Source organism: Carex rostrata, chromosome 35 (assembly GCF_964058835.1).
Source record: "Carex rostrata chromosome 35, lpCarRost1.2, whole genome shotgun sequence".
In the NCBI taxonomy this organism is placed as follows: Eukaryota; Viridiplantae; Streptophyta; class Magnoliopsida; order Poales; family Cyperaceae; genus Carex; species Carex rostrata.
The window spans coordinates 1069765-1194791 of NC_135952.1; the positions used below are offsets into that span (position 1 = coordinate 1069765).

General features: G+C 32.7%; 7 protein-coding genes, 2 long non-coding RNA genes and 7 other non-coding genes across 21 annotated transcripts; 3 read left to right on the top strand and 13 right to left on the bottom strand.

Moving 5' to 3' along the window:
• Nucleotides 1-2467: 2467 nt before the first annotated feature.
• On the bottom strand, nt 2468-12465 carry LOC144549583 (uncharacterized). The gene is made up of 24 exons (XM_078298364.1): nt 12283-12465; nt 11491-11889; nt 10816-10912; nt 10550-10628; nt 10132-10212; nt 9698-9757; nt 9194-9328; nt 8902-9023; nt 8613-8792; nt 8046-8130; nt 7594-7699; nt 7228-7338; nt 6688-6860; nt 6477-6594; nt 5901-6125; nt 5208-5398; nt 4665-4832; nt 4471-4570; nt 4243-4380; nt 3943-4134; nt 3459-3662; nt 3077-3271; nt 2845-2916; nt 2468-2738 (listed from the first exon to the last, which is right to left on the bottom strand). Exons 1-24 carry the CDS (start codon nt 12331-12333, stop codon nt 2625-2627), a joined length of 3396 nt encoding a protein of 1131 aa, XP_078154490.1. The 5' UTR covers nt 12334-12465; the 3' UTR covers nt 2468-2624.
• Nucleotides 12466-22863: 10398 nt separating this feature from the next.
• On the top strand, nt 22864-39601 carry LOC144549502 (ADP-ribosylation factor GTPase-activating protein AGD12-like). 3 transcript variants are annotated; one of them, XM_078298261.1, is made up of 9 exons: nt 22864-22874; nt 34744-34814; nt 34903-34987; nt 35422-35497; nt 35975-36138; nt 36974-37094; nt 37317-37433; nt 38075-38170; nt 39159-39601. In XM_078298261.1, exons 2-9 carry the CDS (start codon nt 34775-34777, stop codon nt 39438-39440), a joined length of 981 nt encoding a protein of 326 aa, XP_078154387.1. In that variant the 5' UTR covers nt 22864-22874; nt 34744-34774; the 3' UTR covers nt 39441-39601. The 3 variants fall into 3 exon arrangements, with proteins under 3 accessions (XP_078154387.1, XP_078154386.1, XP_078154388.1); XM_078298260.1 differs by lacking the exon at nt 22864-22874 and adding an exon at nt 34303-34430 and having other exon boundaries at nt 34734-34814; XM_078298262.1 differs by lacking the exon at nt 22864-22874 and adding an exon at nt 34309-34432 and having other exon boundaries at nt 34751-34814.
• A 9552-nt stretch (nt 39602-49153) lies between these two features.
• On the bottom strand, nt 49154-49246 carry LOC144549692 (small nucleolar RNA Z122). The gene has a single exon (XR_013509767.1). It is a non-coding gene; the product is annotated as a small nucleolar RNA Z122 (small nucleolar RNA).
• A 722-nt stretch (nt 49247-49968) lies between these two features.
• LOC144549702 (small nucleolar RNA Z122) lies at nt 49969-50061 on the bottom strand. The gene has a single exon (XR_013509777.1). It is a non-coding gene; the product is annotated as a small nucleolar RNA Z122 (small nucleolar RNA).
• Nucleotides 50062-50222: 161 nt separating this feature from the next.
• Nucleotides 50223-50311, bottom strand: LOC144549695 (small nucleolar RNA Z152/R70/R12). Its single transcript, XR_013509770.1, has one exon. It is a non-coding gene; the product is annotated as a small nucleolar RNA Z152/R70/R12 (small nucleolar RNA).
• A 51-nt stretch (nt 50312-50362) lies between these two features.
• On the bottom strand, nt 50363-50459 carry LOC144549694 (small nucleolar RNA R11/Z151). The gene has a single exon (XR_013509769.1). It is a non-coding gene; the product is annotated as a small nucleolar RNA R11/Z151 (small nucleolar RNA).
• Nucleotides 50460-55195: 4736 nt separating this feature from the next.
• LOC144549260 (uncharacterized) lies at nt 55196-58512 on the bottom strand. The gene is made up of 2 exons (XR_013509640.1): nt 58419-58512; nt 55196-56847 (listed from the first exon to the last, which is right to left on the bottom strand). It is a non-coding gene; the product is annotated as an uncharacterized LOC144549260 (long non-coding RNA).
• Nucleotides 57009-57158, bottom strand: LOC144549698 (small nucleolar RNA snoR138). Its single transcript, XR_013509773.1, has one exon. It is a non-coding gene; the product is annotated as a small nucleolar RNA snoR138 (small nucleolar RNA).
• LOC144549701 (small nucleolar RNA Z122) lies at nt 57867-57959 on the bottom strand. The gene has a single exon (XR_013509776.1). It is a non-coding gene; the product is annotated as a small nucleolar RNA Z122 (small nucleolar RNA).
• On the bottom strand, nt 58259-58355 carry LOC144549693 (small nucleolar RNA R11/Z151). Its single transcript, XR_013509768.1, has one exon. It is a non-coding gene; the product is annotated as a small nucleolar RNA R11/Z151 (small nucleolar RNA).
• Nucleotides 58513-70575: 12063 nt separating the features above from the next.
• On the bottom strand, nt 70576-73420 carry LOC144549616 (Calcium-binding EF-hand family protein). The gene is made up of 5 exons (XM_078298391.1): nt 73225-73420; nt 72420-72635; nt 71941-72140; nt 71325-71499; nt 70576-70872 (listed from the first exon to the last, which is right to left on the bottom strand). The coding sequence occupies exons 2-5, from the start codon at nt 72616-72618 to the stop codon at nt 70769-70771; spliced, it is 678 nt and encodes a 225-aa protein (XP_078154517.1). The 5' UTR covers nt 72619-72635; nt 73225-73420; the 3' UTR covers nt 70576-70768.
• Nucleotides 73421-75936: 2516 nt separating this feature from the next.
• On the bottom strand, nt 75937-81678 carry LOC144549262 (alpha/beta-Hydrolases superfamily protein). Its single transcript, XM_078297983.1, has 14 exons — nt 81027-81678; nt 80832-80913; nt 80492-80595; nt 80283-80409; nt 79941-80035; nt 79563-79686; nt 79350-79430; nt 79143-79241; nt 78753-78941; nt 78011-78098; nt 77670-77749; nt 77489-77563; nt 77092-77250; nt 75937-76380 (listed from the first exon to the last, which is right to left on the bottom strand). The coding sequence occupies exons 1-14, from the start codon at nt 81065-81067 to the stop codon at nt 76177-76179; spliced, it is 1548 nt and encodes a 515-aa protein (XP_078154109.1). The 5' UTR covers nt 81068-81678; the 3' UTR covers nt 75937-76176.
• Nucleotides 81679-88630: 6952 nt separating this feature from the next.
• LOC144549593 (uncharacterized) lies at nt 88631-94015 on the top strand. 4 transcript variants are annotated; one of them, XM_078298373.1, is made up of 9 exons: nt 88631-89046; nt 89787-89943; nt 90245-90385; nt 90816-90914; nt 91190-91285; nt 91372-91476; nt 91900-92040; nt 92598-92906; nt 93577-94015. In XM_078298373.1, exons 1-9 carry the CDS (start codon nt 88739-88741, stop codon nt 93868-93870), a joined length of 1650 nt encoding a protein of 549 aa, XP_078154499.1. In that variant the 5' UTR covers nt 88631-88738; the 3' UTR covers nt 93871-94015. The 4 variants fall into 4 exon arrangements, with proteins under 4 accessions (XP_078154499.1, XP_078154496.1, XP_078154500.1 ...); XM_078298370.1 differs by having other exon boundaries at nt 88632-89046; nt 90224-90385; XM_078298374.1 differs by having other exon boundaries at nt 88632-89046; nt 89790-89943.
• Nucleotides 94016-95337: 1322 nt separating this feature from the next.
• Nucleotides 95338-99335, bottom strand: LOC144549628 (uncharacterized). The gene is made up of 2 exons (XM_078298401.1): nt 96069-99335; nt 95338-95787 (listed from the first exon to the last, which is right to left on the bottom strand). The coding sequence occupies exon 1, from the start codon at nt 99261-99263 to the stop codon at nt 96426-96428; it is 2838 nt and encodes a 945-aa protein (XP_078154527.1). The 5' UTR covers nt 99264-99335; the 3' UTR covers nt 95338-95787; nt 96069-96425.
• A 5438-nt stretch (nt 99336-104773) lies between these two features.
• Nucleotides 104774-106611, top strand: LOC144549267 (uncharacterized). Its single transcript, XR_013509644.1, has 3 exons — nt 104774-104976; nt 105656-105726; nt 106334-106611. It is a non-coding gene; the product is annotated as an uncharacterized LOC144549267 (long non-coding RNA).
• A 421-nt stretch (nt 106612-107032) lies between these two features.
• LOC144549265 (disease resistance protein RPP13-like) lies at nt 107033-116341 on the bottom strand. Its single transcript, XM_078297987.1, has 5 exons — nt 115610-116341; nt 113365-114150; nt 108721-110305; nt 107815-107956; nt 107033-107342 (listed from the first exon to the last, which is right to left on the bottom strand). Exons 1-3 carry the CDS (start codon nt 116245-116247, stop codon nt 109060-109062), a joined length of 2670 nt encoding a protein of 889 aa, XP_078154113.1. The 5' UTR covers nt 116248-116341; the 3' UTR covers nt 107033-107342; nt 107815-107956; nt 108721-109059.
• Between the last annotated feature and the right edge of the window lie 8686 nt (nt 116342-125027).

The window sequence follows — 125027 nt, forward strand, 5'->3', positions numbered from 1 at the left end:
TGAAAAGATATAAATTTAAAACATGGATATTTTGAAGTCTAGAGCAGCTAACAAGTCAACATCTGGAGCCCCCTCTAAGAGATAAGAGCAGGGAAGGAAGAAAAGATATCATAACATATTGATTAAATTAATTAATACGCAACCAACAAACATACATAATTAAGGGGACCTATTCTAATTGTGACAGCTAAACTAATTGGATATTTTAGATATATAATGCTAATTATTGACAAATTTTGTCCCCCATATCCCCAATTCAAATCTAGTGAAGTAACCCAATCATTGAGTTTTAAATCGGGACTGTCTAATTTGAATCCGAGATAATTTATCTGAAGTGAAGCGCACATATCTCGAGAGATGTATTCAAATCGCGAAGTAATCTCAAACGACGGATTTAAATCAGATGGTCCCGATCCAAAACCCAAAGATTGAGTTACTTTAGGGGATCCGGACCTCAACCAAACCCTTCCCTAGTGTTGCAAACAAATCAGATACGGATCAGATAGTGGTAAAAATCATATCTATATCCTTTTTTATCTTTTAGATACATATTGAATATTAAACAGATACAGACATTTATTTTTTCTAATGGTGTATTATACAAAAAAAAATTATAATACATGTTAAACTATATGGTATATATCTACTATTTAAATACAAATAATTACTATTTAAAACTATATCCACACGGATATTCGAATATTTAATATATGTATTTAATTTTCAAATACGAATACAGACAGATAATATCCGATCCGTTTGCACCTTGGCCATCCCTATATTGTAAATAGGTTCCGAAATAATTTTTATATTTCTTAAAAAATATCAAGCTTCTTAATAGCTAGCTATAGCGGTTTTGGACCCAGAAAGCTAAGCTACGAGCTAAAACTGCGCTAATCAAGCTACGACCGCTATAGCGCGTAGCGGCAATAGCGGTCCGCTATGCTACATGGGTTATGATTTTGCAAAAAAAAAATTTCTGAAAACATGATTTTGCAATTTTAATGAGCCTTAATCTCTAGATTAGTTTTTTTTTTACTCTATCAAGCTATATCAATACAATGGAACATGTGCGGGCTATACCGTTATATGGTAGTGGTATATTTTGAATATAAAATATATCGATAGTTTTTGAATTAGAGATATTTTGAATGACAATTTGAAGTTTGTATTAGTTTAATATGAATATTAGAACTTCTTAATTAATTTGGTATTTTTTTTCTTGATGAGACATTTTTACTATTAGTAGAAATATAAAATATAATTTTTGAAATAAAAAAACGCTATTTATAATAGCTCCGCTATTCGCTAAAACTTTTTTTTTGTCTCCCCGCTATACCGCTATAAACGCTATTTAGAACCTTGAAAAATATATATATATATTGGCATGCTTATGCTGATTGATGGTTGGTTAGTGGGCCCTCAAAAATATTCTCGGACTAGAACAGTGAACGAGATGGCATCACGTGTCCCATTAATAGCAAACAAATTATTGAAATAATAATTAGAGTACCTACGTGGAATAAATAAAGTAATGACGTATTTAGTTTAAGTGTCAATTATATCTATATGAATTATAGGAAAAAATTCTACTATTTATACAAACTTTCAAAATAACTAATTTCTCCATAAAAATGTTATATTATTTAAAATTCTCATAAAATATAACCTTCTTTCTTTTATTTCCTTTCATTTATTTACATTTTATTTATTTATTTTATAAAAAAATTGACAACTATATCCTCATCTCTCCTCTTTCTTCTCCTTCACTGTATTCTAGTTACAGAAGGAAAGAGAAGAGAAGGGTATATTTTTCAATTATGTTTTTAAAATAACTAAATAAAAAGTTAAATAAATGAAAGAGAATAAAAGAAAGAATGTTATGTTTTTATGAAGATTTTAAATATTATGGTGTTTTTATGGATAAATTAGCTATTTTAAAAGTTTGTAGGGGTACACTAGAAATTTTTCCTAAATTATAGTGTTATTACATTTAAGTTTCACTGAGTCAGTTACTATATGCAGAGGCAGATGTACATTGTCCAAATGGGGGTCAATTGACTCCATTAATTTTCAAAAATTAATTATTATATATATATATTTTTTTTCAGTATGGTTTAATGTTATGGTACTTTACAAATGACCTCCATTTATTTTGCGAAAATTTTGCATGATCATTCATTTTCAACGGAAAAAATAGATCATTATACAATGTGTAAAACTTGGAGACTAGTAGGATGTTTTTGACACCCATTTCTCAAAATGTTGCCTCCACCTCTGACTATATGTGTTCATTGATTAATTAAACTTATTAATTATGTTAGTTATGTAAACTTAGAAAAATATGCTTTAAAATTCCCACCAAGTTAAAGCTGTACTCTACTTAACAGTTAGCAAAAGGCACTAAAAGAAATGAGATAAATACCATTACTTTAAAGTATATCTCAATAATTAATGAATTATATCCAAATTCATGTATAAGGAATACAAGTGTATAAAATTGTTGCATGTGAAACATCAAAACTATACTATTGACATAAAGAACAATATACAACAAAAGAATTTCCCCTCCCCTTCAAATTAAAATTGGTATAAAAAAAATATAATAGTATAGGAAATGTAATCTAGCTTAGGATGGATTTGGCCTCAGATACAGATCGAGGTAGTTGTAGATCAGCCTCTTGAAGAGCATTTCCAAGATATTTTTGCATCTCACATTTAAACCAACCCTCAATAATCTGCACAAAAAATTAACTTAGTTTTAAAAAAAAATACAATTATAATAGTAATGTAAAACAAAATTTGAAAGATAATGTAAAACAAAATTTGAAAGATAGATAATACCTTAAGTGCAACACCAGATCCCCTGTATGAAGTGCCCTTCTCTTTTTTGCTCTCCAAAAATTTGAGAACAATCTGAAGTAACGAGGCAAAAATTCAGAGTACATGGTCAAATTCACGCAATATTTCAATGAATTCAGAGTACATGGTCAAATTCACGCAATATTTCAATGAAGTAATATACACAAAATACCAATTTTAAAATGGATGATTAAGAGAAACTTATTTTACTAACCTGACCAAGTCTATCCCAAAATTCGCGCAATATTTCAATGAAGATAGCACGTGGAAATACATCGTGAATATTCTGAATAGATTGGGAGACATGAAGAGAAAGAGTTCTCATTCTGTCTCCAATCTCAATCTCACTTTGAGACTCTGTTGTCTCCTCAAGAATCTTTCTAAGTTTTGTACTTCTGTTATTTTGGGTCTGACAGAAAAAAAAAGTCACAACATTTAGATATACTAGTAAAAATTGATTTAGATATATACAAGTAAAAAGTTCCTTTGAGATGACTTCTTATTGTTAATTTTTTTGGGATCATTCAAAGGAATTGATTACTAAAATTTGAACATAGAAGTGATAACTTGAACCACTTGTAAAAATGATTACTTACATTGCTGAGCAGTTTCTTGACCACAGCCTGAAGATACTTCCTATACTTCTGCTTCAACACAACACTGATAGAGTTCATGTGCTCACCAAAAGGAGAGATTTCGTCAGAAACAGTCAGAAGTGGGACCCACGGCCGCATCATCTCTTCAACCCAACAGTGCAACACATCCATCATTCTCTTCAGTGTGTTCATGAATGTGCCCAGCTGGCAATAGATACATTACAAAATCAGACCAAATCTTACAAAAGGGAATTTAAGGGTTTTTTATGGATTTTAGGTGTAACAAATCATTCAGTACATATTGAAATTTAATTGAATTTTCATTATGTATTTGCACATATTATACATTTTATGTTTTTGAAATTTAATTGAATTTTCATTATGTATTTGCACATATTATACATTTTATGTTTCCCCCTATCTAAATTTTACTACAAAAAACATAGATTTTGAAAAAATTTATCAAAGAAGCATGAAGACTTACTTGAGCTGGTACGACATAGATCGAAGATTCCTCTTTTTCTTGGTTAGGACCAAAAACTCTACCTAGTGTATTTCCAATTTTTTTAACATTATCTTCAAGGGTTTTCTGGATGCCTTCTTTAATTGGTGCCAGGATCTCTCTGTACTGCTTCTCTAGTGCTGAAATAATGCTCCTTTCCACATCAGCCACTGCCTGTTTTTTTACAAAAAATCAAAGGTGTCAGATAAAACCATCTTTTAATTATATGGGTTTTGTACATATACTAAAGCGTGTATAGATAATATGGTAGATTGTACTAACCATTTCAAGAGGTACCAAGTACTGAGGCCATCTTTTAATAACAACTTCAAGTTCCTTTATCCCTTCTCTTATCTGCTCATATATGTTTTCAACCGATGGCGAAACAGGAGATACGGCCAGTGCCTCAGTACACATTATCTGCACAAAAAGTTTATCAAAATTTTCTCAAATGAATAATCATTTTTAATAAAAGATATATCTTGTTCAAATACATGTAACTTAACCTACCTCGGTTTTGCAAAGGTCTAATAGATGCAATCGGGTGTCTTCTATCCAGTTTACAGCATATCCATGAAATAGATCTCTCGCAACCAATCCATTGACAGACCTGAAAGCATATTGCAAAGTAATATAACTTGAGATTTTTATTTTCTTTTGCAGGGTTGTATAAATAAAGTAAACTAATTTGAATTATCTCTGACCTGAGATTCCAGGAGGCAAGTTCTCGTTCAAAATCAAAGGTTGAGATTAAAAGTTCTTGCACATAAGGGAATGGCCGAGATGGGGGGCATGTTGAAAGGAAGTTCCTCATTCTGTTACAGAGTTTTGTGCTGTACACATTTGCTGCTACTTTCGGCAAATCTATGCTACTGGAAAAAAGAAAAGAAAAAATGTCAGTTCACAGTAGGTACTTATAAAGCAAGGACAAAGTTTATGATTTTGGTACATCAAATTCAGTTAGAACTGAAACTGGCACAAGACTAAGAAGAACTTGCAGGATTAACATAAAAATATTTGGTTACCTACAGGTACCATACTACCAATATTGTTATATACTCTTAAGCTAATTTAGACAACCTTTGTAAACATATAAAAAATCTAGAATTATTGGAAAGAATTTTCACATTTTATGCAGTTTAAAATGTTCCCTAAACTGTTGTCAGGTTATAGTTTCAGATCAGGAAAAATCTTAAGAACATTGATTAAAGAAAAAAAGAAAATTGATTGAATAACTGAGATTGTACCTTGGTAAAATATTCTGGTTATAAATTTTGATATCAGCCTCTATTTCCTTGCCTAAGATAAGGCACAAATTTTTCATTTTCGCATATGCTGTTTTGGCTGTCAGGGTATCTGTCATTAGCCTGTCAGAGTTCATAGAAACAAACTCCTCGGTTTCCAGCATGTGCCTCTTGCACCTCTTTTCAACAGAATTCTGAAATTCAATAAATATATCATAGCATGTGAAATATTTCGTTAGTGAGGTTACTAGTACTTTGTAGATATTATCTGATATAATACAGAAACACACATACTAAAAGAACATATTTCCAAAAGGTTGTTATATTTCTAAGATTTTTCAGGACACTTCCATTAATTAAACAAGGGGCAACTTTTCTCATATGACAAAAGTGGAAGGCTGCAAAAGTTATTTCCATGCTGTTTAAAGTTTTTCTAACATCTAATGTGAAATCCTATCCGAGCAGATGGATGGAAGAGTATAGAAAAATTATTTTTATGCTTTCCAAAATTTACTCGGTTTTGGTATAGTTCAGTTTTTTGTTGGGTTTAGGGTTTAGGGTTTAGGGTCTAATTCAGCTTTTCAGCATGACAATACACAGAAGGAAGTTGCTATTAGTAAGGAAAAAGAAGAAGAAAGCAAAAATAGAAAATGAAGTGTAACATAAATCATAATTTTTGCAAAAACAAGGACTTGCCTGAAAATAGTTCCTGAGTAAGTCCTGCCCTGCAGGAGAGAGTACATCATGAAGGAGGCCGAAGAGTCTGACAGCGGGTCCAAGAGCAGGAGCTGCTGAGTCAACTATTGGACCAAAGGAATCGGTCAACCCCGTCAGGGAAAATTCATCAAGGGACTTGTAGTTTTCAAAAGTTTCGCGAAGTAATTTCTTTATCTGATCTTCACAGTCTGCAAGTATTACTTTCTGCACCCCAAAGAAAGATAAAATTCTAAGTAAAATATTCATAAAATTTGTTCTACTTGCATTATTGTTCTTTGCTCAGTTAATATACAGCAATCAAGGATTGTCAATTCTAAATTAAGATTGTAAAAAAAATATATTGGTCATTTTGTGAAGATTCTAATTTTTAGTACTTTTGGGTACAATTAAACATTTTCTAGCCAAGAGTTTTATATATATTCTTATACTTCTAAGGGACAATTTTCCAATTCTAAAACAGAAAAATACGATAGGCAAAAGTGTTTTTCTATTATGTCAATCTAAACCCTAAGTTTAGTTTGTGTTGAGAGAGAGAGAGAGACAGAGAGATGGGACCTCTTGCTGGGTTAGCTTCTGTTCACCCCGTGCATTTAAAACTGGTAGGAGAAGCTCATATATTAACTCTAAGCAATCCTTGGTCGGGATTGCCACTACCATGACATGTGATAAGTACCTACATAAAATATTTTACCAAAATTAGAAAAATAATCCATATAACAAGTTTTTCTTCATATACCAGAAAATGAGGTGCATTTCTTTTTGTTACCTCAGTGTCTTATATGAATCTGATACTGAGTAGAAGGTACAGAACTCTGTTAAAAGACAATTCCAAGGGCCGTTTATATGAAGATTTCTGGCATGGAAATTCTGGGCCCGCATGGCAGCTTCCAAGACAACATCATAAATTAGGGTTTCCACTGCTGGACCACCTTGAGCCATCTTTTTTTGTTCCAAAATCAAAAATAAAAATGAATAAGCAATAACTTCTTTTTCTTGGTGCAAAATGTAAGATATCAGCATGTGAAAGTGCAAGACCATATTCAAATTGTGACATTTGAGGGCTTATGGCCTAAATATTTTAGTTCCATTTTGCTTTCTTTTGTTTTCCTGGAATAACAAATCAGGTCAATTGCACAATTGGGATCGAGCCACATAATTCAAAATTAGGTTTTAAATTAAGAAAAATTGTGCTACTTTTTTATTAATTTCAGAATTAATGGTTAATGGGCACTTAATTCTGCTCAGTTGGAGATCTATCAAGCACTTGCGAAAATATAATTTTGCATGCAATCCTTTGTATACAAACCTTAGAATAGGCAGTGTTCTCCGATAAAAGAGATACATTAAATGAAATTTGAACCTTCCCCACACAATCATAGTCATCCCGTGATAATGGGAACGATCTCACTGTTTGTCCCTGCAATTTTTGTTTCATGTATAAAAATCAGATCACTAGTCAAACATTTGATTCACAAACCAATTTATCTTAATTATTCTTTGTGCATGTACTTTTCTCTTTATACAATAGCTTCAGTGTAAACTTCTATTTATTAATTCTTTGTGCTCCTTCAGAGTACCTTTATATATTCACAAATTTAATGTATTTCTCTAGATAGCATTGATAAATTAGCACAGGTAATACTTGATTACAAAATTAAACAACAATGCTTACAGTGGTATCAGATAAAGAAGAGATGTGAATTGTAGCACGGCCCAATATAGAGCCATCAAAACATTGCACTTCAACATATAGTATATCTCCCTCACCATCTGGATAGCTACAAATCAAACAAGGGATTAGCAATGAAAAAGAATAAATTTCAACTTTGAAGTAATCTCAAAATACCAGATTGATACAGGTTGGATCATAATAAGAGCCAAAGAGGGCAAATTTTGAGTTGTTCTGTGGAAAATCCAGACGGTTCAAATATTTTCTGCACGGATCTTAAAGCACAATAATACAATTTGTGATCAACTGAAAATTTGAGATATCTCAGAGGATATGTACTCGAAAGTGGGCTCTAATGGAAGGTTCTCCGTTAAATTTAACAGGAACTAATCATGTCAGTACCAACTGTACCAGTCTCATTTACTAATAACAAATAAGCTTTGGGTAAAACTTACAAAAAGTGGGTATCGCCTGATCCGGGATATAACTTTGTGGCTGATTTTGGATCACTTTGCAGCTCCAAGAAGCATTCGTGGCGTTCTGACAAGCATTTATAATATTAGTAAATTCTTAAATAACCCACTTAATTTTCACTTAATTTGAATATTTGCTGGACTGAAGTATATTTTTGTCGTAGTATAAGTCTACTAAGTCCAGAATAGGTAAATTTTTGTCGTAGTAACCATATCTGTACAATAACCAAATTCAACATATGTTTTACCAATAAGTGATTTTTTTTTTCTATTTTTAAGGGTAGAAAAAGAAAACATAAAAAAGGTGCTCTTACAATTTGGGGAAAAAAAGGTGCATATATATAAATTTATAAAATTAGCCGCTAATAACGAATTGGGTATGTAAAACAAAATGTGACTTTTTACAGCAAAGGCCCAAACCTTTGGATTAATTGCAGACACCAGAAGTTATTCATATTTTAGTTTCACAGTGGAAAAATGACATAACAGATTAACAAGTGTGTTTTGCAAAAAAATAAGTACATAATTAGAAGTTATTGAGAAACGAACCTTCTTGTGAGATTGAGGAGCCCGCACTTGAAAAAGATGTTCTCCTTATATTTTCAATCTGGTTCTTCACTAATTTTGTCATATTTCTGACATGCATGTAACCAACTTGCGTGTAAAATGACCGCAGGGAACTGATATTACGTACCGTCGATTTCTGGGGGCTTATTCTAATTTTTTTCACTGTAAAAACCAAAGAAAGACATGTCAAATCTTGAGATTTGGGTACCTCACCTTGATTGATTAAAAAACTGCCTTGTAAAAAAATACTTGTAAAGACCAAGTTTTCTACCTTCAACCTCGATTTTTTCAATAACTTTTTTTCCTTTTGGATTGGTAGTTGCTTCCTTCTCATAGCTGATGCGGGCATCATACGAATGTTGCCCTTTGGGCTGTAGTAGAAACTTCTGTATACTGTTCAACAACCAGAACCACAGTCAAATTTTCAAAAGTGTTCGAAACAGATAAATTAAGTGTACCCTACACAAAATTTAAATATACTAAAAAAACTACAAATACCAAACAAAGATAAGATGTGTATAACTAAAAGATTTAAATATATACTACAATTAAACTGAACGTACCCAAATGCATTTCTGAGAACAACACACTCATCTTGCAAAAATTCTGCAACTTGTGTGCAACCACTTTTGCATGCATTTATGCAAAGCCGATTACATGCTTCATATGCCACCATGCTTTCCCAAGCATTGTGAACGCTATAAAGAATACATAAACAACTAAGGTTAGGTACAGTAATAACAGAAGTTTTTTAACAATGGAAATTAGAGTAATAGAAATATGCTTATGTATAACTTAAACTATCCTTTCCGTTCATATTAGGTAATAGACATGCTGTATCAAAGGAAAAATAGAGTAGGCATTTACAAGAGCTGTGGATCATGAGGTATGCATGATTTTTCTATGCCTTTTGAGCTTATGCATGATAAGGGTCCTATTTTTTATTCAGGCTATATGTGAAAGTTTATGCTTTTTGGGTGTTGCATTAATGATCAGAAAGTGCAACAGTAATTACTTAAAAAAAAAAAAAGAACAAAAACAAATTTAAAATTAATAATAAGGGAAACCTTGCTGCGTAAGCAGGTGCTTGAGCCAATTCAGTTTTGGGGATGTCATTTTTCTCGACACTGCAAATAGAAATTAAGCCTTATAAGTTATAAAGTAACATTTTGGAATTTCAGGACAAAACACTACAATACAACACGTTCATATTTTCAATAACAATAGTTTCTTGAGATATGTAAAATGTCTCAAATTCTCAAGATATTTCAAGGGACATGTATGCAAACAAAAGAGAGAGCAATTGAAATTTGTATAAGAAGTGGGTTGTTGCTGAGTATACATGCAAAAAAACTCAGGGACAGAGCAATACTTTCTCATCATTTGGTTTTTTTACAGTGATACAAATGATACCAATCTTTACAATGAATATCCAAAACTGGAGAACACAATTAGTTCTTAAAAAAAAAAATAAAGGAAACAAAAGAAAATAAATACAAACCTTATTTTGTAAGAAGGTTCTTCTGTAGCCAGGTTACTAGTAGCCAAGTTGCTCTGCTGGTTAATTTCTTGGTGTATAGTCCTACGAAATATATAATTTCTATTTAAAAGGACCCAAAAATAACAGATTTTATTCAGTTCAGTGTTAAAATCAAAATCAGGGTAAAGATTTTAACAGAGCAATTTTAGCTTCGTGCAGATCAAGAACTATATGCAACATTGTTTTGATTATATAGTCCGTGCACTGCATGAAGCCAAAACTACTATGTTAAAAATATTCACCCTAAAATCACAGAAACAACTATGGCATACAGAACCAGCTATGGAATTAAAAACAATTGCAAAAATGAACCTGTACCAGCTATTGGTACAGTACCAAAACTTGTATAGTGGATTCTGTATTATTCAAATTGAAGTACCTTGGTTGAAACTCATAAGCAGTTTTCTTGTGTTCATTCATTCCCAGCTCTTGAAGAAGTTCCTCATCTTCCTTTTTCTCTGCTGTGAAATCAAAAATGTAAGTATTTAGAAAAGTAAGCTTTTCTAAGCAAAACTTTCTTAAAACTTAAAAATCTACTGATTTCTGAGTTTCCTCCTAAAAGGAAATATATCCATGATCATAGAAGACCACTTTTACATTTCAAAACCTAAAAATATTATTAAATATTTGTATATATATATGTACCGTCATGTGCAACAGAGAAAACCACATCTCCACTTCCAGGCAATGGAGGTGCACTTGGAGGGTTGAACTGCACATAATCATCAATTGGTCGGTCCTGCTTGTAAAAATTATGGAAAAAGATAAACAAGTTATATTAAAAAAAAAACACACAGTATAAATATAATATAATTACCACCAAGGTACAAGAAAACCCTATTGAAGGATTTGATAAACGTTTACCAAGCTTAAAAGGGTATCTTTGCTAAGTTTTCTGGAAGACTAATACTGTACCAATTACATACTATCAGCAGCCTTGACTGGATTGGCACCAAACATTATAGGTCAGAATTGACCACTAAATATGTATCAGGTGTCAAGATGTGAAATAGGATTTGTGCTACTTTTTAGATTCTGGTAAGCATCTCAGTTTGGAATGTTTCTCTCAGGGGTATCTTTCTCTATCTAGCACATTTCTAATTTCTCTCTTTGGCGCATCTATTTTGGAAAATCTGTATTTGGTATTACACAAAATATAGAAATTCTATTCTGGTAGTAGATATTCTTCTGTAAGGATATGTTATAATTCATAGGTACTTTCTTTTGTGTAAAAGAAAGTTTTTGATATCCTGTGCTGCACATGAACCAACATCATATTTTATTAACAACTGAATAAATAGTAAATAATTTTATACTTACCCGAACTCCAGTAACATCAAGCCGCAAGTTTTCCTTGGATTTTCCACGAACCAAGCCTCCAACCCGCATGTAAACGGGTTCATAACCCGGTATGCTAACGGGTCCATTGACCGAGCAGAGACTGGACTCATTGCTCTCACTGGAGACGATTTCTTCCTCACTCTCTCCAGTACTTTCTGGACTAGTGTCAGAAATGGAACCCACGCTCTCCTCCTCCTCTTCTTCTTCTTCCCTAGCTGGACCAAATAAGTAGGAGGAGCTGTACTTGCTGTGCAAGTTGAGTTTAGGTGAGAAATAGGCGGTTGATGTGCTGCAGTACACCGAGTCCAGGGGTAATTTTCTTTCGGTTCTCGATGGGGTTGCTAATGGGGACCGCGTGTCAACTTCTGGTTCTGGCCCCTGGTTTAGTTTACAAGGAGGAAATACATGAATTACATTCAATTTTACCAGATTTAAACTTTAAAATAGGAAAAAAAAAACATTTGTTTCGATACAAAAATCACCATAACTTTGATTAATTAAGAATAATAAGAAATTTCATGGTTCACAAGGTAAAAAATATCAAACCAAATAGAATTTATTCTTAAAAAAAACATGTAACCTAAGGAGGAGCCTGGATTCATCAGAGATTACTCTTTAACTACCAAATTACTCGTATATTACAACAAAAACAAGGTCGTATTGAAGCTAGTGAAGTTATTTTCTCAGATTGAAGTTAAACTATATAAAAAACAATAATTAGGAAGAAAGGAAGAAGAGCAATTGAAAAGATGGTAACCAATTTGTATATACCTTTACCCACTGGATGGCCGTCTCATCCAATCCCTCCGTAAACACCAGCATTTTCGATTGATCCGATTTGACGAAAGAGAGAATTTGGCGCTGGAGCGAAGGAAAATCGGTATAAATCAGAGAAAAATAAGATAGAAAAGAAAACCGCAGAGAGGAAGAAGAAGAACACTATGCTTTCTTTTTATTCTCTGTAAAATAATTTCTTTATATGCTCTCGATCGAGGCTAAATTTGGGAACTTATTTTATCTGAACCTGGTTTACCCAAGGGATGTCACCGACATAGCGACTATTTCCTTTTATACTGTACGCCGTGTTTATCTAGGATAATATCTGCATTGCGTCGTTTCATTAGTTAATCTGGGAATTCGAAATTAAACGTGGTTTATTGTATTAAATATACACCACAAAGTGAACGAAGGACACTTACGTAATGGTTCACATTTAATGAGACGCTCCTATCTCGGTCAATATTATAATCAGTGGATCGTGGGGATGATAGTGGGGTCATGCTCTAACGGCTAGTTGGAAAAGTTGAGAAACTGGTCGAATCAGTCAATGCTAGTTTCGGATCCTCTACAACACCGGAAAATTCCGACGCGTCTTACACCTTTAGATTTTGTGATGGCACGAATATTGAAATAATTTATACCATTCGATGGATTCTGGATTTTTCCAGCATTGGAGAGAGATAAATCGTTAATGCGAACGATTTTTTTTATTTCTGGCAAATGGCTTTAAAAGGATTTTATTATTTACAGCCTTCTATAATGGGAAAAATATAGCATCACCGCCTTCTATAATATACCAAGGCCAGTATATATACTGACTTAAATATTTCTATATATTGCCTAAATCTGCAAATAAATATTATTTCTGTTATATTGGGTTAATTCAACACAAATAAAAGTGCAGTTAATTTTAGAAGTAAACTGAAAAATAGATTGCCCGGCTATTGTAAAAGAAAAAAGAAAATAAGGAAACTAAAAAAAATGGATACATAATGATTTATTAAGATTTAAGAGATGTAAATCCTTTTTTGAGCTTCAAGAATTTTAGTTAGATTTTAGAATTAATCATCCTTAACAAAAACATTTTATGCTTCTGTATTTAAAAAGACCTCATTTATATTACAAATAATTGTACTTCTACTTCTATGTGTTATTTTTAAAAAATAAATAAAAAATATTATAGTTTCAACCATGATTATACTCCACATTTATTTACTAATTGCGTCCATTATGGACACTCACTTCACTATTGCATCAGCTATTTTAAAAACTACTTTTTAAATAATTTTTAACGACAATATTTTTGTAGAACCCATTTAATTTGTTAATTTAAATTAGGAGGGATTCACTTACACCTTTTTTTTGTGACAATGTATTACACCCTATATTTTCAAAGTTCAAACAATTAATCCAAACCGTTCCACATGATGGATGTATTAAAATGTGCTTGCAAATCTAATTTTACATTTTTTATTTTTTTTAGTATTTATTAAGATTGATACAAAAATTCAATGGTCTGAAAACAACAATTTTGTAAAATACTTAATAAATAGTAAAAAAATTCTAAAAATATAAAATTTGATCTGCTTGGACTTTTAAAATATCCATCATGTGGAACGGTTTGAATTAATTGTAGAGTAATCATGTTGAATAGTTTGGATCACTGTTTGGACTTTTAAAACTTTAAAAATCTAGAGTGTAATCTGATGTCATAAAAAAAAGAACGTAAGTAGATCCCTCCTCAATCTAAATATATCTTCATCAGTCATTGGCCCGTCTTCTTTTGGCATATACTATTCATCCGAAGAATACATGACTATTTCGATGCTTCGTAACAAATTCAACATTCGAATCAATAAAGAAAAAGAGAAAAGGTTTTTGTCCACTGTCTTTTGTCCACTATCTATCCACAGTCTTATCCACTCTCCGTTTAACTGATTTTAACGGACTCTACCTTTCTTTTATAAATCAGATCCCTTTCTCCCAATCCTCCGCCTCTCTCTACTTTTTTTCTTTAGAAGCTTCTCTCTCGTTTTTTCTGAAAATTTGGCAAATCTCATTTTTTTTTAAATTTGGCAGAAGTTGCTAAAATGCTTCTCTCTCTCTCTCTCTCTCTCTCTCTCTCTCTCTCTCTCTTCTCTTTTGCTCCGGCAGCGACGACCGCGATGGTAGCGACGGAAGCAACGGCAACGACGGCCGCGACGACAGCAACGGTAGCGACGGCAACGACAGTCGCGACGGTAGCGAGGAAAGACGTTTCAACACTGCCGTGAGGAACTCAAGCGAGGAGATCGATCAGGCGATGGGGAAGTGTAGAAGAGGCAACTAGAAAAGGAAGAGAATGGAGTGATACAAAATCCTATCCGCTGCTTTACAGTTCGCACTATTCTCCCTCCTCCATCTGAGAAAAGGTTCCCATTCCAATTATTTCAGTTGTTTTTGGCCTTCGATTCTAGTGATCTGGCTTTTGACAAGGTAAATGCTTTTAGATCTGAGATCGAATTTTGTCATTTATTGGATATATGAAGTAATTTTACAAGATACATCAGTGAATTGATTTGAATGATTTTGATCGTTTGATTTTGCAGTTGGATTTGCATGGCTTTGATATGTTATTTCTGTAGGATATAGTTGTCAATTTCATTTATTAGATATACTATTTTACAGGATTGTTTTTTGTCATCTTCATAGAACACATTAATTAACATTATTGGATATATGAAGTAATTTTACAGGATACACCAGTGAATTGATTTGAATGATTTTGATCATTTGATTTTGCAGTTAGATTTGCATGGCTTTGATATGTTATTTCTGTAGGATACAGTTGTCAATTTCATTTATTAGATATACTATTTTACAGGATTATTTTTTGTCATCTTCATAGAACAGATTAATTAACATTATTGGATATATGAAGTAATTTTACAGGATACACCAGTGAATTGATTTGAATGATTTTGATCGTTTGATTTTGCAGTTGGATTTGCATGGCTTTGATATGTTATTTCTGTAGGATATAATTGTCAATTTCATTTATTAGATATCCAATTTGTTTCATTATTTATTTTATTTTTATGCAGGATGATATCTCAAAAGAACGTGTGGTTCTTGTGATGAGACTTCTTACTCATTCCAACAATGAATATAGGAGGTTTTTAATGTAGAAGTTATTTTTCCATAGTTTTTTTTATGCTATTCTGAATGTTGAATGATATAATTAGGTTTGCTATTTTGTGGTGAATATTATTATTTGTGTTGAACAGATGTTGTGTGTGTGGTGAATATTATAGTTTTGTTGAACAAATGATGGATGTATGTTTAGATTTAAAAATTTTACATTATACATGGAATTGAGTTATAGTTTAGATTTACAAATTTTACAGTATTGATTGTTTGTAGGTTGTATGTTTTGTTATAGTTTTTTGCATTATTCAAATTTTACAATATACATGGTATTATTTTATGGTTTATATTTTGAAATTTTACAGTATACATGATTCTTTGCAGGTTGTAGTTTAAGCTGAAATGTAGCATTTTTTTTACATTTTATCTTACAGTATACATGGTATTATTTTATGGTTTAGATTTAGAAATTTTACAGTATACAAGATTCAATTGAAAATTTGCAGTATTATTTGAAAATTTTATAGTATATAAGATTCAATTTTACAGTATATAAGATTCAATTGAAAATTTTACTGTATACAAGATTCAATTTTACAGTATACAAGATTCAATTTTATAGTATACAAGATTTAATTTTATAGTATGCAAGATTCAATTGAAAATTTTACTGTATACAAGATTCAATTTTACAGTATACAAGAGTCAATTTTACAGTATACAAGATTCAACCCAGTGTGGACGCTAATAACTAACTCTAACTGCCAATAACCGCTAATAACTAACTCTAACTGCCAATAATTTCCTATAACTGCAATTTCGGAAAGTACAGTTTGAAAGTACATTTTTTTTTCTCCTGTTGTGCAAGTTGTCATCTATTTCTAACTATCATGGGACCACTTTGAATAGTTGCTGGATGTTTTGTGATTAACTGATATATTTTATGTAATATATTGTATAATTATACAGCATGTAGAAGTAATTTTACAGTATTCGCACAAGTCAAAGCTGTGGACAAATGGTGGACAAAAGTCTGTGGACAATTAGACGCTTCCAAAGAAAAATAAGCATTAAGGATAACCTCAAAATCTAGCACTTAGTGAAGTTCTGTCATTATCATAGAAACGGATATACAATTTCTTTATTAACGACGTAGTTGTGGTCGTATACAAAAAGTTGGAATTGCAGGAATTTTCTTGTTTTATATTTGTAATAAATAAAAAAGTAATAATGAAGGAAGCATGCGTAGCGTCCTAACGTTGGTCAAGCAAAGGGATGTTGACAAATAAACATTTAATTCTTTATCCATTAAATTATTACTTGGAACTTCAAAACAATGATTAATAAAAAAAGATGGAGCCTCTTCTGAGTTGGGAACAGTAAGTCAAATTTAAATGCGCAAGGAATAATGCGTGTTTTATATTTTTCTTTGCTACTGAGAAACTGCTGAATATTTCAAGAATGGCTAGTTTTGCATTGAAAAATATGATGTACAAGGGAACCGAATTGTCTGCCTCCAGAGTCACTGCAGAGTGAATCCCCATTAAAACCTAAACTCAAAACTATTTTAACCCTAAACCCTTTAACAGTAACCGGGCTCATCCCGCAGTGACTCTGGAGACAGGAATTTCCTGCACCCAGAGGGCAGGAGATCTGATTCCATGTACCGGTGGGAGGGGTTAAAGCGAAATGAACGACGAGACGAATTGACGCATGGAGAGATTTAGATCCATCAGAGTCCGTTGGATTTGTATCCAACAGCTAGAAAGGTGCCAGCACTTAAATGAACAGTGCAAAACCCTTCCCAGCTTATATATATAAAATAAAATATAAAATAGATATATACTTCAGTGACGATTAAAATACGAACTCATTCAAACGCACCCTGAGGAAATTAAGAAATCCAAACCAATAAATAACAACATGCGACAAGGTAACTTTTTGCTCCTTTCCATGCAATTAATGCTGATCAAGAGGGTTTTTGCTTGCATTTAATGAAAGTCAAACAATCATCCCCTGCCGCGGAACTTATTATATCCATCTCCCTCACCCCCACATGCATATATGATATATATTCTCATCTCAACTCAATTATATATCTAAGCTAGCGGTAATTGAAAATCGCTGATTCAACGGTGGCTTACCAAACAGTAAAATCAGAAGCTACCGTTGGATCAAGAATTTTCAAAGTAGCTTAATAAATAGTAAACAAATTCCAAAAAATATAAAATTTGGTCTCCAAGCACATTTTAATATGGAGATGATATATAACGGTTTGGATCGATCATTTGAACTTTAAAAATCAGAAAATGAATCGGTAGCACTTCGGCCGAAGTGCTACCGAATGCATATTAGTCACACTCTATTATATATGTGTGTGTGTGTGTGATTGCATAGGCACTCAACAAAAAAAAAGTTGAAGAATTAATTAACTGTTCATATATTGAGGCGCAAAGAAGGATTTTGTTCTTTTTTGTGTCAGATTTAGCTCTTTCACCTCAGTGATAATCATATATAACATTACCTTCTTTGTTTGAACTAATTAAGTTCTTCATCCTGTAAACCATTGTTCATTAGATTTTTGTGTTTTGAGTTAATAATGGTGCAAAAAAGTCCATGGTTGGAGGTAATTTATGTCCATTCATTTGCCTTGTAAATTTATTAACTTGTGAGTACAACTAGTGTTTTTAAGCTCATTATTTTATTTTTATTTTTATAAATTTAACTTCAAAATCTACTTGAATGAATTCAAATAACGACTACAAACTGTTAAAACTAATCTACTTTACAAGTGATGTATTACATGTCAAATTTATAAAGTAAAAAAAGTAATAATTGAAAATATAAAGGCATTAAAATTAATTGATTTAGTTGACTCCGCTCCCCGCTAGTCTGGATTTAAAAACATTACGGGTTTGGGTACCCATTTAAACAACCATGCATCAATTCATGTTAAACTAATTTAATACCAGTGTTGTAAGAAACGTCTGTTAAGGCCGATTAATCGTTGGCGGTGATCAAATTGTCCTGAATTTTTCTGACTAATCGGCCGATTATTTGCAATTATAGCCGATTATTTTCAATTATTCTCGATTAATTACTTGGTGGTACGCTGTCCGTCCGACGACCGCATACCGTTATTTACAACACTGTTTAATTAATACTTTTCTTTCTAAATTCATAGGCTTTCTCCTGCTTTAAACGTGTACCATTTTAATTACTATTTGTGCACCAATAATAACGGTTGGCAACAAATTAACGGCACAAATGCAAAGCTGGGGACAATATATATCTCGCATAGCATCTGATATAATATAAGCTCATATATATATTGGCAAAGGCTTCTATGGACATAAGGACCTATTTGTAAAATAAACATATTTTTATTTTCAAAGTTCAAACAGTCTATCCGAACCGTTCATCTTGTTCTCCATATTAATATGTGCTTGGAGAATTTTACATTTTTTCTGAATTATTTTACTATTTATTAAGATGAGTACAAAATTCAATGATCTAAATTTGATATTTTTTGTAATGGTTGTTCGCATAAAATAAAGTATAATATGAGCCATATACATTACGATCGAATTACAATTTACAACTGTGTATATATATAATATTTTAAAAATATCTACGTTTAGAATGCCGTCGTTCATTAATTGTTTCTAAAATTTTAAATAATAGGCCATTGCATTCAACAAATTAAGTTAAATCTAACCAAGGAAAATTATGGTACAATTTTACATCAATGAAAAAAGCCCATGTAAGAATTAATTTTCATAGGTTTGAAAGATGCGCTGACATTATTAAAATAAAAAAAGAGCAAGATAGAATAGTATATCTGTGTATTCCCAAGCGTTAATTTATATTAGACTTAATTAATTAGTAAATCATTAAGATTCAAAGAATATTCCAATATGGCATCTTCATAAGCGAATGTCATCTGTCATGTTATTAAAAATGATAAATATCTCAATTTTCCATAATATACGTAAATTAATCATTAAATATACTATATATGAAAAGAACAATTGATACGTACATTCATATTCAAATACACAAAATATGTCAAACTTTTCTTAATAATTCTAAATTCATGCTCATATAACAGTTTTCAAGTAAATTCTCAAGCCTAGCTATCTTGACAATGGAAAAAAAAAAAATGGAACCCTTTTAAGTAATGTCTATATATATATATAGCCGCAATGCAAAAAAGATTCAGGACAATTAATTAAGCTAATTTATTTCATTGGTCTGTTGGTTACAAAAATTATAATCAATATATAAACCTTTTTTAAAACAAGGCAAAATCAAAATTTATTGCACATGGACTATCCTAATGGACAACTTCTAACCTGTTTTTCCCTAGTATATGAGATAACTTTGTAATTGAGGATTAATTCCGTTGTTAAATAATTTTAACTATATATATATGTAAAAATAAAATAAATTTCAGAAATGTATATTTTGTGAAAATGTTGTTTATATTGCTATACTTAAATAATTTTCACTTTCCGTTAGACGAGATAGAAACGAGAGAGAGGAAAGAATATCATTGTGTTCATGGGTGGAGACAAGCCTTTGAGCTATGGAGGTCAAACGTGAATGAGAGTCAATCATATAAAAAATTTATACTGTAAATGGAGGTCAATTTTACAGTATTCGTAACATTTTGATCTAAATTATACATAAAATCACATATACATACATAAATTCTGAAAATAAATAGGGGACAATTGACCCCCATTTGATGTTACTACCTCCACCCTTGATTGTGTCGAAAGTGAAGTCTAGAGAGAAGGATGGATGTGGCCGTGGTGGCGGTTGAGGTAGACCTAGGATTTTTTTTTTTTTTTTTCTTCCTCCTTTTCCCTTTCTCGTTGAAAGTGTGCTATCTGAAATGGCTTAGTTAATCTTGTTATAAATTAATAAGTTAACTTCTGGTGTTTAATTGTGGTTCTCATATTGAAATTTCAATAATTATGCTCTGCAGTAGATTTGTTATTAAAGCATCATTTTTGATGGGGGCTAGTATTTGACAGAATATCTGAAGAAAGTGTGGCATTATGACAGTGTCTAATTAATGTTGTTTAACAAATGCAAAGGCGCCGATGCTCATGAGTAATAAATACTTAAACCCAATATATATAGAGAGAGATTGGCTAATATGTTTTCAGTAGCACTTCGATCGAAATGCTACCGATTCAAATTTTAAAAAACCGGATTCGAAACTTCGAACTAAGTAGCTCAATAAATTGGTTATATATTGAGTTTGTAGAATACCAATTTTTACTATTTTTAATGATTTATGAAAGATGACAAAAAATAACCTAAAAATAAAAGAAAATTGACAATATTTTAGGCCATGTTTTGCCGTCCTTCATAAATCATAAAAGATAGTAAAAAAATTTCAATATTTTGTATATTGATTATAATTATATATTGATTGTTAACATTATGTAAAATAAAAATCTGAAATTAATAATTAAAATCAATATACAAAATATATGTATGTATTTCTGAATGAAATAGATCACATTTTAAGTGAAATAGTATTTTGTTAAATAAATTAGCAAGATAATTAAGAAAATTTAAAGGTTAAATACGAAAAAATATTATCTGAAAATATATTTCACTGAAACAAAGTATATGGATAATGAGATACTTCGAAACGAATTTCTAAAAATTCGGAATTGATACGAAATAAATAATAGAAAGCCAATACTTGAAAATAGTTATAATCTTACTTATGTATTTGGATTGATTTATAAAATTTGAAATGTTAAAGGTTAATTATATGAAAATGCAAAATTTACAAAACAAAAAAATAAAGAAAAATGACCAAATAAAGAAAATAATACATATTAAAAACTAAAGGATAGAAATTTAGAACTTTTCAAGGGTATATATGAAAAAAAAAATTGGTCGCAATATTCGTTTCTAATATGACAAAAACTAAAGTTCCTGAGAAAATTAACAGAGATTACACGCCAGATTTACAATTTGAAATAGTGAAATCATTACATGGTAGTGGGAGAATGCAAGTAGAGGAATCACCCACCCCATCACAATTCTCCGTGCATGAAACATGTTCGTCTCTCACAGAATTACACGGGATGAAATTTGAGGAGATAAAAATTCACTTTTTAAAAAGTGAAAACTCATGAGTAGAGATACACAAAGGATTAGTTGAATTTGTATCCTCTAAGATATCTCAAACTTTGCGTGACTTTATGGAAAATTTCAACTGTTTAAATACATTATGCACGAATCTCAAAGCACACATAATACGGACATAGGGCTGAAACAAATCGAACCGAATCGAACTTATCCTAGTTTGAGTTTGGATTGAATTAATTTTGATTCGAATTTTTTACGAACTCACTTTCGAATCTTTTACGAACTTTTTACGACAAGGAAGAGTGATCGTAGTCGCCGAAAGCGAGAGGTGAAAGTCGTCTAGGATTTTAGAACTAAGAGCGAGGGTTACGACTTATGAGTTATGACTTATAGCTGGACGGTCTTACGTTTTAACTTTTAAGTCATCAGCGAAATAAGTCATCAGTGGAAATCAACGGTTTATGTTACTTTAAGATTCAAATTAGAATAGTTCGCAAACCTATTTTGAACAAATCAGGTCCAGTTTGAATTAATTTTGAACTATTTTGAATCGAATTTTTTATAAAAATTTTCAAATCAAACTCGAATCAAATCACGAACTGCAAATTTTTTATGCAGTAGGTACAACATAGGCAAAAAAAAAAAAATAGCTGTAATTTTTTTTTTTAAATGTTGTCTGAATTTGTCATCAATGTTAGTCACACATGACTAATTTAAACAAGTTCCACCTAGTTATACATAATACTCGTTATTTCTGCTTGTATTGTGTAAAGTGGAGAAGAGACTAATAAAGTTTTCAAGAATTGTTTTGTATAGAGATAGTGGAGAGAGTCCACGTGGCAGCTAATAAAGTAGAAAAGAAAGGCAGATGGGGTGGATAGACAGTAGAGAGAGAGAGGAGAGAGAAAGATTGGGAAATAAAAAATTCAATCAGAATCCGGATTTATTTGATTGAAAAATTCAAGGGAATGAAGAAGAACAAACGAACGAGTTTGGGAAAAATTGATGGGTTCTGCTCAAAACTCTTTAGGTCCCATGAAATTAAAAGGCATCAGGGCCTAATATTATATGTTATAGAAAAAATTTCTAGTCTATCCTTCTAAACTTTTGAAATAGTCAATTTTCCCATTAAACCCAACTTAGATATCAAAAACAAAAATCAATTTACAATCCAATAAATTGAAACAGAAACCTATAACTGTATTCATTAGGCCTCTCATACCAGCAATACTTGATTGTACCTACTGTATCTCAAACATCAAACTAACGACCACGGGACTATAGCGAACAGGATCGTACTACTTGGCGCGTAAATTGACATTGATGTGGTTGATTGTTAGGATTGGTGAGGAGGAGATTCAAGAGGATAAATAAAAAGAGAGAAATAACATAGAACAAGAAGAGACATGAAAAGTAAAGAAAAAATAACATAGAAGGAGAAGAGATTATGTTAAATTTGTATTAATTGGAATCGGTAGAATTGGGAGAGAAGGTGGGGGATCAGAAGAATTGGAAGAGTGTATAATGGTAAATTTAATTTTTAAATTAATTAAATAAAATATTAAATAGTTAAAAGGAGATAAAAAAAAGAATATTAAATTTGTGTAGAAATATTGAATATTGTGTTTTGATAGGGACATTAGCTATTTAAAAAATTTAGATGGGTAGACTAGAAATTTTCTCCAAACAATATAATATTGCTTGACTGCTTGCTCTAATTCCGGCCATTTTTATTAATATCCCTAAAAAAATGAAAATTTTAAAAATAACCCTGTGTACCATTTTTTTTTATTTCTGCCCTGACCGCCTGGGCTTCGGGCGGCCCAAAATACCCTGTGAGGCGCCAGCCCCCCGGACGCCCCATGTGGATTTTGTTTTTTTTTTTTTTTTGAGAAATCTTAGTATTTTGATTTGAATAATTTTGTGAAAAAAAAAGTTTAGGGTTTATATATATGTGTGTATGTCAAAAAATAAAATATTATGTATATGTGTATGTGTATGCCATATACACATATACACATATACACATACACATACACATACACATACACATATACATACACATACACATATACACATATACATATACATACACATATACATATACATACACATACATATACACATACACATACACATATACATATATAGTTCTAAAAATAGTTTAACATAGTTCAACAATAAAAAGTTCAACAGTACAATCAAAAGCACAATTAAAGTTCATAACATAGTTCAAACCAAATAAATCAATTCGCATAAGCAAAATAGCAAGTTTATCTGCCACCATGTCTGAATAAACCTAACAAACGACTAGTTCTTCTGGTACCAGTGGAAGGTGCGGCATTACTTGTAGAGGCTTGGCTACTAGATGATTAGCTTACAGGAGGAGGGGGTTGTGTTCTACCGGTTGCTTCAACAACAACTCTGGCATTTTCTCTTTTGTTGTGTTCGTTTATTGCATCTGAATATAACAATGCAATTCAGTTAGTGATATAATTAAAGCATAAATAAATTTTGTACAATTCTACGTACCTGCCCTGCGCCTGTCAGAAACAGAACGGCGAACCCGATTTCCCGACGGTCGCCTACCACCCATCTCGTCCATGGTCATTACAATACGCTTGTGTCTCCTCCTGCCCTTTTTTATCCATCCTTCTGAAGGGAGTATTATATCACCGACATATGCAGGCCACTCATGCTGATCGAGATAAGAATGGAAAGATCCACCCCAAGTGGAAGCAAGGTAATCGGTACGGTACATGTCAGCAACATAGTGATCCTCACAGTAGTTCCTCACTCGGCATACCGCCATCACGTGACTGCAGGGTATGTGACTTAGCTGGGGTCCTTGGCATGTACAGGTTACCGCCCTGGCATCTCCGAATTTAACCACGCACTTGCAAGCCCTCTTGACAAACGCCATAGTGTCATCTGGTTTACGGTTGGTAGGAACGTACTCATTTGGATTTTGCACTTCGAATTATGTTCCATCATTACCTATCGGGATCACGGTTATAGTTGCACTTTTGTCCCTGTGTCGTCTTAGTTTCTCCTCAACCCTTGTTGAAAATGACTGGTTCATCTTATTAATTCTGCGGCCTTAGCACGCCGTTCCTGAAAACAAGGCATTTAACTTGTAGAATATGGCCTCTACAACTGCAGCCATAGGCAACATCCGGCTCTGCTTGAATACTGCATTCAGCGACTCGGACCCGTTGGTGGTCATAATTCCCCAACGCCAACCTCCATCACGGGATTGATATATTTTCTCGTATGTTGGATCTTCCTTGACATCTCGGGGATTATTTTTGCCCACCTTCATTAAGTAGAGATTTGTCTTTGGCATGTACTACATAAAAAATAAGGAAATAGAATAATGTAAGTAAACAATTGTACTAAAAAAATTAGTTTTCTTAAAGTACAATAATATATGTAAACAATTGAAATACATGTATCTTTGCAAAACTGCTAGTCATCTCTACCACCCTTCTCGGCTTTTTCTTTCTTCAATTCCATCTAAATGTATCAGTAACCCACTTGTCGCCCCTGGTTGCCTTGGAAAGGTTCTCCGCAACGTGTTGCATACACAACCTGTGCACACACTGGCCAGTACGGGTTGACCAACCGTAATCTTCACGATCAAAAACATATTTTATTCCTTTGTGCTGGTCTGATATCACACAGAAAAACTTCCCTTCCCCAATCACCCGTCTTCTTAAAAACTGCATAAAGAATCCCCAGTTCTCGCCGTCCTCTTTATGAACAATTGCAAACGCTAAAGGCAACAGCTGGTTCTCAGCATCATATGCACATGCTATGAGTAGCCTCCCCTCGTAACGGCCAGACATGAAGCATGCATCAATGCTGATAATGGGTCTGATGTATGGCACAGCTTGGATACAAGCACCAAAATCCCATGCTATGCCCTTGAATTGTTTAGCTCCCTCTATTAGTACTCCGTCTTTATCAAAAAAAGGGCCATGCCATCTCTCATATACGGTGCCGACATTTGTACTTGCCATGGCCTGGAGCAATGGTGCCAGATAGCCATATGAATCCTTCCAACTACCGAATATCCTGTAGATGGCAAGTTCACGACCTCTCCACAGCCTGTTGTATTTTGGGATTACATATTTGTATTTGTGTCTGACGGTCATAGCCACCGTCTTGATGCTCATCGTTGGATCCAACTTAATGTCCTTCTCAATTGCATCGGCAATTAATGATGCCGTCAGCTGCGCATGGTCTCTCCTTGTGGACGCAGACTTGCATGTATGAGGTGGTTCGCACTTCTTAATCATCCATGCTTCTCCTAAACCCGCAGGGGTTGCAAAAAAGCGGAACTCGCAGCGCGGGTGAGTTTTACACAGCACAACTAACCTTGTTCGGTCCCTTTTGTGTATTATACATTCTCAGTTTTCGTGAACATAAGTCTCATTGATTTTCTTTACAAGTTCATCTATGTTGGTATAAAGTTGCCTTGCGGCAAGTTCGTGATTGTATACAACACGAGGACCAAAGAAACTAATGTCTGCCTCTTCGAAAGCTGTGGTGTCGTTGAATGTGGCGACTGGATGCTTACTTCTCCGACCTGTAATCGGGAATTTTTCTGCCCTGGATAAACCTGGTACATTTGCATCACCATCTGATAAGTCATTAGCTTCCCAAACCCCTTGGTATTCATCCCCCATTTCCATTTTCCTTTCTGGTATGGCATCAATAGCATCAACATCAATATCAATATCATTTCGATTAACGAGTACCGGTCCTGACTCTGGCATAGTTGGAAATCTAGGGATTATGGGTGTCTGTCTGGGTGGTGGTGGTAACTCTTCAGTATTTTCTGGGGTATTGTGGTACCCCTGGTTGTCATAAGGGGATTGCTGGTGATATCCCTGGTTGTCATAAGGGGATTACTGGTGGTACGCCTGGTGGTCATAAGGGGAGTGTTGCTGGTACCCTTGGTTGTCATAAGGGGAGTGCTGATGGTACCCCTGGTTGTCATAAGGGGAGTGCTGGTGGTACACCTGGTTGTCATAACCCGAATTGTCATAACCTGAAGGTCCAGCCCCAGCCGAACTTGAAGGTCCAGCCCTTGTTCGGGGAACCTTCTTCGAATATATGTCCATTACCGGGACCTCACAAGCCACAAATTGAGTATACACAACTCTCCACAAATTGGCATCTGTTATTGGAAACTTAACAAAGTAAGGTCTACCCCCCTCCACGTGAGTTGTCAATCGTGTAGCCAATTCTATTTCATACCTGTTGGGGTTTACAGCTGTCTTTTCGTATATTACCTGCTTCAGTTCCTCAAATGTGGTATTTTCATTAATCTCGAAGCCAAATGCGACTTCTTTCGTGTAATGCACGCCATCTTCACCCCTTTCTAACTTGCCGCCGACATACAGTGCAACTAACATCTCTTCTTTAACAAACTACATTTAAAAAAAAAATTACCAGTATTACATGACATAATAATGGGTACAGTAATAAATGACTAATTGAAAAATAATTTAAAAAAAGTTAAAAAAAATTACAATTTGCTACAATAGGTGTACAGCAATTGCTACAGTAAATGTACGGTACGCTACAGTACGTGCAACAGTAAATTGCTACAGTAAATGTACAGTACGCTACAATACTTGCAACAAACACATTAAATTAGCTACAGTAATGACTAATTATTATAATTAAAAATTAATGACTAATTATTATAATTAAAAAAAAATACCTCACTCAGCTTCTCGCCTGGAGAGTTCTCAAATCGCGAATTGAATTGGAGAGTTCTCAAATCGTGAATTGAATTGGCAGAGGCAGAACTTAAATCAGTTGACATATGGGGCGCCTGGGGGGGGTGGCGCCTCACATGCCTAATGGGGCGCCCCAGGGGATGGCGCCTCACTGTGCATATGGGCCGCCTGTGGGTATGGCTCCTCACAGAGTTTTTTGGGTCGCCCGAAGCCCAGGCGATCAGGACAGGAATGAAAAAAAATGGTACACATGATTATTTTTTAAATTTTCATTTTTTTTAGGAATATTAATAAAAAATGGTCGCTCTAATTCCAGCAGAAAAAACAAAACAGGAGTAAAAGCAGAGAGGAATCAACCGATCGACAGTTAAATGGGAGCAATAATAAATTTGGCAGAGGAAAAGTAAAAACAAGAACTTTCGTTTCAAGTCCCATCCTTAAAAATAACCAATCTACATGTGCCACGTGTTTTGAACTCTTAATGAAAGTTTCCACAATAAGGTTCTTTTCTGTCGCATTACTGTTTCCGTGAGAAAAAATGAATTTTTTTTTCCTACGTGAACAGTAAAAAATAGTTCAAATTTTCATTTTTTCTATGCCCACACCCATTCTCATCAGTGTGCCGAACATGACCTAAATAATTCCCTAGTCCGTCATTACTATTTGTAAACTACCTTAGTAAGTTTACTAAGCACCAATATATTAACTCAGATAATTAACAAAAATAAAAAATACAATCCATTTTATATTTTATGAAATAATTAATTTTTTTGAAGAAGGAAATAATTAATAATACCAATATCTAGAGGATAATCATTATAATGAATATAAATAAAAATACATTTATAAAAAAATAGCACAAAATATTCGTTTTATGAAAAAAATAAGTTATCTAGAAGAGAGTTTCAATACAGCAAATTTTATTTGTAATTTGAGTTATAAATGAAAAAAGTAAAGTTTGATATTTTATAGAACAAAATCTCGTAGCCTGAGTGAGAACTTTTATTTTTATAAAATATTATTAAATAATATAGAAAAATAGATTGAGTACCTAAGATTTCCGATGGTCTAAAAGGCTTCGAACTAGTGGTTCGGATTAAAACTTTGGAGCCAAGTTAGAAGTTCTGATTCAAACTTTGGATCCAGGCTACTAATTCGATCAGCTCCAAAGTTTGAATCCGAGTTACTCACTCAGTGCCTTCTTGGCCATAAAAATTTTATGTACTGAATCTATTTTCTTATTTTATTTAATAATAATTTTTAGAAATAAAAATTATCTCTAATGTTACGAGATTTTGTTCTACAAAATGTCCCAAGTTTATTTTTCCGTTTCTATTCAATAACTTATAAATCGCTGATAACTTACTTTTTGATAAAAAAAAAATAATAATATATATATGTTGTCATATTTTTCATTATATTGATTATCTTCTAAATAACTTGTGGTGTTATTAATTATTTCATAAAAAAAACAAACTGGATTATTTTTTCTCATCATGTGAGTTAATTTTTTTGTGCTTAGAAAATTTATTTAAGTTAGTCTACAAATATTAATGACGGACTAGGAATTATTTATTGAGAAAACCTTCATTGAGGGATCAAAACACGTTTTTGATTCCTTATATTACTTAGAGCTGAAGAGGGTTTGTTTTGATAAAAAAAACGACAAGGTTTTTGGCTTTTTTGTGAGCCCCACCTGTGTGAGATAATGGAGACTCTTAGACAATAAGTCTATTTCCAAAATAAAAGACTCTCAATCCTCTGCTCCTCTGCTCTTCTGGATGTAGGAATTTCATGTTTTTTCAGTCACTGCATGTGGAGCTGGTCACTGTTAAAGGGGACCAGTCACTTTTAATGGGTCCACCTCGGATCCACATGCAGTAACTCTGAGGACAAAAAATTCGGTTCCAAAATAAAAAGGTATGGGGAGAGTGCACAGCCTTGTTGCAGCCCCGACTTTGAAATTGCCTAAGTGCGTGTTTGAACCAAAAGAAAAAACTAAAAGGGTTTTTGTTTGCATTGAAAGTCGAACCCATGTCCCGCTATATATGCATATCTTTCTCCCTCACCCCACATATTTTTCATCTCAACTCAATTACATATCTAATTAAGCTAGCTGTTACCAAAATCGCCAAAACTTTTCTTATAGATATGGCAGTCCAGGAAATCATCATGATCTGCACCTTGATCCGGGCCATGAGAAATGCACATCGCGCCGTCATCCGTGCAAACCGTGCGGAGGAGCCAGAACAAAGGAACACGCAGCTGAGCAATTTGGGTTGTAGCTTGATTATAATGGGGGTAATCAGCATTGCAACGACGATTAAAGTTCTTGTCCGGCCGCCAGAAAGAATCTTTGCCTACACAACCTACATGCATGTGATCCTTTCACTTGTTCTTGGCTTCATCGTCTTGTTCGGGCTTGTCGGGATCACGGTCGGCATGTTCTTGCTTGCCATGAACAACCCGGGCAAGTATCACTGTCTTGCAACGGTCATACTTTGGGCATCTAGCGTGGCAGCTGCTTTCGCCATAGGAATCCTCCTCGTCGCCTCCTTCTCTCTGTCTTCAATTGCACCAGTCTATATATAACTATATATATATATATGATGGCGTAGGCGATCAACAAAAAAATTTGAAGAATTAATTAATTGTTCATAAATTGAGGCGCTATGAAGGATTTTGTTCTCTCTTTTTTCTGTCAGATTTAGCTATCAGTACCTCAGTGATAATCATACCATTAGCTTCTTTGTTTGAACTAAGTTCTTCCTCCTGTAAACCATTGTTCATTAGATTTTTGTGTTTTGAGTTAATAATGGTGCAAAAAAGCCCTGTAACCGTTTTAACGTAATTTATGTCCATTATTCATTTTCTTTGTAAATTTATTAACTTGTGAGTACAACTAGAGTGTTTTTAAGCTCATTATTATTATTTTTATTTTTTTTTATAAATTTAACTTCAAAATTTATTAGAATTAATTCAAATAATGAATTTAAACCGTTAAAACCAATCTACTTCACAAGTAATGTATTACATATCAAGTATATAAAAAAAAAAACTAATGAAAATGAAGGCATATTTAAAGTTAATTGATTTAGTTGACTACGCTCTCCGCTAGTCTGGATTTGAAAGCATTACGGGTTTGGGTACCCATTTAAACAACCATGCATCAATTCATGTTAAACTAATTTAATACTTTTCTTTTTAAATTCATACTATGAGCTTTCTCCTGCTTTAAACAGGTAGCATTTCAATTACTATTTCTGCACCAATAATAATGGTTGGCAACAAATTAACGGCACAAAAAAATTGGTCTTTGAATTATTATTTACATCAAATTGGTCTTCGAACTTTATCAGAAAAAAAAAAAAAAAAAAGTTCAATCCTGACCTTCAACTTTTAAAAAAAGTATTGTTGTCCTTCAACTTTTGTAAAACTTAGAGAACTAATTGAATGCAAATAGTAGTTCTAGCCTTCTAGGAGTACTTTTTTGTAAAATTGTAAATGTTCAATGACCTTTTTCAATTGCGAGATTTAACCACATACAGAAGATAATTAGAATAATGAAATAGAAATCACATAAAGACATACAGTAATAAAAAAACATCACTCCTTATTTCTTTTCTTTTTTGAAATGATTTGACAATTGACAGTGGCACTCCTTATTTCAATTGCTAGATTTAACCATAATAGAGGTTATATGGTAGCTAGTTTGATTTAATGGTTATATTTAGTGAAGTTGGCAGAGCTATTTTGACTTTAGGTAGCATACAATTAATAGAGACAAAATAAAAGGCATATAACTAATGCGCTGGATGAAGCTAAATAGCTTTGTCAATATCTTCATACTACCATGCAGCAGGGCCATCATGTCTTCTTAGTTTACCAGTACTTTAGTAAATTTCAACACATACTGGTATTCTGATATACAAATCATAATAAATCATAACTGGACACCTCTATTCACTTCACAAAACAGAGGCAGCAAATATAAAAAGATGATTTCATCTCTGGAAATAACAGCATAATATTCTCATTTATGTTTCTACAGCTCACACCTTCTATTTTTTTCTCTAGTATAAGAAAGAATACAATGTAATTAAATTGACTGCTGGTTATTCATAGCATGTACCTTTGCAGCATCAATATACAAAAACAATTAAAACACCGTTTCAAATGTCTTCAATATTGTCTGATTTATGATATCATAGCAGCATGACTGATACTGATAACACCCTTCCACCACCACCTCCGTCCCCGACTAACCGTCTTTCTTTATCTCTCCCCATTACTGATTCCATTATACCCATTAATTATCTTTTCCAGTCAAATTAAACCAAAATAATTTTCTAATTAACCTAAAAAAGTTATGCATGCGTAAACCGAATTAATACGGTTTCTAATTAACCTAAAACCACGTCACTCACGTTAATTAGCCCCCGTCTACTGCTAATTTTGATTTTAAATTTACACGTAGTGCACGTATCTCTTTAATTAATATTATTTAAGCTCTTCTTTTTTTTATTTCTTTTTGTATTTTTTGTTATATTTGCTATCCTAATTACGTCACTTGCTAGTTTCTTTAAAACTTGAATGAAGTTAGGTTGAGATTATAAAAAAAAGATCTTTTTAATATGAAATTGATATCTCCCTATCTTTTCTTATTTTGAATTTTAACTTATACTTACTAAAAGATAATAAAATATGAAAAAACCTAGGTTAATTATTATGGCTCGACAATAATAAATATTTAGAACGATTTCAAATATTTAGAATTATCAATTATAAACAAAACAAAAAACTCTAAATTTTTTGTCTAAAACTAAAATTTTATATCCTACAAAACCTTCCTCTCATATCCAGTCTCTTCTCCTCTCTCTATTCCAGTTCTCTTCGCCAATTTTCCCGCAAACCTATTGATCTTCAGTTCAACCTTTCTTCAACTGTGTTTTGTCCATTGCTAAATGTATGTGGTATACTTCTATAGTTAGTAATAAATAAGTATCATATTTCATAATTGTTGTGTTGTGTTGAGTTATAATGATACTCAGTTAATAATTTAATTATACAAAATTTTCAATTCTTGATTTCTTTCGGTATTAGAAAATTATACTTGATTTATAGTGATACACACTATATATTAATGCAAATTCAAATAATATCTTTTTGATAGAAAATGATAATAAATATGATACAAAAAATTCAAATTTTAAGAAATATCATACTTATTCTTTTGATACTTTATTATATTTTTTCTTTATTGATTTCCTTCAATATCTTAAGTATACTTGGAGTAAATTATACTTAATTAGTGAAAATATATTGATAAATGATTAATTTAAAGTTATATAAAGTTATGTAAATTAAATAACTAGAGAATATAATATGGATATGTAATATCAAAAACTTGTTATTTACCTTAGAAGTGAAAAAGCAATTTATAAATCCTTCCAAGCACTTTTGTGTTCATGTTCTTTTCATTTGATCGTACATATTTTTCATTGTTTTTATATGAATGTAATATAAACTTCATAAATATTAGAAGAGCTGAAACAAATATGTTGTGACTTGTGAGAATTCTGCACACTTTTTTAATAATTTTGCAATTAATGTGTGTCATTAGAAAACAAAATAGTTTATACGCTATTTTCTATCGAATTGAATAACATAAACAAAGAAAATTGAACAGCATAACCAAGCATGCATATAACAAATTAGGCTAGTTTTAACTGCCGAAATTTTTATTACCATATTAAAAAAAAAAAATCAAAACACCTCAAATTCTAGGGATTTCTAAGAAAACCCAGACCGAATGATTTGGTAGCTCCATTCTTAGGGGGGTCTTCAAATGGTTTGGAGGCCCCTCAAAAACCTAAATATATTTAATAACAAAGTGCATTTTTTAATTTTAGGGGTTTCTAAACCAATCTGTGACTCTCTAAAAATAGAGTTGCCAAATCATTCTGTGGCGTGAATATTATTGAAAATCTCCACAAATTATGGTTTTTTGGTTTATTTTTTAATATGGTATAAATAAAATTTCAGGTTTTAACTGAGTCGAATATATGTTAAAAATAAATGTTTCTCGACCACATTGATTATTAGCATTAAGGAAATTAAAAAAATATCCTTTTAGAACATGATGGTATAAAAATGATATATTTATTTCAAAATTATAATATTATACTTATTCTTTTAAAACATAAAAGTCTAATATTTGTCTGTTCTTAAACCTTCAAATTACATGTTTTTACTTTCAAACTTGATTCTTCTCCAACAAAAAAATAGTGTGGCTCATATATTCTTAATTATTTATTTCTTTTTCGTCGCACCGTCCGATTAAAAACTTCGCCACGTGTTACAATCTTAATAATACAGGACCTCTCCAATGAATCCGTACGTCCTTTGTGCTGAAAAACGGGTAAAGATATTGACAATTCTAACTTTTCTTCACGCAGCGCACTATAAATAGAGAAAATGAAAATATATATCACACATGAGCTGCAATAAGTTAAATCATCTCTGTTAATATATTTGCCCTGTAAATCAGCGCTCGCGTGGCTTGTCGGTACAATGGAGAGCAGACACATCGAACCAAGATTTCTTCACGAGTAACAGAAAATAGTATACAAACATTGATCGGACAGCTCGAATGTAATTCAAACCGTCTATTTCAGATCGGACGGTGATCATCTATTCTGATCTCTTACTCGGTTACTCGTATTGGGACTGCGTGACAGCCGGGTCCAGATCCTCTAAAGTAACTTAAAATTTATTTTTGTATTATGACCGTCCGATCTGAGAAAGAAATCACAGGTGCCTTTAATATTCGTGCATATTCTGATCGAACAGTTCTGATCTAAAACTAATTTTGCGTTGCTTTAGGGGGTTTGGATTCGTTGACAGGTGGTCGATTCATCCTAATCTAAACCGTTCGTTCTTAAATGAACGGTCGGATTTTGCTTGTTATCATCTAATGAAATCCGTATAATTGAAGAGAATTGACGGAGACGAAGATTGTTGGATCCCATGACTAGAGTACATCGCCACGTCATTTCTCCAATTCCATATTTGTTGCTGTTTATGGGACGATGCTTTGACTCTTATCAATTCGTCGAATTTGGATAGGACCAATTCCTGGTAAGAATTCATCGGATATCTTGCTAATTTCTTTTCATCAATTAGTAACCAATTTGTTGCCATTCTTCTGTTGATTTCCAGCATTTGTGGGGGTGTTCATATTCCCTCTTTACTTTTTCCAGGCTTCTGGTTTGATATCCAGTTGATTTAGTCAAAATTTTGTTGACTTTTTGTGAATTATTTTAAGCTTTCACATAAATCTCTCTCATTCTATCATCAATTTTACATCTTTGATTCTTTTTTGTGTTGAAAATTTGTTTTTTAGCTAATATGGCTTGATGTTAATATATTATCGTTTGTCAGGTTGATTAGGTTATTGCTGATTCAATTGTTTGGAATCAGAGATGAGTTCCTTCAACAAAGATAAAGAAAAGGCATCTTCAGGTCAATTATTCTATGAATGTGGTACAGTAAATCTATTTTAAATATTTCTAATCATTTTTCATCATTGTTATATTTTCTTTTCTGACAGCAAAGAAGAGGAAATTGAAGGAGTTGCTGCTCAAGAGTGAGAATCGTATCTGTGCTGACTGTCGGTCCCCTGATCCTAAATGGGCGTAAGTAAAGCGGCATTCATACCCTTACCATGTATGCTGTATTTGCACTGTACCAGTAACATACCAGTAAGATATTGTAAGATATCGGTCTGTACTATGGATCAATAGATAGGTAGAATATACTACTTTTAAATGGTCTAGAATTTTAAATCAAATGAGTTTCTACCAATATAAAAAAATAGTAAAAAAAATTCTAAAAAATATATAATTTTCATAGAAATACTATGTTGAATGGTTCATTGAATGTTTGAACATTGAAAATAGAGATATTCATCCATAGTATGGACCAATCTGCGCTATGCATAGTACCATAGCCTCCCTCAATATACCCTATGCCAAGTATGCTGTATTTGTACTAGTTGTGACTTAGTCCCTCTCTCTCTCTCTCTCATGTCATCATGTGTGTTCTAACTCATCAGTATATCTGTGTACAGGTCTGTTAATACTGGGGTCTTTATATGCGTAAAATGTTCTGGCGTGCATAGGAGTCTAGGCACTCATATCTCCAAGGTAGTTATAGGACTTCTTAGATTGTCCTTTTTCATTCTTAGTAAAATTAGGTTATATGCTCATTTTATTGGGGCTTTTAACAAGGTACGCCAAAATCAAATATTATGCATCATCTCATGCAATTTTGCTGTTATTGCCGATAGCTTTATAGGACCTTTTTTTTGGCTATAACATGTAAGCATCATAATTAAGATTAAGTCGGGCAAAAGAAATGACTAAATTAGCTAGAATTAAAAAATGGCACCTGAGTTCAGTTTGTTTTGCTTATATTAATTCAATTATGCTCATAGAATAAGTTAAAACTTTGGTGGAGATGGGGCAAATTAGTCAATATTTAATGTTATATACCTATAACGATCTTGGGTTTGTTGACAATTAGAAGAAACATTAGACATGATAAAATTGGTTTAATCACTTTGTCAGAAGCAATATAATTGGACTATTAGGTTTTAGTTGACTAATATTTTTTCGTTTCAGGTACTCTCTGTGACATTAGATGAATGGACGGAGGATCAGATAGACTCAATGTTACAGGTTGGAGGCAACTCTTATGCCAACACGGTCTACGAGGCATTTCTTCCCAAGGATTACCCCAGACCCACTGCCAATTCAAGCAATGAGGAACGTGCCGATTTCATCAGGTAGTGAGACCTTTATTGTTACCTGTATCATACGGTACCATGTTGTGCTACAATGACAATCACCATCAGGATTTTTCTTTTGTGTGTGTGTGTGTGTGTGGGTGGGTGGGTTGGGTGGGGGGGGGGGGGGGGGGGGGGGGGGGGGGGGGGCGCGGCCTGGATGAATAAGTATGATTATAAGGGGGCTACTGGTAATATTTTTTGATAAAATAAAAAATATATAGGATACAAATAAAAAATTTCAATTTATTGGGGGTGCTTACTGCTTAGCACTCTTTCCCTATGCCTTCTTTCGCCACTGTCATCAGGAATGTAATTTTTACCAAGCATGCCATGGAGTGTGTAGTGTGTATTGAAGCGGTACACTGAGAGATCTAGATTTACGAGTCCGGTACTGTACCTTAATTTTAAATTCAGTAGAAGGTTTCCCTTTCATACCAGTTGGAACATTCCAGGTCCTTGAGATAGATAACAGTAATTCTGGGTACAGATTCTAATAGATTGCTTTATATTATTTGCATTATTCTTTTCAGATTTGGTTTATCTGTAGTTATTTTAGGTATGTACTATGTAGTAAGGGAAAGGATGTCTCCTTTCTATCTGTAATGACTCCAGTAACATCTAATGCTGATTCTTTTATCAGAAGCATAAAAGAATATCAAAATTTTTACCAATACCATCAATTTCAGACAAATTTAGCAGTTGAAATCTGCATTGTTGTATAAAGTGAAATTGTCCGAAATCGATGGTATTTGTTTAATTTTGTTTGTTTGCTATGAATAAAAAATTCATCATCTAATCAGTACATTTCTAATACTTCTCTCCTCTCTCACAGAGCTAAATATGAAACCCAAGAATTTTTGAAACCAAGCCTCCGCATAGGTTCTTCAAAGAGCTCCTCAGATTCTTTCAAGGATTCCAATCATGGCCAGGCCTCTGCGAGCTTCAAAAGTGAGGTAATAAATATAAAAAGTTGCAAAAGTACATCTAGTCTAGAGTGGAGATAAAGCTAAAATTTGCAAATGTACATCCAATTTTTCAACATTTATGAAAATGAAACCTTTTGCAATAAATAAAAGGGCTCATCCCTTTTATTTATCTATGTTACCATGTTGTCAAAGAGAGAAGAAAACAATATTTAAGTGATCTCTCAGTTGGCCTTTGCTTCTCTGTCACAGGTCGGGATGATAGAATTTATAGGGATTCTGCAGATCAAAGTGAAGAAAGGCTCAAAGTTAGCAATTAGGGATTTTCGTAGCAGTGATCCATATGTCGTTCTCACTCTGGGACAACAGGTAATAATACCATTATTTCATTTTTTACTTCAATATTGGAAGACATCAAAATATTAGGTTTTATCAATTTTATAAATTTGTGTTGTGTGCAAGAATAACCACAAAATTTACATTATACCCTTTTGTAGATAATAAGCAGCCCTAGTCATACATTATATATTAGCCTGTTAAAATAGGAAACTGAGTGAGGCTATGGTACTATGCATAGCGCAGATTGGTCTGTACTACGGATCAAAATTTTTGTTTTCAAAGTCCAAATAGTCAATCTGAACCGCTCATCGTGATTTTCATATGAAACGTATTTGTAGGCTAAATTTTACATTTTTTAGAATTTTTTACTATTTTTTTGATAGGTAGAATATCACTACTACTATTGAATGGTCTAGAAATCTTTACATTCAAGTGATTTTCTACCTATAAAAAAAATAGTAAAAAATTCTAAAAATTGTAAAAATTGATTTACAAAGCACATTTTCATATGGATTATTTGGACTTTGAAAATAGGGATATTGATCCATTGTACGGACCAATATGCGCTATGCATAGTACCATAGCCTCACTTAGTCAGTTAGATGCTTAACTACATTGACCATCAGTTACATCTTATAGTATTCGGTTTAATATGTTTATTTTATATGCAGAAAGCACAAACTTCTGTTATGAAAGCAAATCTGAACCCAGTTTGGAATGAGGTGCTAAAGCTGTCGGTGCCGCAAGCATACGGTCCATTGAAATTGGTAGGTACCCCATAACTTGCTGCTAACTTACATGGTACCAGTTCAGTTCAGTACCTATACCTGTACCTGATTGGCATTCTATCAACATCTGTAAAGCACCTGATGTGCAGGGTTATGCATAAGCAAAATGATAATTTTGTCTTTGTGCATGATTTTATGAAGCGTAAAGAAGGCACCAATCCTTCAAATAAAAAATGGTTTATTCTATCCTTCAAACCTAATATACCAATCCTCAAATAAAAGACGGTTTATTCAATCCTTCAAACCAAATATACCAATCCTTCAAATAAAAATGATTTATTCAATCCTTCAAACCAAATATATGAGCAAATTATTGTATGCCAAAAATGTTAACTCTAGTGTACATCCAACATTTAATGTACATCCAACTAAACCTCTTTCAAATCGATCTAAGTTTCATACTGTTATAAAAAGATAGTAACGAAGAACACATCTACAATTTTAGCAATATCACACACAAAAATATTTTCCATATCATTCATATTAGGACGCTCAAATGGATATACATAAAAGTTGGATGAACGCTAGAACTACCCAATGCAAAAAAAATATGTTGAAGTGATAGGAATGATATGGAAAATGTTATCACACACAAAAAACAATGTTAATCAGAAGAGTCCCCGTCCTCTGAAGTAACTCAAATTTTGATTTTAGACCCTGACTGTACGATCAGAATTCGGGCCAATACAGCCTGAGGTGGAATTCATGGAGCCCCTCTAATATTTGTGCCAAAACAGATCTGACGGTCCGGATCTAGACTGAAAATTTGAGTTACTTACGGTGATATGAATTCTTATGTGCAGGGGCCGAGCCAAACTTTCAAACTATGGGGGTCAAACACATAATATGGTCATAGAAAATCATACATAAATACAAAAAAATTAAAAACAATTTAGTGTATATAACTCCGCCCATTGCTTTCCTATGTGGAGGTACTCATTTGGCTTCTTTTTTTGCCTGACTATAGCAAGTGTTTGATCAAGATGTGATATCATCAGATGACTTGATGGGGGAGGCTGAGGTCGACTTACAGCCACTTATCACCTCAGCATCTGCATTCGGTGACCCTGATTCGCTTCCAGACATCCAGATCGGCAAATGGCTCACATCAAATGACAATGCGCTTGTCAAAGATAGTGCTATAAATGTCATCGATGGAAAGGTCAAGCAAGAGATGACTCTAAAGCTTCAAAATGTCGAGTCAGGAGAAATCGAGCTCGAGTTGGAATGGATTGCTCTCAACCAATGATGATGTTATCAATCAATGGTAGTAATTGTTGTAAGAAAGTTGAATCTTGTTACCAATATATTTGTAGAGTTAATGTGACATTTTTTTTTTCATTATTGCGAGAGATGATCATTGTTGTCATTATTAATTATCATCTTACAGCGGTGACTTTTCTTTTTTGTTTTTCATTTTTCTGATTGAATCCTTGTGTGGTTGTTACCATTAATACCACTTTGGAAGAATTTCATTTATACCCCCTCAAAAACTTGGAAATATATTTCCCCTCTTTTTTTTTTTTTTTCAGTAACTCAACTATGTTAGAGGTCAAGCCACTCAATTATATAATATCCATAATGAATTTTCTCTTTTATATTTCGAATGCAACCTGTATTGCCTTTGTCACTAGACCAAAGGGCAATTCTCTAAATTTTATAATATTATATTTATTCTTTTAAACTTCAAATTTCACAAATTACCCATTTTATCCTTCATTAAAAAAAAACAAAAAACAAAAAGCATGACTCCTGTTCTCGAAGTCCTTAAAATCATGTAACCAATATTACTCAAATAAAAAATAACAATGCACTTGTCAAAGAGAACGCTATAAATGTGATCAATGGAAAGGTCAAGCAAGAGATTGATTACTCTAAAGCTTGAAAATGTGAAATCGAGCTTGAGTTGGAATGGATTGCTCTCGACCAATTAGGAGATGTTAATATTTGGTAATAATTGTAGTTGTTGAAAGAAAACTTGACCCGATTTCTCAGCTAAACAGTTCAATATGAAGAAAATAGAGAAGAAATTCTAAAAAAAAAAAAAAAAATTTTATTTCCTGTGTTTGAAGCAACTGTGTGCGCGAGGGGACTGGAGAGGGAGCTTGAATAAAATTTTCTTCCCTTTGTACTGGTACTGGTATAGTTTTGACGAGATTCGATTTGGTAAGAGAGACGGAGAAGAGAGGAGTTAACAACGTTAATAATTAATTAATGCAATTTTGATGAAAGTTTAATCGTGAAGTGTAAAAAGGCTTCAGACCGTATCCAACCCAAAGTGGAACGCTATCCTCTGTGTAACTGTGCAAAGCTTTTAATCTGATCCGTTCGTTTGATCGGATGGATCAAATCAGATCTCAAAATTTGGGCCTCTCTGATCTGGTCCGTCCGATCAAAACAAACGGACCAAATTAAAAACTCCGCAGAGAACTCTCCAATCCTAAACCATAAGCTCCGAAGTCCGAATCCGTCGCCAATATGTTAGTTGCCATGGTATTATTATTATTATCAGATGGCTTGCAAACCAGTTACTGTGATATATATATATATATATATTTTTAATAAAATATTGCGAGAGAGAATCAATGTTCTCATTCATTCTGTTTATGTGGAGTTTTTTTATTATAATTTCTTGTTAATTATCATCTTGGAGTGGTAATTTTTTTTTTTTTTTTATATATATATATAGCTTCCTTTATTTTGAAAAAAGCACTCCTTACGCATAATTAAGCGATCCATTTTTATTATTTTTGGTACTAAATTGGTGACCCTCAGGCAACAAACTTGTAAATCTAAACATGATAGAAAGTTTCATATTATTAATATTTGTGTGTGTGTGTAGATCCACTTTGATGAACTTTCATTCCTTCATTCTCTTTTCTTTGCAAACTCTCTAAAACCAAATTTAGTTTTAGAACCCTTTCAAAATTGTTTTTCTTTTGTAATCACAAAACATGAACCATTTCTCAATAATACTCAATAGTTAAAATTCTCAATGTAACATATGAGAATTAACCAGCCTTCTTGTATTTGCTGTTTCACATCAAAAAGGGCTAAAATCTCACTTCAAACAAATCATAAACTATTTTGAAATTTAACACAAATTTGAGTGGAAATTTAATACAAAATTTTGAAACTTCAAACATAAATCCTTGGCTTAATTTGGTCAAGAGAATAGAGGTTCCTTGTGCTGATTTGTCTTGAGTTTATTTCATTCTTTGGCATCTCTAGTAAAGCAGGGTCCACTGTTCCCAAAAATAAAATGATAAATCAAATTAACTGTTGGTAAACACAAAATTACATGAAAAAAACAACAACTAAAAACTACCGCTTAAAAGAACGAACTAATTCAACTTAGCAATATTTGGAATTATATTTCATTAGGGCTACCAAATCGCTCAGTGCTAGTGTATTGGAGATAGGTACCAACACTCCTAAAAATAAAAGTGTTTTCATCTCTTGAGTAAATTATTAATATGCAGCTACACTTCAGTTATATTGCATGCATTATAATTATATTTTATCAAAAATTACTTATAAAATATCATTATTCATTATAGATATTGAATTATTGATACATAACTTTCTCTCACACAAATTATATATAAATAACTAATATTTTTATCACCACTATTAATGAATAGATTTTAATATTAATCACATTATATATTTCTCATATGAAAAATAAATACATCTCATATGAAAAATAAATACATCTCATATCTTATAATTCTAAGATATAATGAAAACATTAATGATATTAACATAATCCATATAATGTTTTTATTTATTGGATTTGTTTAATATATGCAGGACTCTATTTGTATAACTAAGTAAACATCCTAACAAGTTTACAATCTCAATCAATTAAGTTCAGTCATGCAAACCCTATTCGTAATCAGGTAAAAGCTTAGTTATATCCTAAAATTGAAAAAAAAAAAAAAATTTGACTCCTAAAATCTAAGATATAAGCGTTCAATCCTCTCTCCCAAGCTTAAACCTTGCATTGTCCCAATGCAAAAGTAAAATTTTCAAAGAAGATCTCGAGTCTAAGATAGAACTTACAGTCAAAACTAACGAGGCATACCGTCGAATGATGGACCTTCTTTGGCATTGTAGCTCCTGAAGAATTCACTCGCCCTTTGAAACTCTAATCTCTCAAGCCTGTGCTTGATGCTTGCGAGTTCTTTCGTGGCTGGGCACTGGTGAGATTGATCTGCGCTTGTGTTGAACACTATCTTGTCTTTTTCTACACTTAGCGAGATCATTCCGTTCTTAACGTCGATTACTGCACCACAAGTGGCTAGGAAAGGGCGTCCAAGGACGATGGGAATCCTGTCGTCTTCCTCCATGTCGAGGACAACAAAATCACCAGGTACCCACATATCTCCGACTCTAATAGGTATGTCTACTAATATACCTTCGGGATAGCGTATGGATCGGTCTGCTAGCTGTAGTGAGATCTTCGTAGGTGAGAGGTCTCCAAGACCCAGTTTGTTGAAGACAGATTTGGGCATGAGGCTCACACTTGCGCCTAAGTCGCATAAAGCATTCTCAAATTTGGTTCCTCCAATAGTACAAGGGATGGAGAAAATCCCTGGGTCTTTTAGCTTGCGAGGCAATTTTCTTTTCACCATGGCACTGCACTCCATTCCGAGAGGCACTGTCGTGTATTCTTGTTGCTTCTTTTTGTTGGATAGGAGTTTTCTAAGAAATTTTGTGTATGATGGGATGTTGGTGATGGCGTCCGCAAATTGAATTGAGACCAATTTGTTAGGGTTTCTAAAGAGACGCTAAAAACAAGAGACAAAATTTTATGAGGGAGTTTAACTGTATTCTTAACTGCATAATTACATAGAGTACAAATGAGATATATTTATAACAACATAAATCTTTAAAAAGATAAACTTATTATATATGACACCTCCTAAAATACTCTATACTAAATACTTAATTATTCCTCCTTAATATAGCCAGCCAAACATAGACTACTATTTTTCTCATCTCATCATATATTTCATCAGGTTTAATTTAGCAAGATGTCAGAAATAGTAGGCTATATTTGACATATTATATTAAGGAGGGAGAATTTAGTATTTTAGGGAATGTCATGTATAGGTTTCTCTTTTTAGAGATTTATGTTGTTATAAATATATCTATTTGTAATTTATGTAATCATGAAATCAAGAATACAACTAAGGTTTTTCATTAAAAAAAAAAGGATCGACTAATTATCCCCCAGTCAATAACTACTTGTGTGGACCATTAACTAAATGGACTTCATTAATTAATTGGAGACCACCTAATATTTGATAGATTTTATAATTGACGCGTGCAAATATGGATATCTATGCGTGCAAGTATTAATATATAATATATCAAGTATTCATACCTAAGATACCAAGTATTTTTACCTAAGATACCAAGTATTTTGAAAAAAAAAAAAAACTGGACACATACACACATCTTTTACACGTTTTTAGAGTTGGATTTTTTTTCTCCGTTCAATCTCGTCAATATTTCCGATGATCTGTGAGGAAATTTGCAAATCTAAAACCATGGACGTCTTCTACGTAATTTTCTCTTTCAAATGAGATTCATGATGACGTACTTTCGGGTTGTCCGTCGTGCAAGTATTCATACCTCGTCATGCAAGTATTGATACATCGTCGTGAACACCTTATTGTGTAAGTATTCATATCTTGTCGAGCATGTGTTCATACCTCGTCGTTCAAGTATTCATATCTCGTAATGCATGTGTATATAATTCATGTCTGAAGTGTTTGTACCTGACATATTTTATCAATTTTTTTCCATATGACACAGGATGACGTCTGAAAATATTAATATTAAGTAGTGCAAGTATTTATACATCGTCATGCAAGTGTAAATAGTTCATATGTCAAGTGTTAGTAACTAACATAATTTATGAAATTTTTATTTTTATTTTTATATGACATGGGATGATGTATGAAAGTATTAATTTCAAATATTGCAAGTATTCATGTCTTGTCATACAAATGTTAATAGTTTATGTATCAAGCTTTTTATCTAAAATATTTTATCAACAGTTTTTTTTTTCTTTCAGTATCAGATGATGTTTGAAAGTACTAATATCAAGTATGCAAGTATTCATACATCCTCATGTAAGTGTAAATAGTTCATGTATCAAGTATATATATCTAACAAATTCTATTTTTTTTTCATATGACACTGGATGGTATCTGAAAGTATTCATACATCATCATGCAAGTGTGAGTAGTTCATGTATCAAGTATTTTTATCTAACAAATTATATCAATTTTTTTCACATGACACTAGATAATGTCTGAAAGTATTAATATCAAGTATTGCAAGTATTTATACATTGTCATGCAAGTGTGAATAGTTCGTATATCAAGTGTTTGTATCTAATATATTCTCTATTTTTTTTTTCTTGTGGCACTAAATGACATTTGAAAGTATTAATATCAAGTATTGTAGGTATTCATACCTCATAATATAAGTATTCATACTTATAACTAAAGTATGAATTGGTACATTGAAAAGTATCTTAATTTAATATATTTTTTTACAAATTATTCTATTTGGTGCTTGATTGTATTAATACGTAATATGAAAAGTATTCACACCTGCGCATTTACTAATTACTCAAGAATTGCTTCATTTACTACTATAATTTTATAATACATTTTTCATCTAGTATTTCTCATAAAGTTTTCTCAAAGTTTTTCTTATTTCTCAAACCGAACATGGTGTTCAGTTTTTTTTTTTTTTTAAACTGAACTTTAAACTTTAAGTTCGGTTTACAATATTTTTTCAAAACTGAAATTCAATCTTTGTAGTTACTCTTATCTATAAACAAAATTCTTTATGGTAATACAGATGTCAATATGGTGTGGAGAGTTATCAGTTTATATAGTACATGGCAATATGGCATTTAATAAGATACTTATTCAGTGCAAAAAAAAGTCACAAGCTTTTCATGTTTTTATTTGCCACAGAGAGCCTGGCTTCCGTCTTTTTCATGTTATTTTATTACCAAACGCATGAATTTTGGTTTTTAATTCAGCGAGAGTTGATTGGTTAGTAACTCCAGCGAGAAACAAGAGTTAGCAAAGAGAAACATTGATGGTAATTCTAACGAGAAATAAGACTTGAGAAAGAGGAGCAGGTGAGAAGGTCTTCAAAGTCTTTGACCTTGATAGTTAATAAGTTAGTTATAAAAAGATAATTTGATGGAGGATGAATGGGGAATAAAAGATGAGGGATAAAAATAATTACTCAAAAAAAAAAAATTATCACTTTTTCATAAAAAATTTATCTTTTGTTTCTGACCTCTCCTTATATAACTCTAACAGATTTATATTTGCTCTCTTACTCTCTACTACAACCATTTTTTTTGGGTTCTATTTATAACATCTCTTATATATACAAGCTAACATATTCTAGAATGTATATATCATAATATATTCAAGATATATCTAGACTATTCATACACCTATATAGAGTCTGGCTAAATTGCTGCTGGCAGCAGTTCTGCTCAAGTGCTGCCGGGGCTATATTTAGCCGTGTGATGTCCAAACAACAAATCTAAATCGTTAGATCTTTAATCTATATTATAATCTACTTGGATACCAAATTTTACATTTTTTGGAATTTTTTTACTATTTATTAAGCTGGTTTGAAAACTGCTGTTTTCAGTAAATTTCTGCAGCATTGAAAACAACGGTTTTCAAACCAGCTTAATAAATAGTAAAAAAATTCCAAAAAATGTAAAATTTGGTCTCCAAGTATATTATAATATAGATTAAACATCTAACGGTTTGAATTTGTTGTTTGGACATCACACGACTAAATATAGCCCCGGCAGCACTTGGGCAAAACTGCTGCCAGCAGCAATTTAGCCGGACTCCACCTATATATACTACTATACTCTAAAACATTTAGAAAACTCAAGAACAGTATAGCATACTCTTTGAATAATCTAGAGTATTTTAGATTAATATAAAATAATCTAGTAAGCTCTTCATAACAATATTGGTGCTGCAACTTTCAACATTGCTCAAAAAGTTTGATTACTGTAATGAAGTTTGGCCAGATATCAGAGAAAAATAGAAACATGTAAAAGAAACTAACAAAAAAAGGGAAAAAAAAAAAGAAATTAAAGGAGGAATTACCTATTCCCTTTTATCTATTGCAAGAAGGAGATCGAATTCTCTGCCCTCAGAGTCACTGTTAGTAGATTCCAAATTCAAAAATAAACAGTGACCAACCTCCTTTAAGAGTGACCGGTCTCAGCTGCAGGAATAGAGGGGGCAGGATTTTCCTGCACCCCAAGGGGCAGGTGATCAAGAAGGGGAGCAGATCACCTGCCCCCCGGGGTGCAGGATTTTCCTGCCCCCTCAGTCACTGTGGGGTGGTGTCGGATTTAGGGTGGGTGGGGCCGGATTTAGGATTTAGAGTTTAGGGGGCCCACTAACAGTGACTCTGGGGGCAGGAGATTTGATCCCGACAAAGGCACAAAGCTTGGAGCTCGTCGGAAATCATTCAATCAACTTAATTATGTTGTATGTATTGATGAATCTCGTACCATTTGTTGACACCTTTCTCTTATCAATGGACAACTTGTTATTACAATTCTTTGGACTGAATCCGTATCTTACCTGACTGAATCTGACCGAAACGGACGGCTCAGTTTTACTCTTAGTTCAAATTTTTAAATTGGCACGAATCTCAAATTAAGCACAAATAATACTGCCATTTATTGAAACTTATAGAATAGTATGTGACTCGGTGTGTGCGCGCGTCCATGTGTGTTTAATTGGAAGCTTAACAACACATAGTAACTCTATTCGCGTTTTATAGAATAATTTGATTTTATTTTATTTTTATGTTTTGAATCGAACAACAAATAAAATGCGAAAAAAATATTATATAAATTATTCACGAATAAAACGTGCATAATACATTTTTTACGAATAAGATGCGAAAAAAAACTGATTTTTTTTTCCCTCTCTTGTTGGACCGAATCATGATTTTTTTTTTTATTCCGTTAAATCAAATCTGAATAATTTATTTATCATTATGTAACAATACATGTGCAATTAGATTTTAAAAATAATCCTCTGAGATATCTCATATTTTGTGTGTGACCGACGTGTCCGGTGTCTATTCAGAGATAGCGCTGGGACAGTATTATTTGAGATTCGTGCATAACACATTTAAACGGTTGCGATTTTTCAGAAAGCCACACAAAATATGAGATATCTCACAGGATGCGAATTCCTGTACTGTCACCTCCAAGGCACCGATCCTTAAATTGCAATGGTTTGTTCTACAAGCAAGTGATTGATTGTATGCCAAAACAAAAAGGTTAATTCTAGTGTATATCCAACTTTTATGGTACATCCGTTTGATATCTTGAGAAATATTGTTCAAACTAGAATTTGAAATTGTTGAAGTATTCTTAATTATTTAGAATATGTATCAATTTTTGACTAATTCAGAATTTGATTTGTCATTTATAATAAAGTCATTACAACTCTACCCTAAAAAAAAGATTAAAATTATTTGATTGAAAACTAAACATCTTTAAAATCGATCGAAATTTTATATCCACATTAAAATATGATTGACCAAATTATATATTTTGAGAAAATTTTTCTATTTTTAAAATAGTTACAAAATCACTATTTTTTAGAAAATTGTGGACTTTCTAAAAACAATAATTTTGTACTTGATTAAAAAATAATTTTCAAGTAATTGTGGACCATTTGTCAAGTATTTAAAATTCTCAATCTGAAAGTTGGGTACTCTGATTGAAAAACATTTATTCATGTTATAACGCTTGTACCAGTTGCATCGTACCAGCCCTTCTTGTACTATCTTCACAGAATACAGCTCAGTTAATCCATTTATGTTGCACATGTATTTTATTTTTTTTTAGAATCATGGCAGAAGCTGCCAGAACTATATTGAGACAACAAAGATTACAAAAGTTGAGGGGCTGCCTTACCTCCTCTGTGAAATAAAAACATAACAATTGAATAAAAACAGCTATACTAACACCAATTAAAACCAAACTCAGCGCACTCCAAAGAAAAAATTGAAACAGCTCTCCTTCTTTAGCAATACTTGGACCACAGGCTACCTTCAAGTAAAATTTTCTGTACCAGAATATTGGTAGGTCGTGCTGCACTTCGGAATTCTCTTTCATTTCTCTCTTTCCAGATAAACCATGTAACACAAATAAACGCTAACGAATTGTGCCAAATCTGTTCTACTGTCAGTCCCAGTTTGAAAATCTGAAAACCAATATTAGTAGAAATAGAGCACCAGATCGCCTATTATTGGGTCTCGGCTGACCATCAGAGTATGATCTTAACCGATTCTCACCTATTAATGGTGTTACATGTTACATTTGCCAAATAACTAGTTCATTAGAAGTTTCAGCCCCTTCAATACTGAAAGTCTCGCCTTCATACCAGTAACATTTTTTTTTAATTCTATCAATTTACATTTCAGCTTCATACTTGTATATTTCTCAAACATTTTCAATTTTGTAACAATTTGACACCATTTAATGTGTGAAAGAAAACAAAGAGAGCAAATTTACATCTAAATATTTCTACTTTTTAAGTGGAAATTTGATCAATCGAAGTCCGCTCTAATTTTCTGGGTCCTGAATCATACTGGTACGACTCTTCAGTTATATTTAACAAAAAATTAAAGCAAATTGACAACATTAAACAAACCATGTTCAGCTCTGCTTCAATAAAAAAAATACTGGTATGGTTCTTTTAAAGGATCCATAATTCGCTCACCTTCTTTAGAAACCAAAAATTCACATCATTTTACATAATAAATATCTCAATTCTCAACTCAAACAAATCAGCAAAAAAAAAATGACATTTAACAAGGATTAAAACATAATTTATTCCAAATTTGAGTTGAAAGAGGTATTGAATCAGACTGACGTGCAGATTTTCCAGCTTGTGAGATGGCAATCTCATCAGAAACAACCTCTGGATACATATTGCATCATTTTCAAATACCTCTTAAATGCATTTTAATTGGAGTTAGGAAAAAATTCTGTTTCAATTTCAAAAAGCTTCTAACAACTTGTACATTTCTCTCAAATTTCAACTTTCTCAAGAAAAAACTAGATTTTTTCATGCAAAACTTTCATTTTTCAGCTCCGTACTTTTAAAATTTTCAAACTTTCATTCTTGTAAAATTTTGACCCAATTTAGTTTACAAAAAAGCATGAAAGTAAATTACAAAGAACACAATTCCATTCTTTTTAAAGTTGAAATTTGACCAATCGAAGTCAGCTCTAATTTTCAGGGTCCTGACATATACTGGTACGACTCTTCAGTTAAATACCTAAAAAAGGAACCAAAATGACAACATTAAGCAAACCACAATCAGCTCTACTTCAATAAATACCACATTTTTTAAAATGCAAGAATGTGTTAATTACAAATAACACGGAAGTTATCTCTAAATATTTCAATTTTCTTTCTTATTCAAGTGATAAATTGACAGATACTGGTATGGCCTTTTCTGAAAAAAAGATCCATACCAGCAATCAAAGTCAATATTGCCCAAATATTGAAACAAACCATACTTAGCTCATCTTTTTAGATACCAAATATTCACACCATTTTACATCAAAAAAAATCTAAATTCTCAACTCTATCAAATCAGAAAAAAAAAATTGACATTTAACCAGGGTTGAAACAAAATTTAATACAAATTTGAGTGGAAAGAAGTATTGAATCAGACTGACGTGCAAATTTTCCAGCTTTTGAGATGGCAATCTCATCAGAAACAACCTCTGGATACATATTGCATCATTTTCAAATACCACTCAAATACATTTTAAATAGCATAAAATTAAGAAAAACTTATGCTTCAATTTCAAAAAACTTCTCCAAACATATACATTTCCATCAAATTTCAACTTTTTTTCATTCATAAACTGGATTTTTTGAAAATCAAATTACACAGATATATGAAAAAATGAGGAGCTCAGAAGAAGGAGAAGTCGTTTTTGGTTTTAAGCTCACGGCTGATCGCCTCTCGCCAAACCAATTATAAAATCATCATAGCACCGCATTTCAATTAAAAATCAAATCAAATTCAAACCAAAATTACACAAAAAGAAGGCCTCAGTGTGTGTAACAACTAGATTCAGATCATCGACTCAAAGAGGCTCTCTGAAATCCGCTAAGATCCTCTCGGATCTAATCATCACAAGCCTTCTAAAACCAGTTTTACATACAAATCAAATCAACAGAGAGAAGAGAAGAATCGATTTACTTAAGAGTTCAATTGTTGCTCACAGCGGAGAATGGAAGAGAATGGCGGAGATTTAAAAGAGAAGAGGGGCTAGGGTTAGGGTTTGAGCAGCTGGATATATCGCCAGTCGAAAATACCCCTCCTCATATCAAGCCTTTTATCATCTTAGATAACACGGGCCGGGCCGGGCCGGGCCAGACCTCATTATCAAATATATAATAAAAAAGAATCATTTATTTTGGTGATTCCAAGCAGTAGGTGTTCATGTGAGGTTCGGTCCAAATCAATTAAATTGGGCAAACTAAAATTTTATTCGATTTTTAAAAACAAATCGAACTGAATTCAAATAAGAACCGAATTTTAAAAACTGAAGTAAATTTTGCTTTCTTCGATTGAACAGAAATAACATATTAATCATAGAAGTAAAAAAAAAATTGTTAATTTTTTAAAGTTTTTTTAAAGCTAGAGTTAAAAACTTTGTTTGGTTTAGTTTAAAGTCGTTTAAACCGAACCAAGTAATATACATTATTTTTTTATTTTTTTAAATATTTAGTTTGGACTAACCTGTTTAAAAATGTATAAACCAAACCGAACCGAACCGAATAATTAAATTGGTTTTAAAAAATGAACTGAACCAATTCATTTAATCAGAAAAATCAAACCTTAAACTAAACCCTCTTGGTTCGATTTAAAACGGATTAAACTGGATCCGAAGAACACTCGTGCTGGAGATAACCAATCAACGCATTTTTCTTTAAGTCACGGATTTGTTATTTCTTTTTATTGTCTTTAGACATGACACATGAGTCATTTATCTAACAATGCATGTTATAAAAATACAATAAGCATGAATATCTTCTGTTATATACTTATATATATTGTTTAAAACATTTTTTTTCTGAACATCTTTTCAAACTATTCTGTTTATATTATAAATTAGATAGAAGAAATATAATATGGTATTATAGTTTTATTGAGCATAATAATGTATAAAAATTACATCTCAGATATTAGAATATTAGAGTAAATCAAATCAATTAATTGAGAAAGGAAGCGAAGAATCGATTTACTTACGACGAGTTAAATTGTTATTCACAGCGGAGAATGGAAGAAAATGACAGAGGTATTTACACTATGTTTGGATGGAATTTAATGGAAGGAATGGAATGGAAAGAAAAATTTTCTTCCAATCGTGTTTGGTTGACAAAATTGTGGTGGAGGTGAGAGGTACAGGAGGGGAAAGGATTAACCTTGTATAATAAAATCTATAAAATCGATTTCCCTCCCAATTTGGGGTGTAATGATTGGAAAGAAATTTTGATGCAAATATTATGAGAGAAAAAGACACAAATGCCCAACCCTTTATATCTTCCTATATAATTCTCATCAAATTTTATTTACCACAAACCTAACAGCAGCCACCACGTTCTTCATTGAGCAGGTTCGTTTTTATATATATATATATATCTACCTTGTTTATTTTTTAAACATCGAGTTTGATGCCTTTATAACCAAGTTTGACAATTTTAATACCAATTTTTATTAGTGGTAAAATATTTTAAGTAAGATGTAGTTGATCATGAATTTTGTTTTTTATTTTTTAGCAAAATGATGCTTTAATGTTGGTTCTTGGAATGTTCGAATAATAGCAATTTTATTTTTATGAGTTTGGTTATTTGTTTCTACATTATTTATACGTAAGTCTTGAACTTACGCTCATATATGAACTTATGCTCATATATACGTAAGTCTTGAACTTATGCTCATATATGAATTTATGTTGGTAAAAATATAATTAACAATTCTTGTTAATTATAAGCATTTTAAAATAAAATATAATAAGGGACAATGATAGGGACCTAGTTGCAGTTTTTGTGCATTTTGTTATGACAGCTGAGTTGTTCAAGCTTCTGTAAACTAATTCATTCGATACCATTTTCTTTGAAAAGCAGTACAAACAGCCCATGAGATGGCCAACTGGGCAAGAGTCACAGGAAAGTCAGATAAAAGAATGTCAATGCAATGTGGTACAGGGCATCTAAATATGGAACACAGAATAAACAAAAAATACTGCGTTTTTCAAGCTGTAGAATGAGAAATTAGTTTTTAATCTTTAGTTTTAATTTCTTCTCTAAATACTGCAAGTGGGCTAGCTTTATTAGTTTCACCAAGTAGACTTCAATTTTAATCTTAGATGGATACTGGTATTAAGCAAGGAGGTTGTCGGAAAGAAGGGATGGTTGTTTTAAGATTGTAAAGGGTATAATAGTCAAATACACTAAAATTATTTGATTAACCTTCTATAATTTTAGTTAACCAAACAAGAAATAAGACGGGAAGAAAAGTTAAATTTATTTTTCCTCATTAATCATCCAAACACGAAGAGGTTAAATATATTAATCTTCCTTTCCATTCCATTCTATTCTTCACCTCCCCTCCCATCCTCTACTCTCCATCCAAACACGCTATTAAAAGAGAAAAGGGGTTAGGATTAGGGTTTTAGTTCTAAGCGGGTGGATATATATCCAGTCGAAAACACCCCTCATGATATCCAGCCCATTTAGCATATACGATCAATCGGCCCAAAAATCTACTGTTGTCTACGGGCCGGGCCTCATCAGTCTAAAAAAATTAAGAAAATCTCTAAATAGTTATTTCAAGGACTACGAAGTAGGATCGTTATATTGGATGGTTTCAAGACCATCCATACATTCTGCTTTAATATTCGTGTGTACTCACATTAATTTTTATGCGCACGTATCTTAAAATGTACCCATGGAACCTACTACATTCTCAATTATGGAGATTCTGCATTGAAAAAATGTAACATCAGTACATCACCAAACGAACGCATTTCAAGTCACAAGTTTGTTATTTCTACAAATGCATTTTATTAAGTTTGTTATTTCTACAAATGCATTTTATTGTTTTTTAGGCATGACTCGTTTAACCAGCAATGCATGTTTCAAAAATATGATATGCATGAATATCTTTGTTATGATGTTTAAAACATTTTCTTTATGAACATCTTTTCAAACTATATATCTTGTTTGTATTTCAAATTAGATAGAAGAAATATAGTATGATATTATAATTTTATTGAAATAACAATTTATAATTATTTCATCTCGAATATTAGAATATTAGAGTAAATCAAATTATTTATAATATCAATCAATAATGTAAATCATATATTTGCAAATTTCGTGAAAAATGTGGATCATTCAATCTCAATGCTACATGAGACCGATAATGTAATAGCTTTTTTTTCTGATACGTTTGGATCGTACAAGGATTAGTGCAAGAATAACGATTTTTGAGTTAATGATTGAGAATAGTGCTAACCCAATAGATTCAAGAATAATACTAATTTTGACTATTTCAAATTAGTAAAAACGTTGTTTGGATTGTATGTTAGAAATAGCATATGGAGAGAAAGAATATAATAATAATTTATTTGTTTTTATTTTTTCAACTAACTTTTACATTTATAATGGCTTGTTAAATATATATAAAGCATCATATTTTTAAATAATACTTCAATCTAATCACAATTAAGATTTAATTAAACAATATCACACAAATCACACAAATTTAATTTCAAAATAATTTCTTTACTATTGAATAACAAATTTCAAAATAATTAAATCACACAAATCATAAATACATAAATTGATCTCATTTCTAGATGTACGTACATTAATCTTTCACAATAGTACAAATCACAATAGCATAAATTGACAATCTTCTAAATTCGTATCATTTAATTAGCATAATTGGTTCAAAATAAATCATACAAAAATACAACACCATAACTAACTAATTAAAAATTACAATTCTTAGAAAATATAAAAAATTACCAAGAATCTCTCACCTAGTAGCCCACAAAATATTTTTGATATATCCCCTAACCTCATCCCCTACCGCACTATCAGTAGATCTCACATCTTCCAAAATAGATGTATCACCAATAGAAATATTATTTTGCACAACTCCATCAAATTCATCTTCATCTGAAACATGTTGAAGTCTATTGCGATGGTTGATGAAATTATGTAAAATACAACATGCAATAACAATTATAGCTTGTGTTTTGAATTTATACCTATGTATGAATTGACAAATTTTGAATCAGTTTTTTAAAATAGCAAATGTTCCTAAGTTGTCGTGTCGATGGCTGAACAAATCAGATCCATACTTGGTATGACCACTATGTACATCTAATGAATGCATATACTTTATAATGAAAGATAACTTTACAAAATAAAAATGTTCAAATGATTTTGGTTTCGTTCCCCATCTTACCTCCGCATTTCAAATTTTGGTAAAGTGAAAATTGAAGCTCATAAGAAAAAAAAAATCATTAAATGCGATTAATATTACACTTCATCTATATGTGTCATATTACAGCTCCGTCTAGATAGGCATCAAAAGTATGAGATAATATCGGAGTTTTTTAAACACACTAATAGAGAAAGCTAATAAAAATTACGTGCTTTATTTTGTCCTTTAAATATAGGTAGTTAATATTGATTGTTTAAAATGCAGACACACATTGTAGAAAATGAAATTCATGCAATCTCACTTGTAACTTCGTTTTCAAATTTTAAGCAATAATTTATTCTGGTAAGTTTAAATCCATAAAATTCATGCAATCTCACTTGTACCCACCGAAAAGGAAGGAGTTGCTTCAATATATGTTGGAAAATAAAGGGAAGAAATTTTCACTCAGCATTTCAAAATTTACATATTTCACCATAAATAGAGCATGAAAGATTTTATTTCTATGAAAACTAGATCTCTAAAATAAAACAATTCCTATTAAGTAGTATATACCATGAAACACACACACAAGCACAAATCAGCTCATCTCTACACAAAATTCGGAGTTATAAACCCGAATTAGCCTAAACCAACTCCAAACCGACCCAAATAAAATCCAAACTGACCCAAATCAGCTCATAGGAAATTTACCTCTGCCGCTACCGTTCACCGTCTCGTTTATCTCTGCCGCTACCGTCTCTCCATGCTATTGGATCCTTAGAAATAACAAACACAACTCTCCCTATACCTGATTCATCCTTGTTAGAAGAGAAAAATAGATTAGGTTTAAAGATAATGATTAGGTTAACTTTGATTAGAGCTATGAATTAGGTTAATAATATTGCCCTAAATCATAAACTTTCAAAATAGCCAATATCCAAAACACGATAATATCCAATATACCCCAAAACTTCAAATTATTTCTCATATCCCCTTTTATTGATTTAACATATTATTTAGTTATTTTAAAAATCAAATTGACAAGTATACCTTTCCTCTTCTCTTCCTTTCTAATTGTCTCCCCACACAATAACTCCATTACTCAAAAGAACCTTTCCCCCATATTATTACATGCCTCTGTATAACTATATGTTGATGAATTAGAGGTGGTGGATAAGTGTGAGTACTTGATTCTACTTCATACATGTACAATTAGAGGTTGTGAGGTCGAAGGAAAAGAGATCCATAACCACGTTCTAAAAATGAATTTTGGGTGTGATATCTATGCTCTTTTTTATTTTGAAAATTCGGTAAACTTCTCATGATCATAGAAGCACAATGAAATAAAGTACAACATACCAAAATTTCTAAGTAAGAATTAAGTGTATAATAGCACATAAAAACCAGTACTGAATGAAAAGATATACCCTGCACCCTGCATATCCTCAAATTGACAGACAAAATATAAAATCAACACACTTGCAAATTAAAAATCAGAGGCTTCATCATATGCCATGCGCAATTCTTTTGTGAATGAATTTTTTTTCACTCGTTTCAGTACAGAGGCAACGAGTAACTCCAACTGGGATTTCTGATAATTACAAATGTCACAGCACAAACAGGGGAGATCGAAGCACACAACCAACACGAAAAAACAGCAACAAAGCTGGTACCAGCAGAACCAGAACAAGGGAGTGAATAGGGTAAAAGCTGCACAGCCAAAACAGATTTGTTCGACAAACCCTAGCAATATCTGGAAAGAGGAAAAACAACAAATTAATAAAAACTTACCTGTAGGAAACAAATTTGTTCGATTAGTTAGATTTTCTTCGTGGATTTGAATGTCTTTTCTTGAGAATCAAGTTGCAAAGTTCGATTCTTTGGCCACCGTCTTCGCACCTTAACAAAATCAGCAAAACAGATCTCTATCTACTCCTTGTTACACTGAGAGCTGTGAATTTTCGCTAACCCAACGTTTTAACGGAATAGCGGAATAGAGCTGTTTCCGCGCTATTCTTAATTTCAATTTCACATTTGTATGGCTCTGCTCTGAGAATAGCTCTATTATCTGAGCAACCAAGCACACCCTGAAGGAATTCATTGGTTAAAATTTCCTGTGATAGTTCTCATCTGGCCAAAAGACAACAAAAAAGATCAAACAAATAAAACAAAAAATCGGAAAGAAGCATTCACTAATTCTAACCTAATATGCGCCTAAACTGAAAACAAAATGGTAAATTATTTTCTGATATGTGCGAATCCACCTAGAAAGAAGCACCAACAGAAAGCTTCAGCCTTCAATCCAACATAAAACAAAAAGGATTCGATTAAATATGCGCCCCTGTCTGATCTGGAAGCAGATAGGTAAAATTTCAGCTACCAGTTATTCGAGGGCGACTGGATTTGATTCGTAAAAGACAAAACTTATTGCGAATAAGTTCAAGAAAATAAGAGATGGTGAAATGTATTGAACATGAAATTTGAATTGCAAAGGAATGAAAAAGAGAAAAAACAGAGGCACAGATTATGGAATTCATCTGTTATTTATTTATATTGTATCTGGAGAGAACAAATTCGTAAGCCGGGTTTTTCAATTCTAGGGTTTTTGGAACGATCTGGATCCTCTGTGGCCACTCTTTAAAAAACTTCAATGTACCAGTTCTCCGACAACCTGACTAATTCCTTTTTCCAAGTGTAATTGTCAGTGCTCATCTCTCGCAAGTCGCAATTGATTTCTTTAATGATATGTCAACAGCAAAAAAAAAAACTATTTTCTATTATAGTAGAGTTAAAATGCACAATTAGTTTTGTGCTCTAATAAATGCCCATTTAGTATTTCATAATTTCACTATCTCTAAATATTTCATTTGAGAAATCAAAGTCCATCCTAATTTTCAGGGTCAGGACATATACTGGTATGGCCTTTTTTTAGAAGATCCATACCAGCTATCAAAATCAATAGTACCCAAATATTGAATCAAACCAAAAATTCAAATGATTTATATCAAAAATGATCTAAATTCTCCAACTCTAACAAATCAGAAAAAAAAAATGACATTTAACCAGTATTGAAACAAAATTTAATACAAATTTGAGTGGAAAGAGGTATTGAATCAGACTGACGTGCAAATTTTCCAGCTTTTGAGATGGCAATCTCATCAGAAACAACCTCTGGATACATATTGCATCATTTTCAAATACCTCTCTAATACATTTTAATTGGCATAAAACTAAGAAAAAATTCTGTTTCAATTTCAAAAAGCTTCTAAAAAAATCTACATTTCTATCGAATTTCAACTTTTTCATGCATAAACTGAATTTTTTGTACCTCAAAGAATACAAATATATGAAAAATTGGGGGCTCAGAAGAAGGAGAAGTCGTTTTTTGGTTTTAAGCTCACGGCTGATCGCCTCTCGCCAAACCAATTTAAAAATCATCATAGAACCGCATTTCAATTCAGAATCAAATCAAATTCAAACCAAAATTACACAAAAAGAAGGCCTCAGTGTGTGTAACAACTAGATTCAGATCATCGACTCAAAGAGGCTCTCTGAAATCCGCTAAGATCCTCTCGGATCTAATCATCATAAGCCTTATAAAACCAGTTTTACATACAAATCAAGTCAATAGAGAGAAGAGAAGAATCGATTTACTTACGAGTTCAATTGTTGCTCACGGCGGACAATGGAAGAGAATGGCGGAGATTTAAAAGAGAAAACGGGTTAGGGTTAGGGTTTTAGTTCTGAGCAAGTGGATATATGGCCAGTCGAAAATACCGCTCCTCATATCAAGCCCTTTATCATCTTAGATAACACGGGCCGGGCCGGGCCGGGCCAGGCCAGACCTCATTATCAAATATATAATAAAAAAATAATTCAGTTATTTTGGTGATTCCACACAGTAGGTGTTCATGCCGGTTTTTTTATTTTTACTCAAAAATATTATTATTTTAATTAAAATATCCAGCTTTTCGCCGGAATTTTAAAAATACCCAACCCGTGGAATTTTTCCACGGGTTGAAATTTGAATTCCCACCGTGGAAAAATTCCACGGGCCAGACCCAAATTTTTTTTTTTTTTTTTTTTTTTTAAACAGAAATTTGTATTTATTTTTTATTTTTTGTATTGAAATATTAGAAATATTGGATATATTTCTTTGAAAATAGATGGAATACAATATAATTTGATTTATTAGAAAGACTGCAACAAATAACCCGGATCAATATTTTTCAGATCAGATTTTTCGCGGCTGTAAGAAAAATTAATATATTTCTTTATGTGTTATTGGAAAAAAATAAAAATGCTTAGATTCCGAGTTATTGATCCCGGTTCAAAAGTCACTTCTATGTAATTTAGAAAATATTATAATTTTTGTAGTACATTTAATTTATTAAAAGTTTTATCTATTTTGAGAATTATTTTTGAATAATAATCATTAAATAAATTAAAGTTTTTGTTTTTTTTTCAAAATAGATATAACTTTTAATAAATTAAATGTACTAGAAAGATCATAATATTTTCTAGATTACATAGAAGTGACTTTTGAACCGAGATCAATAACTCGGAATCTAAGCATTTTTATTTTTTTCCAATAACACATAAAGAAATATATTAATTTTTCTTACAGCCGCGAAAAATCCGATCTGAAAAATATTGATCCGGGTTATTTGTTGCAGTCTTTCTAATAAATCAAATTATATTGTATTCCATCTATTTTCAAAGAAATATATCCAATATTTCTAATATTTCAATACAAAAAATAAAAAATAAATACAAATTTCTGTTTTTAAAAAAAAAAAAAAAAAAAATTTGGGTCTGGCCCGTGATATAACTTTTGAATAATAATAATTAAATAAATTAAAATTTTTGTTTTTTTTTCAAAATAGATATAACTTTTAATAAATTAAATGTACTAGAAAGATCATAATATTTTCTAGATTACATAGAAGTGACTTTTGAACCGGGATCAATAACTCGGAATCTAAGCATTTTTATTTTTTTCCAATAACACATAAAGAAATATATTAATTTTTCTTACAGCCGCGAAAAATCCGATCTGAAAAATATTGATCCGGGTTATTTGTTGCAGTCATTCTAATAAATCAAATTATATTGTATTCCATCTATTTTCAAAGAAATATATCCAATATTTCTAATATTTCAATACAAAAAATAAAAAATAAATACAAATTTCTGTTTTAAAAAAAAAAAAAAAAAAAAAAAAAAAAGGGTCTGACCCGTGGAATTTTTCCACGGTGGGAATTCAAATTTCAACCCGTGGAAAAATTTCACGGGTTGGGTATTTTTAAAATTCCGGCGAAAAGCTGGGTATTTTAATTAAAATAATAATATTTTTGGGTAAAAATAAAAAAATCGGGTGTTCATGTGAGGTTCGGTCCAAATCAATTAAATTGGGCAAACTAAAATTTTATTCGATTTCTAAAAAACAAATCGAACTGAATTCAAATAAGAACCGAATTTTAAAAACTGAAGTAAATTTTGCTTTTTTCGATTGAACAGAAATAAGATATTAATCATAGAAGTAAAAAAAAATTGTTAATTTTTTAAAGTTTTTTTAAAGATAGATTTATAAATTTTGTTTGGTTTAGTTTAAAGCCGTTTAAACCGAACCAAGTAATATACATAATTTTTTATTTTTTTAAATATTTAGTTTGGACTGGAGATGGGTTTAAAAATTTCAATCGGTTCGATCTAACCGGTTTAAAAATGTATAAACCGAACCAAATAATTAAATTGGTTTTAAAAAATGAACTGAACCAATTCATTTAATCAGAAAAATCAAACCTTAAACTGAACCCTCTTGGTTCGATTTAAAACTGATTAAACCGGATCCGAAGAACACTCGTGCTGGAGATAACCAATCAACGCATTTTTCTTTAAGTCACGGATTTGTTATTTCTTTTTATTGTCTTTAGACATGACACATGAGTCATTTATCTAACAATGCATGTTATAAAAATACAATAACCATGAATATCTTCTGTTATATACTTATATATATTGCTTAAAACATTTTCTTCTGAACATCTTTTCAAACTATTCTGTTGATATTATAAATTAGATAGAAGAAATATAATATGGTATCATAATTTTATTGAGCATAATAATGTATAAAAATTACATCTCAAATATTAGAATATTAGAGTGAATCAAATTATTTCTAATACCAATTGATAATGTAAAATATATCCCGCAAATTTCATGAAAAATGTTGACCACTCGATCTCTAGGCAAATATTGATAAACAGTTTATCCAATATATGTCCTAGATAATTACACTGTGTTCATATTTTTATTTTCATATGAACAGACTTGTATAGAAAAAACCTTCACAATAAAATATACCACAGAAGAAATTTGTGAATTCTTGCACACTCGAGGAGCTCTTCAAATTTAATTATTCAAGGGAGAAAAAAAAAACAATTTCACATTCACATACCATTTGAATTTACTCAACACAGCAGCAAAACCTGAAATTAAATATAATGCAACAATAAATCTATACTTGTTTTTTTTTCCCTTTCCAATAGACCCGTATTTTTATTTTCAGAATTATTTTTTTTGTCAATTAACCAAAAATGTACCTTTTCAACTATAAAAAAGAAAAAAAAATTATATTAATTGTAACTAGTTAATGCATGAATTTAATTACAATTTTTGTTTTAGTGAGAACAATTATAAATGAATTAATCACCATGATATCTAGGACGATTACAATAAAATTATATTTTTTTTATCTGACATTGTCTTCAATCAATATTTTCAATTTTAGAGTACGATAGAAATGCATGATTAATTTTAAGTCTTAACACAAGCATTCAATAGCGGATCTACTTATGTTCCGGCTTAACTACTCCCATAATTTGAAATATTAATTATGTATGTTAATTTTTTTTTAATTTGTAAATAGTTCAGCACTTTTTATAAATTATTATGTATGTGATTATAATCTAATGATTAGACTTGTAATTCGTTATTGTGAAAACTTGAATTCAAAGTCTTGATAATATATTATTCATTTTAAATTTAGTCCTCTCCATCTAAATTTTCTAATTATGTCCCCAAGAGCATTATTACAGTTACACGCTCAAGATGCAGGATTTATTCATGCACAACCCAACTATATTTTGTAAATGTACACAGAGGCGGATACAGTAGGAAGCTATGGGGGTCAATTAACCCTCATTTATTTTCAAAAAAAATATAAGTATACATAACTTTTTGTATATTTTAGAGTAAAATACGACAAAACTATAAAATTGACCCCCATTAGAAATACAAAATGTTTATATGGTTGACCTCAGGGGCGGAGCAAGATTTTCAAGCTATGAGAGTCAAAAATATGTGGTGGTCAATTATATAAATTTTTCGTGTATATAATGGGGGTCAATTTTACTGTAACGTGACATTTCACTCTAAATTACATACAAAATCATGTATAAATATAAAAAAAAAAATAAAAAAAAAATGAATGGGATCAATTGATCTCCATTAGTTCTTCTTACCTCATACGTTAAAAGTCTGACTCGACTCTGCCTCTAAATATACATGTAAGTTCGTCATGTACAACTTGAGATAATTGTTGAGTGATCCAAGCACTTCTCATACATTTCAAAATCCAATTGCCGCATCATTCTTCTTGTGATAGGAACCAGTCAGCTTCCCTTTTCCCTCTTTCTAAAATGACTTGATCATCAAATAACTTTTGATCTTCAAGATTGAAATTTTATCAAGAAATATAATTAAATAAAAATTATGTAAATAATTCTTTTCAGAGTTGAAGCTAATTGGATTCAAAAGTAAATTTGATGTCCATCAAACCTACCCTCATCTCCTAAAATGACTTTTTGTTCTTACACACAGATACATTCGAGCAAGATGACATCTAGTTATGTGAGGATTTTGCGATCATAATAGAGATTAATACTGTATCTTTCACAATGATAGAAAAACAATAACTTTATATATATAATAGAAAATTGTTTGTAGGCCAATAGGAATTTTCTTTTTGTGAAGGTTAGTGAGAAAAGAATCACCATAATTTGTATTAATAAAAAAAAAGTTATTTATATTGCATCTCTACGGTAAGAAATCTAATTATTTCCGTTTAGATCCGTACCGTCCGATTAGACTCGACACACATAAAAGAGGACGTCAATTTTATACGTACGTATCTTAAAATGAATCGAACAGTTCTACAAATGATTTTTATTGTCTTTTAGGCATGACTCGTTTAACCAGCAATGCATGTTATAAAAATACAATATGCATGAATATCTTCTGTTATGATGTTTAAAACATTTTCTTCTGAACACCTTTTCAAACTATCTTGTTTGTATTAACATTTTCTTCTGAACACCTTTTCAAACTATCTTGTTTGTATTAACATTTTCTTCTGAACACCTTTTCAAACTATCTTGTTTGTATTAACATTTTCTTCTGAACACCTTTTCAAACTATCTTGTTTGTATTTCAAATTAGATAGAAGAAATATAATATAATATTATAATTTTATTGAGCATAACAATTTATAATTATTTTTATCTCAGATACTAAATATCAGAGTAAATCAAATTATTTCTAATACCTATTGATAATGTAAAATCTACCCTTGCAAATTTCGTAAAAAAAATTGATTATTAATAAACAGCTAATGTTTTGGATGCTTACACTGTGTTCGTATTTTTATATGGATAGAATGGCATGAGGAAAACATTCACAATGTATGATATTGAGAGAAAATAACAGCCTATTGGAGGAGTTTTTAAAAATTTACTTGTTCAATAGAAAAATCAAAAAATTGCTCCACTCTTAAATTAAAACAATTTAACCGTAGATCTATAGTTGTTTTTTAATTTTCAATATATCTATATTTGTATTTCAGAAATAACTTTTTTGTTAATTAAATTTAAACGTTTATTTAAACAAAGACGCAACAAAAGTTCTTATATTAATTGTAACTCGTTAATTCATAAATTTAATGATAGTTTTTGTTTTAGTGAGAATGAATATAAATTTTTTTGTAACTTGTTAATTCATAAATTTGTTGATAGTTTTTGTTTTAATGCGAATGAATATAAAAAAATTTAATTGTGCTTCTAAGCATGGCTTCTTATGTCACCGAAATTTTTAAAATTACCATTTTATAAAAAATGTTAAATCAAAACACCAGTTCTGGCTGTTTTTTACAAAAATCGCATGGCCGCTTGCCCTGAAAGCGGCCACATGGAGCTTGGCCGCTTTGGAGGGAAGCGGGCACCTATTATGGGCCGCTTTGGGGGCCAGCGGCCACTGTTCATTTTTTTTTTTTTTTTTTTTTTTTTTTTTTTTTTTTTTTTTTTTTGAAAACAGAATTTTATTTTTATTGTTTGTATTAAAATATTAGAAATATTGAACGTATTTCTTTGAAAATAGATGAAATACAATATAATTTGATTTATTAGAAAGACTGCAACAAATAACGCGGATCAATATTTTTCAGGCCGGATTTTTCGCGGTTGTAAGAAAAATTAATATATTTCTTTATGTGTTATTGGAAAATAATAAAAATACTTAGATTCTGAGTAATTGATCCCGATTCAAAATTCACTTCTAGGTAATACAAAAAATATTATGATCCTTCTAGTACATTTAATTTTTAAAAAGTTGTATCTATTTTTAGAATTATTTTTAATATGAAAGTAATTTAGTATGGACAAATCAGGTTGTGACACATCATAATTATGATAAATTGGACCATCTAAATTGTGACGCATCATAACATATTCAAAAAAAGGTTTGCACCAGGGGCGGATCTACTGTAGCACAGGGGGGGGTCAGCTGCCCTCCGCTGGATTTTCAAAAATAGTGCTAAAAATCTGTTTTTCGGACCTCTGCCCCTCCCTGGAATTCAAATTGCCCCCCTGTAGCCCATTTGGAATTCTAATAGACAGAACGGATCTCATATAAACTCTGAGCGAAACAAATTAGCGGAGCCCAAATAGGTGCTGATCCCAAATAGTGAAAATTAGTTGAACCAAAATGTTTTTATTTTTTATTTTTTTTTGAATTGTTGATTTTTTTCAAGTAATTTAGGATTTTTATTATATTGATTGGTATTTTTTTTGTTATGTTGAATTGTACCCGATAAGCTATTGGGTTTGAACCCGATAAGCTATTGGGTTTGAACTCGATAAGCTATTTGCATCCAATTATTGCCCCGCCCTGACAAAAATCCTGCGTCCGCCCCTGGTTTGCACGCCCATGCAATTGAGCCATCTAAAGTGTATTTACTTTCCTCTTGATGTGTAACACTTGGAAGTTCGGAACCTTTGATGACAAAAACGGAAATAGACAGGTTTGCATCAACTTTATACGAGCGTGCCAATTTGCACTCACTGGTGGTTGCTTAATTGGTTTCTAGTCTATTCAGCTTTTAACCGAATTAGAAAACTTTGAACTAATTGTTTCATTTTTTTTTTTTTTTTTTTTTTTTTGAAATGAACTAGTTTGGTTCAATTTTTAATCTATTTCGGTTTTTCTATTAATTGGTTCGATTAATATTATGATCCTTCTAGTTCGAAATGAACTAGTTTCGGTTTTTCTATTAAGGATCATAATGCACTAGAAGGATCATAATATTTTTAAAAATAGGTATAACTTTTTATAAATTAAATGTATTAGAAAGATCACAATATTTTCTGGATTACTTAGAAGTGACTTTTGAACCGGGATCAATAACTCAAAATCTAAGTATTTTTATTATTTTCCAATAACACATAAAGAAATATATTAATTTTTCTTACAGCCGCGAAAAATCCGGCCTGAAAAATATTGATCCGGTTATTTGTTGCAGTCTTTCTAATAAATCAAATTATATTGTATTTCATCTATTTTCAAAGAAATATATTCAACATTTCTAATATTTTAATACAAACAATAAAAATAAAAATAAAATTCTGTTTTCAAAAAAAAAAAAAAAAATAATAATGAACAGTGGCCGCTGGCCCCCAAAGCGGCCCATAATAGGTGCCCGCTTCCCTCCAAAGCGGCCAAGCTCCATGTGGCCGCTTCCAGGGCAAGCGGCCATGCGATTTTTGTAAAAAACAGCCAGAACTGGTGTTTTGGTTTAACATTTTTTATAAAATGGTATATTTAAAAATTTCGGCTTATGTCAACCTATATACAATTACAATAATTTTATGTATAATTATTACCCTGACGTTGTTTCAATCAATATTTTCAATTTTAGTGCATGATGATAAATATGCATTATTAATTTTACGTTTTAACTTTTAAGACAAAGTGCTTAATTACTTCCATAAGTCGAAATCTTTTAACCATGCTTACTAAAATTTAATTAAATTTGTAAATAATAGCACCTTTTTTAATGAATTATTTAATTAAATTTTCATTTTTCTGAAATTTGTAAATAATAGGCTAATAGCCCTTTTTTTATAAATTATTACATGTGTACTTATAACTTAGTGGTTAGAAATTTAATTTGTTATTATGAAAAATTTGAGTTCAAATCCTGATAATACCATTATTTATTTTATATTTAGTCATCTCTTTCTAAATTTTCTAATTTCACCCCTAAAAATCACTAAGCTTTTCTTTCCCTCTTCCTAATAAATAGTGCACAATATATTAGAAATTTTGTTCTTGAAAATTGAAATTTGATCCAGAACAGTTTGGTACCAGTGTTGTAAATAACAATATGCGGTCGTCAGATGGACAAAATACCGTCAAGCGATTAATCGAGAATAATCAGCCATAATAAAAATAATCAGTTAATTAGTCAGAAAAACCCATGACAGTTTGGTCACCACCAACAATTAATCAGCCAATTAATCAGTCTAAACGGATGTTTTTTACAACACCGGTTGGTACAAGACATGACAGCAACAGCATCTAATCATATATCATCATACCTCTCTTCCAAATTCTAATAATTGTAGGCTACCATACGCTTATTTCAACATTATTAAAATGAAGTATTAAAATTTAAACTGTTAAACTCCTTTTACAAATCAACTGGTACTGTCTTTCACTGCCCGGTACGGTACAGTTTGCCAAAACCTAAAATTCAGAGCAGCAGTCAATAAAACATTCATTTTTAATAAAATCTAACAATTGGAGAAAACCACTCAAGACTATCACTTCTGCAATAAGATAAAACCATTTAAACCGAATCAAGCAATATACATAATTTTTTATTTTTTTTAAATGTTTGGTTTGGACTAGAGATGGGATTAAAAAATTCAATCGGTTCGATTTAACTGATTTTAAAATTATAAACCGAACTGACCCATTTAATCAGAAAAAATAAACTAGTTAAACTGAAATCTCTCAATTCGATTTAACTGATTAAACCGGACTCGATGAACACCCCTACTGGAGATAACCAATCAACGTATTTTTCTTAAAGTCACGGGTTTGTTATTTTTACAAATGCTTTTTATTGTCTTTTTACATGATGAGATGACTCATTTATCTAAAAATGCATGTTATAAAAATACAATAAGAATGAAAATCTTTTGTTATATATATATGATGTTTAAAACATTTTCTTCTGAAATCTTTTCAAACTATTTCGTTTATATTACAAATTAGATAGAATAAATATAGTATGGTATTATAGTCTTATTGATCATAACAATGTATCATTATTTCTATCTTAGATATTAGAATATTAGAGTAAATCAAATTATTTCTAATACCAATTTATAATGTAAAATATATCACGCAAATTTCATTAAAAATGTTGATCAGTTAACTCTAGACAAATATTAATTAACAACTTATTTGATATTTATCCTAGTGTTTATACTTTTATTTTCATATGAACAGACTTGTACGAGAAAAACCTTCAAAATGAATGATACCGAGAGAAAAAATATGTGAACTATTGCACATTGGAGAAACTTTTCAAAATTATTTTTTTAAAAGAGAAAAAAGACAATTTCTCATAGCATTTGACTTTAACCCAGCATTTCACTTTAATCTCCAATCTAAAATTAAAAATAATGCAACGGAAATTCTCTTTTTTCACTTTCCAATATTTTTGAAAATAATTTTTTTTTGTCAATTAACCAATTAACCAAAAATGTACCTTTTTAACTTAATTTTTTTTATATTAATTGTAATTTGTTACTGCATAAATTTAATAACAATTTTTATTTTAGTGAGAACATAAATAAATTAATTGTCATTTCCCTCTTATGTCACCTATATCTGGGACGATTACAATAAAATTATATTTATTATCCTAACATTGTTTCCGATCAATATTTTCAATTTTATAGCACGATGATAAAAATGCATGATTAATTTTAAGTCTTAACACAAGTATTCAATAGCGGATCTAATTATGTTCCGGGAGTGGGAGTGCTTAATCGGTCCCATAATTTGAAATCTTTAATTATGCATATTAAAAATTATTTATTTATGTTTAAAATTCGTAAATAGTTTAACACTTTTCATAAATTATTACATATGTACTTATAATCTAATGATTAAAATTTTAATTCGTTATTGTAAAAACTTGAAATCAAAGTCATGATAATGTCATTATTTATTTTAAATTTAGTCCTCTCCATTTAAAATTTCTAATTCTGTCCCCAAGAGCATTATTACATTTACAAGCTCAAGTTGCATGATTTATTCATGCACAATCCCATTATATTTTGTAAATGTATTCCGTACAATTTGAGATAATTCTTGAGTGATCCAAGCACTTCTCATACATTTCAAAATCCAATTGCAGCATCATTCTTCTCAGAGCATATACATCTCAGTAACTCGGATGAGTTTCTAAATAACTATCAATCACTTTTTATAAATTAAGATCTCAAAAATTATGTAAAGATTTTTTTTTTCAGAGTTACGTGAGCGGGTCTAAAATGAAAATTTAGAGTAGCTGTAATGCCCATCAGACTTGCTCTGGTTCGATGGGTTTAATCACCGTTCGATCTGTATTAAGTGCTACAATTTGTGTTAAAATCGGTGTGTACAAATTTTAATGCTGATGAAATGATCTCCTAAAATGACTCTTCGTTGTTATGCACATATATAATATTGCGGTCATAATAGAGATTAATACAGTGATAGAAAAACAATAATTATATATATAGAGAGAGAGAGATGGGTTATGGTGCATTGCAATGCATGGAGGGGTTTGTGCATTGGACCATAAATTTAAAATTCAAAATCCAAATGGCCGATCCAAACCGTTCATCTTGTTCTCCATATTAATATGTGCTTGGAGACCAAATTTTACATTTTTCTGAATTTTTTTACAATTTATTAAGTATTTTACAAAATTGTTGATCCAACGGTGGCTGCTGATTTTACTGTTTTGTTAAGCCACCGTTGGATCAACAATTTTGTAAAATACTTAATAAATAGTAAAAAAAATTCAGAAAAATGTAAAATTTGGTCTTCAAGCACATATTAATATGGAAAACAAGATGAACAGTTTGGATCGATCATTTGGATTTTGAATTTTAGATTTATGATCCAATGCACAAACCCCTCCATGCATTGCAATGCACCATAACCCATCTCTCTCTCTCTATATATATATAAATATATATATATATATATATATATAATAGAAAATTGTTTGTAGGCCAATAGGAATTTTCTTATTTTGAAGGTTTGTGAGCAAAGAAATCACCAACATTTGTGTTAATAAAAAATAGTTATTTACATCGCATCTCTACTGTAAGAAATCTAATTATTTAGTGAATTCGTATCACCAAGGTTATATAATATTTCCGTTTAGATCTAGACCGTTCGATTAGAATTGACACACATAGAAGGGGACGGCTTGATTCGAATTCCGATCGCACAATCCAGGTCTAAATAGAAATATTTTCTTACCTCAAATGAAAATGGATCTCTAAATAATATTTTTGTACCTCAAATTTTGAGTTTAGATATAATAACAAAAAATGTAATCCAAGCCATAGTTTGCTCTTTAATAAAGAAATAGAGGAAGAAAAGAATAAAGAAATAAAGAGAAAAAAGAGCTTCTATTTCTATTGAACAAGAGAAGAAGTGAATGGAATTAAAAATTGAGAATAATAAAATTAAGTTTGAACTTTTAACGGTCAAACTCTTGTTTTTTACATTTTAATCTTTCCTTTTATGAGTCAATTCTCTATTCGATAGGAAAGATAAATAAAAAAAATTTGACATTTTTCAATAGATAGATTTAGCTTTTTTATTAATATTTTTCCACTATTTTATTATTTCACTCTTCCACCATCAACTAAACATAACCGAAATAGTGAAGAATTGAAGCCTATTCCAAATTTTACTTTTCCTCTATTCCAATAGTTTGCCGAATCGACAAATTGGTACAAGGTATGAAAGCAACAACATCTAATTGTATATCATCATATCACTCTTACAAATTCTAATAATTATGGGCAAACAATTATTTCGAAAAATTATCAAAATGAAATATTAAAATTTCAACTGTTAAACTCATTTTACAAATCAAACTACCAGAACACTACACAAATGATGAATCTAAGATCAAAGCCCCTGAGTTGAAACACCAAATGGCCGATGTTTTTATCGGTAACAAAAAAGATTAATAAAATTAAACCCATATCATTTTTTCAGCAAATTTCATCTAATACCAACACACGGTCGAAATCTGTGTTATCACTTTTAAAAAAGCTGGTTCTCTCATTAGCCATTTGGTTGAGGTAAAAGTGAAGAAACATTGAAAAGGGTACTTTTGCACTACAACTAGACACAAATGCAGATTTATACAAGGAAAGAAAAATAGAACAGAGCAGTTTTACCTTTTTCCAACTAGCCACATCTCTATTAACAAGGAATGAGAAATAAGTTTTAAGAAAATAACAGCACATTCTCGTTTAGCAAGCTCTATTAACAAGCAATCATAGACATTTCGATGAAACCCATTTACTTCTCCTTCCTTTTTTTCATGAAACCCCTCCCCCCCCCAAAAAAAAAGATAGAAATAAGTTATTCTTCATCGTCATCACCCTCATCGATACCGACCCATTGAGTGAAGGCGAATAGAAATTCCTTGAACGACACCATTCCGTTTTTGTCCCAGTCCATCTCTTCTGCAGTAAGATAAAAAGAATATTTATAAATGAATTTCCTTCAGTTTAGATTTTGACATCTGTTTTAAAAGACTGTAAACTTCCATATTTTGGTAAAAGAAATATTCCTTAAACTAGTGATTATAGTGATAGTAAACACAATAAAATTGGTGATTATTTAAAAAGAAATATTACCAACAAGAAATCAAGAACCTACGAGTTAAAATCAATCAATCTACGATCTGGAGGTATTCATAAATTATTTTTACACTAAATCCTATGTTAGGAGAAAGCAAAACAAGGACAAAGGCGACAAAAATAAATGATATAAAAAATAAATAGTGGAGAAAACTATTTTAGTAAAATTAATAACGAGAAACTAGGTTTGGCAGGCCCACACAACATAAATTAACAAAATAAAATACAAATAATACAGTATAAAAGTTAATAAAAAGAGAAGAAACTAAACTAACCAAAACGTTTCATGGCAATGCGACCAGAGGAGCGTTCGCCAGAGGTGGTCTCATTAATTGCATGAACCATCTCTTCCCTGCTAACATAACCATCCTTGTTCTTATCGAGGAATACAAAGGCATTAACTAGGGTTTCGAAGGTTGCCTCCAGATTTCCCAACCCCATCCTTGCTTTCTTTTTAACTAGGTTAAGGAAATATTACCGTGTCTGTATATACTAGAAGCAATAAAAGACCAATATACAAACAAGTGAAAAACATCATCCATTTATTAATGAATTCACGTCCCCTGAGATATCTCAAACTTTTTAGTTGATCTGTGGAAAATCCGGATCGTTCAAATTTATTCCGCACAAATCTCAAAGCACAATAATACTGACCAACCTGCATTCCGAAAAGGCACCGAAAAAAATTTGGCCCGGCTTTAGATAAACTGAAAATTTGAGATATCTCAGAGGATTCGGACTCGTTTACAAGGCACCAATCTGCAATGCTACTAAATGAAAATAAAGTAAAGATATACTTATTGAGAAAAGGAAAGTTTGGTAATAATTTAATATTTTAAGAGGGGGAATCCTGAAATCTTGTAATGCATGAATATAGTAAAAGAAGGATACAGCTTCCTTAGCAGCTGGTTCATTAAGCAAGTAAACGAGGCAGAGAAGAACAATAAATTCATTGAATTTCATCCCCATTTGCTCGTGTAAGTCACATGCCTCAAAGAGATCCTTTATATCCTCTTCGGCAATGGAGATCTCCAGTCTCTGGAAACACCTGTTCAACTCCCCCTGATCTATCTCTCCATTCTTGTCCTCATCTAGTCCATTTGTTCAAGTAATAAAAAATCTCAGAGAGAGAAAGAGAGAGAGAGAGAGAGAGAGAGAGTATAAACATATTTATGCTGTACTGTCCATACATTAACTGGTAACTGTAGCAGTATGGTATTGTACCAGGAGACACTGCCATGATAAAATGCTTTAAGACCCATAAAAATATATGTAAGGTTCATTGAATAAAATTTAACTTTTTCGAAATTTACTCTTCAAATTTTTATAATGCCATGCAAAAGAAACAATACTAATCAAATACAACTCACCAAATTGCTCAAAGATGGATTTGCATTTTCTCAGACTTTCATCAATTTTGGGGAATTTCATAATGATACTGTCGAAACTTTTCAGACTACTCCCTTCTTTTGCCCTTTTTTGCATTGCCTCCACCATTTTTCCCTCCAGTTTTGAGTCTGAAGTGCTACCACGCCTTTGCGAGTCACTTTTGCCAAGAGCACCTCCCATTGTTTTTAGGGGTCAATCTGAAAAATACATGTATATACTTACAAACATGTTAAGAAATGGAGTGATGTAGAATAGCACTATGATATTTCTGGAACCAAATTAGGTTAAACCAAGTACTAAGTGCTGGGTCCAATTCAAAAATAAACAAATTGGGAACAAGGTGAATAAATTAAGAACTATTAAATTAGATCACAAAAGGGTATAAACCCACATTAAATAAAAAGCCAACTAATGTACAGCTAACTGAACTGGGATACTAATTAAAGAAACCCACTAAAGAGTAGACTAGATCTTTAAATAATATAAAATTGTTCCTAACAAAGGTTATTTTAATTGCATGCAATTAATGTTAGTCCATACTCCCATTTCGAATTCTCTGAAGTGGATTTAGTTCTAAATTAGATATCAAAAGAGATTGGCTTCCCTTTCGTTGAGCCTAGATATACCAACAAACCAGTTGCTAATTGATAATATGTAATCAAAGAGAACAAAAGAGATAATGCATGCCAACAAAAATTAAACAGGAATCTAGAATAATAAAAGGTTGTAAATTAAATTCAGACTAGAGAGAAGTGAGATATAGCAAAGAGAAGAGAAGCCACTTGCCTGGTATTTTACTTTGAATTGCGCCTTGCACAAAAAAAAAAACAAAAATGAAAAAAAAAAAGAAACCCAAATCCTTTGTAATATGTTGGGAATTTGAGAAATTGTTTTTCTTTTTTGGGGATTTGATCGAAAATTGTTTTTAGTAAAAGAGAGAAATGAAGATAGAGGTGTCGTCGGGCGATGGGAAGGGAGCTCCTTTCCTTTCTTCATTAAATGGGGGAAAGATGAACTGTTTACTCTCAAGTTTTGTATCTAGACTTGGTCTATGAACACCGAGTCACTGAATATTTGGGTCAATATGAACTCCTTCACCGAAGCTCCCTTGGGTGAAGAGTAATATTGGAATTAGCGTAAAGCGGTCGATACTGCACAAAAGACAAAAAAGAATAGCGACCGTATGCGTGGTGGACTAAATTCCGTACATTTACCGATCGGAGACGTTTAATATGCATCAAGATTTGCGCTATTAACTTAAGTATTCGTGACGATCAAGATGCACTAATCATGATGTTCATTGGACGGATCCTGACGGGAATTGGACCAAATTTGGTTTACAGCAACAGTGCCAGATAGTGTACAGCCGTACGATCTTCTTGCGATTGGTGTCATTTCTAATCATGAAGAAAATAACACGGTTGTAGGTTACCTTGAAACTTTCTGCGTTGTACATGATCTAGTAACAACTTTCGGTTATTCTTTTTAGGTCGAATGTCCATTTGCACCTTTCTTTGAAGAATGGAAGTGCTCAAAATTGACTGAGTGCTCCAAAGACCAAATTTCATATTGGGCCCATATTCAGGCCCATTACGAACTGACTGTCACATTCCAAGGTCAGAATGCGCTTCGCTGGGTGCAGGGTGCTGTTGCCTGATTCGCTAACAAAAATCAAGTAATTTATTTTCTCTAACGGTTGCAATTTTTCAAATTTAATCATGATTTACACCTACTTGACACCAAATACGAGCAGTGTTAATTCTTGGTAGGCTAACATAACATGTGTGTGTTGACGCACGTTTCTTGATGCACGTTTCCTAATATGGTCTACAGCCGTACGATCGTCTTGCGATTGGTGTCATTTTTCATCGAGGGGAAAATAACACGGTTGTAGGTTAGCTTGAAACTTTCTGCGTTGTACAGGATCTTGCAACTACTTTCTGTTATTCTTTCTAGGTCGAATATCCGTATGCACCTTTTTTTGAGTGCGTATCCTCTGAGATATCTCAACTCTTGCGTGACCGACGTGCCCGGTGCCTATTCGGGGGTGATGTAGGGCGTCAGTATTATGTGAGATTTGAGATTTGTGCAGAACGTAGTTAAACGGTTGGGATTTTTTATAAAGTCACGCAAAGTTTGAGATATCTCAGAGGATACGAATTCCCTTTCTTTGAGGAATTGAAGTGCAAAATTGACTTCGAGTGCATATTGGGCCTACATTTAGGCCCATTATCGACTAAGTGTCACATCAGGTCAGAATTATAGTTCTATAATTGACATATCCAATTCTGCGCTTCGCTGGGTGTTGTTGCCTGATTCGCTAACAAAAAATCAAGCAATTTATTTTTTCTAACGGTTGCAATTTTTCAAAATTTAATCATGATTTACACCTAGTGACACCAAATACGAGCAGTGTTGATTCTTGGTAGGCTAACCTAACATGTGTGTGTCATGATTGAATGATTAGTAACACCCCACTAAAATAGAATTCGTATCCTCTGACCAAATACGAGCAGTGTTGATTCTGGGCTGTCCGATTGAGACCGGCACTAATATTAAAGGGCCCCGTGCGTTATAGGCGTGAACTGAATTGGTCTGAATTTTAATTGTACGGTTTAGGAATTAACTCAAACATCACATTAATGAGTATGGCTAATATAACATCAGTGTCATTTCAGTCTATATAACACTAACTCCAAAACCTACCAAATCGAGTTAAAATAGTGAATCCAAATCGTTCAAATCGATCTACTTCATTAGTTGTGCGTTTAGATGTAAAATTTATAAGTTTTTGAATTTATTTGGTATCAAGTCAAGTGGTCAAATGTGTGAGTTTTTAAGTTAATTTTAATACATTCATTTTTTAATTTTTTTGCCGCTTGATTTGATACTAAAATAACTCGAAAATATAAAAAGTTTACATGTAAACGCATCACTCATAAAGTAAATTGATTTGAACGGTTTAGATTCACCATTTGAACTCAATTTGATAGATTTTGGAGTTGATGTTATATAGACTGAAATGATACTGTTGTTATATTAGCCATCTCCACATTAATGCAGAGGATACAGATTTACTAAAATAAGAGTCAATATCCTCTGAGGTACCAGAATATTTATGTTTGGATCCAGACTGTCAGAATCTAAGCTAATCTAGTCCGAGGTGAAATGCACTGGATCTCATCAATATTCATGTGAATTCTGATCGGACAATCCGAATCTAAACAGAAATATTTTGTTACCTTGGGTGATATGAATTCCTACAATAATCATTTCAATACTTCAAAGTTTATTGCATTTGTTCATGATTTTACATTCTTTTACCCTTTTAGAGAAAGATGGAGATCCACCCTCCAAATTTCATTATTAGTGACAAAAAATTCAAACAATTTGAGAAAATTGAATATCAGAGTTGTCAGAAAAGCAAATACCAGAATATGCCTTCAAACTCAAAAATAAAAGTAAAACAAAAAGAAAAGAGCCACAACTAATTATCAATTTGACGGCTTGAAGCACACAAAATAAATTAGTATAAAAATTTACAACGAACTGCAATTAATTAGTCCAAAACCAAAAACAATGGTAGAACACTAATAAAAACTAAATACAATAATCCATACCACCTTTACAGATTACAATTGAGGCCTAGTTTCTCACTAAAACAACAATAGAAGCCATTAATTAACAAAATGCCTGTTCATATTTGGCAGTCATGTCAGGAGTAATACCTGTTTCTAGTTAGCCAGATTGTGCTCGTTTGTGGTGGATCCGACCAAGAAAACAGAGGCGTAGGCGTTGGGTCAGGCTTTCTCTCTCGCCTTTCTCCATTTTCTCCTTTTTGGATTTTCTCCAGTTGAAAGACATGAATTTTCGGTCTTTTGGTCTCGGAGATCGCTTCCTTCGTATCCTCCTTAGTGGAGTTGCCAATGCTTTTAATGTGATCTACACAGTATTAATAAATTAGTTAATTTTAAAACCCAGGATCAGAACTTAGAATGTGAAATAAAGTATGGATTGCAAAAGTGAGCATAAATTATATCCTAATTAGGATTGAATGAGGTTCAAATGAGCCTTGTTTCAGGCATTATTAGTTGAGGCCTAGTGAACAATTACAGGTCAATCTAACTATCAATTTGGGTTCACTTTCAGTATAATGCCTGTTTTTCTCAGTACAAGTCATAACAGAGAAGAAGGTAATATATATGGAAGTGAGGCTATGGTACTATGCATAGCACAGATTGGTCCATACTACGGATCAATATTTTCGTTTTCAAAGTCCAAATAGTGAAATCTGACCATTCAAAATGATTTCTATATAAAAATGTACTCATAGACTAAATTTTAACTTTTGTAGAAATTTTTACTATTTTTTTAGATATGTAGAAATCACTACTTTTGAATGGTCTAAAAATTTGATTTACATGTACATTTTCATATGGAGATCAAGTTGAACAACGGTTCGGATCAAGTTGAACTTTGAAAATGAAAATATTGATCCATAGTACAGACCAAATGCTTTATGCATAGTACCATAGCCTCACTCTATATATGGCCATTCATTTTGCATACACTATCAATACTCCAAGCACATGGAGTAAAAAGAAATTGCTAACGGATAACCGGATACCTAAATTCCTTTTGCTTATAGTGTACCTGATGTTGCTTGTTAGGGTTTGAATTGGCAGTGCATCTACCAGAGGAAGAGGCCTCATCACTATTGCCACCTAGCGAAGAGCATCTCCCCCAGCTCTCCCGGTTTGAGCTCGATAGAGAACATTCTTCCCCATCTTGCCCCTCATTCAACTTGTTTCTCTTCATTAGACAACAAAGTAAATGATTATAGTAGCTAAAGCATTTATTCAAGATTCAAAGAGAAATTCTGAGCAGAGATCATTTTTTTTTTTTTTGTAAGAGAAACTACATAACAAGTCTGTTAATTTTTAATAATTAATTCATCATACATGCAAACATCTATGAAATTTTCTTGGTCACCCTTCAATAATTAAAAAAAAATGAATAATATAAAAAACAGTAAAGACAAAACTCATACAGGCAAGTGTGATTCAGTGCAGTTACTGTCTCCGTCTACTTCTCTTAGGTTATGCTCCTCATCAAGAAGGAAATCCTATTTTTAAAAATATCAAATTGACTACCTTGTTATAATACATTTACTAACAAGAGAACAACACAATCAGATCTCAACAAAATGCGCACAATTTTTATTTACGTACCAAATCAGTTTCACTGTTTATAGCAATCTGAGAAACACTTTCTGCCAGCAATTCCACCACTGATTTGGTAGATGACGAACCTACAAATGAGATAATGCCCCATGATAATATAATAACATGTGATGTAAAATATAATATCCTTTACAACATATTTGCATTTTAAAAGTTTATCCAGGTGTATTAATTTGTTTTTTTTTTAAATGTGGACAAGCCATCAGTTTCTGTTGCTTCCTAGAAATGTCATACAAAGTTCACAACACAGAACACAGAGCAGTCTGATACATAAAACCCCCTAATCCTGTACCACAGGTACAACTTAACAGTCCACGTAAGGGAATTACCATTTGGAACACTAGCAGGAGCAGACGAGGAACTCGCTTTGTCAGTGCTAACCGCACGTAGACTGGAGATGATCTCATAAAGCAAACTCTGAAAACATACAAATAAAAATAATATTAGTCAACATATCATGTCATCTTTTTGCCTATTTGAAGACTTTGGATCACTTAATTTTATGGCTGTGTGCATCTATATATTCTATTTACAAATAACTTCTGTCAACTGATGTAACAGTAAACCCATCAAGCAAAAAGCAAAATTTGACATTACAGTTTCCTTTTGTTATATATTGTCTTGTCGAGAGAGGCTATGATACTATGCATAGCACATTATGGTCCGTACTATCGATCAATATTTTGTTTTCAAAGTCCAAATAGTTGATCTGAACCGTTCAATGTGATCTCTATATGAAATGTAGTTGCGGACTAAATTTTACATTTTTTAGAATTTTTTAATATTTTTTTAGATAGGTAGAAAATCACTACTTTTGAATGGTGTAGAATTTTTAGACAAGTGATTTTCTACCTATCTAAAAAACTAGTTAAAAATTCTAAAAAAAATGTAAAATTTGATCTGCAAGTACATTTTTATATGGAGATCATGTTGAACGGTTCAGAATAATTGTTTGAACTTTGAAAATGGAGATATTGATCCATAGTACGGACAAACATGCGCTATGCATAGTACCATAGCCTCCCTCTTGTCATATTTCATTTGAAAATATGAGAGTGTATAATCAATCACCTCATTTTTACCAGCGCCAACCTTCAAGCCTCCCAAATCATAGTACTTGTCCAATTTGGTTGAATCCAGTACAGCAGGAATAAGTGGGGGCCGCAGCACATTATAGAAGAAGATTGAAACAGAATCATAGTAGAATTGTGGCCTAGGCGAATTGTGATCCCCATCAAATTTTATTATATTCTTATCTCCCTGGAAAAGCAGCAGGTTAATTTCTGATACAATAATAATATTTCATATCCAAAACAATACCCGGGTTTTATTCCTGCTTATTTTTCAATTTGTTATGCTTTTTGTTATTACTAGTTGCATTTGCATGAATTCTCGATGAAGGGTCATTATATAATTTATACCAGCTGATATTTTATATAATGAAAATGTATAATTAGTTACCGCATAAGCATCATAAATGCGATCACAGTGGTGAGGCTGGATAAAAATGTCCTTTGAACCATGCCCAAATAGTGCCGGAATAAATGTCTTCGGTGCATACTGTTTCCGAAACATCGCAAAGTGTCAAGGTGATATAAGTAGGTAATACAAGTAACACTGGTTCTGATATTTTACAATTTGTTTGTATTAAATACTGAATAAGCATACCTGAACAACATTTAAATCCATGATATCAAATTTTGCTCTTTTCTGAATAACCCTCCTCATATATTGTACTGCCACTTTAACCTGTAATAGTTAAAGATTGAACCTTTCATGTTACAGCAGTAAGGAACCGTTGAGCCTACGGGCGTTCCCAAAAAAAAAAAAAAGGTAAGAAACCGTGAAATTTGTATTAAATATATTGTCAGAGCATCATACCGTGAATTTAGGAACCCGTATTTTATATACATCTACCAGCTCCAACATAAGATCATATAAATTGGCAAAGGAACTGTCCAATACCATGCCAGCAATCGAGGGATCCTCTGCTCCATATAATAGGCTGAATTTGTTCAACATAACATGACATAAAGTAAGAATGATAAAGATAAAAACATATATCTTTGATTTTATGTGTGGGCTCATGTCAAATTGAGTTCATCATTTAGACAAAACCAAAAGAGAAACTAATTAGCATTCATGCAAAACCAGCTTAGCACATACCCTTTGTTTGGTTTGATGTTTCAAGCACATACCGATACTAGGCTATACAATAAACATTGTAAATTTTAAAGTGAAAACTAATAATAAAGATACCTTGTGACAGCACCCATGGAGCGACCCCACAAACCAATGCAAGAGATTTGCTTATCTTTCCTTAGATAGGAAACCACACATTTTAGGTCATCTTTCTGTTACCAAATTAAAATAGCATGGCATTAATGTCTTTCAAATTTTGTTAAATGTGTAAAACTTGGGTTATCCAACACGGGGGCAAAAATATCATAGTCAACATTGAACAGGTTATATCTTTTCATGACATTAATCTAACAGTCCTATGATAAACTAACATGATTGAACTGTTCGTCAATTTTGTAAATATCTCAAAAATGTTATTTGCTGTTAGCAATTTTAAGCAAGTGTCTATTCACAAATTACCTCATGCCAACCAAGGCTGACATAGTCTCCACCAGAGAGGCCCGATCCAGAGAAATCAAGTGTGAAAAGGGTTATATTTGATGGAAGTAATATAACAGCTGCTTCATTTGCATCCGCTCTACAACCACTGCATTTCAAAACAATATTAATGAATAAATCAACATATTAATAAAAAAAAAATTAAAATATTTAAAGTCTCTTTCAACAACCTATTTCCATGGCAATAAATGACACAGGGAAGAGGAGTGTTCTCTGGTACTGTAGCAGGTACATAGTGACTGCACTTCAATGTATGGCCTCTCTCATTCGCCAGCTGTCAATTTTCATATACCAGTAATTAATTACTAGTGCAATAAGCCAATAAGGTTGCTTTCATATTATTTTTCTGTATATTATGTATGGTCTAAATCTGATAATGGAACTGAGAAAACAACTCATGTTGACCTTTGTAACAAAGGTAAGTACTAGAACAATTAAATGTGTCATGTCATGCTGATCAAAAGCTTTGAAAGAAAAATTGGTATCAGTAAATTTCAATTCCATACTTGCCTCCAAGTCAATTCGCTTGTATTTTCTGCCGGCCAATGTGAATTCTGAGTCCCATAAGTACTGGTCTGGATTGTAGTCAGCTCTGAAAATTTTACCAAGTACCAAAGAAAAGGTCAAATATCAGAAATGGGTTTAATGGCAAAACCAAAACTACTCAACAAATTTTTTAATTGCAAGGCATTGATTTAAACATACCTAGGAGGCCGAATCACAAAATTGATGAACTGTTCAATCATGTTAGTTTATCGCACTCGTTGGAGTGCTTAAGCCTGACAAGAAATGCCTTGTGACCATGAAGAATTTTACCAAAACAAACTCCTGGTTAACTTGATCAATAGATGAGATCCCTCTTCTAATTTTCAATTTGCAGCAAAATGGTTCCAAAAAAGGTTGAGAAATAACCCCCTCAACTCAAGCTCTCAAATTTTCACCTGAAGAATTTAAAAATAACCACAAAAGATCTTCTCATTCGCTGAATAATCCAAGATAACTGTTTTGCCTAGATCCAGCAGTATAAACTCCAAACTGCCCCTCAAATGGTCGAATCCAGAGCTCAGTTCCACCTCCTTTCAAAGATCTCAATAGTACAATCTCCAAAAACCAATCAAGTTACTTTCTTTTTGCCAATTTAAACCAAATTGAGCACCCCATAACCCGTCGGTTTCACCTTTTATTCAAAGAACCAAACTTTGAACTGCTCACAACTATTTCAAAATCAAATTACCCTGTAACTGAAGAATCCCTCCTCAATTGGAAGTATATGTCACGAATTGCACGATTGAGGCAGGGTTTTGGAGGGGGGAGGTGAACCGAAAGTAGAGAGAGGAAGGCGACAAAACAGAGAGAGAGAGAGAGAGAGGTGAGGCGTGGGAAAAGAGAGCGTTAAAAGGAGGTAAATTTTTTAATTACGTTACGTTAATTAATCATTGAAGCATTTGTTTTGAAGACATGTGGGCCCCAGTGTCAGTCAGTACAGAGAGAACCCTGACACACACGCTTCAATGAGAATTTCTCATTAATGACTAATTATGTTTTTTCCTGTTCACAGAATCACAGGATACATTTTAACAGAGTAATTTTGACTTCATACAGAGCACTTACTATAGAATTAAAATGACTTATGCGCTGCATGAAGGTAAAATTGCTCTGTTAAAATATTTAGCCGAATCATAGTCGCTTACAGAACAGAACTCTATACATTCAAACAAAGGGTACATTACAATTACATACTACATACATATGATATAATATAGTAAAAGTTAATGAGATTTTATGTATATTTTATAATTCGTCAAATAATTTGAAATTAACAATGCCTGTTGTATTATTAAATTATATTAAATTTTATATGATTTTAAATGTTGAACTAGCACTAATTTGTTCAACAGCACTATTGTAAATTTATTTTTTAATTTTCAACTTTAATTTATCTCTTGTCAAATAAATCCACCTTTGTAATTTGAAAGTAAAAAAAATTAACGCTTGAATTTGTTTTCCTCTCATTGAATTAGTCATATGAGTTGGCATTTTTTTTTATAGTCTTCATGATTTGATTCGGTAATTAAAAATGTGACAAAAAGAAATATTTAAGCACTCTAAAAAGTCTCCACAAAATTTAACAGTTTATTTCTATTAGTGTTCAATTAAAAAAATGGTTGTCAGTGTTATTTGATTTCTTTTTTTCTTTTTTTTTTCGGTTAACAGAACTCAACTTGTTATGATTGTGGAGGAATTCAGAGAGATCGTTTTGCACTAACTCAATTTTTTTTTTTTTTTTTTGAGAAAACACTAACTCAAAATTCGGACCGTTTGATCTGTATCAGTACGGATATTAAAGAGACTCCGTAAATTTTAGGTGTGAGTCGAATTAGCCTGGATTTTGATCGGATGGTCGGGATTCTAAACCATTTAAATCATCTGAGGTAAGTCAAATTTTGAGTTTTGCAGAACAAATCCGAACCGTCTGATTCTGATTACATGGTCGAGATTCTAAACTATTCAAATTATTTGCAATAACTCAAATTTTGTTTTTTGCAGATTTAATCTGAACCGTCTAATCTGTATTAGCATGAATATTAAATGGACTCCTTACATTACTGACGTAGGCCGAATTGATCCGGATTTTGATCAAACGGTCGAGATTCTAAACCATTTAAATAACTCAAATTTTGAATTTAGCAGAACGAATGTAAACCATCTGATCCATATTGGAACAAATTTTGAAGGGGATCTGTGCATTACATGTGCGTGCTAAACCATTCAAATTGTTTGCGATAACTCAAATTTCAAGTTTCTTCGGAGCAAATCCTAACCATCTGATTCGTATTAGCACGAATATTAAGACCCTATTCGACAGACGCATAGGATTGAAAACGGGTTTGGGATATGAGCCAAATTTAACTATCTGTTACTAGAGTGCGTATCCTCTGAGATATCTCATATTTTGCGTGACCGACATGTCTGGTGCCTATTTGGGGTGACACAGGGGGCTAGTATTATTTGAGCTTTGAGATCCGCGTAGAGCGTACAACAACGGTTGAGATTTTCCAAAAAGTCACGCAAAATATGAAATATCTCAAAGGATGCGAATCCTTGTTACTGTGCGTGTGGGAAAAAAATTTCAGTTGAACTGTGAACTGAATTTTTCTTCTCACACGCACAGTAATTGAGCCGAACAAGACCTAAATGGACTCCTTGCATTAGAGATGTTGACCGAATTGACCCAGATTTTGATCGGACGGTCAAGATTCCAAATCCAATATCTGAGATAATGATACAATCTCATTGTATAGATTGGATAATTAAGATGGATTAAGGTTAGCTTAAATATTCAATTCATTTAATGAAGTTGGTTGGGTTGGGTGAGAGACAGGGACCACCTGTGGTTGCACGCCCCATTCTGAGAGCGATAAAGCAAAAGTCACTTCAATTTTCTACGTGAAAAATCACACTGCACAAGAACAACAAGTGGTCCCCACTGATCGGCCTCTAGTATAGACTAAGTTCGTGAGAAGAGTTTGGTGGTGTTATGTTGGACTGTTATTCGTCCCCGAGAGAACAGTTGCAAAATCTACTACTTTTCACGCAGTATATAAAAATGCGAGACAAATGGGGAAATAAATCTGCTGCGATCCAGGTCCTGCGATTCTAATTTCAGCCGTTCAAATATTTTAAGATTCGTGTACAAAAATTATCTCTTTTTAAAATTCGTACACTGTAATAAATGAAGGATTGAAATTAGAATTGTAATAACTGAATTTTTTTTCTCTCACGAGAACAGTATTTTTCAGTTCAATTTCTGTGTCCATGCCGATTTCCAATTGGAGGCCGAACAGGCTCTAAGGATGTGTTTTTGAGTTTGTAAAATATAGGAAATAAAGATGAGAAAAGAGGAATAAACGAAAAGAGCTTTGGTTTGTTACTATTTAAATTGAAGGTTATAAATGTTACAAACATTAAATATAAAAGGCTATGTTACTATGACCTGTGCTATAAATTCGTAACTTTATTTTTGAAGTTTACCATTATACCTGAGCTTTGTATAAAAATATACTCATTTAACAAAATCGACATTTTTTATTTGTTTTTATTTTTTTTACTATTTTTTAGATAGGTTAAATATTAATACTTTTGGATGGTCCAGAATTTTTGAAACATGTGATTTTCTAATTATCTAAATTAGTAATGAAATTATAAAAATTGTAAAATTTGATCCCTAATATATATTCCTATATAGATATCATATTGAATAGTTCAGACCAACTATATTGAACTATAAAAATGAAAATAATAATCCATAGCACAGATCGATCTGTAATATGCATTTATTATGGCCTCACTCACTATTTGTTTCATTTTTTCCATTCATATTGTTGAACTTCTCAGATTTTAATTTGAAAGACAAAGTTAATATAATACAACCTCTTTCTCTCTCGTCTCTACACTTCCTCAGTTTTTAAAACTCCATGATCATGTTTGGTTGTGAATTAAAATTTAAAAGGATTATATCACTTGCTCCAAATTAAAACGAAGTAACTTATTATAATTTGATTGAAGCATGTTACTGAAGTACTGGAAATTTTTTTTTTTTAAACAGTTGGTAGTGAACAAACTTTATTTTGTGTAGACGGTCGGATACGGATCGGATAGTGGTTTTATCGTATCCATATCCGTTATAATTTTTCAGATACGGATACGGATATGAATACGAATTGGATATTAAATGTTACGGATCGGTTATCGGATGGATACGGATACTTTCCATAATTAGCTTGTTGGTTACAAAACATTTATTATATTATAAAAACATTAGTCACTAATTATGTTATATTGTTCATCAAAATATATATATCTATATGCAATTTAATAAATTATTGGCACGATATGTAATTTAATAAATCAATTTAAGAACATATAGCACATTAGTTGTGATTTAAAAGTGTAAATGGTCAGATACGGATAGTTAAGTCTTACTATATTCTTATCCGTTATAATTTTTTAGATACGAATACGGATATGGATCAGATAATTTAGATAATTTTCTGAATTTGGATCCGGACGAAATCGGATAATATCCGATCCGTTTACACCCCTAACTTTCACTAACGAAGAGAGAGAATGTAAAAAAATTAATGTTATCTATAACAGTTGATTTTATAATGTAAAGTAAGTTAATTCATCTGAAGAGGTAAAGTAACTACTTTGAATTAATTCAAATTTTACTTCAAGATTACTTGTTATCTTTTACTTTTTGTTTAATGAATAAGTGTAGAGAACGAAGTTTACTCCACCACTTCACAATCAAACATGACGCAATTGCATTAACTAAAATCCTCCTGTCAAATTTCTCAACTCAGTTTCTTCTCCTTTTCTCCCTTTTATTTTTTCTCCATGCACCAAAACATGTTGATTCTTTATTTTGTTGACAAGATATCAAGAATAATAATACCATTGAACTCGTATCAACACAAGAAATGCAATAGTATTCTTAATTTCATTCTTTAGGTTCAAAAGTGTGATTAATTACTAGATTGCAGTTCTCAAAACAAGAAATGATTGTCGATTGATCTCTCCTCTAATTTGAAATATAATAGGATTAAAATGTTACATTGTTTTCGTGTTCAATCATACCTCACATTCTTATCTCTGTTCATAAAGTTCAAACAACTAATCTGAAACCGCTTCGTATGATATACATATTAAAATGTATTGTGAGACTAAATTTTATTTTATTTTAGAAAACTTTTTATCATTCTTTTAGATGAATACAAAATTACTTGTTTTTTGACCATGTAGAAACAATAATTTTGTACCTATCTAAAAAAAAGTTAAAGATTTCAAAAAAGAAAATATAAGATTTGGTGATCTCTAATCACATTTTAATATGAATGTTATATTAAGCAACTTAGATTGACCATATTGACTATATGAACTTTGAAAACAAAAATAAATTTGAGGTGCTAAAACAGTGATACATTTTAACCCTACTTGAAATATTAGTTATATTTAAAAATAATTTAACCGGATCTAATGTTACATTAATTCCTATACAATATATGCCAAAAGAGATATGGAGCACAAATAATAACCCAACACCAAATAATTTTTTTGTTTGATGTTTTTTAAAAATAAAAAAATATTTTATAAAACAGTGAGACTACGGTATCATGTACAGTGTATTGATTCGTACTACGAATTAGTATTTTTGTTTCCAAATTCAATAGTTTATCTGAACCGTTCAACATAATTTTCATATGAAAATGTACTTACAAACTAAAATTTATATTTTTTAAGAACTTTTTTGCTATTTTTTAGATAAGTAGTAGTGATTTTCTATCTATACATAGTAAAAATAAAATAAAAGAATCTAATATTTACTTTATCGAGTAAATTTTTATATGAAAATCAAAATATTTTTCAAAATTAAAATTAAAATATTAATATGTAGTATGGACCAATTCACGCTATAAAATATTTTTCAAATAAGTTGGCTACTGAAGAGGCAAACCGTTGGCTTCCATATACCATTGATGACTTAAGCACAAGAAAAATATATAATAAAATCCATTTCATATGGTCAATGTTATGGCAAAGCCAAATTAATCATAAGAGAATAGGTCAAAGTATAAACTATTTTTGTCAGAAAATGATACCGGTCTCACTCGATCTTATAGAAATTAAATTTCAAAATTGATAACTTATTTATGTCAGTATCTTGTATATTGAGGAGATGGCAGAAAAATAATAATATTATGTAATTTTAAGGATGAAAATGCTTAATATGGTTCTAACATGTTATTGTTTTAAAAATAAAATAATATTAAAATTTATTCTTCAAATATATTTTCCTACGGAGATCGTGTTGAACGCTCCTTCTAAGTAATTGTTTGGACTTTAAAAATTGAGATATAAATCCATAGCACATTAACACATGTTGATTTGTAATATGCATATCATCGTAGGGAACCTCATTCTTTTCACCTTGTATTATGAATCTATATTTTTATTTTCAAAGTCTAAACAGTTGATCAATAATATTGAGCATAATTTTAATATGAAAATGTACTTAAAAATATATTTGAAGATAGTTTCCTACTTTCTTTTTAAATAATAATATGCATATCAGCATAACCACACTCTTTTGTTATTATTAGACAAGCCTAGGGGAGAGGGAAATAAATCTGCTGTTATTCCAATGGAATAACAGGACCGCCAATGGAATAATAGGGTCTTCTTATTCCTATCCCAACCATTAAACTTCATCAAAATTCGTGCATAAAAAAGTTTTTCAATTCAGATTCGTACATGAAATTTTTTGAATGGCTGGGATCGAAATAACAGCAGATTTATTTGCAGGGGAGAGTGGAGACTGCTGTACTGTAACTTCCTGCGGAAACAATTGAATCCGGATACCGAGATGGTTTCAATTTGAACTTTAATTCGGTATTTGACAAATATTCTAATCTCCTTGTTTTGACAAAATCCCCAATGCTGCTTCCAAATTAAATTGCAATTAAGCGGCCGTAATTGATGCAATTTCTAAACGCATTTATTTTTTTACTGAAGTTTAGCAGCAAAAACATAAATACTCCCACCTATAATTCATCAACCTATTTGAAATCTCATTTAATGAGAAAATATTTTAACAGATTAGTTTTGGCTTCATGCAGCGCGCTAACCATTTGCAGAGCTGTTTGGATTTTATAGCCCGTGCGCTGCATGAAGTCGAAATCGCTCTGTTTAAATCTTTACCCCATTTAATCACCTCTCAAAATCCCCAAAATCCAGCTCCCGCTCACTGGGGCTCAAATAACGGTCTACTGTTACTCGACCATTGTATCAATCCGTATATCAGATCATACCCATCTGGGAAATTTGAGTCACTGACCCGCTACACTTGTCGCAATAAAAGATTGAAGAAAAGCCGCCGTAATCCGAACTCAAAAAAGGAAAAAAATGTATTCAGATCCCGTACACTCTCCTCTCCATGACATTTCTTGTAGCGACCAGGCGGTATGGGTATCATCAGACCGTTCGTTTAAATCAAGTTCCTCTAAAAGTGGTACCCGCTTTACAAAATTATAAACCACAGTGAAACCTGAATCCTCGGAATTCGTTATCACCTAAGTTAACAGAATATTTCTGTTTGGATCTCTACCGTCCAATCGGAATCCGCACGACTATTTAAGCCAATTGAACGGCTCTTTTCCAAACATTAATATTCTGTTATCTCAGAGGATTGGATTCAAATCCTCTTGCCTCGTTCTATGTATCTCCGCCTTGCTCACCTCACTATTCACTCCTTTCCTTCACGGGAAAAGGCAGTGCTAAGTCTGACTGGTAACTGGAAACCTGTACCTTCCCGTTCTCTACCCCCCATAGAAACCCTAGGATTTTAAATCCAGTCAATGGACGGGCGCTCCACCACACGTGGAGGCGCGGCGGCGCACCGGCGATCGAGGAGTCTGAGTCGTTTCCCTCCACCAACGCCTGGCTCCGACGAGTTCGAGACACCGAGGGGCAGGTTCGTAAATAAAATGCGAGGGTCGGGGCAGGTTTTGTTCTCTGATTCAGGTGAAGTTAGTTTAGATGATCTGGCCAATGAATTTCTCCGTGCGAGAGCTGAATCTGAAGAGGATGATGTTGTTTCTGTGCGAAGGGGAAGGGATGAGCGAAGAATGAGTTTATGCAGGGGCAAAAGTGGTTCAGGATCAAGGTATGTTGAAATTGTGTTGTTCATCATTGCTAATTGGTTACAGGATGAACAGTGATTGTGAACAGTTCAGGTGTTTCAAATAAAATTGAAATTGGCGGTACACTTTACCACCTTTTTTTCCAAAAAAGGAAAAGAAAATAGTTTATTGCTAATTAGAGTAGTTAGTTACCATTCTTTTGTTCTTTTTTTGTATAAAAAAATGAAAAAAAATCTTGTTCCAATTGACTGCTTAATTCTCAGAATCACTGCTAATTTGAGACACTATTTGTTTAGTGTTATTCAAATTAAAAAAAAAAACTTGTTCCCAGTTTATCATTGCTGATTGGTTAGTGATTGTAAACAATTTCAGGTGTTTCAAATAAAACTGAAATTGGTGGTACTTTGTACCACATTTTTCCAAAAACACAAAGATATAGTTTGTTGCTAATTAGGGTAGCTAGTTACCATCTTTTTGTTTTTTATTTTTGGTAAAAAAAATACTCTTGTTTCATTTATGAAACTGGTGGCTGCTTATTCTCAAAATCATTGCCAATATGGGTGCTATTGGTGTGGTGTTATTCAAATTAAAAAAAAAATAAAACTTTTTCTCTGTGTAATAATCTCTATTAAACAGACAAGTATAGTAAACTTTGAAAAACCAATTAAGTAACACTAACCGGGATAGGACTATTTTAAAAAAAAAAAATTGTCAAAAGTTTAGATTCCTTAATCAAAGCTACTTGTCATTGTTTCACTTTCAGCAGTGCTAGGTACTTGAGGGAAACAGAGTCGTCTAAGCATAAGGGGAGGTCAGTTTCTAGGCCACCATCTGTTGGACGGAATCAAAGTGTGGGCCCCACAAGAACCCGTTACTCTTCTGTCGTGGATCGACGGAGAGGCACCCGTTCCAATTATGAGGTCAGACATTTTCTTGTAGTCTATATAATACGTAAGATCAACATGTGCTAAGTAACAGAAATGTATCATTCAGTATGTAATGAATATCAATAATAACTTGCAAGAGAAGCAAAATTTGCTCAATTTCACCTATAATTTATCTTTATTAAGGATTAATTTGAAGTTTCAACAAATATCCTTTTTTACTCTAGTTACCTTTGACCCAGGTTCATATTTCTTTCTTTTTATTATTTATTTTGAGGAAAATCTTTCTTTTATTTTTGGGCATGTACTGCAATAGACTGAGCGAGATGTTTCTCAGGGGTACAATCCTAAACTTGCAAATAATAAGCCTAGCACAGGTGGAATCAGAGACATAGTGCAAAAACAACCAAATTCGAACCGTGGCATGAGGAGATCTATGAGTCAAAAAGATTTATTTCATTCACATGATAGTAGCTCAGTAAGCACTCTTTTCCTTTTATTTTTTTGGTCTTGAAGTATCAAACTTAGCACATTTAGTTCAGACCCAGGTACTTTTAGATACCGAATAAGCCAAGCAAATACTGAAACTCCAGAAATAAATACAAACAGAGAATTTGACCCAAAAACTCATAGCTATGATATTAACAATTTGATCCTCCATATCTTGATTGGCACCTGGCAACGAATTTGGGTACAAAACATTGCAGTTTTTCAGTTTTGTTTGTATTATCGGTACCTGTTTTCTTCAACCAATAAGGTATTTCCCGGGAGTAATTGACTTCACAACCCACGTTTAGGAGGTGATGAGACATAATCAAAGCAAAATTATATGTGACAGTTTTGCTGAAGCACGTCTTGGCCCTATTTTTTTACATATGAATTTCTAATACTTTGATTTTTCTATGAAGACTCATTCTTCCTTAACCGATGATGAAGCAAGGGACGTACACTTCATGCATATCAACAGAAATGAAAAGACAATTCGAGAAGTGTATTCGCCTGAGAAGGCAGGGTTACTTCTTTCCATTTATATAGTTTTTTCTTAACTTTTTGTTTTAGATATTGCTTGGTCGTGTACATATATACCCTTTTGAATTTGGAGTTTTTCATAACTATAAAGTAGTAAAGTGTATTTCTACGTAAATGTTTTAGTTACATATTTGCAAATAAATATGTAGACAAAAAGACTTCAGATTGTTGTAGACAAATCAGGTAAAATTCTCGGTCATAAAAGAACCTTTTTAGTTTTTATTAATAAACACTTTGTACAAAAATTAAACAGGAGCATCAAGGTAGTGAAAACGAGACCGGTCTATACGAAGCCATGCGGAATGAAGTGAGAAATGCTGTAGAAGAAATTAGAACACAGCTTGAAAAGGTGTGATCTATATTTTCCATCTTTTATTTTTTCCTTATACTGGGGAGCTCTCAGTTACTTGAAGATCTGATAAGAAACTTTTACAGGTGGTTGCAAAAACTGAGCCTGCAGATAGGACAGGTGGTGATGATCTAAAACCTGTGCAAGTTATTGCAGAGCTTAGACGAAATTACACTAGTAAACTAGAAGAGGTATTTCTCAAGTAGCGACAGCTTTACTCTCTTCATATTTAGTTGTAGAGGGCCGTAGAATAGAATAAACAGATCTATGGATATATCTATAGATCAAATTCTAGAAACTTTTTAGTTTCGGTTCAGACAAAGTAGTGAACAAACAAAGGTAAAAAGGATTTCTCAGTTTTATATCCTATCCTCTTAATGATGGCAGTTTTAATATCTCGTTGTCTGAATGATGGTGATAAACTGATACTGGTCAGAAGTAAAATAGAAAATACTTGCTGCTTCAAATTGGATTCATTGTGTAATTATATTGAAGATCACCATCCATAACTACATAAACTTATTGTTCCATGGTTTTCTTACTAGTTGCTCTTACTTCACGTCTTTCTTTTTGTTTGCACTGCACATGTTATAAAAATTTGGTGAATTTTCCAGTCAGAAAAGAGGAAACAGGAATTATTGGCTGAGCTGGCAGCAGAGGAGCAGCGGGGCCATGAGCTCACTAAAATAGTAAAAGAGCTGCTTCCATCTCCCCAAAGTAACAAAGTGGCAGGAAGACAGTCTAGGCAAAGACGGGTATGACTCTTTACTTGGCATTAGTTTTTAGGTTCTATTTACCAGAGGTGCTGCACTGTTATTGTTTGGGTAAAGGTATTTTTCTATATTTAAAGACACTGTATATGTACCAGCATATAGAGTAAAGCTAGCGTGTGTTATGCTCACCAAGAGGGCTTGGTGAGCATAACTCCAAAATCTATCAGATTGGCTTCAAACGACGAATCCAAATCGTTGAAACCTATCTACTTTACAAGTGCATGTACATGCAAAATTTTGAATTTTTTGAAATTATTTAATATAAAGTCAAGTGGTAAAAATAATAATGAAGTTTTACAAGTTATTTTAATGCATTTGTTTTTTCATCATTTTTTGACTGCTTGACTTTGTACTAAAAGAATTTGAAAATTTTAAATTTTTGCATGGCCACACATCACTCGCTAAGTAGATCAGTTTCAAAAAAATGGGATAGAATATTCTTACTTTTGTTTTCCTTCTGTTTGAGATTTTTTTTTTTTTGTAATTCATTGCTCTATATGTGCCCTGTTGATTGTGACTTAAAAGGGTCTTGTATGCAGAGGAGCAAGGAAAGAAGCAAAGTTTCTAGACACCTTACCGAAGAGGCCGAGAGATACTTCGAAGACTTCCTTTCAAATGTAGACGACACTGATTTCTCTTCTTTTGATGGAGAAAGAAGCGATAACAGTTCTTGCAGGAAAGACTTCTTATCGAACCCGTATGCTAGCAACAACACTCTGATAGAATTGCAAGAGACGACTCCAGTAACAAAATCTTCACCTTTATCTACTGAGACAGATGGTGTTGTTCTACCTTGGCTTCAGTGGGAAACTGGTCTCCAAACTTCTCCTTTAAAAACCAAATCTCAGGTATGAATTAAGGATTAAGGTTTGTCATAGAGAATTTTGTATTTATTGAAATTAATATAAAATAATATAGAGTATTAGAATGATTTCTGCTGGATTTAGATGCTATAGATGGATCCGTAAAAGAAATTTCAGATCCATTAAGGACCACAGCAACACTAATCGCCACACCAAAGTGCCACGCAAAAAATCCCTCTCCGCCCCTCCCACTCTTTCTCTGTGCTTTTGAAAAGCTTTTTACGGATCCATTTACAGCATCTAAATCCAGCAGCAATCATTCTAATACTCTATATTATTTTATACTAAATTCTATAAATAAAATTTTCTGTTTGTCATACATCCGGGAATTCAGCAGTACAGTATTTATCCTTTATTGCTAAAAGTTGTTTAATTTTATTTATAGGTTCATGATGTTTAAGCCTCAATTAACCTTGTTTGATACTTTGATGTATTAAAGTTTTAATCAATTGGGAAAATAAATAAAGCTTAATTAGTCATGTCAAGCTCAACCATGTGTACGCTCTCGGCTGTTTATATTTTGGTACAGTACTGCTACCAGATTCAGCTGTACATTATGAAAATTTGGTACCGCAATTGTTCCATCTAGTCTCAAATTAAACAGGCTTAAGATGTGAAAAATTGGGTTAAAACTAAAATTATGGCAATTTTCCAGGGTGGAAGTGCAAAAACTCATGACGTGACATCTAGTAGCCATGCTAGCTGGAGTCCTGATTACGGAAGCGGAAGCGATGCTTCTAATTGCAAAAGCAAATCAATTGGCAACTCAGTACAGTCGAAAAACTACACTGTTAACAGTCTGGTTGGTACAAATAAAGCCTCTTCTTATCACAAGGATGAGTACTTGGATATGAGACTTGAAGAAGATTTTCTCCTGGAGAGGTTGAGGCAGCGTGAGAAAATCGAGTCGGGTAGCCTTCTTTTATGCGAAAGAAGAATCATGTTGTAGTAGCTCTCTTTTTTCCCAGTAGATTCTCTCTAGGTCAATAATATTTCTGTAGTAGTATTCTGTTGATAAATAGTACATATCTACTTCTATTAAACTAACATTTGGATGTTTAGTTTAGGATATATTATTTCTATGCATGACGAAACTGAAAAAGCAAGGAATTCTTGTCAGTTTTTTTTTTTTTTTTTTTTTTTTTTTTTTTTTTTTTTCTGATGAGGTAGATTTGGTTACTTTTTTATTTCTAGTTAGTATAATAGAGATAAATTTTAATTGAACTTTGTTGATCGGAATAAAAATGAAAAAAAAAAAAATTCTTCTCAATGTTTTTACTGGAAAGTATACATAGTACTAGAGAAATGATTTCATTTGAATTAAAATGACACTTGTGCCTTTAAAATTATGATTAGTAATTGCACGATGATTTCTTCAATTTAACACAAAAGGATATTAGTTCTTTTCATTAAGTGAAAAATATTACATTTCTAGAAGTTCAACATTAACTGGTACTCAAAGGAATGTTTAAATAACTAGTATTTAAAGAAATTAACTACTGAATTGAAAATAAAAAAACTGCTGCATCCTAAGAATTGAATGTGCCAGTACTGATACACATTACTTCAATCACCTCTCTGCATTATCTCAGTTGGAACATGTCTGCATTTAGTTGACACTCTGTAGGTATTGTGCCGGTATTGCAATCTTCCAGGTTGCCATCGAAGTCCTGCCTCATTTTACTCGAAACTGATCATATGGATCTGACGATGCAGTAGTGTACCAGGGATATTAATTCGATAGCGTAATTTATTTTTTATTTTTTTCTTCTGAATACCATATACTGGTATTTTTCACAAATGTTTCAGCATTATGTGCAAATCTTTGTTTATAGTAAGTTTATTTATATGTTTATATATATAGATGTTTAAATGTTTGTTCTAATAAAATCTGTGTTTTTATGTACTGGTCAACTTTCAGCTGACTTTTTTCTTTATTTTTCCAGATCTAGATTAGTTGGTTATTTCTCTTAATCTGTTCCTTATAAAAATCTGCAAAAATGAAAAGTAGTTACATCTAAATATGTTCTTATATTATATGAATATCAAGATCAGAATAAAAAGTAATAGAAAATTATGATTTTTTTTGTGAAAAGGACAACAATGCCCTTGAACTTGTATTTTATCGATGATTAACAAACGGTTAAGGTTCTGAACTAAAACCTATTATAAAACATGTTAAATTTTGAAGAAAAGTAAAACGGAAAGAAAACCATAACATACAAATTGAACTAAGGGAGAAACAAAAAAAAAAGCAAATATAAGAACCCAAACGTATCATAACTGCCAAAGCAAAAGTGAAACAATATTATTTTCTAATCGGAACCAAAGGAGAATCCGCTCAGCTTGCACTTCTAACAGCACTACTAGTTCTTTCTTTTGATCTCTGAAAATCCTCGCACACCGCTACCTCCAAAAGACATAAGAACATATTTAGATACCATCGAGCAGAAGATTTTTACTGTTTGACATTTTGAGAACAGATACACCACTGATTCCTCTTCTTGTTTATACATCACACATCTATAGTAAGTGCAATGATTTAGTAGTGGAATGATTGAAATGGTAAAAAGGGAACATGAAATATGTTTACTCATATTTTATTGACAAGAATGGGTTGATTTGAGCATTTCAAAAGAATCTAGAAGAGAAATCATGTGGTGTATTTACCTTGTTTTGGGGTTCAACCTAAATGACCTGTTGTTTTCAAGTAATGTGAGAATGGGAATAAAATACGCCTAATTGCATAAATGAAGCTAAAATGAGGTCAATTTAGGCTCAAATTAAGGACAAATAAAGCATGGTTGAGGTTACCCTTCTCCAAAGCTCATGCCAGTATGCGACACAACACTGGTACAGACCGTACCTGCTACCAGAAAAATGGCACCATACTAGTACTGATGTCAAATTTAACATTTGTATTTTTCAGGTGTTAACAAGAAAAAAACTTATATAATACCATTTTACGAATTTGTTTAATTTGTGAAGTATTTTCTTCAAAAGAAAGAAAAGACAAGTTATCAAGTTGTTAAGCACTTTCGTGTAGCTTGACAATTCTTATAAATTAGTATGAACTTTACTTTTGCTCTATAAGGTAAAAGCTGATGTGATATGATTTTGTAGTTCTTATCCAAAATATAAAAGTACCTCTGCTCAAATTTCTGGAAAGGTGTATTTCTTGGAAGCCCGCTTGCAAAAACTTCAGCAAGAAACAATGCAGTTTGAAGATTGTTCACGGTATCAAGTGTATCATGGATCATTATTTTTAATAAATATCAAACAAAGGTCAATCATTTAAACATACTGATAGGAGTCAACCTTGGCAGAGGGAGAGAGCAATAGGAAATCCATGGGGAGGCTGAGTCGAGCTAGGTGGAGGAAAAGATATTGAGAGGAGAGAGAAGACATTCTTACAGTGAAGAAAAGAGAGACAGAGAGAGCTGATCAGCGGTCATGCAGTGAGCACTGTTTTTTTTTTATAGATTAAACATCAAAGCCGCTGGATTAAAAGGACGGTTCAGATTTTTGCCCATTGTACAAGTTAGGGTACTGGGGAGGATGCGGATCCTTTATAAGCATGGTATGAGTCACGATATCGGGTTTGTACCCTTTAGAAATCATTTCATGAAGCAACTCCTTTGCCTCAACAATTTCGCCTTTCTTGAGCAACGCATCTATAAGAATGTTGTAAGTCACGACATCGGGCTCGAACCCTTTGGAAATCATGTCATGCTTCAACTCATTTGCCTTCGTAATTTCACCTTTTTTGCACAAACCATCTATAAGAGTGTTGTAAGTCACGACATCGGGCTCGCACCCTTTGGAAATCATTTCATGCATCAACTCCTTTGCCTTTGTAATTTCACCTTTCTTGTACAAGCCATCAATAAGAGTGTTGTAAGTCACGACATTGGGTTCGTACCCTTTGGCAATCATTCCACGCATCAACTCCTTTGCCATGGTAACTTCACCTTTCTTACATAACCCATCTATAAGAGTGGTATAAGTCACGACATTGGGCTCGTACCCTTTGGAAATCATTCCACGCATCAACTCCTTTGCCATGGTAACTTCACCTTTCTTGCACAAACCATCTATAAGAGTGTTGTAAGTCACGACATCGGGTTCGTACCCTTTGGAAATCATTTTATGCATCAACTCCTCTGCTTTGGTAACTTCACCATTCTTACACAGCTCATCTATAAAAATATTGTAAGTCACGACATTGGGCTCACACCCTTTGGAAATCATTTCATGCATCAACACTTTTGCCTTTGTAATTTCACCATTCTTGAACCACCCATCTATAATAGTGGTATAAGTCACGACATCGGGCTCGCACCCTTTGGAAATCATGTCATGCATCAATTCATTTGCTTTCGTAATTTCACCTTTTTTGCACAAACCATCTATAAGAGTGTTGTAAGTCACTATATCGGGCTCGCACCCTTTGGAAATCATTTCATGCAGCAACTCCTTTGCCTTTGTAATTTCACCTTTCTTGTACAAGCCATCAATAAGAGTGTTGTAAGTCACGACATTGGGCTCGTACCCTTTGGAAATCATTTCTTGCATCAACTCCTCTGCCTTGGTAACTTCATCGTTCTTGCACAAACCATCTATAAGAGTGGTATAAGTCACGACATCGGGTTCGTACCCTTTGGAAATCATTTTGTGCATCAACTCCTCTGCTTTGATAACTTCACCGTTCTTGCACAACCCATCTATAAGAGTGTTATAAGTCACGACATTGGGCTCGTACCCTTTGGAAATCATTTCATGCATCAACTCCTCTGCCTTGATTACTTCACCGTTCTTGCACAACCCATCTATAAGAGTGGTATAAGTCACGACATTGGGCTCGTACTCTTTGGAAATCATTTCATGCATCAACTCCTCTGCCTTTGTAACTTCACCGTTCTTACATAACCCATCTATAAGAGTTGTATAAGTCACAACATTGGGCTCATATCCTTTGAAAATCATTTCATTCATCAACTCCTCTCCCTTCGTAATTTCACCTTTGTTGCACAACCCATCTATAAGAGTGGTATAAGTCACGACATTGGGCTCATAACCTTTGCAAATCATTTCATGCATCAATTTCTTTGCCTTCGTAACTTCACCATTTTTACACAACCCATCTATAAGAGTGGTATAAGTCACGACATTGGGTTCGTACCCTTTGGAAATCATTTCATGCATCAACTCCTCTGCCTTGATTACTTCACCATTCTTACACAACCCATCTATAAGAGTTGTATAAGTCACAACATTGGGATAGTATCCTTTGGAAATCATTTCATTCATCAACTCCTTCCCCTTCGTAATTTCACCTTTGTTGCACAACGCATCTATAAGAGTGGTATAAGTCACGACATTGGGCTCATAACCTTTGCAAATCATTTCATGCATCAATTCCTTTGCCTTCGTAACTTCACCATTTTTACATAACCCATCTATAAGAGTCGTATAAGTCACGACATTGGGTTCGTACCCTTTGGAAATCATTTCATGCAACAACTCCTTTGCCATTGTAAATTCACCTTTCTTACAAAACCCATCTATAAGAGTGGTGTATGTCACGACATCGGGCTCGCACCCTTTGGAAATCATTTCATGCATCAACTCCTTTGCTTTCGTAATTTTATCATTTTTGCACAACCCATCTATAAGAGTGTTATAAGTCACGACATTGGGTTCGCACCCTTTGGAAATCATTTCATATTTCAACTCATTTCCCTTCATAATTTCACCTTTCTTGCACAACCCATTGATAAGAATGTTATACGAGATGACATGAGGTATACAACCCAACTTGGGCATTTTGTAAAGAACAATGGCTGAAGCCTCACTAGTTCTATTCTCATAACAAAGGCCCTTGATTATTGGACTGAATATCACGGCCTTAGGCCTGTGACCTTCTTTGAGAAGCCTTCCTAGAAAACAAAAAGCTAAGTCGAGACGATTTACTTGGGCACAATACTTAATCATAAGACCATAGGTATAAGCATCAGGACTGATTCCATCAGTTTGTGTTATAAGGTCAAAAAAGAAATAAATAGCAGGGTCAGAGTTTCGAACCAAGGTATCCAGGACCGCATTGAAAGGATGGATTGAGGTGGGAGGATTCTGAGAAGCCAATAGAGAGTGATAATGGTCAAGGATCTCTTTGTAATGCGAATTAGTTGTAGAAGGTGGTTTTGGTTTTGATTTGTTGCTGATTCGGTGGGGCTGAGACTGGGAATTGGAGATGGCATAGCAGCAAAGAGAGAGGTCACGACGAGGAGAAATTGAAGGTGAAAGGGAACAGAAAGGGGTGAGAGACAGCACAGGCATCATCTTCTTCTTCTTCTTCTTCGGTTTTAGCGTTTCTTTCTCTCTTTCAAGTGAGAAGTGACAGCGCGCCTGAGAAGACAAGACTGAGGTAAGGAAAATAAGATGCGAAGATGAGGACAAAGATCTCTCCTTTCTGGGCCGACTTTGCTGGCCCAAAATCCTAAATGGAACAAAAATCTCTTCTTTCTTAGTCTAACTATTTTGGAGAGCATGTTACCTATCGGAAATTTATTTTTTCATAACATAAGCATGATGGACGCTTGATAAAATTAATCATTTATATAGGGAAAAGAAAATAAGGAGTTTAGCTAGTATAATATCTGTGTCATTTCAACCTATATAATACTAATTTTAAAACATATCAAATCGACTTTAAACGACTAATTCAAAATTCAAACCGTTTAAACCGATTAACATTATGAGTGATGCGTTTACATACAATTTTTTTTTATATTTTTGAGTTATTTTAGTATCAAATCAAGCGGTAAAAATATTGAAAAATTAATGTATTAAAATTAACTTAAAAACTCACACATTTGACCGCTTGACTTAGTACTAAATAAATTCGAAAATTTATAAATTTTGCATGTAAACGCACAACTAATGAAGTAAATCGGTTTGAGCGGTTTGGATTCACCGTTTGAAGTCGATTTAATAGGTTTTAGAGTTGGTATTATATAGGTTGAAATGATACTGATGTTATACTAGCCAAACTCGAAAATAAGGGTTGTTAGATTCAATACAAGTAGAAATGTAACCCAGCAATTCTTTTTAACTAAACCTTTGATTGAACAATTGTTCCATATTTTCCTATGGAATATTATATCAAATTAAGAAATATACTCTAAGAAAAATCTCATTAGAAATTTATCAATTTGTAAAATAAGATTCGCTTGCACTATATATATATCAAAGAACATATAATAAGGGTGTATTTGGTGCATCAAATACACTAAAAAAACCTCCAAATGACATGTTAGCATATATATATATTAAGTAGAATTATGACATACACGTATACAAATTTACACAACTGAGCTTCCCTTTTATATTATATCACATACATATACAAAAATGACCATAATGCCCCCAAATTATTGAAGTGTACATCATTACAAGATTTCTTAACTATAAGCATTCATCCATTTATCCTGAAGGTTACAAAAGCTATTGATTCATTCCTAGTAACTCTTGATTTCTTCTCTGTGCTTCAGTAATTATGAATAATAGGAGCTTTGCCAAATGTCTTTCAACCCTTCAAGAAAAAATGAGACAACCAGTCAATTGCATAGACGATCAAACTTGCTTTGGTACATGTTATTGTAGTAAAACTCTACCTTACTCTTACTGGTACGGTTTGATTCTGATTTCTGACCAGTACCAAAAAAGCTTCAACTAAAACACACCAAAAGAAAGTTATAATCTCTGAACTCTACCTGAACAACAAAGAGATATTTAGGTCCAGTTTGATCCTAATCCCCAACTAAATTTTGGAACTTTGATAATGGTTTCATACCGGCAGAAAAAACAGTTGAAGAAACCAGTCGCATCAAATAAGAAGAGAAAAAAATAACCAAAACAGTGCATGGAAATAATTATTGAACCTCAATATGTATCAGATAGATTAGTAATACTAAAGCCAAGAAAAACCAAGGCTACTTGTGAATTTTTCTCAAGGAAAATATAATATAGAGAAATTTATATATATGCCCATAATATTTCGTCCTTTAGATATTTTCCCCTCAAAATTTCAAATTAGTTATTCCGCATCTGCCATCTAAATTCACTTATTTTATTAATATCTCTATTTCTTAAATTAATCACTTTAAATAAAAGATTAATATTAATAAAAAAAATAAAAGGACATTTTTACCCTTAGTTCAAAATTATGTGTCCCTAATCCCTCTTTCTTCAGTCAACAACCTAAAGAGAATGGTGGTCTCAATTTGAAGTTGAAGATGCTAGCAATTATTTCTAACAATTCAAATTTGTTCTAAAGAGAACAATTTTTTTCAATGCAGCACTGCACCAATATCATGACCTGGACTGGACCATGACCGCCTATATGCCAGTTGGTCTAGACATCACTGCTCTGCAAAATTCATGTCTTATTGGGTATCATTTACAATTTAGATGCAAATGGAAATATATAACACGTCATCAATTATTATTTTCTGTACTCTAATTTTAGAAATCCATCATTTATATATAATTAAAGTTGACAGTTGGAAGATAGTTTTGATTTTGAACCACCATCCTGATATCCAATTTAAAATGCAAGATTGCAAACTTGTAATCCGTAGTTTACCCCATAAAAAGAAAAAAAAAATCATAATAGATCAATAGTACCATAATCAACCAAAGATCACCAGTTATTGAAAACTATGTAAACCATCAATTCCTGACTGAAAAGTAATGACTATATACCCATAGTTTTCTGCAGATACTTATCATTAGAATATATATATAATGCATAACTGGCTTCAATTCAATCAAACTTAACTTCAATTAAACTAAAGTACTAAAACTGAGAAGCATATATACCACTTACCTTACATAAGGTGGATTCAATTTGGTGCTTTTCTTAGCAGGGACTTTCAGATGCAACTCAATGGATGGAGTAGGTAGCAAGGAATTTTGAACATATGATTTGGTTCCTACGGTCAGAATGGAACTCCATGAATAAACCCAGATTAAGAGAGTACAGTGGCGTGGATCAAGTTTGTTCTTTGTAAAGCTAATGGATTGGATTAAAATAATAGCATATGGGGTGTCAGATGTTGGTAGATGGGTTTTCTTCAACATAAGAAAAGTTCATTGAGGAATTTCATCAAACAGGTTGTTAGCTAGCTGGTTGCTCGCAAATCCTAAAAAAAACACTTTATAAAATTGTAAATATGAGTGATATTTTTGGTGAACTTAGTTTTTCCTTGTTACATATACGATTATTAAGGCCGACAGATATATGGATCACATACTACAAAAAGGAATAATCCCGTGCTACAGAGAAGAAGAAGCATAATATCCATAACAACACTGATTATATAGATGACACAGTGAAGAAGCACAATTTTTTTTAACAAAAATATCAAAAATTTCTTTAACAACATCCATGACAATTTCTTTAATTTCACATACAATCTTAAAAAAAACATAAAAAAAAATTCAATTAACAAAGAAACTAAAAGTATACTAAAGGTTTCTCAATGCATTTATACATTTCCACAAACCAGCAGCTCCTATTATGTTATGAATTATATATTTCCTTCATGTATCAGGACCAGCCGCACCCTTTGTTGGATTTTGAAATGTTCAGCACTCATCATTGTTGGCAACCCCAATTCTTCTCTGAAGGATGTAGAGGTATCCTGTTGAAAGTCTTGGAGCCTCTTCAAACCCAGTTTGTCATATGTTGTCTGCCGGGATGATTGCTTGCCTATCAATTTAAACAATCTGTGTTGTCACCTAGAGCTGCCCAAAAATTCTCACACAGTGTGCTATCGTCTGTGCAGCCTTCCATGATGGTAGATTGTCTATATTTATAGAGGTACTTATACAGAGAGGAACTTCAGTGAGACAAAACGTCGAATAGGTGGCGGAGGTGAGAAGGAGACCACACTCTCCCCTGGACCTGTTTCCATTTCCGGTTCCGAGCCATCTCCTTTTCGATCTCTCCTCTCCGCTGCGTTTCTGGCACGAATGGGCACATGTTGTTTGGAATTAATGGTCCTCAACGGAGAGAAGATTTGGACGTATCTTCGACTGAGATTCTCGTAACACAACTTGAATTTGTGTAACATCCAAAGAGATTTCACGCAAGAAATTAGAAAAGAAAATAATATAGGAAAGAATATGCGAAAGGGTAAAATAGTATGTAGAATATTTTATTAATATTAATTTATATTTTTTAGTGAAAACAATTGAAAATGGGTATATAAATAAATAGTTTACGTTTGGATAGAAAAATATTTAATTTTTTAATTTTGAATGGATAAATATCTAATTAAGGAAGTTGTGATGGGTATATATCTAAATTTCTCAATGATAGTACCTAAAAAGGTTCACGGACAAATCAGAGAGAGAGAGAGAGGTACCTTGTTCATCGTAGATCCCCGCCATTGAACTCTTCGCCGTTCTCCTCTCTCCCTATCACCCGACCTAGAATAATTGCTACTGTTCACTTTTCCCACAGCCTTCAGAAGATGCCTTGCTAAATCCTAAAAACCCTTAACGGAGGTCGAGTCAATATCTCTGGAGTAACTCAAATTTTGTGTTTAGATCAAGGCCGTCCGATCAGGATCCGGTCCAATCGGATCAGAGATGGAATGCGAAAGAGGGGGTGTCCGATGCCCATCGGACAAGAGTCTGTTCGATGGGCTATTGGAACCGTCTAATTTAAAATCAGATCTACGTTTTGATCAAGCTTCTAAATAGCTAGCTATAGCGGTTTTGGACCCAGAAAGCTAAGTTACGGGCTAAAACTGCGCTAATCAAGCTACGACCGCTATAGCGGTAATAGCGGTCCGCTATGCTACATGGGTTATGATTTTGCAATTTTTGTTTTTTGAAAACATGATTTTGTAATTTTAATGGGCCTTAATATCTAGATTGGTTTTTTTTCTTTTTACTTTATTAAGTTATATCAATACAATGGAACATGTGCGGGCTATATCGCTATATCAATTAAATTTTGTATCATGCATTAATATATGGTAGTGGTATATTTTGAATATAAAATATATCGATAGTTTTTGAATTAGGGATATTTTGAATGACAATTTGAACTTTGTATTGGTTTAATATGAATAATATTAGAACTTCTTAATTAATTTGATATTTTTTTTCTTGATGAGACATTTTTACTAGGCAAAGCCTTCTATGGACATAAGGACCTATTTGTAAAATGAACATATTTTTATTTTTAAAGTTCAAACAGTCGATCCGAACTGTTCATCTTGTTCTCCATATTAATATGTGCTTGGAGACCAAATTTTACATTTTTCTGATTTTTTTTACTATTTATTAATATGGGTACAAAATTCAATGGTCTGAATTTGATATTTTTTATACCCATCTTAATAAATAGTAAATAAATTCAGAAAAATGTAAAATTTGGTCTCCAAAGATATATTAATATGGAGAACAAGATGAACGGTTCGGATCGGCTGTTTGAACTTTGAAAATAAAAATATATTCATTTTACAAATAGGTCCTTATGTCCATAGAAGCATCACTCTTTTTACTATTAGTAGAAATATAAAATATAATTTTTGAAATAAAAAAACGCTATTTATAATAGCTTTCGCTATAGCTCCGCTATTTGCTAAAGCTTTTTTTTTTTGTCTCCCCACTACACCGCTATAAACGCTATTTAGAAGCTTAGTTTTGATTAACAAAACAAAACAATATTGGTTAATGGTACGGATCCATCTTTCCAAACCCGCTATTCCAATAAAATCCGTTTCTGTTAGTCTCTCCTTCCCCAAATTATTTTTTTAAAATGCTCTCCTCCCCCAAATTAAATCTCTCTCTCTCTTGGTCGCTCTCGATCGATCTATCAATCGCGATGTATTGGAAGATAACCACAGAGCCTCCGCCTCCGCTGTCGCCATAGGCACACGTGCAAAGAGGAAGGTTGATCGCTGTCAAGTTGATATTTGAGACGGGAGCGATTGTCCAGCCGAACATGGGATTCGACATAGGGAGATATGGAGAGGTATCACCATTTCAGGACTTCAAAAGTTACCGATTTTATTTTGCTTAATGTCTAATGAAGAGGTTTTCTTAATGCTCATTATTTGAGCTAGATTTATACCAGATTCAAAATTCCCAAATTATAATACAAATCAGCCTTATTGATTTAAAATTTAAGAATAATTGATCGATTAAATCAATTAATAAAGATATGTAAAAATAGATGTTTGTACCGGATTGTCATTCAATTTGGGAAAAGTTCTGTTCATTTAATTGTCAAATAGTTTCTCACCTGTGCAATTATTAGATTGACCTTGGTTTAGCAAATTTGCATAACCTCTTGATCTTGCAAATTAACCAAGCATTGCTTGTTTATTTAACTTCAATTACTCTCTAATTGGCAAGGTCTTCAACAGTTCAATTAAACATCACGAAGATATGGGAAATCAAAATGCCCAATCAAATATTAATTAAGATTGAGCATTTCATTTATTCAATTAAAATATGTAGCCTCAATTTAATTATATGTAGCCGCTACTTGTGTGTTGAATTTGAAAATTTTAGCTTGAATTTAAACAATTCCATCCTAAACATGAAATTTGTGAATAAAAACTTGCATTGTGGCAATTTCCTTTTTCAACAAGTGCCAATTCTGCACTTAATAAAGGCTTAATTTGAGTTTTATTTCATTCATCATGCAGATTCTGGTTCCTTTTAATTTGCGTAGAGTTGAACCTGATGTTTCAGCTATGAAAGTTGCAAGTAAGTTTAGGTACGTTCATTATATGTAGTTATTATTTCTACGTTTTAGTTTCTATAAATTCCTGTTATATGTATTTGTTAGGAGGCTAGGGCTAATCTGTTCTCAGCTTAAAGTTTGTAAAAGTAGTAGAAAGTAATCTGCGAGATATTGTTTTCACTAAGAAATATGGAGTGATTTGAATAGATTCTTTTCAAGATTAAGAACAGAGCTCAAGAGAAACCTCATATGTAAAATATTTTTCTTGTTTTATACAGTTTATGAGATGGGTCTAGATTTTTTTAGGGGTGTATCTGATTTTAATTGTTTCATTTATATTAGTAAAAAGGAATTGTCTCTTGTCCTTACATATCTTGACTTGTATCAAGTTCTTATTTCAACATCAATTAATGTGATTTTAGTTGGTCCTGGTAACATTAATCTGATTTTATCCAAAGAGTCAGTTGTTATAAATTATCAGCACCGGTGTTAAGACTGTTAGCCATGATTGATTACTGTTTGGAATGGTGTACGCTGTCTTGTACCTTCTGTGGCACTATTCTGGTAACACGATATAAAAGCAGCAAGAGTCAAACTTGGATTTGTGAGTGCAGTAACTATATATTTCCTTTTCTTACAGCTAAAGAGACAAAGATGAGAAATGATCAAGGCAAAGCGCTCTTAACGGGGATTTGCTTTACAAGGACTGACTTGATGATTTCAAGATGAAGCAAAGTTTATTAGCACATTTTGTGATTTTCTTTGTAAAAAAATTATTAATTTATGCACTTGCTATACGTATTTGTAGCAAAGATGAAGCAGTAAGTGTTAACCATCTTCAAATTGTATCCTCTTGTTATTTTAATTGGTTTGGTGTATGAACTTGTTGATGATTTAAGGTATGTTCTTGTTATTTTAGTGTTCTCTTTAATTTTGTAGAGTAAAGAGTTGAATGTCTCAGTACTGAGCACGCAGGTGTACTGTTGCCAGCATGGTGTTGATGAGTACTTATTTGAGTCTTTTTTTTGTTCTATTGTTCACAAGATATGTATTTCTAGTTGCACTAGTTATCTCCTTTTTTATGATGTTTCAGTTTGTTATATTAACAATTTGCAACTTAATTTTGATGTAGATTATTTTGATCAGTTTGGTTCTGTGTAATACATTTGTCTCGAATATATATATTTTTTTCATGATTAAACTTCAAGTTATTGAATTATTTTTTTGTAATGTTACATTATCACTTGATAATATACATAAATAGCACACATTACATTACAAATAAAATGTCTATAACAGCAGCAAAAACTATATTACAAATAACTAAGAACAATCTCCAAAATAACAAACATAATAGCAACATTATTACAACATAACATCCCAAAGAACTCAATACCATCAATGCTCAACAGAATCTTGATACCGATCAAACTCAATACGATCCCAAAGAACTCAAAAGGCACTCATAAAAAAATCATAACAAACATAATAGCAACATTATTACAACATAACACATCAATATAACAAATTATATTAAATTGCAGTACATAAAAAATTAGCAGTTCTGCGACATTCTCCTTCTTTAGCAGAGCAGGAAAAAAAAATGGGGGGAGATAAAGAGAGCGAAGGTCGTCTCATGGAGAGGCGACCTGAAATAGGAGCAAACAAAAAATGCTTCTTTTGAGAGATGAAGTAGGATCTAATTTATAGCTATTTTCTAAGTAAAATTTCGGCAGATTCAAAATTATTAAGCACCAAAATTATATAAAGATAAAAATATTTCACTAAGTTATGTATTGCAACATAGCTTAAATCATCATTTGAGAAATGTTAAAACCAAAATTACTATGCGCTACAATCACATCATTTTTGGAAATCAAATTGAACAAAATATGAGGAAACAATTATTTGGATAATAGAGACACGTTCTTTACATCAAATTGCCTACCCTAATATCAAAATTAAACAAAATATGAAAACCTACATACATTATTGAGAGGTATATTCTCATTAGTATTCTGACCCTCTTAAGCTCAAGTTGCCGGGTATAAAAAATGAAGAATAATATTAGGCAGTTATAGTTTAATTACAACATGAGAGTGAAAAGAGAAGCTAAATTACCTCATGGTGGAAGTGCTTTGGAATATATTCAATTAGGGTTTTCGACAACTGCGAGAGCGCTGAGAAGGAGAAAGGCAGAGCGCGCGAGAAGAGGTACAAGTGTCGTCGGAGAAAAGTCGAGAGAGATAGAGGTTGTACAAAACTGCAAATAGAATCAAAGGGCCAATATGTAAGTTGTACAAAACTTAGTAATTATGTATGTGTGTATCCTTGACAATTCCACATTTTGAGTACAGGTCAATTAGACAAAGGGCTATTATTTTGAGTACAGGTCAATTAAAGCTGAACCAGTATGACAGTTCAACTCATAACCAAATTTCAAAAGGTGACAATGAATTTGTCTTCTCATTCTCTCAAACTCAACTACTCAAGGGATCCATAGGCCTTGAGTACACAAGAAAATGTGAAACCATCAAATCTTAAACACTTCCTATACATCAGAAAAGCATTATTCAATGCTTTGTTGCTCTCAGTTTCTGCTAAACTAGCTATCATGGTTTTAAATGACACAAGATCAGGTGGAGAGATGCAATTAAATAGCTCTTTTGTCTCATTTACGTAACCTTCTTGCAAATAACCCGAGATCATGGTGTTCCATGATTTAGCATAATACTAAAGACCCTTAGTGCCTCGTTTACATTCCCATGATGTGTGTAATTAGAAATCAGGTTGGTGCAAGAGGCCACATTTCTATGCGGCATTTCATCAAACAAGTTGTGTGTTTGGGAGTGATATCCGAATCTCAAGTAGTGAAAAACACAAATTCAAAAATATATTCTTACCGACCAGCCCACACCACTGGAGCTTCAGATTAAACACAGAACACCAGAAATATTAGAAAATCAGATAGAAAAAGGAGAGATAAAAATAAGAAATAGATCCATTACTAAGTCACGAGGCATGTACCTCTTTGAGTGATAACGTGATCCAGACCGCACGGTGTGAGAGAGAGGCGACGTGGAGTTGCGCACGCGAGAGAGTTGGCGGAGTTGCACGCGCGAGATGGAGCAGTGACGGGATGAGAGAGAGCGAGAAGAGGTGAAAAGCGGTGTGGGTTTAATCAGTTACGGGTTTGGAATTTTCAATAAATCAAATTCATTTTAGAAAACTCCGTTAATTGCCGCGACCCTTTAATCTGATTTTGATGAAATCCAACGGTTCCAACAGCCCATCGAACAGACTCTGGTCCGATGAGCATCGGACACCCCCCTCCCCAAATCATGATGTGAAAACTGTAAAGAAATATTACGACCAAAGAGCATGAGATTCTATCTGCACGTTTGGTAGCTCAGGAAGTGTCCACAGCTCACCACAATGCTGAAGTTTGAGGTGACGAAGGATGGGCATAGCTCCCTCTTTTAAGTCCCAATGACTTAGCTTCGGCAGGTCTTCAAGCTGCAATTTTTCGAGGTTAGGAAACCCTCCAGTTGAACAGATGAACTTTGATCCCAGATATGAGTATGACAATAACCGAAGTATCCTGAGGCTTTGCAAGCTCTCAAGTATGGGCATTGGATCTTTCTCAAGCCTAGTAAATTCGAGCACCAATTTGGTGAGGTTTGTTGGGAACATCTCAACACTCGGAAGCCACATATCTTTTGCCCACTCTCCCTTAAGATATAGACTTTGTATCTTCTCATGACAAGGTAGGTCTCTTGTACCACCAAATGGAATGAAATACCCTTCATGTTGATTTGCGATAATGCTGAGGGAGGCCAACTGCTCTGTCCTTGTCAGCACACCCTTAAGAGTTTGCCACTCTTCTGGATGACTAAATTCCCTTTGATTTTGAAAATCAAATGGATAATAAATCCCTAACGTACGCAAGTTGATACAACATCCTAATCTAGGAACTGCACCCTTATCCACATATTTTAATGTTTGTAGATTTGTATAGTGATCCCATTTTAAAGGGAAACATTGTCCAACATTCAACCGACCAAATAAATGTCTTAGAGTTGGAACTACGACATCAGACCAATCTGTAGTTTCTTGTTTATTAAGAAGTATATTTGTTTCCTTTAAATCAATGGTTTCTAGATTATATAAGGAAATCTTCTTAAATATTTCTTGTCGAATAGTGCAGTATCTTAAACCCAAATACCTCAAGTGAATCAAGCCGTTCAGCCAGTCACTACCGGCGAATTCTCTTGTATCAACACGCTCAATGGTTAACACTCTAAGTAGTCTAAAGCCACTATAATTTAGTAGTCTAAAGCCACTATCATTTGTTGACTTTTCCTGTAAACCAAAACATAGTAAAGAACAAGTGTTATCTGAATAAATGCCATCCTCCGTAGGAGTGCAAAATTGCAGTGCCGCACGGCGCGGCTTTTTAGTAGCCAGGTGGTTAACATCTTCTCCTTTTGAGAATATGGTGAAGAAGTTATCCTCCTTGGCTTTGTGAATGGCCAGGTCCCGTAGAAGATCATGAATATTGCAATATTTGCAGCTGCCATTCCAAGATTTTTTAGTGACTTGAATTAAACACCTGCAATAGTATTTTCCATACAAATTCACATCAAAGAAGAAAAAAAAATTATTATCTTGAGTCATACCAAAAAAAAGAAAAAAAAAAGATGCACACTAGGCTATATCTTTCATCCAAAGAAGGTTTATATAAAATGAAGATGTAGATGCCGCTTGAATTGCTGATGGTCCGGTGATAGAAATATAGAATATATAAATACACCTCGAAATGCTGAGAATATTTTAGCAAATATTCATACTGGGTTAGTATATATTAGGTTGTATGATAAATTTGTTTTGAGTGGATATCTTAAGTTGCACATTAAATTGTCATTCTGGATAAAATTAAGAATGTTGGTACTATACTTCACGGCGACTAGAAAAATAGGTCACTATCTACGAGGTAATTAAGAAGTGACTATTCCCGATGGTACACCGACAAAAAGTGGTTATTTTTGAGTGTATCGGTATTACCAACAAGAATATTTGCGAAGATACCGTCGGCAAAAAACATTTTCATCCTTGTAAATGGTGACATATAGGGGTGGCAAAAAAGCTCTTAGCTCGATTGTTACTCGTGTCTGATTCGCTCGTTATTGGACCGAGTTGTTAATGAGCCAGCTCGCCATTAGCTCGGTGTAAAATTAATGAATTCAAGCTGGGGCCTAGCTTGCTAGCCAGCTAGCTCGGTTAGGCATCAATTTGTGAATTTATATGAATTTGTATACATTTTATACTATCTAGCTCAGTTCAACTTGATCCAAAAAGTTTGTAGAAATTATTTTATTTTTAAAATAAAATTCACGCAAACCCAGCGAGTTAGCACGTCAGCTCGTGAGCTAACTCGGGCTAGCTTCTCACGATTTTAACCTGAGATTTTAGCTCGAAGGCCCTAGGTCCAGTTCGCTCAACTGTAGCTCAATCCAGAATTAATAAGCTGAGCTGGGGCCAACTCGTTGCCACCCATAGTGACAGATTTTTGTAACATATATATACCATTAAGAATTAATAGGACTGTCGTCTTTATTTAGTGTAAAGACTACGTACATGCATTATTGAAAAGGGCATCGGTGGCTAACCCAGTCCAAATTGCACAAATTGGTAAGTTGTAGAGAAGTCGAACTAATTCTTTTTTTTGAGAAGTCGAACTAATTCTTAAAATTTGATGAGTTTACTAAGTGGGTTAGGAAATGGAATTAACTTAATTATTAGTCAAATGTATTATTTAATGTTGGACCTCTCTAGAAACATAGTGAATATATTAGTTAATGTTGTAATCTTTTAGATTGTCTTGGAATATGAAAAATGTATCACGGATATAGAGGAGGTTTATGAGTGTCATTTTGTGATAGTAGAGTGTAGAAAGATCTTATTGGTCTATATAATGTAAGGAGTCTTTTCAATGTAAGAGAGTAAGTAAGAGAATATTGATAATAGAAATTAAATCTGTGTTCTTTCTTCCACTATTAAACATATTATATTCATATCAAATAATATCAGGAAATTTCTAGAATTAAGGATATTTTAATGGGTATAGAGATTTCTATAACAAGAATCAATAGAGTACCAGATTCGTATCACCTAAGGTAACATAATATTTATGTTTAGATTTGGACCGACCAATCAGAATTTGCATGATTATTAAAGCGGCCCCGAGCATTCTACCTTGGGCCGGATTGACGCCAATTCTGATTGGATGGTCGTGATCCAAACAGAAATATTTTGTTACCTCAGAGAATATGGATTCATAGAGTACCTTGGTCCCCATTTGGAAGCAAACAAAACTAAGCAAGCAAGCAAAATAAGAAAAGCAAGAGAAAGCAAGTGGAGAGTGTTGTAGTACTTTGGAGGTGCAAGAATTTACTAGTAGAGATGTGACCTTGAAAGTTAAGATAATTAAGTAGTAAAGTTGTAATATTGCCAAAAGAGTTCTAAAAGTATTTTAAGTGATAAATAAGAGAAAAGCATATATCAGTTTGAACTGGCCATGGTTAATGGGTTCAGATTTGGCTATTGGATCATATTTATTTTGAATAGCAAAAAGGTTTATCAAAATGAAAGCAAGTTTAAGTGAAACAGCAAATACAACCACACTGTTGGTAACTGTGGAGAGAAAGAAGAAAAAAAGGAAATAACCAAAAATCACTCGTGTAAAAAAGAGCATCTTGCATGCCTGTAGAATTGAGGTTTCAATTTAAAGAAGTCCTGGAACAGCAAATAGTCATTCCAAATTTATGCAAACTGTAGTTGTTGACTTGCTGTATTTAGGAGAAAAAAATCCCACACTTCTAGATTTTTTGACACAGGGAAATAGGTCACTTAGTCCAAACCTCTGATGATACTAAAAGAAAAACATCTGTATAATTACAATACCAAGACATAACCCAATTAATCTTGATCCGCATCTAATGGGAGTTAATTAGCTATAAAAAGTTAAAAACGAACTAACATGACTACCAGGTCAGATCAAGCCGAATGTACCACTAATGTTGCAGTACCGTTCTTGAACATGGCAACAACCAATAGTGCACTAGGAAGGATATGTACCAACATTATGCAGGGAGACCTTAACCGGTATCATGTAGACTAAACGTTACACCATAAAATCCATATAAAAAATAGAATTTAGAAGTTAAAAGTAATATCCAGAAAAAAAAAAAAAAACACACCTCTCCACATAAAAAGGCAGAGAAAAGGATTTATATGTCAATTCAATTTTTAAAATAATTAAATAAAAGGGTATAGAAAAAAAAGAATATTAAGTTTTTTAGGACATATTGGATATGATGGTGCTTTTATGGGGATATCGGCTATTTTAGAAGTTTATATGAGCACACCAAAAGTTCTCCCTAAAATGGAACTTGAAATTATACTAAATTATTCATCAATTATATCAATTGGAGTACTGATTGAATTTAGAGGGAGCCGTTTGAAAAAAATTTGTGTGCTTTGGGTTTAGGTTCTATAATTATATTTTTGTAAATTTGGTGTGAAGTTGGCTCAATTGGGCGGCCGAAATCACATCAGTACTTCATTTATACGTGATAAGTACCATAAAAAATAATATGAGAAGGGATGTACCTTCGCACTAGCTCCTGAAGGAATTTCTCAGCTCTGTCCTCCATTGTTCCAGATCCATCTTTCGGTATGAATTCTTCAGCGACCCACATTCTCGTGACATGCTTTGCCGAAATCCTGTAGTCTTCAGGAAATGAAGCAAAATAAAGAAAACATGGTTTCAAATAGAAAGGCAAGTGTTCATAACTCATGGCAAGGACCCGTGAGCACTTCCTCCCATCATTGTCGTGCCAATCCATGGTTTCCTCCAACTTGCTCCAGGCACTGTAGGTGAGTTCTTCAGTTGTGAGGATACCGCCTAGCACAACCAATGCCAATGGTAGCCCATCACATTTTTTCATTAATTTTTTGGCGACTCCCAAGAGATTACGAGGGTAATTCTCAGGTTCTATATGTTTTTGAAATGCTTTTCTGAAGAGAAGAGCTAGACTATCATCATCATTTAGGTAACCGAGCATATATGGTTCTGTATTGCGATCTGCCCGTTTAGCAACATAAACCAATCTGGTGGTAATTATCACACGGCTCGCATTGTTCATATCAGGTAATAGTATATTCAATCGGTCCCAAAGATCAATTGTCCACACATCATCTAGGATAATTAAGTACCTCTTGGGTCCCAAGGAGCTCTTAAGCTTCGCCAATACATCCTCATCTGTCACGGGTGACTCTTGGTTTCCCATTCCAGGTTCAATTGAGTTAGAAAATTCTCTCAAGAGATCATTTATAATGTACTTTTGCGAAATGGACAGCCATATACAACAATCGAATTGCCCCACCAATTCCGCACTGCAAATAACAAAATGAATGTGTTACAACAAGAAAAAAGGCAGCAGCAAGAAATTTTTTATTGGAGATCTTTTCCGTTATTACTTTTTTTTTTTTTTTTTAAGCAAGGCAATAATTTGCCCGTTACATATATTGAAACTAATATAACATTTACATGATTTTCCATTATTACTTGATTGATTATATATATTGTAAAGAAGAATTAGACTACATTTTGTATCAAATTTATATATCGTTAAGAAATTAAAATATTGAAATGTACATCTTTGAGCACAAAATCACCTTGAAGCTAAGAACATTTGGAGCCATTCTTACCATCTTTTAAATTGTATTAACCAAAAGAGTGGCTAATTTTGATGAAGCGCACATATTTTGCTAGGTTATTGTTTATGAAAAAAATTATCTGAATCATATTGGGCATGAAGTTCAGTGACATTTAAGTGAATTTACCTCCATGCTTGAAAATCATCAGAAATGAAGGTGAACTTACAATTCCCGATCTGCTTAAACTACAAAGCCATTCCTTTATATAACCACTGTCTAGAAATTATCTCATAAATTGTTAGTTTTGAGGAACGAACAGGCTGGATTTTATTGACCATTAAGAATGAAACTTCTCTGGATGCTCTAGGTAACAAATACATGCAACTCCCAAGCGAAAAAAAGAGAGGAAAAAACTCTAGCCGCCGCCGCCGCCACCGCTCCCCCTCACTCTTCCACACCTCTCCATTTCGTCTCTCTCACCTCTTCTAGTTTTCACCTCCAACATAGCGATACCTTTCCCTTTCTCTAGTCTCTATCTCCTTGAACGGAGAGAAGAATGAGTGAGAGGGAAGGGAGCCGAGTGGAGCTAACCGGAGCCGAGAGTGCGGTATCGTTGGAGCTCAAAGCGTAGAGCCATTACTACCCTATCTCAATCGGAGCATGGTGATGAGCAAATCCAGCCGTCGGAGTGCGGCAGCTATTGGATGAAAGTGGATCCGGTGGTGGAAAGAGATGGAGAAAGAGGTAATAGGATATTTAAGAGTAGATATGTACGATTACTTGATTAGATTAATTTACGAGATTTCATGAGAAAAAATGAGTTTAGATCTAGGAAGGAGTAGTGTCATTTGACACGTTGCAAGTCCGTTCTTTTATCAATGAAATCGTTAGTAGGCATTTAAAGCCACTAATCTTAAAAAAAAAACAAATACATGCAAGGTAATTGATTACTAATAATAATAATGAAGAAAGAATTAATGACAATATCTCCCAGTTCCTTAACTAATTGTTCGAAAAATATATTGATGTATTCATGATTTCTTGAGAAAGCACAAATCTAAACAAAGGATCGAATTTGAACAGTTGACTTCTTAACAACTAATTAGATTCAGATTTAGCAATTTTCTTGTTATAGATCGTTCCACAAAAAATTATGCATTTAAAATTGAATCGTGTTTGAAGAGAGCACAATTACCTTTTGTATACATTTTGGGCCAGTGTTGTCTTCCCGATGCCGCCAGTACCCACAATTGAGAGCACCGTGCGCCTTAATTCGTTTTTATCAAGCAGCTGCTTGATAATCTCGCACTTCGCTGCCTCAAGGCCAACAACTTCTGACTCTTTAATATCAGAAGGTTTTGTTGGCCTAAAAGGCTGGTCATTTTCTTCACTACCAGCACCAAGAACCATAATTCCCAAGTCATTTTTGCGCTGGTAAATCAATTTGAGTTCCTGTGTGATTTGATTGAGTTTGCCACTCAGCTTGTTCATTTTTATGGGATTTCTTACAACTGTCGGTAGTGTGTTGCAATCTAAACAGCTAGGTATGGGGAACCAGCAGCAACTTTTTGGACAGTTTTCTTGGATCTCAACTAGGAAGGTATCAATCACATCTTCTATTCTGTTGGCAATTTCTCTGACCAGGTTCAGCCACTCTCTTACCCTTTCATCTCTGTTACTCTTGGAATCGGCATCTCTAAGCAAAGCTTGGATCAAGCGAAGCTCCATCTGCATCTGCTTGATCTGCCCACTCACCTGGGATAGTTCCTGAGCTTTGTCGACCAAGGCATCAGAAAGCTTGCGCAAGACATGGTTCACAGCTGCCTCTGCCATGTATTTACGATTGTGGATATAGTGTGTGTGTGTTTTTTTTTGTTTTTTTGGGTTTTGGGTGTGTGTGGGTGGGTGGGTGGGTGTGTTTGGGGGGGTTGGGGTTGTTGGGAGGTTGGGGGTGTTAATTAAACTCAAATATAATTTCAATGTGAAAAGAAATTGGTCAAAGTCAAAATAGGCTGCCCTGTTTTTTTGCTCTGTCTTATGCCACTGCTGGGAACAGATGACTTCTATTTGGGCCAAGCCCAATTAGTGATGTCGGCAAGAAAGAAAACAACAAGGAATGAGAATTCAAATGACAACTTGCTTAGTCAAAAATGTAGACTGCCGACTTCCATATTTAGAAGAAAAGTTAGAATTGTATTTTTTTGTTATAATTAATGTGCTATAGCTTAGTTGTACCTTGATATGTCAGTTAAATTAGAACCGACTTTGTAAACTTTAAATAGGAGTGTGGTGCCATGTATAAAAAAAAAATGAAATTCCAATGAGACAATAGTTATCTTATCTCTAGTCTCTCTCTCTCTCCCTATTTGAAATTTTGAAATTCTTATTTACAATTTGTTTGAGTGAAAGTGAATTAACTTTGTGCTCACGGATGATTGGTAGAGCAGCTTGAATGGTAAATATATAGTGGGAGCTTCTTGGCTGTAGTATATATTGGACAAAACAATTGGTAGTTCTAATATGCAAATTAGTACTCTTCAGTGCATGATTTTTCACGAAGTAAAATTCATTACAAAAATTGAATACAATGCAAAAGAAAAGGACATCAATTGTACAGATAGAGCAAATGTTGTAAGCGTCGATATCACGTTTTCAATTGTTTTTCACATATATAAAATCCAAAAAACAATACTAAATTATTATATAGACAAAACAAAAAAAGAGTTCAAAAAAATAATGTATCGCTAAAAAATATAAATCTTAAATGTAAAGTGTAAACTACTCTCATATATGTTTATATCAAACTTTCTAAATACATGTAATAAAAAATATACGCTTAAAAACTCATATAAATTGAACATTTAAAAAGATACATGTAAAGTTATTTAAAAAGATAAATATAAAGTGAACATTAAGCAAAGAATTTTAGCAGATATATGCACAATTTAAATCGAGCAATAGAAGAACTAAATTTAATTGATATATGCATACACAAATTAAATTAAACATTAATCCGTAAGTTCTAATTCATACACGAATTAAATTGAACTTCAAAATTGAACGCCACAGTCGTCGAAGTGTTTTTAAAAAAAAATTGTTTTCTCAAATATATACCTTCAATTTTATAGATCATTGTCGCTATCAAGTTTTTTAAAAAAAAAAAAAAAATTTATAGATCATATCTTTCTTTTTTTTACCAAATTAATCTTCTTTCTGAAAAGATAGCTGTAAAATGAGGGGAGGAAAAACTTTTGCATTGGTGAGTCCCACAGGATCATTTGACAAAAAAATTGAAGAGAGAGTCTTTTGTTTGACCTTTTCGGAAAATATGTTATTTTGTAAATTTTTCCGAATCTGTAAGTAGAAAATTGTTTTTCTTCATCAAAACGTTCAAATTAATCTTTTCAACAGTCTAGATTATAATAAAACAAATAAATCTATACTGTTGAAAGCATTTGAATGGTTGAAATAAAGAAAAACAAATTCCTACTTTTTTGGAAGAAAAACAACATATTTGGTTCCAAGTTTTCTTACCTTTACCACCGTGGAAGAAAAACAACATATCTGCTTACAATTAAATTCATTTTAAATTTAATGCTTCCTCACTATTTTGGTTGTTATCAAGTAGAATTATTACTCTGGTGAGGAACAGCGTGTCCACACGCGAACGTGACATTTCTTCATGAACTACAAATTACCAATATTAATAATAGATTACTTGTTTTTTCTCTTATTGTTAAATGCATCAGTACTTTGAATTAATTACAGGTATGAATTACGACTAGGATTCTAAATAAACCAAACATGTCAGTCTAGTTTGTCTTCAAGCGTATGCGTCAGTTAATAAAAAAACAAAGCAAATTACGCTAAGAATGCGTATCCTCTGCATTAACTCAAAAGAAAATCTTCTGAGTTAATAAATTTGAGCCATCTGATTTTAAATAGAGTCAATTCAACACCTTTCAATACTAGTCACTAGTACAAAAAACCCCTTCACCGACCCTTAATCACTGACTGTTTTAAGCAAAGTATCAGTGTTGCTTATACTACACTGACTCTTTTATTAAATAACAGTCAGCGTTGCAGTTCAACACTGACGCTTTAAAAACAGCCAGTGTTTATTATCAACACTGACGGTTTTTCAAAAAACAGTCAGTGTTGAACACCAACACTGACTGTTTTTGAAGCGTCAGTGTTGAGTACCAACACTAACGCTTGAAAAACAATCAGTGTTGGTGTTCAACACTAACTGTTTTTAAAAAGAGTCAGTGTTGAGTACCAACACTGACGGTTTATAAAAACAGTCAGTGTTGGTTCTCAACACTGACTGTTTTTTGAAAAACCGTAAGTGTTGATAATTTAGTGTAAGAATTCAGTTTAAAGTATGAGATTCATCGTTTATCTATCTAAAAATAAAATTCTAGCTAGCAATTAGATATAACCATTCTTTAGCTTGTGATAATTTTGGTGAGTCAATAAAAAAATGTTTGTGGAGAATGAAAATTCACTGGTATCTTAAAAATTATTGCTCCAATTAATAAGTTCAATTTGTCCATTTTTATTGAATAAATATGACACGTACCAAATTTAGCTCATTTAATAAAAAAAAAATTAACTTTTCATCGAATAACATTTTTAAACGTTTGACTTGTCATTTTTGTGTGAAATATATCATAATTGTTAGATGTAAGCAAGAACTGTCCTTGAGTAAATGTAAATAAATGCAATGGTCATTGCAAAATATGGTTCGTACTTAAAAGTCAAATTATACATATTTTAATAAATAATGGCTTGTAATTTTTCTTCTATAGATGATCAATTAAATTCAGAATTCACTGTAAATTAGGATGCCCTGTCTAAATGATATACAGTATATATTTAAAAATTAAATTTTTTTCAATAAAAAAATAATTTACAATATATAAAATGAATATAATATTAATTGTCCCTGAATACATGAAAAACAAATTCAAAGCTAATGGCAAAATACTTTTTTAATCAGAAACTAGAGGGTTCAATTTTATAACTTAATTTTTATTAAGTTAGTATAATAACTTGTCATGTCTCACCCGTTTTTTATTTTTATAATTGACAAGTCAATTTCTTGATTGCCAAATATCAACAATATACCAAATGTCTGCTTTGAGATGTTGGCTTAAATTATTTTTGTGAGTGAAATATCAATTTACAATTATAGTTGCTGAAATATATACCAACTATTTATATCTTAATTAATAATGTATCACCCAACAAACATGCATCTCAACACAAAACAACTAAAGTTTAATTAGGATGATAGAATTGATTCATACAAAAAATATAGCATGAGACAAGTTAAAAAAAAACAGTCGGTGTTTGTACCAACACTGACTGTTTTTAAAAAAAGAGTCGGTGTAGGCAACCAACACTGACTGTTTTTTAAAAAACAGTCGGTGTAGGTACCTAACACTGACGGTTTTTAAAGTGTTAGTGTTGGTTATCAACACTGACTGTTTTTAAAACCGTCACATGACACTTGAAAAACAGTCAGTGTTGAGCACCAATACTAACGCTTGAAAAACAGTCAGTGTTGATAGCAACACTAACTCTTTTTATAAAACTGCCGATGATTTTCAATCAGCGCCACTGTGATTTTTATTTCCCGGGTTTGAAACTCAAAATTTCGATCAGCCGTGAAGCATTTCCCTTCTAATTTTGATTTCCATTCTAAAAACTGCAAGCATATCTCCTTCTAAACCCTCCTCTCACCTCCCTAAACCGCTAAGTCCCAAATTTTCTCTGCCGCTAGCTCTCCTCCGCACCGCTCACGCACCCTGCCGCTAGCTATCTCCTCCGTGCCGCTAGGGTTCCGTACCGCTGGCTCTCTCCTTCGAGCCGCTAGGGTTCCCTGCCTCGCCACTAGCTTCCTCCGCCGCGGATGGAGCAACTGGAGAGCATCTGACGCAGAACCGTTTGAGGGTGCTGTGATTGCTCTGTTTCACCTCTTAATAACCTGAACCGACAAGGTGTGGGCCCTACGCGAGGCCTTCTATCGTCAAAACCTCCCCAATGTTACCAACCTCCTCGCCACTTGTAAACTATTTACTACAAATGCAATGTTGTTAATTTCAAATGCATATTTTGTTACTATGTGTTATGTAAATTTTGTTATAGTGTGATTTTTTTGTAAATGAATATGTTATGTTATTAAATTGCGTTGTCTTTTGTTTATGTTGTCTACGTTATTTGCATGATATTTTATTTAATGTCAATGAATGTCGCATATTAATATATATGGCTAGCAAAAATATGGAGGCTAGCCTCGATACAAGCAGAATCATGCCAAAAATTTTAGGCCAACAACGACTGTTTTTAGGACGTACATTGACTGTTTTAAAACAGTCAGTATAGATACCCTACACTGACTCTTTTTAAAAACAGTCAGTATAAATGCCCTACACTGACTCTTTTTAACAGTCAGTGTAGGGTAACCTTCATTGGCGCTGGCTTTACTGACGCCGCTAAAACAGTCGGTGTAGGGGTATTTAAACAGTCAGTGAAAGAGTTTTTTGTACTAGTGAGTGCAGATCTAATTCGTATGTTGAGATTAATTAACTCAAAAGATTAATTTGAGCCATCTGATTTTAACTGATCCTCTATAGGCGAGCAGGCTGTTGAGATTAATTAACTCAAAAGATTCACTTTTGAGTTAATTAATAGGATACGAATTCAAGCATCAGTTTACTTTCCAGCCTGCTCGCCTATAAAGGACCTTTAAAAAGAGGATAGTCACGGGATAGTCACGGGCAAGCCTTGGCAATATCATCTAGGAAGGACCTTTAGGGGGCGTTTGGTTCGCGCTATAGGTCATTCCAGGGAATAGAAGGATTCCAGGGAATGTAATGCCAGGGAATGTCATTCCAGGGCATGTGTCATTATCATGTTTGGTTCGCACATGGCTATTGCTTCAACATTCCCTAGAATGAGTCATTCTCATGTTTGGTTCGCGCATAGTGATTACAATGGCTATAGATGTAACTTCATTATTTTTTAATTATTAACTAAATAATGTTACGTTACCAAATTTTTTATGTAATATTGTTTAAAGATAAATTATAAATTATAAATTAATTTGCATAAATATAACTCATTATCATGTTTGATTCGCACATTGCTACTATTCACTAGTTTTAAATTATCAATTAAATTGTCCAAAAATATCTATTTAATTTGCATAAATATAACATTCCCATTATACGGTTGGATTCATGTAAGAATTTGAATTGAACATAAAATTAAATTTTTTGTTTGAGAAAAATGATGATTTTGTCCACATTTGTATTGGATTAAATAAGTTTAGTTACACAAGGATAGTAACCACCAAAACAGAAATTGAAAATGCTGCTAAAAACAATTCAGCTGGAAAATAAACAAAATTAAAATTAAATAAATTTAAAAGAAAGTAGTAAATATGAAAATGCCAAGGAAGGAAATTGACTCAAAACTGATTTAAAAAAAATGCTACTTCAGAGCATTATCCACTAGTATGCTGATGAAAAAAGTTCTTCTACTAGTGCGCTGCTCCAAAGTTCCAATTACTGGTACGCTGGTAATTCTGTCGACGTGAGATGCTCCATAACTTCTTCTACCAATATCTCAATTCCCTTGTCAGAGTTGGCAAATATTCGAGCTCCCCTTTTCCCTCCACAATACAAATTGTGAAATAAGCAATGCAGCCCTTGTTTTTTTTTGCTAAATCTTGTATCTGTTATCAGGTCTATTGGTTACACTAGCGTATTTGCAGTAAGGTCCCTAATGTTTGGCATCTTTAGCATCCATATCTTATGGATTTGTGTTCTTACGAGTGGCCTCTGTATTGTTGCATTGTATGTGCTTTTTACTGTAAATACTCCTTGACTGTCCCACCACAGAGCCATTGTTGATAAATGAGGTGTCTCACAGTACCCACCACAGAGCCATTTTCAATAGATACATGTCTATCTTTCGTACAAATCCTTATTTCATACAAATAAATCACCAATTATTTACTAAGGGGAAAAAAATAAAAGATCTAAATAATGATGCATTATGTATTTGATCTGTACCTGAAGGATATGAGGCTTCTTCAGACAACCCACTCTCACTTGATGTATTCGATCTGAAACAAAATGAAGGGGAAGGTTTGTGACAATTAAAATAATTGCTACTGGCAAAGGAAATTTCTAAAATAATGATCTCATTCAATTAGTCCGTCGTTGTTGTTCTAATTTTTAGGTTGGTTCCCCTGGTCTCAGTACTACAGCATCGGTCTCCATAATCAGACCCAACCTAAACCTTTTTCCCTGGCAATTTTCGTACACTGTACCCACTCAGATTTTCTAATTTTGAGGAGATATAGAAAGCAAACCTGTTTGGAGTTCTAATTCGCATCAATTTCTGAACTGGAATTTGGGAAGGGAAGTGCGGAGAGAGAGAGAGAGAGAGTAATCAGAGAGGAGAGCAGTCAGAGACGGAGTGCATGTTGAAGAGCGAAGGCAGAGTCGGAGACTGCTTTCCCTATCAAGAAAATTATCGGAGAAAGAAGAGGAAAAAAGAAATCGCGTGAGCTTGCGAGCGATACCCGTCGTGCGGGAATAAAAGAATTCCGCCTTTTTTTAGGCTATCGCGATAGCCATGAATCCGGGAATGGAAATAGCCAGGAATCACGAATTACCGCTCCTATTTCCTGCCAAACGCGGTAATCACATTCCAGGGAATCACAATGGCTGGGAATCATCTCTTAAAAGTACGAACCAAACGCCCCCTAAAAAGACCTACAGGATGCTCACGCTAGAATTAAAGGACCTTTAAAAAGAGAGAGCGACAAAGAGAAATGGCTGAGGCTGTACGTTGTGGTATTTCTGGTTGGCAAGCCTTGGCAATATCATCTATAAAGAAAGGCAACAGATGCAGCGTGATAAGCTGGCAGAAACGTCTATATATTATGCAGTGTTTGTATTATTTTATAATTACTATACCATACTTGCAAAAGATAAAACTATAACTTTATCATCAAATTTGAACCATCCATCTAATTTGAATTTAGCTCAAAAGCAAAAAGGTTTCTTAGCTATCACAGTGGATTTCATGTGATTACTGTCAATAGAACGGATAAATATATAATATTTTTAATCTCATAAACGTTTTGTAATAAATGAAGACATGTAAGTTTTTCAAGTTGGCCTTGAAAAAACTTGTTATAAAATAATAATAATTTTTTTTTTGACAAAAGTGGATTATGCACACCTATTTTATTACGAAACAATATTGTTTTATTACAAAATCCGACACTAAGTAAATGACTAGTCATACAGCTAATAAAGGATGAGTTCACAACTCCAACAACTATATAAGGTAGAATCATAAGAAAATTCAAGGTAGCAGTAGCAGATATTATACTAAAGTTATTACAACAATGAGTTACTATCAATAAAACTATTATTCATTGCATCACCAGAATAGCAACTGGAATCAGATGAGCTAGAACCAGAAGCAGAAACAGAGTTTGGAGGAAGCAGCCCAGCAGCTCTATCAATCGCTTGGTCAGGTCAGCCAGAAAGTTCTCCAAGTCAGATCCTTCTAAACCAAGTGCGGGGTCCGACCCTAAGGAGTTTGCCCGTTCCAGGGTATCAGAATCCGAAATTTCTATTATAGTCTATGCATGGTTGATGCAAATGGCTAACATCAAAAGGAAAGAGTAAAGTTAATTTTAAAAAATATATCATTTCTTGCTTTGCACCAATAAATGCTAAGAATATTATAGAGCCAAACAAAATGGAGAATTAAATAAAACAACTTGTTATAAAAACGACAGTATGTTTCAAAAATTCCAGTAATTGTTATCTATAATTTTGAGAATTTGTTCTAACTGGTCGTAAACTCTAATTATGGAGAGAGAAAATGTAGGTTATATATGTTCACAATTAATTGTGATAATGTATAATATGAAATGCCAGCTGATCAATGGCTGAGTGAAATAGAATAAAAAAGAAATTTGGTTGGATCCAATCAATTAGGATCACCTCAGGCAAGGGTGGAGCTAAGAAGTTTGAATGGGGTCAACTGACTCCATTATTTTTTATAATTATTTTTTATATTTATGTATGATTTTATATACAATTTAGTGTAAAATGTCACAATATTGTAAAATTAACTCTCATTCTACACAGAAAAATTGTATATGATTGATCCCTCATATGTATTTGACCCCCCATAGTTCAAATATCTGGCTCTGCCCCTGACCTCATGACAAAAATGAAACAAGACATTAAAAAAAAAACACCACGTACATATTGAGAATAAAGAGGAATGTCGGAAAACTAATCTAACAATCGGCCTTTGATCTAATGGCAAAGGCAATGCTTTCCGCGTAGGAGATCGCAGCAGGTTTGAAATCCCTCGTATGTATTTGACCCCCCATAGTTTGAATATCTGGCTCTGCCCCTGACCTCATGACAAAAATGAAACAAAACATTAACAAAAAAAACACCAGGTACATATTGAGAATAAAGAGGAATGTCGGCAAACTATTCTAACAACCGGCCTTTGATCTAATGGCAAAGGCAATGCTTTCCGCGTAGGAGATCGCAGCAGGT

Coding starts and splice junctions, on each gene's coding strand:
- LOC144549583 (XM_078298364.1), bottom strand. CDS start 12,333: ATGCTGGTGTTTACGGAGGGATTGGATGAGACGGCCATCCAGTGGGTA. Junction 8,793..8,901: donor TGAAAAAATCGAGGTTGAAG/GTAGAAAACTTG, acceptor TGGTTTTTACAG/TGAAAAAAATTAGAATAAGC. Junction 2,917..3,076: donor TTTGGGATAGACTTGGTCAG/GTTAGTAAAATA, acceptor TCGTTACTTCAG/ATTGTTCTCAAATTTTTGGA.
- LOC144549502 (XM_078298261.1), top strand. CDS start 34,775: ATGAGTTCCTTCAACAAAGATAAAGAAAAGGCATCTTCAG. Junction 37,095..37,316: donor CTGCGAGCTTCAAAAGTGAG/GTAATAAATATA, acceptor TCTCTGTCACAG/GTCGGGATGATAGAATTTAT. Junction 37,434..38,074: donor TTCTCACTCTGGGACAACAG/GTAATAATACCA, acceptor TTTTATATGCAG/AAAGCACAAACTTCTGTTAT.
- LOC144549616 (XM_078298391.1), bottom strand. CDS start 72,618: ATGGGAGGTGCTCTTGGCAAAAGTGACTCGCAAAGGCGTGGTAGCACT. Junction 72,141..72,419: donor ATCCATCTTTGAGCAATTTG/GTGAGTTGTATT, acceptor CAAATGGACTAG/ATGAGGACAAGAATGGAGAG. Junction 70,873..71,324: donor CATTGCCATGAAACGTTTTG/GTTAGTTTAGTT, acceptor ATCTTACTGCAG/AAGAGATGGACTGGGACAAA.
- LOC144549262 (XM_078297983.1), bottom strand. CDS start 81,067: ATGATTGAACAGTTCATCAATTTTGTGATTCGGCCTCCTAG. Junction 78,099..78,752: donor TTGGCGCTGGTAAAAATGAG/GTGATTGATTAT, acceptor GTATGTTTTCAG/AGTTTGCTTTATGAGATCAT. Junction 77,564..77,669: donor TAAACAGTGAAACTGATTTG/GTACGTAAATAA, acceptor TTTTAAAAATAG/GATTTCCTTCTTGATGAGGA.
- LOC144549593 (XM_078298370.1), top strand. CDS start 88,739: ATGGACGGGCGCTCCACCACACGTGGAGGCGCGGCGGCGCACCGGCGA. Junction 89,047..89,786: donor AAAAGTGGTTCAGGATCAAG/GTATGTTGAAAT, acceptor TTTCACTTTCAG/CAGTGCTAGGTACTTGAGGG. Junction 91,286..91,371: donor TTAGAACACAGCTTGAAAAG/GTGTGATCTATA, acceptor AAACTTTTACAG/GTGGTTGCAAAAACTGAGCC.
- LOC144549628 (XM_078298401.1), bottom strand. CDS start 99,263: ATGATGCCTGTGCTGTCTCTCACCCCTTTCTGTTCCCTTTCACCTTCA.
- LOC144549265 (XM_078297987.1), bottom strand. CDS start 116,247: ATGGCAGAGGCAGCTGTGAACCATGTCTTGCGCAAGCTTTCTGATGCC. Junction 114,151..115,609: donor GCCCAAAATGTATACAAAAG/GTAATTGTGCTC, acceptor TGTTATTTGCAG/TGCGGAATTGGTGGGGCAAT. Junction 110,306..113,364: donor CTTCAGGAGCTAGTGCGAAG/GTACATCCCTTC, acceptor ATACTATTGCAG/GTGTTTAATTCAAGTCACTA.